At 42.0% G+C, this 144,179-nt stretch overlaps 1 protein-coding gene and 1 pseudogene across 3 annotated transcripts; both read right to left on the minus strand.

Moving 5' to 3' along the window:
• Positions 1 to 6,108: 6,108 nt before the first annotated feature.
• Positions 6,109 to 118,878, minus strand: FAM124A (family with sequence similarity 124 member A). 3 transcript variants are annotated; one of them, XM_045080572.1, is made up of 6 exons: positions 118,643 to 118,878; positions 110,131 to 110,162; positions 91,825 to 92,558; positions 51,345 to 51,416; positions 8,761 to 9,272; positions 6,109 to 8,581 (listed from the first exon to the last, which is right to left on the minus strand). In XM_045080572.1, the coding sequence occupies exons 1-6, from the start codon at positions 118,705 to 118,707 to the stop codon at positions 8,557 to 8,559; spliced, it is 1,440 nt and encodes a 479-aa protein (XP_044936507.1). In that variant the 5' UTR covers positions 118,708 to 118,878; the 3' UTR covers positions 6,109 to 8,556. The 3 variants fall into 3 exon arrangements, with proteins under 3 accessions (XP_044936507.1, XP_044936506.1, XP_004775282.1); XM_045080571.1 differs by having other exon boundaries at positions 6,109 to 9,272; positions 118,643 to 118,877; XM_004775225.3 differs by lacking the exon at positions 51,345 to 51,416 and having other exon boundaries at positions 6,109 to 9,272; positions 118,643 to 118,876.
• Positions 24,040 to 30,038, minus strand: LOC106003977 (annotated as a pseudogene).
• Positions 118,879 to 144,179: the final 25,301 nt, after the last annotated feature.

A 144,179-nucleotide genomic window follows, 5' to 3' on the forward strand; every position in this document is an offset into this window, starting at 1 on the left:
GGACAACTGAGAACTTGCCCATCCTGGCACCAGGCAATGTGCTCTGGCAGTGAGATCCAGACAGGCTTCCTGAAGGAGGAGCCCTTTGCACTGGGCTTTGGTGGGTGGTAGGATTTGGAGGGGCCGAGTTGGAGGAATAACCTGAGCTTTGGCCTGTGGATGGGAAAGCACAGGATATATTTGGCGGAGACCCAAAAGCCTGTTTGGCTGGAGCATAGAATAGCAAGTGCTAGTATGGAGAAGGTGATGGGAGCTGAGTGCTGAAAGTCTTGAGGGGGTCTCTGGGGAGAGAGTACTTTTGCTCGGTGGGCAAAGGGAGCCATGGCAGGGCCTTGAGCCGGAGTGTGTGCAAAGCATTTAAAAAAAAAAAATTGGTAAGAGAGGGCAGATGTTAGATCCACAGAAACAAGTTGGGAGTCTATGGCCGTAGCCTGGGAAGGGGATAACATGGTTATAAAGACACTGGATAATGGGCGTGGCTCTCAGACAACAAAATCAGGGATGCAGAAATACTACTTCTTCCTTAAATCAAATTCATTCTGACTTAAAGCCATCATACTGTATGTCCTAGGGAAATTCCATTATAGTTATAATTGAGGGCCCCCCTTTCCCCAAATGGGGACATATCAGAGTCCAAGAGGGTTACATGGTAGGTGAAATGGGGGAAGGGCTTCTTGTCTCTTGTGGTCCTACTAGGAACCTTGCCATCCTGGCCGGGGGGTCCATGAAGCCGATTTCGGTATCATAAGACTAATTTTTTGAGAGAGGAAGTATTTGAATGCACTCGCTTCACAGATGGGGAAATGGAGTCACAGAAGGTCATAGACCTTGCCCAAGATTTCACAGCTTGTGAGGAAGGGGCCAGCATTAGAAGACCCTTGTTGTAATCACTAGACTACCTCCACCTGTGCCGCTGGGGCTGCAGGGAAAGGAGCAGCAGTCTGTCCGGCCCGCGGAGGATGAATAAGCAGGCATGGGGAGAGATTTGATGGGAACATTGAGAACATTCAACGGTGGCTGGGTTTTCCTAGTTTTATTATCCCTGTTTTTTTAATTATATAGTTAGTAAGTGCTTATCAAAGAAAATATGTCAAGTACCAAAAGGAAAATGAAGCAGAAAAAAAATACCACCCATGATTGCACTACCTGGAGGCAAAAGCTGTAATATTTTGACCTACTCCTTTACAGTCTGTTTTTCCCTGCGCTGTTTCGTGTGGTCAAGGGCAGTATGTACACGTATTCTGGCGTGTTCTGCTTCCTAGTGGTTTACTATTCAAAAGTGTACTGTGGCAAACAGATGCATAAGGCTTTACCTCTGTTTCGGATAATTTCCTCATCTCTCCAGGGATAGAGCCTGGAAGTTGAATGACAGGGTGTAAGTATTTGATAGATCTATTGCCACACTTCTCTCTAAAAAGGTTGTACCAATGACTGCTAAGAGCCACATATAACTTAAACCGAGTATTATTTTAAGACCTTTGCTAACGTGAAAGGCGGAAATGACCTCTTGTCGTGCCACACTTTGCCTCTTGAAGTCATTTGTTCCTTAGAACGGCCCTATGAACAAGGTCCCCTTTCTTAAAATATCATTAACCTTGCTCACTATTTCCATATCCTCTTCATTTTGCCTCTGAGGCGAGTGCCCTGCAGCCATCTCTGATCTGCTCCACTTTGCCAATAAAGAAACCAAGGGTGAGAAATGAAGTATTTTGATCAGGGTCACACAGCCAGTAAGTCTCAGGGATGACTTTCAAATCTGGGTTTTTGGATGTGAATGATGAGGAGAGAGAAAAAACCATTCACAGAACTGAAGAACCGCGGGGGCAGAGGGAGCTGGTCTTGCCTGGTGTGTCCATTGGGTGTGCCAGTTTGGCGTGGGTCACACTGATTTGGGAACCAGATGCGTGCGTGTGGGGTATGCAGGTAGCTGAAGGTTAAGTCCGGCCCCTAGGGAAGCGTGTGACTGAATGATCGAGAGAGGCAAGGTTTGGCAGAGCAGGACTTGGACCAGGCAGGGTTCCCCGGGATGACCGCATGTGCTTGGGTCACACTCCTGAGCTTGCTGCCAGGTGCCCCGAGTGCCCCCCTCCGTTGCTACAGCCATTTCACTGTGTCTAGCAGAAGCACGAAGGCAAAGCTAGACAGGGGATCACTCCCAGGAGGTCTGCAGCAGGGCTGTGAGCTCGGACATGGACCAAAGGAGCAGAGGGGTCCCTGCAGGTCTGCCTAGCCAGCTCAGGTGATAATCCTAGGGCCCAGACTGCTGCTGAGCTTTATGGCCAAGGAGGATTCCAGAACCGCCGGTGTGGGGTGATTTACTTGTATTGGGCACAGGAGGCTCATTCTGCAGGAAGTGGAACATAACTCTTGGAGTGGAAATAAGATGAGGACAGTCCCCGCTGTACAGATCAACTTCCTCCGTTGTGCTGGGCTGCGTTTCAGCCCTCAGACAACTTCCAAGGGCAGAGGACCTGACAGTCGATCCATTCTACCTGTTAGTGTCGTCTTGTGTCTTCCCTCCTTGGAGTTGGACACATCTTATGGGATACGGAGGGAGTCTGAGGGGGTGGCGGGTGGCTCTGGTCCCGGCTGGATGGCGGGGGTGAGCTCGCTGCTGAAAGTAGTGCAGACTCAGGTGGGGTAAGGGCATTTGGGAAGTCAGAGCAGGTGTGTAAGTTGCATGGAGGTTGGCCAAGTGGCAAGGATGGTGGAGTGAAAGGGGTGAGCCTCCATAGAGGGGTGAGGCAGCAACCGCGGGGTGGCTAGGACTGCGGCGAGGGGACAGTGGAGTGTGTAGATACCACACAGGCCCAGGGTGCAGTGGTCAGCTGTGGACCAGCCAGTCTGGAACCCCAAGCAGAGAGGAGGCGGGAAGGCAGAATGGGTATCACAGGCTTGAGGGACAGGGGGTTAGGGAAGGGAGTTGGGTGGTAAAGGCACAAGGTCTGGCTTTGTGGCAGTGGCTTGAAATGGAGGAAGGAGAAGAGCCAGGAGGCTGAGCATGTGATGATAGAAAGACGGTTTCCCATCGGGTGGAATTCTGTCCAGAGACGTGGTGTCCAGAGGCACAAGGAGAACCTGTATTGTGAGAAGCACCTGGAAGGCGGCCCTTGTCCGTGTTCCCTGCCACTGAGGATCGTGGGGAGTCTGGTGGGCAGAGCAGGTGCCCCTTTGCAGTCTGCGGGGAGGGAGAGAACCTCAGCTTTAGTTCCACAGCGGCTATGTCGTAGGTAGCCCAGGAGGCTTTCATGCAAATGACACAATTTAAGTCTCATTATCTTCCAAGGTAGATATTCTTGTCCGTGACTTACAGATGATCTAATGGGGGCCCAGGGAAGTGAAATAACTTGCCCTTGGTTCACAGAGAGAGTGAAGCCGTTCAGTCCTGGGTCTCCAGCACCAGCCTGACGCGCCGTGGAACTCAGTAAGTGTTTACTGCATGACAAGCCGAACTGCGCAGAGCAACGAAGGAGGTGCGGGGACCTGAATCCCTATGGGTTCTCCAGAAGCTCAGGAAGGGGTGCTGAGGGGATTTCTAAGTTATGTGGAAGGGCTTCTCTGTACCGGAAGCCTTTCTTAACAGGGGGTGGTTAGGGAATGGAGTGGATTTTGGGACCACAGGGCAAGGGTGAGGTTGTAGAGGGGCTCAGGAGATGGGGAGACTCTAGGCTTGTAGGCTGAAACTGGGGGTGGGGGCCTCTGGTCTCTCAGGAGGACGTTGGCCTCACCCCCGCCCTCCACTTGCCAAACTACAGATTGGGTCTCAAGAGACTGGAGGAAGACAGCCTTTAGACTTTCCAACGAGGGCCAAATTTCTGTCTCCCCACAATGTGGCTGGAGGTGTCTAGGGAGGTTCACCTGAAGCCTGAGCCGTGCCCGCTCCTCTAGGTCTTATAAATTCCAGCCTTCCATCAAGAAAGCTATCCTCTTGGACCAAACCCAGTAACCTTTGAGACAAAATCCCTCATGGAAATCCCCTTCTGAGAAAGTAATTTTAGAAACTGTGCTAAGAAAAATGTGGTTCCCATTGAGAAATAACCTTGAGACAACGTTAACAATGAGGATAAGACAATATCGCTAGATCTTCAAATCCCACCGGGGAACTGCGTTATTCATGTTTCCCTTTTTGCTTTGGCTCTTGGGAAGGTCTTCCCCAGCAGTTATGTTTTTCTTTATCGTTGGTGTATTTATGGACTCTTTTCTCCCTAGCCCAGATTTTCTGCTTCTATCTGCATTGTCTTAAGTCCTTGTGATTTCAGTTGCCTCAGTACCTTGTAGAAATATTTAAATGCAGAGTAATAAATGGAAATGGTTCCTTTTTGTTCTTCTGGGTGGAGCCCTCTTCGGGAAAAGGGGGGGCTGCTTGACCCTCCTGGCTAGGGCGGCCACCAGGTGGCACCAAAGCTTCCCCACAGCCGGCCTGCGCGTGACTTGGCCCCGAAGTATTCTATTCATCAGGCCCCTTTTTGGACAGTGCCACGAACATGTAGAGCTGTTCCTGTCCAAAAGGCTCTGGGTTTTGTTCTGGAAATTGGGCAGGGCTGACCTAAGGAAGCCTGGCTGGCTTCGTTCAGACATTCGACTTATAAGACAAATGTGTCAGATGGGGTGGTTGCGGTGATTCTAACCCAGACCACGCCAGTTAGGGGCTGTTCCCCATGTGTAGAAACATTTTTTTCTATGACATCTTAGGCAACAGGAGGTGGGACCCTCATTACAGATGGAGAGATTAGGGAGCATGTCATAAGGGCACAGAGAAGGGGCCTTTTCAGCTTCACCAAATACTCTGGTGACTTTTGTTTTGAATGGATATATTGATCCTAATTCTGAGCACATAACTGGATAATAGTTATCACATCTCTAAAACAGAAATTGTTAAAAAGACTCAAGTGTGCCGACATTACCATTAAGGTTTGCTTCTGTTATTCATATGATGGGATTTAAAGACATTTTGTGTTTGGACTTCTGTTCCCAAAGATTAGAGAAAAGCCTTCAGTGAAAGTTGGAAGAGTGTGATTATATAAAAATATATAAATTCAGCTTCTTTACCCTTCATGAACCCATTTTTATAATGTGATGTCAATTTCTCATGTTATTTTCTCAAACCTCTGCTGGATCTGCTCAATTGTATTTCCAGAGAATTAAAGAGAAACAGAATCCTATAAATCCTAGGAGACATCTATGTTCAGACCAGGAACACGGAGCAATGTGGTGGGCAGGGAGGGGGAGGAAGACCATTGGTCTGTTCCCACTGCTTTCCTGAAATGCAGACATGAGATCATTGACCATAACTGGGTCATGTCCATCTGGGGGTTTGGGAGGGAGAAGCTCTCCATAGTTAGTTTTATTTACCCTCAAATGTCTCTTCCAGGAATTCTGAGTCTACTTAGGTGTTTCTTACCTGATGGATAGGAGAATTCATTCATCTACAGAAAGCCCTGGAGGAGGATAGATTTCTCCTGCATGTCTCCTGAATTAGGCAGACTGACGATATCAGCCATAGCGGTCTTCCCAGTAAAAGTAAACATTTGGTCTCACCTGGAACACACTAGACAATGTAGTCCAACTGGCTTCCATGTGACTATTCCCTTAGGTTGGGTCACAGGGCTCAATGCACACCCAGCGCTATAACCCGTTTTGTACAACCACATGTCCGTGCTCCCAGAATACAAGCTATCTTTGGTAGCTCACCAATCCACCCCCATGGGTGACCCGAGATGACTTTTGCAGGGCTTGGTAGGTCAGTTAGGAACTGTCTAAGAAACATCTCATCTTTATAGTGGCTCCTTGGTGGTGCTTAGGCACCATGATGGGATCGTGAACAGTAACTTGGGGAGTCTTTTTGCAGAAGAGACAAGGGATGGGTTGTGAACTAGACTGGGACACTTAGTAGCCCCCCTTCCCCCACCCCCTCCCCTGGGCCATGCTGGGGGGAGGTGTAAGGTCAAGATAAGAGACTGGGTTCCATTAAATGACAAAAAACAAGAAAACCCAAAAACCACAACAAACCCCCCCCCCAAAACCTAGGGCTAAAATCTAGATTTCCTGTACCTCAGAGTCCAGTCCAGGAGAGAAATAATTTGAGACAGCCTCATGTTTTTTAATTGAACACGTTTATTGAGCATTCACTGTAGGCCAGCCTCCATCACAACAACAGCAGTCCAAGAATCAGGATCCCCCAGTGGGTGTCAGGACCTTCCCTCGGTTGGTAGACTGGACTGTGCTGAGGGTGGGTTACTAAGAAGGGGTGGGACCGGAGAGCATCGGGGTTTGGGTTCCAAAGTAATCCTAGGGGTGCATGCAAGTATATTAAACTAAACTAAGGGCACGGATGGGGCACGCCAGGAGGAGCCATCACTGGATGGTGGCCCGTTTGTTTATGCCTCACTGACCTTTGCTGCTCACGAGCTGGCGTCAACACCTTGGAGTTATTTTTCTCCTTCTTAACATTAACCTGTTGTTTTTCACCCCCCTGCTGCCTTGAGTCACATTTCCGGATGGGAGGTGGATGGCTAGTGGCTTACTAAGAACCATCTCTGCACAAAGGAGCCCCTCAGGGCCCTGAGCCCTGTGCTCCTGGGGTCACCGGCATGACAGGAGGACCCCGTGGCAGAGAGGGCTGCAGACGCAGATCCCTTCTTGCTGGCTGTGCCCGAGGTCCTAGATCAGCCTCTCTCCAGCACAGGGCTCTGTCTGTTCTAGTAAATAAGATTTGATTGGAACCCAGCCACTCCTGCTCACTCCCACGTCTCCCCTGGCTGTTTCGGTGCTCAGAGCAGGGTCATTGCAACAGAAACCAAATGGCTGGCAAAACCTACCACGTTTGTTATCTAGCCCTTTCTAGAAAGTTTGTTTGCTCCTGGCCTAAAAGTAAAAGAGACCATGTTTTTATTTACTCAACATGGAGAATCTTATCATTTGGATGGTGGGGGGCAGGATCTAAGGTTCTCACTGCAGGAATGGCAAAGGCTTCACGGCTGCCTGGAGAGCAGTGTTGAAATGGATCCTGAGGCTGTATCCAGACTGGTGTGGAAAGCTGGGCCAGGAGTCATGGAGGCAAGGAGCACCAGACTAGGAAGTGAGCAAGGCCAGGAAGTCCATGCTCCTGTTTCCCAAAGGGAGGTAGCAGGCAGGCACAGCTCGGCGTCACCGTGCCCCGTGCTCGGCACTGCTGAGGTTGGGGTTGTAAACATGCCCTCCCTGAGTGGGAGAGAGGTGCTATTTAAATATCATTCATACTTCGACAGAAGCAGAAAACAGGCAGAAAAGGTTAAGGTTGGGCTAGAGCGCCAGCTTTTAATTAAGGCTTCTATGCACTTGTGGAAGGCTGGCGATGAAACAGGGTCTGTCCAGGACAACGTTTTGTATAAAACTTATTTGGAGAAGATGGGGGCCTTTATTAATTTGTGCCATCAAAGTGCCACTGAAAAAGGTTGCAAATTGTTTAGAAACAGAAAGATCAGGGTGTGTGGCCATACATGTTTCCCAGAGAGAGCATGGAGAGAGCAGTATAAAGTGTGGCTCCTGTCCTTTATATACGTACATATATACATAGCCCTTGGATGGTAGTTTTTTAAAATGCAACTGTCTTAAGCTTAGCTACTCCTACGACCGATATCCTGTTATCTTGTGACTCCAGTGAGCGGTTCCTCAGGGAGCCACATAAATCCCAGGAGTGGAGTGGTCCTCTGTAGACTCCACTTGTTACAGGGAGGTGTTGTTGAAAAGTGGATGCAAATCCGGTTTTTGGAACACAGATCATATTTTGATTCCACCATGAGTCTGTTACTCAGGATAAATCCTTATGAAGTATATTAGCTACTTTTGCATAAATTCAGATTTTCAGATACGCATGGCATCACAGCGAGGCATTACCGTAGCCCGATACGTGTTTCGCTGTTTTATCAAGCTGACTTTTCGCACTATCAGCACTACCTGGAAATTCTTAGGGCCACTGTTGCCTGGTGATGCAAATATGTATGCAGAATCCAGTAAGCTGTACGTTACGTTATTGTGCACTAATCTCTCATACAGGTCACTTAGTAGCTTTCCCACATTCAACATTTTGGCTTTAATTGTTTTTCCTTCACAGCATGAAAAATTGCCGAATCAGCTCCGGCTGACTAGGTTTTCTTTTCATTTCAAATAATGATATGAGGCATTTAAATTGTATTAAATGCACTAAACCATATCTCAAAAGGAATTGGGTATTCAAAAAAATTTTACAACTTAAGCTTGAGAATTTATTTGCATAAAAAATGTGAGCGTTTTTCCAGCAAGTCTCTAAAATGTGCCACCTCTCAGGTAAGAATGGGTGGTGTGGCACCTGTGCTAGTGAGACGGAAGGATTTCCGACGAACCTGAGGGGGCTGGCTGAGAGCACGCACGGGTGGTGTGCAGACCCCAGGGCGGCAGTAGGACCTGAGTCTGTGTGTCTGGAACACAAGAGCAGAGGGTGTTCAGATGTAGAATTCCTCCATGTCATTGTCCACGGGTCCGGCCAGCACTGGGGGCAGTGGGGCATCTCTGCCCGCGGTCTGTTCAGTGCGGAGAGCATCACAGGGAGGCTCTGGGGAGGACTCTGTGAATGAGGAGGGGCCATGAGTGGGGGGAGCAGCAGCGGCCGCTGGGGCTGAGGAGCTGCAAGGCCCTTTGGTGAAGAAAGGGAGGGAAGCCCAGGTGGTCTCTGTGGCCCCCCCACTCCCGGTGGGCAGTGGGCCGTCTCTGAAACCCTTAGGCTTTGACCAGTGGGTGCTGCACCTTTCAGGGGGGAGGGCTGCTTCCACGGTGCTGCAGAACCGACTGGGCGCCGAATAGGCAGAGACCACAGAGAGGTCTGAGGAGGACAGCCGGAGGCCCGTGTCCACGTCGGTCTCCTGGGCCCCCTCCAGGTCATCGATGGAGAGGAGGTGGCTGTGCCTCCCTTCCGTCGCCCTGTGCCCTGAGCCATCTGTGTTTGAAAACCACTGTGGTAGAGCTGAGGAGCCCGGGAAGGAGTCTCCTGTGGGCAAACAAAACAAGGACTTGCTTCTCTGGAAGGACCAGGGGAGGCTGGGAGGGCTGCCGGCTTGTCTGGCGGCTTCTTGTGGATGCCCGGTCGGCCGGCCTATCTGGCCAGGGCCCGGATGTGAGCTGTCCGGTAGGGGCTGCTGGCTGCTGCCAGGCGTCCGGCTCGGGGCGGTGGTGCTCGGGGAAGGCATGGAAGGAGGTTTTTGCTCCGACGCGTGGTGGCTTCTGCCAGCCTTAGGAATCCTCTTGTGCACCTTTTGTGCCTGTAGGGGAAGAGGGCACGTCATGTTAGTGTAGGACTGGGGTCACTGGCAAGGAGCAGTGTCGTGGCAATCAAACGTTACCAGACATCTCATTCTCCAAACTCTAAAACCAAGAGGTAGCAGAGTTTGGGTGAGTGTGGACCCGACTTCTCAGCCTGAGGAGACCTCTCTGAACCTGGGAGGAGATGCAGCCCTTGGCTGCCGTCGGGGCTATTGTTATTTCAAGGACATAGGGAGGGCTGCTTGCTGCACAGATTCGCCACAAGCATGAGGGCCTTGCCAAGCGTGAGGATGCCGGGATGAGGGCACCAGTAAATACAAAAAGAACATTTGAAGGGTGTGTCTCTCTCCAACCAAAGCAGCACTGTTTGAATGTAACTGATTGGAAGATGGGCGTGCTCAGGGTAGGGTATCACAGTCTTAGGTCAACATGGGACTCTATTCCAGTATGTGTGAGATTGCCAGGCTATATCCTAGGGGCAGTGGCCCATGGCTCAGGGTGGTAAATCTTTGATGAGTGATGGGCTATCAGGAAATTAGCATTTATTCTCTTGCTATCTGGAACCAGACTCTTCCATACACTCTGCCCTGCAGGGACTGGACAGGAGGGGGTGCTGCTGATTACTGCCAGACCCCACGGAAGCCCCTTAGGGCTTGGACGAGCATTGTCTCCCTCTAACACCTCACCCTGTTCTGCTCTTCCGCCCACCCTCCCTGCAGCACACGAGGGACCTGCTTCTGTTCTGTAGAACGGGGGACCTCTATTCGAGACAGAGTCGCCATCTGGTCTAGCTCAGTGCCTAAGCCTGCAGGTCAAACTTACTATGCAGTTTCCATTAAATAATGGATTTGGGGACAGCGGGTCTGGCCCTATTTAGTATGGATCATCTAATTTATGAATCCTTGAAATAAGGGTCCTGAATGTGGTTTACTATCTGGGATTTTTCCTGGCACCCAGCAGGCCCTTCCCTATACAACAGACACCCTTGTTCCCCTATTAAATGGGAACTAGGTTTTCCCACAGCTGCTTGCGAGATATGGGTGAATGTAAAATACACTTATTGTGTATCTATTACAGGTGAAGGAGTGGAAACTAAAATGAGACTCTGTGTTTGACCACGTGAAGCTTACATTGAAAGATAAGAGAAAGAAATCCCTTGGGCAAGAACCTGATGACAGGCCCAACGACAGGGCTGTGAAGGAGAGACCAGGCACACCTGCCCCGTAGGAGCAGAGGAGTCTCCAAAGGAGGTGGTCCCACAGGTGAGCCTTTGAGATGCACAGCTGGCCTTCTGCTGGATGGCATGGGTGGAGAGGAGGCTGTGCTAGAGAGGGGCCAATCCAAACAGGCTGACTGTTAGCAGGTAGGCAACAAATGTGGAGGGGGTGTGGGACTGAGAAGCAGCTGGCTTGATCACAGTCGAATGGGAATGGAGTCTAGAGCTGTTCTGGTCAAGGACACCTTGACTAGGTAAGAAATCTACATACTCATCCTTATGTTGCAGTCTTAATTCTGTTATTTATGTATGACCATTCCTTCCATTGATTTCTAAGGTCTTTGCCTACTTGCAGATCTCTCCTAATTTTATACAGTCTGATTCATTCTTTCCATCTCAACACTAACTGGGGGTCTTCTCCATGGGTGTGTTCAAGTTTTGAGTGGGTTATTAAAGGTGCACCAAGATGCTGCTCTCTTTTACCATCAGCCTCTTGCACCACAGAAATATTCTAGTTATCATTTTCTATGGGATCTTTGGTGAGAAAAAGGTCCAGAGGGCCAGGCACAGATAATTTTGAACAAGACATAATCTAAGCCCCTAACAACGAACAATACAGTGTTCAAGGATGATAAAGTGAGCTATGATGAGAAGGTGAGTGACAACGGATGGAGCACGTTTGGGCACAAAGGAGGGAGACGTTGATTCTCCTGAGAAATGAGGCAGCATGGGGAGAGGGTAGAAAAAGCTTCCCTTGGGCAGTCATACTTGGACAAAATCTTGGAGGTGCACGAGGTGCCCTCCAACTGGAGGGCGACCAGTGTGGCATGGAGGCACGCTCATGCACAGAAGCAGCCTGATCAGAGGCTGTAGGTGTGAACCAAAGCAAGAGGTGAGCCCTGAGAGGTAAGAGGAGTCTCGTCAGGGTGGGCCCCAAATCGTGTTCATGTAAGTCCCCTGCACTTTAAAGCCGGAAGACTTGAAAGCAAGATGGTGACACGGCCAAGTCTGTGGTTGCGGCATAAAGGAGAAAGGACTGGATGGGGAGGAAGACTGGTGGTAGAAAGCATTTTAGAGGATACTGCTGTAGTCTTTCACTTTGTAATATTTGTGACAAGCCACATTCCCGGTGGCTTGCCCGAGTATCTTCCCAAACATCAATTCAGATATTCAGGTCTTTGTATGGATTATCTGTCCAACCTCCTGATCCTTTTCTTAAATCTCAGTCTCTATATTCTGTAGTGTGTGTCCCCATGGCCTGATGAATCTAGTCTTGCCCTTTCTGTACAGCCCACTGAAATTCCCAAGTCGTTCTGCCAAGGGTGGCTTAAGAAGCCAAAAGTGAAAGTAGCACTTATGGAGATTTTTGATGGTCCGAGTTATAGATTTTTGAAGAATATGGTGCAAAATGCTTTTGGTACAGCTTGTAAGTGGGTGCAGTGTGGTTCTCCTGATGGTCTCAGGAGCTTTCCATCTTTGGAGCCTTGGTAAGCATATTTGCATTCTGAATCTGCCTGAAAAAGGAAGCCTCCATGAGAATTGCTTCATGAGCATCAAAAGGCCAAGGCTGCCATGAAAGAAACTGCTAGGAGACATCAAATCATCCCACTATCAGGGGGCAGAATGGTGTTAAATTTGACTTAAAACCAGGAACAACTGGCACAGGACAAACAACTGGTGGTTTTGCAGGGATTTTCACCACTGTGCTTGTTCAATGGAAACCTACCTATGTTCTCTCATTTTGGCTCCATCATGAAGGCAGGAGCTCAGATAAACCCCAAATTACCTGCCTTGAAGACAGGAAACACCCCATGTTGGTTACTAGTGTTTCCACTGTGCACCTGGGCTGGTAGGGTTCCAGCTGGACAAGCACTGGCTGGTGGTAAGGGCAGGGTCGGGGGCAGGGAGTTGCAGGAGGGTGGCTGCGAGCCTCCACCATTCCCTCCACCCCAGTTCCCACGCTGAGTGCATGGGGGATGAGTTTGCAGCAAATCTGGTGGTATTCTCCAGCTTTGCAGAAAAGTCAGCTTCAAAAGCAGCATCTCGTCTATCTTAAAGACAACTCACATAGACACTGGGTGGAGCTTCTTTCTGTGCCCTTCTCCTGGCTGTGCCTCTGTTTCTGGCCTCTCTTGTCTGCTTGTCTAACTTGACCAGGAACACTACAGGCTGAGAATGAATCATTTAGATGTTTCAGGAAACTCTTCCCCAGGTGACCTTTCCAGAGTAAAACCTCACCCTGTGGGCCCGCCTTCCAGGGAAGCCTCTCTCTGCCTGGCCTCGGGCTCTCAGGGCTGCCTTCTTTGACAGCAGCCATGTGCCTTGGAGTCCCCTGCCTTTCTCTCTGAAGCAGTGCAGGCTGCTGACTCACTGGAAGCCAGTGGGTCCTCCCTTTGCTATTTATGGAACAGAATAGCATTAGATAAATGAATCTGCTTCAGGCAACTAGCCAGGGAGATCTGGTTATGTCTCTGAAATCACAAAGCAGTGACATGTAGCAGTCACCCCGGAAGCTTCTCTGGCAACTTTGAGCCTAGGCAGTTTGCAGTTAGGAGCATGAAGAAGTCTGAGCTGAGGCATCTTTTTCAGTGATCTGGGTGTCAGTAGACTCATTTCCTGGCACATGGGTAGAACCCCTGGTGAAGGGGACTCTGCCCTGACCCAGTAACCCTGGGCAGTGTCACACTGGAATTCTCCCTCGTTCTCACACCTCCTCTTTCTGAGAAGGGTCATTTCCTCTTGTGTCCTTGGTGCAAATACAACCAGGGTGGCAATGTGTGCTGAGTGATGAGACAGAAATAGAAATTTTAATCCAGCGACTAACAAAAACATTAGGGGCAACTCAAGGAAATTGGGCAATGGGTTTACATGAAAAATCAGATTTTTGTTCTGAAGAAAAACACATCTTGCTTCCCACTTCACTGTCCTCTGGGAAGTTTTCATATAGCCTATGTTGTCTTTGAAATTATTTAAAACATTTAAAGTTGTTTAAAGACTTACTTTTTAAAGATTTTATTAGAGAGCATGAGGAGGGGTGGGGGAGAGGCATTGGGAGAGGGAGAAGCAGGCTCCTTGCTGAGCAGGAGCCCAATATGGGGCTTGATCCCAGGACCCTGAGATCATGACCTGAGCCAAAGGCAGCCGCTTAACCGACTGAGCCACCCAGGTGCCCCTAAAAATTATTTTAAATAGAAATGATTAAAATAATTCTTATTGAAATATAGTTGATATATAAAAAATAGAATAACAGTGCTGTACTAATATTACGTATTGTGAAATGATCACCATAATAAACCTAGTTAATCACCACACATCCTGCATGAGCTTAAAGTGGGAGCTGGCTGTGTTGGGGGGAGGCTCACGGCCACATTCCTGCAACCCTTACCCCAGCCCCTGCCATTACCACCAGCTAGTACTCTTCCAGCTGAAACCCCACCTGCCCAGCTAGCGCTTCCACGGTGCACCTGAGCCCCCCTCTGGTGACCAACATCAGGTGCATCCTCTCTTCAAAGCAGTGTAATTTAGGGTTTATCTGAACCCCTGCCTTCATGATGGAGTCAAAAATAAGACGGCACAAGTAGTTTTCTGATAAACAAGCACAGTGGTGAAAATCTCTGCAAAACCACCAAGTGTTTGTCCTCTGCCAGTCATTCCTGATTTTAAGCAAAAAAAAAAAAAAAAAAAAAAAAAAATTGTTTTCTTGTAATGCAAACTCTTAATCTGCTCTCTTAGTAGGTCAATATACAACCCGGTATTGCTAGCCAGTCATTAAGCTGTGTCACATCTCCACGGCTTATGTATTTTACAACTGAAAGTACACCTTTTGAACAGCTTTACTCCCCATCCCCCAATCCTGGCAATCACCCGTCTGTTCTCTGTATCTGTGAGTTTGTTTGTTTGAATTCCACATCGAAGTAAGATCATATGGTACCGTTCTCTGACTTGTTTGCTTAGCATACTGCCTTTGAAGTCTATCTGTGTTGTTGCAAATGGAGGGATTTCCTTTTTTATGGCTGAAAAAATATATTTTTCTTTATACATTCATCTACTGATGGGCACACAGGTGGCTTCTGTATCTTGGCCATTGTAAATAATGCCGTAATGTGTGAGTTCTTTTGGGGGGTTTTCATTTTCTTTGGATGAATACTCAGAAGTGGAATTGCTGGATCTTCTGGGAATTCTATTTTTAGTTGTTGAGGAACCTCCATAAGGTTTTCAGCGGTGGCTGCAGCAATTTCCATTCCCACCAACAGCCTTCACTCCACATCCTCGACAACATGGTATTTCTTGTCTGATACCAGCCACTCTGATGGGTGTGGGATGGCATAACATTTGGTTTAGATTCGCATTTCTCTGATGAGGAGCGATCCTGGACACCGTCTTATGGATCTGCTGGCCATGCGAATGTCTTCTAGAGAAAAATCTCTATTCAGATTCTCTGCCCATTTTTTAATCAGGTTCTTTATTTGCTACTGAGTTGTGTGAATTCTTTATGTATTTGGATATTAACCGCTTATCAGATAAACATTTGCAAATATTTTCTCCCACTCAGTAGGTTGTGTTTTCATTTTGTTGATGGTTTCCTTTGCTGTGCAGATGCCTTCTTGTTTGATGCTGACCCACTGATTATTTTGGCTTTTGTTGTTTTCCTTTTGGTGTCAAATTGAAAAAAATCACTAGGACTGGTGTCATGCAGCTTACCTGTTTTCTTCTAGGGATTTCATCATTTTAGTTCTTATGTTCAAGGTTTAATCCATTTTGAGTTCATTTTTGTGTATGGTATAAAACAGTGGTCCAGTTTCATTTTTTAAAAATGTGGCTGTCCAGTGCTCGCTTCGGCAGCACATATACTAAATGTGGCTGTCCAGTTTTCCCAGTACCATCTACTGAAGAAACTGCCCATTCCACATTGTATATTCATGGCTCCACTGTTGTAAATTAACCAACCATGTATGTGTGAAATTATTTCTGGGCTCTCTATTCTGTTCTTGGGTGTACGTATCTGTTTTTATGCCAGTATCATTTTTATGGCTAGAGCTTTGTAATGTAGTTTGAAATAAGGAAGTGTGATGCCTCTGGCTTTGTTGTTCTTTCTTAGTTAAGATTACTGTATGGTGACTAACACAGTAAAAAAATAAAAAAATTTAAAAATTAAGATAGCTTTGGCTCTTGAGAATTTTTTTGTGGTTGCATACCAATCTTAGGATTATTTGTTCTAGGTCTATAAAAAATATCACTGATATTAATAAGGATTGCATCAAATATATAGATTGTTTTAGATTGTATGGACATTTTTACAATGTTGATCCTTCTAATCCATCAGCATGGAATACCTTCCCATTATTTGTATCTTTTTGCGTTTCCTTCATCAGTGTCTTATAGTTTTCCACGTATGGCCTTTCACCTTGGTTAAATTCATTCTTAGGTATTTTACTCTTTTGGTAAAATTAGAAAGGATTGTTTTCTTAATTTCGCTTATGGTTATTGGTGTATAGAAATGCAACACATTTTTATATATTGATATTATACTCTGCAACATTACTGAATTCATTTATCAGTTTTGACAGGTTTTTTTGTTTGTTTTATTTTAGTATAGGCTTAAGGGTTTTCTCTATATAGTGTCATGTCATCTGCCAATAATGACAGTTTTACTTCTTTCTTTCCAGTTTGGTTGCCTTTTATTTCTTTTTCTTGCCTAATAGTTCTAAGACTTGCAGTATTATGTCAAATAAAAGCAGTAAGGTGGGAATCTTTGTCTTGTTTCTGGTCTTAGAGGAAAAGTTTTCCACTTTTTCACAACTGTGTATGATGTTAGTTGTGGGCCTATTATATATGCTCTTTATTATGTGGAGGTATGTTTCTTCTATATCCAACCTATCCAGAATTTTTATCGTAAATGTTGAATTTTGTCAAATGTTGAATTTCTTTCTGCATCAATTTAGATGATCATATAATGTTTATCCATCCTTTATAATATAGTGTGTGAAGGACCCCAGGTCAGAACTATAGTATAGCCTATAAGTTTTAACATTCTTTTTATAACCAGCTTATGCTAACTAAGAAACTGTGGCCAACTGACCATAGATAAGGGAGTCAGCAAGCAGCATAACAGGATAACGAATAACAAAAATCTGTGTTTAACCCAGCTGTTTCTGGCTTCTGTATAATAATGCTTCTAATGCTTTGCTAAGAAATGAAAAATTGCTTAAACCCTCGCTCGCTGTGTAATCAAATAAAGTTATACCCTTCCCCTGTTAAGAATTTCCCCTACTACTAAGTAAAATTGATAAGTACCAAGGCCGTAGACGTGCGGTTCGGCACGTACGCTAGCTGGAGACAGGCGGTTCAGCACGTATATAGATAAAGGTTAGAAACGTGCAATTCAACACGTACCCTCTACTGTACACTATCTGAACGGTGACTGGCCAGAATGTAGGTCCTCCAAAGCCAATCTGCTAACACCAAGTATGCCTTTTTCAAATGTTCAAATTGTCAGCCAATCAGCTCCGTCCCATCCAAAACTTGTTTGTACCTGTCTATAAAAATCCTGCACCACCCCAGCCTGGGGTGCTCAGCTAGCAGGAACTGCTGACCACCCGTAGGCGCTACTGACCACCCGCAGGCGCCTGCGTAACAATAAAGAACCTCTTGCTGTTTGCATCCTGTGGCAGTGTTGAATTCTTGGGTAAGGGGATCCGCAAGTCTTTCAGTGTAACCCTGATAGGTGGATGTTGAACCATCTTTGCATCCCTGGAATAAATCCTACTCAATCATGGTGTACCATCCTTTCGAAACTCTCTGGACTTCTTGGATCTGCAGGTCTGTTTCCTTCCCTGGGTTAGGAGAATTTTCATCCATTACTTTGTCAAATAAGTTTCCTACTTTTTCTCTCTCTTCTCCTTCTGGGGACCCTTATAATGTGAATGTTAGTTTGCTTGCTGTTGTCCCATAAGTTCCCAAAGCTATCTTCACTCTTGTTCTTTTTCCTTTTTGCTGGTCTAATTGGAGGAGTTCTGATGCCTTGTCTTGGAATTTACTGATCCTTTCTTCTGCTTATCTAGTCTGTTGTTGAACCCCTCCAGTGCATTTTTCAGTTAATTACTATTTCTTCTGCTCTATGACTTAATATGTGGTACTTATATTTTCTTTTTGTTGAAATTCTCATTGTCCATTTTCTCCTGAGCTTAGTGAGCATCTTTATTAGGTAAATTCCTTACCTCTATTTCATTAAGGTATTTTTCTGAGACTTTACCTGTTCTTTCATTTGGAACATGTTCCTTTGTTTCTCCATTTTCTTTCATTCTCTGTGTTGGTTGCTATGCATTAGAAAAAACAGCCAAATCTCCCAGCCTGAAGGAGCAGGATCATGCGGGAGATGAAATTATTATTCAATCTTGCTCTGGCTTTTCACTGTATCTTGGAGCTTTGCGTTTGTCCCAGCAGTCTATTTTATTCCTAGTGGCTTCAAATAATTGAAGGTGCTCTAAGACTTGTGAGTGTCCCAAAGGGAGGATCTCAGTCAGAGCCTAGATTCAGGCTGATTGAAAGCTAGACCCTCAGGCAGCAGAATTTAAAATATGCAAATATAACTCTTTCAGGGGAAGACTGGGAGACAGGTGTTGTCTGCTTTCTCTGCACCAAGCCTCAGCCCACCCTGGGATGATAGCCAATTAAGAAGCATTTCTTTGTTTGCTACCATCCAACTGACACACAAGCCCTGCTGGATACCAGGGTCAAACTATCAAGGAATGTTTTCTCAGGGTGGCAGACACAAAAGGTGGGACACCAAAAAAAGTATATAAGCAGTTCCTTTCTTGTAACCTGGGGCTAAGAGGAGGAAAAACATGAAGATAAAGAGCATAAGGATGGTGCCACCAGCCTTCCCAGTCTCTGGAGAGGGTTATAGTCAGCTCCCATACAAGTATTGAAATAAAAGCATGCCCCATAGGCCACAGCTATAAAGATACAGTAATAACCTGCTTTTATGGAGAGAGTGGGAATTTCAGTCTGATACCTCTTTGCCCTGTGGTATATAGTTGGTTAAGAACTCCTTTTCAATTTGTTATAGTCCTCTGGAGCCTGCAAAGGTTCAGGCCTGCTGGCCAGCAGAGCCAAGCAGCCTCCCCTGGAGGGCAGCTGCAAAAACAGGGCACAAGACAAAACTCCTTTCTGGGAGATATTGGTGACCTGGAATGAGGCAGAGGGAAGAGCACAAAAATAGCACCCACAGGCAACTGTTTGTAAAGCATTTCAGTAGGTCCCTGGATATGTGTTAAATTAGATGTGCCAGCCCTTATGTGACGCTTTAAGATAGGCAAACAGGGTGTGGTATTTTGTTTTTGTTTTTGTTTTGTTTTGTTTTTAAAGGAAGACTTGATGCTTTTTAATTCACTGTCTCTCTGCTAGGCCCTGGGGGTGGGTAATTCTGGATAGCCCTTTAAGAACTATTTCTAAAAAAAAAAAAAGAACTATTTCTCAGGTCCTGATAGCCTTGTGGGGCTTTTGGACAGGAGCCCCATGGGTTTTCAAAGCTAGATGTTTTGGGGACTCATTTCTCAGGTACACACTTTAAAAAGCTGCAGCACTACAAGAGGAGTTCAAATCCCTTACTCCCCAGGGAGAGATCCGAGTTGTGAAATCCCTCTTGATGGTAGGTTACTTTGCCAGGACTGAGTTTCACTGTGAGACTGTGTCTCAGCCTATCCTACCTTTTTTTTTTCTTCTTAATTGAAGTAGAGTTGACACACAATGTTTCATTAGTTACAGGTGTACAACATAGTGATTCAACAAGTCTAAATGTTATGCTGTGGTCACCACAAACGTGGCTACCATATGTCACCATCCAACACTATTATAACCACACTGACTATTTTCCCTATGCTGTTCCTTTCATCCACAGGACTTACTCATTCTGTAACAGGAAGCCTGTATCTCCCACTCCCTTTTCCTCTGGCAACCATCAATTTGTTCTCTGTACTAATGTGTTTGTTTCTGGTTTTTCTTCCTTTTATTTCACTTAGCATAATACCTTCTAGATCTATCCATGTTGTTGCAAATGGCAATATCTTATCCCTTCTTATGGCTAATACTCCATTGTGTGTATGTATGTGTGTGTGTAAACACACACGCCTCAGTCCACTCATCTCTCAATAGACAGTTGGGTTGCTTCTATATTTTGGCTAATGATACACTAAAAAAGGGGTATTACCTCTTTTTGGAATTTGTATTTTTGTTTTCTTTGGCTAAATAGTAGTGGAATTACTGGATCATATGGTATTTGTTTTTAATTTTTTTGAGGCACTTCCATACTGTTTTCTACAGTGTCTGTACCAATTTACATTCCCAGCAAGAGTTCACAAGGGTTCCTTTTTCTCTATATTCTTGCCAACACTTATCTTTTTGATACTAGCCATTCTGATAGGTGTTGATATCTCCTTGTGGTTTAGATTTACATTTCCTTGATGATGAGTGATGTTGAGCATCTTTTTTTTTTTAAGATTTTATTTATTTATTTGACAGACAGAGATCACAAGTAGTCAGAGAGGCAGGCAGAGAGAGAGGGGGAAGCAGGCTCCCTGTGGAGCAGAGAGCCTGATGTGGGGCTCAATCCCAGGACACCAGGATCATGACCTGAGCTGAAGGCAGAAGCTTTAACCCACTGAGCCACCCACGCGCCCCGAGCATCTTTTCATGTATCTATTGGCCATCTTTGTTTTCTTTGGAGAAATTTCTACTCAGATCCTCTGCCCAATTTTCAGTTAGATTATTATTATTTTTTTGGTGTTGAGTTGTGTAAGTTCTTTATGTATTTCTGGATATTAACTCCCTATCAGATATATCATTTGCAAATATCTTCTCTCATTCAGTAGGCTGCCTTTTCATTTGTTGATAGTTTGGTTTGCTGTGCAAAAGCTTTTATTTTTTGGTATAGTCCCAATAGTTTATTTTTACTTTTGTTGCCCTTGCCTTATAGGAGCCATACCTAGAAAAATGTTGCTAAGTCATGGCCATGTTCAAGAGATTACTGTTTATGTTTTCTTTTAGAAGTTTTATGGTTTCAGGTCTTACATAGTTAGGTTCCTTAAAACAAAACAAAACAAAAATGTTTATTTTTTTAGAGTCGGAGAGGGGGAGAGAGAGAACCAATGAGCAGGGGGAGGGGCAGAAGGAGAGAATCTCAAGCAGACTCCCTGCTGAGCATCTTTCCCCTCAACGATCCCCTGCACCCGCCCCCAGCATGGGGCTAATCCCACTATCTTGAGATCATGACCTGAGCCAAAATCAAGAGTCAGATAGATGCTCAACAAGCTGAGCCACCTGGTGTTTCCTCACATTTAGCTTCATAATCTATTCTTGTTTATGGTAAAATAGTGGTCCAGTTTTATTCTTTTACATGTAGCTGTCTAGTCTTCCCAGAACCATTTGTTGAAGAGGCTGTCTTTCCTCTGTTGTATATTCTTGCCTTTCTGGTTGAGATCAATTGACCATATATACATGGGCTTATTTCTGGGCTCTCACTCTTTTTTTTTTTTTTTTTTAAAGATTTTTAAAAATTTATTTATTTGACAGAGAGATCACAAGTAGGCAGACGGGCAGGCAGAGAGAGAGAGGGGAAAGTAGGCTCCCGCTGAGTGGAGTGGGCTCTCTATTCCGTTCCATTGATCTGGGTGTCAGTTTTTATTTGCAGTACCATCCTGTTTTGATCACTATAGCTTTGTAGTATATCCTGAAATCAAGGATTGTGACAGCTTCAGCTTTGATCCTTCTCAAGATTGCTTTGGCTATTGAGGGTCTTTTGTGGTTCCATACGAATTTTAGGCTCATTTCTTCTGGTTCTGTGAAAAATGTTGTTGGTATTTGGGTAGGGATTGCATACAGATTGAATCTGTAGATTACTTTGGGTAGTACAGACATTTTAATAATATTCTTCCAATCCAGCAGCATGGAATGTCTTTCCATTTGTTCATGTCATCTTCAACTACTTTTGATCAATGTTTTATAGTTTTTAGAGTATAGGACTTTCACCTCCTTGGACAAGTTTATTCTTATTAACTCCTTAGGTTAATAAGTTTATTCTAATTAACTCCTCTTTAAGTGTTTGGTAGATTTGGTAGATTCACAGGTGAATCCATCTGGTACTAGACTTTTGTTTGTTGGGAGTTTTTTCATCAACAATTTAATTTTGTTACTATTAATTGGTCTTTTCAGATTTGCTGATTTTACCTAATTCAGTTTTGGAAGGTGGATACATTTCTGGAAACCTACTATTTCTCCTGGGTTGTCTCCCAGTTTGTTGGTTTTTTTTTTTTTTTTTTTTTTTTTTGGTGGTAGTCTCCTATAACCTTTTGTATTTCTGTGGTGTTGATTTTCTTTTTTAAAGATTTTATTTATTTATTTGACAGAGATCACAAGCAGGCAGAGAGGCAGGCAGAGAGAGAGGGGGAAGCAGGCTCCCCACTCAGCAGAGAGCCTGATGTGGGGCTCCATCCCAGGACCCTGAGATCATGACCTGAGCCAAAGGCAGAGGCTTTAACCCACTGAACCACGCACAGGCACTCCTGTGGTGTTGATTTTTACTTCTCTTTTATTTCTGATTTTATTTGGGACCTTTCACTTTTTTTTTTTTTTCTTTTGAGTCTGGCTAAAGGCTTACTTTATTTACATTTTAAGGAACCAGCTCTTGGTTTCATTGATCTTTTCTTTTTTTTTTTTTTTTTTCAGTTCCTATTCACTTATTTCTGCTCTGGTCTTTATAATTTCCTTCTTTCTACTAACCTTGGGGTTTGTTGTTTTTCTTCTTCCCTTGGTTGTAAAGTTAGATAGTTTGAGATTTTTTTTCTATTATGTTCAATTAGCTAACATATAGTACATCATTAGTTTTTGATGAGATTTTTCTTATTTCTTGAGGTAGGCTTGATTACTTTATATTTCTCTCTTAGACATGCCATCACTGTGTCCCAAAGATTTTATAGCATTGTGTTTTCATGTATTTTTTGACTTCCTTTTTGATTTCTTCATTGACCCATTCATTGGTTGTTTAGTAGCATGTTTAACTTCCACATGTTTGTGTTTTTTCCCAGTTTCCTTTTTTAAAGATTTTATTTATTTGAGAGAGAGATTGCAAACACTCAAGTTGGGGGAGAGGCAGAAGGAGAGGGAAAAGCAGACTCCCTGCTGAGCAGGGAGCCTGATGCAGGACTCCATCCCAGGACCTAGAGATCACAACCTGAGCTGAAGGCAGACACTTAACTGACTAAGCCACCCAAGCACCCCTCCAAGGTTTTTTTTTTTTTTTTTTTTTTTTAATTCTTGTGATTGATTTCTATTTTCATACTATTATGGCTGAAAAAGATGCCTGACAGCATGTTTTCATTGATTTATTGAAACTTGTTTGGTGGCTTAGAATATGATCCTGGAGAATGTTCCATGTGCACTTGGATGTTACTCTACTGTTTTTAGATGTGGTGTTCTGTATATATCTGTTAAGTCCATTTGGTCTAATGTGTCATTCAAAGACATTGTTTCCTTATTTTCTGCCTGTATGATCGATCCACTGATATACATGGAGTGGTAAAGTCCCTACTATTATTGTGTTTCTGTCAGTTTTTTTCTTTATGTCTGTTAAAAGATACTTTATATATTTAGGTGCTCCAGTGTTGGCTATATAGATATTTATAATTGTTATATCCTCTTGTTGAAATTGGTCCCTTTATAATTATGTAATGACCTTCTTTATCTTTTGTTACAGTGTTTGTTTTTTGACATTCTTAACCCATTTTATTACATTGGTTGGAATGCTCTAAATCCATGAAAGCCTTTAAGAAAATCTTCAATTCCCAACCCTTTAAAAAAGTATGTTGATCCCCCCCACCCCCAACCAAAAAAGAGAAAAAGAAAAAGAAGAAAAAGTAGAGAACTAAGGATCTGGACAGATACAGCGTGCCTTAGTTCCTCTCATATCCCCAACTGCTATCTGTGATGAAGAATTCTCAGAAAGCAGACGTTTTAAGAATTCATATATGATCTCACCAGTGTAAAAAACAAGAACAACACTGATCTGGTGCCTCAGGTCATGCTTTGCAGACCAGTTTTTTAAAAATTCCTAAGGTGTGATTACAGATTTCACATGCATTTGTGAGTTTTGTAAACAGTATGTTAATATCCCACGAGTCAAGCTAAAGGTTTTCTAAATACTGTGTGGCACTAGAAACTTCATGTTGTTATCAAGTCAGTATCAGTATTAAGTGGATGGATTCTACAATGAATTATCATAGACATTTACTGAAAACAATATAAATCTGGCCCAGAAAGACCAGAACAGAAATATGCAATTTTCTTGATTTAAGATGGTCAAGTGTTTTTTTGTTTTTTAAAAAAAGGCTCTATACACTGTTTAAGACAAGTATGTATAAGAAGCTTTTGTGTGTGTGCTGACTTTATCATGACAACTCTAGCTGATTCTTTATGAAGGATTAGGGATACACATCTTCAGCAGTACACAAGAGAAATAAACTCTCTTGTTTATGAAAGGCAATTTCTTGGGTTTAGGGAGGACTGTACTCTGGGAAGTACTTCAGGGGAATGGACAGTAATTCTAGGATTATAGCCAGGAAGTACTGGAAGACTTCAGGAGATGCTTCAGCTTCTTCTAGATTTTAATGTTGAATAAGCCACTGAAGTGTGATATCTATGTTTTCCTTTTCTTTGCAAGAAATTGAGTAGCAGCAAATTCCTCTGTCCTGAATAACAGATAGGTTCATTTTTTTCAGTTTGTTGTTTCTCATCCAAGGTCTTAGGAAGCTCTCTCTTGCTTCCAAGTACTAGCACTAGAATTCCTTGTAACAGTGGCTTATCTAGAAGATGATGTAGTTCATTTTGAGAGTCTTCTATCTTTTCACGATCAGCAGCATCTGTCATGTAAACAATGGCATTGACTCCCCTGCAGTACTGTTCTCACATGCTCCGGAACTGGGGTTGTCCTCCTATGTCCCAAATCTTTCTTGTGATGTTACCTTTAGTTACTTTCCCCATGTTAAAGCCCACTGTGGGTATCCTATCCTCACTGAACTGACCTGATGTGCTGACATGGATGAAGATGGTCTTGCCCGAGTACTGCAGCCCCACCAGCGTCAGTGCCATCTCCTCCTTCCAGAAGAGCGAGCAAAACCAGTCCAGCAGGTGGGAGATGAGTGCCAACATGATGGCCGGCGGGAGGGAGAATGGACGGGCGGGCGGGAGGACAGTAGCAGCGTCGGCTCCCACAAGAGCGGGCCTCAGTCCTGAGGCCTCAATGGCTCCTCGGGGCCGTGGCACACCACTGGCCTTGTTTTAATGTCTATTATGTCTGATACAAGCATTGCTACCCTGGTTTCTTTGCTGCTATTTGAATGGAATATCTTTTTCCATCCTTTCCCTTTTAGTCTTCAGGTGGCTGTAGATCTGAAATGAGTCTCTTGTAGGTAGCCTACAGATGGGTCTTTTTTTGCTTTAATCTATTCTTTCACCCTATGTTTTTTGATTGGAGCATTTAGACTATTTACATTTAAAGTAATTACTGATATGTATGTTATTACCGTTTTCATTGTCTTCTGGTTGTTTTTGTTGTCTTTCTCTGTTCCTTTCTCCTCTTGGTTTCTTTCCTTGTGATTGGTGACTTCCTGCAGTGTTATGATTGGGTTTCTCTTGTGTGTGTGTGTATGTATTATAGGTTTTTGATTTATGGTTACTGCGAGCTTCATATATATTATCCTAAGTATACACTAGTCTATATCAATTGGATGGTCCCTTAAGTTTGAGCACATTCTAAAAGAATTTTTTTACTCTCTCCACCCTTTTTCATGTATATGTTGTTATATTTTATACTTTCCTTCTAATTATGGCCTTTCCTTTTCCACTTAAAGAAATCCCTTTAACATTTTAAGTCTTGTTTAGTAGTGATAAACTCCTTTAACTTTTGTTAATCTGGGAAACTCATGCTCTCTCCAATTCGGAATGATAACTATGCCAGGTAGAATATTTTTGGTTGTACGTTTTTATCCTTTTAGCACTTTTCAAGCCAGAAGGGAATAACATGATACATTCAGTTTCTGCTGAAGAGTCAGCTAATGGCCTTATAGGGTCTCCCTTTTGCTTCTTTCTTGCAACTCTTCAACTTTTGGCATTTTTATTATTATATGTCATGGCGTGGAACACTTTGCGTTCATCTTGTTCATCTCTAGTATTTCTTCAGGTAAGTTTTCTACACCTTTCTCTCTTAATCTTCTGGGACCCTCTATAAATTGAATGTTAGTTTGCTTGACATCCAAGAAATCCCTTAATCTATCTACACTTTTAAAAATTCTCTTCTCTTTTTGGTGTTCAGCTTGGGTGCTTTCTGTTACCCTTCCAGATCACTAATCCATTCCCACTCTTCTGCATCTGCTAATCTACTATTGATTTCCTCCAGTGTATTTTTCTTTCAGTTATTGTATTTTTTTTTCAGTTATTGTATTCTTCAACTTGGTTTCTATCTCTTTGTTGAAGTTATCATTGAGTTTTTCCCCTTCTCCCTCCAGTCCTACAAGCATCTTTATGTATCCCTACTTTAAACTCTTTTTTTAAAAGATTTTATTTTTATTTATTTGAGAGACAGAGATCACAAGTAGGTACTTTAAACTCTTTATGAGGCATATTGTTTACCTCCATTTAATTTTCTGAGATTCTTTTTTTTTTTTTTTTTTTAAATTTGAAACCTGTTCTTTAGTCTCCTCATATTGCTTGACTTGCTGGATCTGTTTCCATGAATTAGGTAGGACAGCTATTTCAAAACTCAAAGGAATGGTCTTGTGTATAGTCATTCCCTATGTAGACTGTGTGGGCCTGGTAACTTTGGCTGGAGCTGTGGCTTGTGTGGGCTGGGTTCCCAGGGTGCTCTGTGGTGGTGCTGTGGTGGTGAAGTGGGTGCAAACCAAGATGTCCTGAGGCTTTCCACATGGAGGGTGCCCGGTAGGTTCCCTGCTCTGAATCTGAGATATGGTACAGGCTGGGGGATCCTGGGGTGCTCTGGCACTGTGGCTAGAACTGAGGCAAGCATGAGCACGTTCCAGAGCACTCTGTGCTGGGGGTACCTTAGCAAGCCATCTGAAGCTGAAATGGTATGAGTCTGGAGTATTCCAGGTTGCTTGTGCTACCTTCCTGCAATGACTGGAGATGTAGTAAGTGCTGCGCAGGGGTATCCTGGTGTAAGCAGCACTGTACTGATGCCATCTTGGTGGGACAGCTGGGTGTGGGTTAGGAGCCTGGAAGTCACTGAGGTAGACAGGCTGTCTGGGGCACCTGAACCCTGTTTCTACCCATACTGTCAAGCTTGGGGGTGGGGAATTTAAACCATAGTGCTTGTCCACTTCTTAGACCCAGAGAGTCTCAGCAGCTCCCTCACATTCTGGCTGGTGTCTAGGGCTTGTTCCTTTATATTCTAGTTGCTCTGCTAATCTGTAGTCTTTTTTCTTCCTGTGCCCTTGGACAGAAGACTCTGCTCATAGCCTCTTTGTGAACTCAAGTGGGAGAGGTAGTACATTATCAAGGGTGGGGTTCCCATCATACCTCCATCTCTCTTGATGTTCTTGGTCTTTTGTTATATAGAAGCTGTTCATCCAGTCTTCAGTTGTTCAGAAGGAACTGCTTCATAAATAGTGCAGATTTGGTGTGCCCATAGAGGAAGGTGATTTCAGGGTCTTCCTACATTGCCATCATGGATCAACCCCCCTACCCCACTTTGATGTGGGTGTTTTGGGGTTTCCTTCAGAAGAATTTTTTTTTTTCATATGTAGCTGTAGATTCAGTGTGTCCATGGAAGGAGGTGAATTTGGGATACTCCTATGTCACCATCTCAAACTGAAAGTCCATTTTTTTTAATGGACCTTAGAAATAAGGACAATTTAGAGGAAAAATGCAAGTTTCATAGTAAGGTAAAACCTGTGCACATTTGGTGAAAACAGTGACATTTCTAGATAGGACACTTGAAAATTGTCAGAATGGTTTAAGCAAAGACTTGCTTAACCACTCATCTGTTCATTTCTTATAGAATGACACACCAGGATAATGCAGAATATAAGAAAAGTACTTATTCTCCAGAACTGGCAAAATGGCAGCAAAGTGATAAACATCCATCTAACCTCCTGCTACCTGTTACATAGCCTCACTAACTTCACTCCAATGCACTGATCTGAACAATCTTGATAAGTACAAATCTGACCATGTCCCCCGGCAGAACAGACCCATTAGCAAGCTCTGCAATACTCTACTCCTTCAGCCTTGTATCTTTCTGGAATTGTAATCTATGTGGTTCAGCTGTTTGGAACTGACATTTTCCCCCAAAACATCAGGTTGGCTTTTATCTCCATGACTTCATGTTCTTCTAAATGCTTATCTGCTTAGAGGACACCTGCCTATCTTCAGAGACCAAACTCAAGGCGATGTTGTGAACCCTCATCTGGCCACCTGCCCTCCTTTGTGAACAATGTGCACTTACTTTTCTTGGGCGTATATTTATGTGGAATTGCTGGGGCACAAGGCAAGTTATTTTTAAGCTTTATAAGATTATATCAATGTATAATTCTACCAGGAATTTGTGTTTTAGTTGCTTCACATCCCCATTAACATTTGGTTTTACTGTTCTTTAAAATTTTTGCGATTCTGGTAGGTAATGATGGGTGGTGGGAAACTGGCATTTCCCAGATGACTGATTATATTGAGTACCTTCTTATATTTTTAATGGCCACTTGGATATCCGCTTTAGTGAAGTGCCTATTCTTTATATATATATTCATATTACAAATATCAACATTCATCTTTTAAGGCTGGTACTTACAGTGCTGCATTTTAAGAAATTATTGCTACCCATCTAGCAGCTATTCTGAATCACAGGGTGGGGGACCAAACAGAAAAAAACTTGGAACCCTGAGAACTGTGGGCTGCCATATATGAGAGAGAGAACTAAGCTTGTATCTAATAAAGCCACTATTTGTCCTTTCATGAACCTGACCTTACAGATTACCAAAACATAGAAATTTTGCAGAAATGTACATTGAATAGTTAGAGGAACTGGGTTAACTGCAAAATCTTTACTTGCTGGTGTAAGGCTTTTAGCACCCCGGCTGAATGACTTCTAATACCCGCCCAAATGTTCATATTGGCACATATAAGCACACAACAAATTCCTACCAAATGAAGGAATACAAAAATACATGTCAGGTAAAAATACATCTCTTCTAAAAGTGCTTATTATCAAGGGAATATTAAGTATGTACAAATATCTGTAAACCACAAATGGTTTTTATAGGGAAAAATCATAAGGACCGTGATATTTTGAGAAAGTGGCAGCAACATCTATGGTAAAAAGAAAATTTTCAAGTCAAGAAATGCCTTAGGGACCACCTTGTTCAATAGCAGTACTAGCTCTTGGGAAAGTGGGATAAGTATCACAGAAGATGCTAGATAGAAAGGGACTATGACCCCCTGGAACTGTTAGTTCTGATTGACCTGGTGTATATTCAAAAAGCTATCCATTTGAGGATCAACAGACAAGATCATAGATCCGAGAAATAACTTTAATGAGAGAATCTATAAATCTAAAAATTCATGAAAGGAGCATATCATGCCCAATTTAAATTCTTCCCTAAGTTCTATGTTCTTCCCTGATTATTTTTCAGTATGACTTATGCATTACTATACCATTGTCTAAAAAATAAAAGGGTAGACTAAACTGATTTTTGCATTAACAAAGGGTTGTTACAATTTGATAAAGTGTCACTGATGTAAGGAATTTCGGAAGAGAAATATTCCTTATCATACTTCAATGAACAGATCTTAGAAGCAGCTGACTGAAATAATAAGTATCAACTTAAGCAAAAATCCCATTTTTGAAATTAGAATGAAAAAGCGTGAAAAAATCCTACTTGCACTTTGGAGCAAGATAAAAAAAAAAATATCTTTTTGGGACTTCCAAAATAAGGATAAGAGAGGGAGAAAGGAAGAGGAAACTTAAATGGCTGAAATTCCCCCAAACTGGGGAGGCATATGGCCATCCAGCACAGGAAGCTCAAAGATCAATTTTCACCAAGACACCTCATAATCAACCTCTGAAAAATCAAAAACAAAGAAACTTTAAACCAGCAAGAGGTAAAAGAACCATTACATACAAAGAAATCCCCACAAGGCTTTTGGCAGAAACCTTACAAGTGAGGAGAGAGTGGGGTGATATATTCAAAGTGTTCAAAGAAAAAAAAAATCCTCAGATACACAAATGATAAGGAGAAAGAACTAGAGCAAAGCACTACAAAAAATGACAGCAAGAAAGGAACTATAAAACAACCAGAAAGCAATGAACAAAATGGCTATAGCACATCCTTATTTATCAATAATTATTTTAAAAGGACAAAATTCTCCAATTAAGGGACAGTGGGGGGAAAAATCCATCTGTATGCTGTCTACATAGGATTCACTTAAGCAGTAAGGACACTCATAGGCTGAACGTAAAGGGATGGAAAAAGACATTGCAAGCAAATGGAAACCGAAAGAGCAGAGGTAATTAAATGAGACAAAATAAACATTATGTCAAAAATTATAACAAGAGACAAAGAATGTAATTATCTAATGATAAAGAGGTCATTATCAGGAAGATATACAATTCTATCTATGCACCCAATATGGGAGCACCTAAAAAAACTAATTGTTAACAGATCTGAAGGGAGAAATAAACAGCAATGCAATAATAGTGGAGGACTTCACTATGCTACTTCAACAATAGATAAACCAGACAAAAAATCAATAGGGAAATGGATTTGATAACCAAATCAAATTTGGTTTGGTTATCAAATCCATTTCCCTTAGACCAGACATAGTAGACATATAGAGAACATTCTACCCAACAGCAGCAGAAGACATATTCTTCTCAAGTGCACACAAAACATTTTTTAGGATAGATCACATGATAGGTCACAAAAAATTACTTACCAAACTTAAGAGTAAATGATACCAACTATCTTTTCTGACCATAATGGTATAAAACTAGAAAACAGTAGTAGGAGGGAAGATGGAAAATTCACAATTGTGGAGATTAACATATGCATGAAAAACCAATTGGTCAAAAAAGAAACCAAAAAGGAAGTAAAAAAAAAAAAAAATATATATATATATATATATATATATATACACACAACTGAAAATGGAAATACAACATAGCAAAACTTCTCGGATGCAGCAAGAGCTGTACTAAAAGTTCAGAGCAATAAATGCCCACATCAAGAAATGAAAAAGATCTCAACCAATCTCCCTCTAACCTCAAGAACTGGAAAAACAACAAGCTAACACCAAAAGCAGAAGGAAAGAAAGATCAGGGCAGAAATAAATGAAACAGTGACTGAAAAGTTAATAGGAAAAAATCAATGAAACCAAGAGTAGTTTTTGTAAGATAAATAAAATTGACAAACCTTTGGCTAGACTCACCACAGAAAGAACTCAAAACAAGTGAAAGAAGAGGTGTTAAAATTGATATATTACTAGAAATATCCAATCTACCATGATTGAATCATGAAGAAATTACTGGCAAAGAGACTGGAGATTTTTGATTAGTGATTCAAATAAAAAAGTCTGGAACCAGATGGCTTCACTAGTAAATTCTACAGAACATCTGAGGAAGACTTAAACTCTTTCAGAAAAGAGGAGAGGAGGGAACACTTCCAAACTCATTTTATGAGGCCAGTATTACCCTGATACTAAATCAGATAAGGGCACTAGAAGAAAAGAAAATCATAGACCAGTATCCCTAATGAACATGGATAAAATATTCCTCAAAACTGATTTCAACAATACTTGAAAGAGTCATAAACCACGATCAAAGAGGAAGAGATGGCTGATTTGGGGTTCAAAGGCTGTATGTATATGTTAGAATAAAAGTTTATTTACAAAAATAGGTAGCAGGCCAAATTTGGCCTATGGTTCTGCTTTGCTGAATCCTGTCAAAAAAGCATTTCATACAGACTTTTAAGCCAATTATCCAATTTTACCAGCCCCTCACCAAAGCCAGAAATACTGCATGCACTCTGGTTCATCTCCCTTGGTCATCTTCCTCCTGCCTCCTTCCTCAAGGCAAGACTGGGTCTGAAACATCAAGTCTTGGCCATTCAGTGGCTCAGAATGATAAAAACAGGAGACTATTTAGGCAGGTAGGGAGTACAGTTAGTGGACCCTTGATCTTGTAGGGAACAGAGGGGCTGTGTTGTCCCCTATTGACCTGACATGGCCCCAGTGCTCCTCTATGGAGATGGCAGTGGAAGGAATTCCAGTCCTGCTGAACTGGGGCACCCAGGATCCCTTGAAGAGGGAAATGGCTGGTCTCACAGTTGGAGTTTCTCTGAACTTAAAGTGTGGGGTACTTCTTTGTTTCTCTTTGTTTTTCTTCTTTGTATTTGGCCTGGACTCTAATCAACAATTCAGGGATAATTCTGTGTTATTCATAGATATTATTATGTGTTATTCATGGATGACTCTGTGCTCCTCACCACTTTCTAACATAAATCAGTAAGAAGGAATGATCAAAAGTGAAAGGCAGTGGTATTTCAAGTCTGACTTAGTTGCCCATATCTGACAAGGAACTACACCTAAAATAAGGCAACACGGAGTCATGTCTACAAACCATCTTCAAAACCTCCCAGTGGACTTGGCAATATATATTATTGCCAGACTACTGCTGGTCATGTTGGTTCTTTCCTGGCCATTCTCAACTTTGCAACTGCCACACCCCCCCTCCAACCACCACCATCAGGATCACTGAATACATGTGTTTTCCAGTACAGATTAAAAAAAAAAATACACTTATTTGACAGAATAGTCCTCAAAACCCAGGCTGTCTTAAAATCATGCTGAAAGCAACAAAAATGAAAGCAGAATTTATTGTATAATACAATAGGTCAGTTTATAACCTTGCAGCTCATAAGAATTACTTGGGAAGCTTTAAAAAAATATCCCACTCTAGAGCAACTGAAACAATCTCTGGTGTGGGAATCAGTTGAAAAACTTCCAAGTTGATTTTATTATGAACCCAGATGAGGGCCTACTGTTTTAGGCCAATTTCCTGATCTACTCTTATGCCTAGCTTTATGTTTCCTATGCCTGGGACTCATACTTAATTTTATGGCTGCCGAAAGTATGTATTTTCAGGATTCTGTGCTTTTCTATACACTAACAATGTAACTGTAGAAAGAGAAATTAAGGGATCAATTCCATTTGCAATCGCAACAAAAACCATAAAATACCTAGGAATAAACCTAACCAAAGAGGTAAAGGATCCATTCTCTAGAAACTATAGAACACTTATGAAAGAAATTGAGGAAGGCACAAAAAGATGGAAAAACAGTCCATGATCATAGATTGGAAGAAAAACATTGTTAAAATGTCTATCCTGCTCAGGGAAATTTACACTTTCAATGCCACCCCTATTAAAATACTATTGGCATTCTTCAAGGAGCTAGATCAAACAACCCTAAAATTTTTATGGAACCATAAAGGCCCTGAATCACCAAGGGAAGGTTGAAAAAGAAAATCAAAGCTGGGGACATCATGTTGCCTGACTTCAAACTATACTACAAAGCTGTGATCACCAAGACAGCATGGTATCAGCACAAAAACAGACACACAGACTAATGGAACAGAAGAAAGACTCCAGAAATGGACCCTCAATTCTATGGTCAACTAATCTTTGACAAATCAGGAAAAAATATCCAATGGAAAAAAACTGTCTCTTCCATAAATGGTGCTGGGAAAAATGAACAGCTACATATAGAAGAATGAAACTGGACCATTCCCTTTCACCACACACAAAGATAAACTCAAAATGAATGAAAGATCTCAATGTGAGACAGGGATCCATCAAATTCCTAGAGGAGAACATAGGAAGTAACCTCTTTGACACTGGGCACAGAAACTTCTCTCAAAACACTTCTCCAAAGGCAAGGGAAACAAAAGCAAAAATGAACTTCTGGGATTTCATCAAGATAAAAAGCTTCTACACGACAAAGGAAATAGTCAACAAAACTAAGAGACAACCCAATGAATGGGAGAAGATATTTGCAAATAACACTACAGACAAAGGGCTGATATCCAGGATCTATAAAGAACTTCTTAAACTCAACACTCAAAAAACAAACAACCCAGTCAAAAAATGGGCAGAAGACATGAGTGGATATTTCTCTAAAGGAGACATACAAATGACTAGCAGACACATGAAAAATGCTCCACATCACTTGGCAAAATCAAAACCACACTGAGATACCACGTTACACAGGAAATAATTAAAAAAAACAGGAAATAATTAAAGTTGGCAAGGATGCAGAGAAAGGGAAACTCTCTCACACTCTTGGTGGGAATGCAGACTGGTACAGCCACTCTGGAAAACAGTATGAAGGTTCAAGATGTTAAAAATAGGGCTTCCCTACAACCCAGCAATTGCTCTACTACGTGTTTACCCCAAAGATACAGATGTAGTGAAAAGAAGGGGCACAAGCCCCTCAAAGTTCATAGCAGCAATGTCCATAATAGCCAAACTGTGGAAGGAGCCAAGATGCCCTTCAGCAGATGAATGGATACGGAAGATGTGGAACATATATACAATGGACTATTACTCAGCCATCAGAAAGGATAAATACCCACCATTTGCATCAACATGGAATGAACTGGAGAAGATTATGCTAAGTAAAGTAAGTCAAACAGAGAAAGACAATTATTGTATGGATTCACTCATATGAGAAACGTAAGCAATAGTATGGAGGACCATAAGGGAAGGCAGGGAAATCTGAATGGGGAGAAATCAGAGAGGGAGATGAGCCACGGGGCACTATGGACGCTGTTTCTCAGTGTTTCAGAGAGGAGGAGTGGGGAGGGGTAACAGGGTGATGGGTATCCTGGAGGGCACCTGTTATGATGAGCACTGTGTGTTATATATAACTAAAGAATCTTTGAATACTACATCAAAAACTAATGATGTACTATACAGTGGCTAACTGAACATAATAAAAAAAATTTTAAAAACCCTTTTCTTTTGCTGAACAGTTGATAGAGTAGGAGGACCCTAAGCTCACCTTGTCCACGTTCACAATTAGATAACACTCACATCAATGTAAGTAACTTAGAAAATGACCTGAAGACTGGCAGAAGGAACCCCACAAATAAATGTAAAGAAGAGGCCACACTGAGGAGGGTAGGAAGGGTAGGAGACACACTGGGGAGCTAACTGAACTATATGGTCTATGAGAGGGAGAGACCCATGGACTCAAACTGGAGAAACTGCTTATCACACCAGTGAGCCTGTGCCGGGAGGATGAAGATCCGTAACATTTGGCTTTAAAAACAAGAAGGGCTGAATTTCATGAGTTCTTACAATCAGCAAGACTTAAAAACTGGAATTTTAAAAATCAGCAGGCTCAGCTATGGGAGAGCTGGTAGGGCAAGAGGAAATAGCACAAAAAACACCCTGTGGAGATACAGCATAGAAGCAGCAGTTTGAAAAACACCTGGGGTATACAAGAGTGAGGGTCATTTACTAATTTCAGAGCCTGTCCTAGAGGGTCAGAGATCACTGGGAGATTCTTCCAGAACAATGGAGCTGGAAGGTACCCTTTTCCTCCTCTGCCCACCCCCCCAACATAAACAAATGGCTACCTCAGGAACCAGTGTGGCACTAACACTTGCCACCTAACTTGCTAACACCACACTTTCTTCTTTACTCCCTATACTTCAATGGATCTGCCCGCCCTAGACAGCCCTGCTTCAGTCCCAGTGCTGTAGGTTTCTCTCCTGGAGACCAGTGCAAACCTTCCTAACACTGTGTATCCTGCCATCGCACATGCTGAAGATTCGTCCTCTTCCATAGACTCCTAGTTGCAGTCTATCCACAGCAGTGCTCCAGGCTTATCTACTTAGCAAGCCTGAAAGCCGTCCTGATAGAGGCTAGCACCAATCCCAAGTGACTCCTACCCCAAGGAGAGGGAAAGATTATCACACACATCAGCCAGACTGTGGCTCCAGCAGTGGGTGGAAGGGCAGATAGCTGGTCTGACTATAGGCCCCACTCACCAACAAAAGCTTCTCAAGGGACAACACAAGGAAAGTACCCTGCAGTTTGGTGCTGCTTCATTTCTGGCAAATGCCTGTTCTGACTTGTCAAAGGTGGCCCCAAGCTGGCCCACTAACACAGGAACCAACCCCTGCCCCCAACAGGCAAAGAGAGCCATTACAGATGACTGAAGATTAAAATGCCTCAGCCACAAGAGGAGGGCACAGGCAACACACAGAGGGGAGAGCACTGAAGCACCAGGTTCTAGGGAACAAAGGACATTGCACCGCAGGGCAACAGAGGACCATCGCAGGCCACTACTTTCAGGAGTGGGAGTTGTAGCTCACTTTACTAACACACAGAAACAGACACAGAGTCAGACAAAATGAGGAGACACAGAAATATGTCCCAAATGAAAGAAAACAAAATCATAGCAAGAGACCTAAATAAAATGAAGCTAAGTAATATGCCTGACAGAGAATTTAAGGTAATGATCATAAAGATACTCACTGGACTTGAGAAAAGTGGAGGACATCAGTGAGACCCTTAACAAAGACATAAAAAAACACATTAGATGGGATAAATAGACTAAAGCAAGTAGGAGAATGAATCAGTGAACCAGAGGACAGAGTATCTGAAAGTCACCAAGCTGAGCAGATGACAGAAAAAAAAAGTTGAAGGAATTCATGACCACTAAATCAGTCCTACAAAAAATGTTAAAGGGAAAAAAAAATGTTAAAGGGAACTTTTTGAGTGAAAGCAAAGACCGTAAATAAGAGTAAGAAAAGCAGGAAGAACACAATCAGTAAAAATAAGTAAATCGTAAAAAGTGAGTCAAGGGACTCACAAAATAAAAAGATGTAAAGTATGATACCATATACCTAAAAGGGAGTGGGGTGGGGGAGAGAGGTAAAGAATGGGTTGAAATTTAAACCACCATCAACTTCTGCTATATGCAGATGATGTTATATACAAACATAATGGTAACCACAAATCAAAAACCAGTAATAGCTATGCAAAAAATAAAGAGAAAGTAATCCAAATATGTCAATAAAAAGCCAACTAATCATGAGAGAGGAGAGAAAGGTAAGAAAGGAACAAAGAACTACAAAATCAATCATAAAGCAAGTAACAAAATGGTAATAAATACAAAGCTATCAGTAATTACTTTGAATGTAAATGGACTAAACATGCTAATCAAAAGACACAGGGTGACAGAATGGATTAAAAACAAAACAAAACAAGACTCCTCTGTATGTTGCCTGCAAGAGACCCATTTCAGACCTAAAAAGACACCTGCAGATTGAAAGTGAGGGGGTGGATAGGCATTTATCTTGCAAACGGATGTGAAAAGAAAGCCAGGGTATCAATACTTATATTGAACAGAATAGACTGCCAAACAAAGACTAACAAGAAACAAAGAAGGATATTATCATAAAGGAAACAATCCAACAAGAAAATATGACAACTGTAAATATTTATGCACACAACATGGGAGCACCCAAAAACAAAGCAGTTAATAACAAACACAAAGGAAGTAATCCATGATAATATGATAATAGTAGTGGACTTTAACACTCCCTTATATCAATGGACAGATCATCTAAACAGAAAATCAACAAGGAAACAATGGCATTGAATGACATGCTGGACCAAAGGGACATCACAGATATATTCAGAACATTCCATCCCCAAACAGCAGAATACACATTCTTTCAAGTGCATTTGAAACGTTCTCCGAAACTAGATCATATATTAGGCTACAAAATAAGTCTCAACAAATTAAAAAAGATTGAAGTCACACCATATATTTTCTCTGACCACAATGCTATGAAACTAGAAATCAACCACAAGAAAAAATCTGAAAGTAACACAAATACATAGAATTTAAATAACATGCTGTTAAACATGAATGGGTCAACCAAGTACTCTAAGAAGATATAAAAAAAATACATGGAAACAAATGAAAATGAAAACACAATGGTCCAAAATCTTTGGGATGCAGCAAAAACTATTTTAAAGAGGGAAGGTTATAGCAATACATGCCTACCTCAAGAAGTAAGAAAAATCTTAAATAAATAATCTAACTTTACACCTAAGGAGCTAGAAAAAGAACAAAGAAAGCTCAAAACCAGTAGAAAGAAGGAAATAAAAAAATTAGATATCGGTTGAGACCTGATTTGTGACCCAGGATGTGATCTATTCTGGAGAATGTTCCATGTGCACTTGAGATGAATGTGCATCTGTTGCTTTAGGATGAAATGCTCTGAATATACCTGTGAAGTCCATCTGGTCCAGTGTGTCATTTAAAGCCCTAGTTTCCTTGTTTGATCTTCTGCTTAGATGATCTGTCCATTTCAGTGAGGGGGGTGTTAAAGTCCCCTAGTATTATTGTATTATTAACAAGGTGTTTCTTTAAATTTCTTATTAATTTTTATTAATTATATTAATATTAATTATAACAGCAAAATTATAATAAAATTATAATATATTAATATTATAAATATTTATTATATTATGCCCAATTATTTATTAATTAGGCATAAATATTTACAGTTGTTAGATCTTCTTGTTGGATAGCCCCTTTAATTATGATATACTGTTCCTCTTCATCTTTTATTACAGTCTTTGGCTTAATCTAATTTGTGTGATATAAGGATTGCTTCCCCAGCTTTCTTTTGATGTCCATTAGCATTATAAATGGTTTTAAACCCCTTCCAGTCTGGAGGTGTTTTGGGGTCTAAAATGAGTCTTTTATAGGCACATATTGGTAGGTGTTGTTTTATCATCCAATCTGATACTCTATGTCTTTTGATTGGCCCATTTAATCCATTTACATTCAGAGTAATTATTGAAAGATATGAATTTAGGAACATGACCGGGCTGTCCACCTCACCACTGTTGTTCAACATAGTACTGGAAGTATTTGTCTCAGCAATCAGAAAACAAAAAGAAATAAAAGGCATCCCAATCAGCAAAGAAGTAGTCAAATTCTTACCTCTGACTCTTTGGAGATGACATGACACTCTGTGGAAAACCCAAAAGGCTCCACCCCAAAACTGCTAGAACTCATATAGGAATTCATTGGCAGGGTATAAAATCAATGCACAGAAATCAGTTGCATTTCTACATGCTAACAATGAGAAAAGAAAGAGAAATTAAGGAATCGATTCCATTTACAAATTCACCAAAAATCACAAAATACCTATGAATAAACCTAACCAAAGAGGTAAAGGGCCTATACTCTGAAAACTATAGAATGCATATGAAAGAAATTGAGGAAGATACAAAGAAACATTTCATGCTTATGGATTTGAAGAACAAATATTGTTAAAATGTCTATGCTACCCAGAGCAATCTATACATTCAGTGCAATCCCTATCAGAATATCATCGACATTTTTCACAGAGGTGGAACAAATAATCCTAAAATTCGTAAGGAACCAGAAAAGACCAGTGATCTAGCCAGAGGAATGTTGAAAAAGAAAACCAAAGCTGGTGACATCACAATTCTGGACTTCAAGCTCTATTGCAAAGGTGTAATCCTCAAGACAGTATGGTATTGGCACAAAAAAAACAGACACACAGATCAATGGAACAGAAAAGAAAACTCAGAAATGGACCCTCAACTCTATGGTCAACTAATCTTTGACAAAGCAGGAAAGAATATGCAATGGAAAAAAGACAGCCTCTTTAACAAATGGTGCTGGGAAAATTGGACAGCCACATATCCAGGAAAATGAAGAATGAAACTATTGTAATTAGACTGGTGCCATCTAGTGAGAGGGGATGCCACTGATGGTGGCATCTAAAACGACTGCCAAAACCCAGGATTGAACCAGGGACCGTTAGATCTTCAGTCTAACACTTTCCCAACTGAGCTGCTTGTGTAAAGAACCTAGATGTCCATCAACAGAAGAATGGATAAATAAGATGTGATATATACATATATATGCAATGGAATACTATGCGGCCATCAAAAAACCAAAATCTTGCCACTTGCAATGACGTGGATGGAACTAGAGGGTATTATGCTAAGAGAAATAAGTCAATCAGAGAAAGACAATTATCATATTATCTCTCTGCTATGAGGAATTTGAGAGGCAGGGTGGGGGCTTGTGGGGGGAAGGGAGGGAAAAATGAAACAAGATGGGACCAGGGAGGGGTACAAACCATAAGAGACTCTTAATCTCAGGAAACAAACTGAGGACTGCTGGAGGGTGGAGGGAGGGAAAGGATGCCTGGGTGATGGACATTGTGGGGGGTATGTACTATGGTGAGTGCTGTGAATTATGTAAGACTGATGATTCACAGACCTGTACCCCTGAAGCAAATAATACAATATATGTTAATAAAAAAAAAAAGAATGAAACTGGACCATTTGCTTACACCGTACACAAAAATAATCTCAAACTGGATGAAAGAACCAAATGTGAGCAGAAATCCATCAAAATCCTAAAGGAGAACACAAGCAGCAACCTCTTCAACCTAGGCTGCAGCAATTTCTTTCTAGATATATCTCCAAAGGCAAGGGAAACAAAGGCAAAAATGAACTATTGTGATTTCATCAAGATAAAAAGCTTTTGCACGGCAAAGGGGACCATTGATAAAATCGAAAGACTCCCTACAGAATAGGGAAGATATTTGCAAATGTCTCATCAGATAAAGGGCCCATATCCAAAAATCTACAAAGAACTTATCAAACTAAACACCCAAAAAACAAACAATCCAGTCACGAAATTGGCAGAAGATATGAACAGACATGTCTCCAAAGAAGACATACAAATGGCCAACAGACACATGAAAAAAATGCTCCACATCACTTGGCAACAGGGAAATACAAATCAAAACCACAATGAGATACCATGTCACACCAGTCAGAATGGCTTAAATTAACAAGTCAGGAAACAACAGATGTTGGCAAGGATGTGGAGAAAGGGGCACCCTCCTACACTGCTGGTGAGAATGCAAGCAAGTATAGCCACTCTGGAAAACAGTATGGAGGTTCCTCAAAAAGTTGAAAGTAGAGCTACCTTATGACCCAACATTTGCACTACTAGGTATTTACCCAAAAGATACAAACATAGGGATGTGAAGAGGCACCTGCCCCCAATGTTCATAGCAGCAATGTCCACAATGGCCAAACTATGGAAAGAGCTAAGATGTCCATTGTCAGATGAATGGATAAAGAAGATATATGTGTACACACACACACACTCACACTGGAATATTACTCATCCATCAAAAAAATGAAACCCTACCATTTGCAATAACATGGATTGAACTAGAGGATATTACATTAAGTGAAATGAGTCAATCAGAGAAAGACAATTATTATATGATTTCACTCATATGTGGATATTAAGAAACAAAACAGGATAGAGATGCCTGGGTGGCTCAGCTGGTTAAATGATTGCCTTTGGCTCAGGTCATGGTCCCAGGATCCTGGGATTGAGTCCCGCATTGGGCTCCTTGCTTAGTGGGGAGCCTGCTTCTCCCTCTGCTTCTGAAGCTCCCCCTACATGTGTTTTTTTTTCTCTCTCTCTGATAAGAAAGAAAGAAAAAAAGAAAGAAAGAAAGAAATATTTTGAAAAAAGAAACAATAGGATCATAAGGGAAAGGAGGGAAAAATAAAGTAAGTTGAGATCAGAGAAGGAGACACCATATTCTTATGGTGTCTTATGTCTCTTAACTATAGGAAACACTGAGGGCTACTGGAGGGAAGGTGAGCAGGGGAATGGGGCAACTGGGTAATAGACATTAGGGAGGCATGTGATAAAATGAGCACTGGGTGTTACATGCAACAGATGAATAACTGAACTCTACCGCTGAAACCAATGATATACCAAATATTAACTAATTGAATTTAAATATGATTTAAAAAAATAAAAAAAAATATTAGAGTAGAAATAAATGAAATAGAAATTTAAAAAAATAGATCAATGACACCAGGAGCTGGTTATTTGCAAAGATCAACAAAATTGATAAACCTTTAGCCATACTTATCACAAAGAGAGAGAGCATGCTCAAGCAAAATCAGAAATGAAAGCCAAGAAATAATAACCAATACCACAGATATACAAAGGATTATAAAAACTATATGCCAACATATTGGACAACCTAGAACAAAATGGATAAACCCCTAAAAACATATAACCTCCTAAAACTGAATCAGGAAGAAAGATGAAATTTGAATTGATTAATACCAGCAAGGAGATTGAATCCATAATAAAAAAACCTCCCAACCAACAAGAGTCCAGAAGCAGATGGATTCACAGGTGAATTCTACCAAACATTAAAAGAAGAGGTCAAACTACTCCAAAAAATAGAAGAGGAAGGAAAACTACCAAGTTCATTCTATGAGGCCAGCATCACCCCGATATCAAACCCAGATAAAGACACTATAAAAAAGAACTATAGGTAAATATCTCTGATGAGCATAGATGCAAATATCATCAACAAAATATTAGCAAACTGAACCCAACAATACATTTAAGGGAATCATTCACAATGATCAAGAAGGATTTATTCCCAGGTTGCTTGGGTGGTTCAATATTTGCAAATCAATCAATGCGATATACCACATCAATAAAGAAAAATATAAAGAACATATGATTGTTTCAAAAGACACAGAAAAAGCATTTGACAAAGTACAACATCCATTCATGATAAAAACTCTCAACAAAATAGATTTAGAGGGAACATACCTCAACATAATAAAGGCCATCTTGGAAAAACCCACAACTAACATTTTATTCAATGGTGGAAAACTGAGAACTTTTCCCCTTAAGGTCCGGAACAAGACAAAGATGTTCACTCCTACCACTTTTATTAAACATAGTACTGAAGTCCTAGGCACAGCAGTTAGACAAGAAACAGGAATCAAAGGCATCCAAATGGTAAGGAAGAAGTAAAACTCACTATTTTCAGATGAAATGATACTATATATAGAAAACCCAAAGGGCTTCACCAAAAAATTGCTAACGCTGATGAATGAAGTCAGTAAGTTCAGGTCACAGGATATAAAATCAATGTATAGAAATCTGTTGCCTCTTATATACTAATAATGAAGCAGCAGAAAGAGAAATCAAGAAAACAATCTCATTTACATTGCATCAAAAAAATACCTAGGAATAAACTTAACTGAGGAGGTGAAACACTTGTACTCGGAAAACTATAGAACACTGATGAAACTGAAGATGACATAAATGGAAAGATATTCCATGCTCATGGATTGAAAGAATAAATATTGTTAAAATGTCCATACTACCCAAAGCAATCTATAGATAGAATGCAATCTCTATCAAAATACCAACAGCATTTTTCACAGAACTAGAATAAACAACCTTAAATTTGTATGGAACCACAAAAGATCCTGAAGAGCCAAAGCAGTCTTGAAAAAGAAAAACAAAGCTGGAAGTGTCACAATTCTCAATTTTGAGATACTACAAAGCTGACATAATCAAAACAGTAAGGTACTAGCTCAAAAAGAGATACATAGAAAACAGAACAGAATAAAAAGCCTAGACCTAAACCCATGATTATATGGACAATTAATCTTTGACACAGGTGGCAAAAATATGCAATGGGAAAAAGTCTCTTCAACAAATGGTATTGGGAATACTTGACAGCTGCATGCAAAAGACTGAAACTAGACCACTTAGTTACACTATGCGCCATTTGTATTCCCGTCCTCCGGAACTCTACGGAAAGCGCTCAGGGAACAAAAGCTCCTGAAAGCAAACCCAAGCGGATTACTCACCCCGGCCCCTGATAAGGGCGGTGCAATTCCGCCTGGGGCAAAGACACTTGAGAATCACTACAACAGGCCCCTCCCCCAGAAGATCAACAAGAAATCCAGCCGAGACCAACTTCACCTACCAAGGAGTGCGGTTTCAATACCAAGGAGAGCAGCAGAATTCCAGAGGAGGAGAAAGCAAAGCACGGAACTCATGGCTTTTTCCCTGTGATTTTTTTTTTTTAGTCTTGCAGTTAATTTAATTTTTTTCTTTTTCATTTTTTGTTTTTTTTCTCGCCTTCTGGTTAAATTTTTTTTAACTTTTACCTTTTTCTTTTTTAATGTTTTTTAACTAGTTTATCTAATATATATATTTTTTCTTTTTTAAATTCTTTTCTTTTCTTTTTTTTTTCTTTTTTCTTTCTTCCTTTTTGAACCTCTTTTTATCCCCTTTCTCCCCCCTCACGATTTGGGATCTCTTCTAATTTGGTTAAAGCATATTTTCCTGGGGTTGTTGCCACCCTTTTAGTATTTTACTTGCTCCTTCATATACTCTTATCTGGACAAAATGACAAGACGGAAAAATTCAACACAAAAAAAAGAACAAGAGGCAGTACCGAAGGCTAGGGACCTAATCAATACAGACATTGGTAATATGTCAGATCTAGAGTTCAGAATGACAATTTTCAAGGTTCTAGCTGGGCTCGAAAAAGGCATGGAAGATATTAGAGAAACCCTCTCGAGAGATATAAAAGCCCTTTCTGGAGAAATAAAAGAACTAAAATCTAACCAAGTTGAAATAAAAAAAGCTATTAATGAGGTGCAATAAAAAATGGAGGCTCTCACTGCTAGGATAAATGAGGCAGAAGAAAGAATTAGTGATATAGAAGACCAAATGATAGAGAATAAAGAAGCTGAGCAAAAGAGGGACAAAAGCTACTGGACCACGAGAGGAGAATTCGAGAGATAAGTGACACCATAAGACGAAACAACATTAGAATAATTGGGATTCCAGAAGAAGAAGAAAGAGAGAGGGGAGCAGAAGGTATACTGGAGAGAATTATTGGGGAGAATTTCCCCAAAATGGCAAAGGGAACGAGCATCAAAATTCAGGAGGTTCAGAGAACGCCCCTCAAAATCAATAAGAATAGGCTCACACCCCGTCACCTAATAGTAAAATTTACAAGTCTCAGTGACAAAGAGAAAATCCTGAAAGCAGCCCGGGAAAAGAAGTCTGTAACATACAATGGTAAAAATATTAGATTGGCAGCTGACTTATCCACAGAGACCTGGCAGGCCAGAAAGAGCTGGCATGATATTTTCAGAGCACTAAACGAGAAAAACATGCAGCCAAGAATGCTATATCCAGCTAGGCTATCATTGAAAATAGAAGGAGAGATTAAAAGCTTCCAGGACAAACAAAAACTGAAAGAATTTGCAAACACCAAACCAGCTCTACAGGAAATATTGAAAGGGGTCCTCTAAGCAAAGAGAGAGCCTACAAGTGGTAGATCAGAAAGGAACAGAGACCATATACAGTAACAGTCACCTTACAGGCAATACAATGGCACTAAATTCATATCTCTCTATAGTTACCCTGAATGTTAATGGGCTAAATGCCCCTGTCAAAAGACACAGGGTATCAGAATGGATAAAAAAACAAAACCCATCTATATGTTGCCTCCAAGAAACTCATTTTAAGCCCGAAGACACCTCCAGATTTAAAGTGAGGGGGTGGAAAAGAATTTAACATGCTAATGGACATCAGAAGAAAGCAGGAGTGGCAATCCTTATATCAGATCAATTAGATTTTAAGCCAAAGACTATAATAAGAGATGAGGAAGGACACTATATCATACTCAAAGGGTCTGTCCAACAAGAAGATTTAACAATTTTAAATATCTATGCCCCCAACGAGGGAGCAGCCAACTATATAAACCAATTAATAACAAAATCAAAGAAACACATCAACAATAATACAATAATAGTAGGGGACTTTAACACTTCCCTCACTGAAATGGACAGATCATCCAAGCAAAAGATCAACAAGGAAATAAAGGCCTTAAACGACACACTGGACCAGATGGACATCACAGATATATTCAGAACATTTCATCCCAAAGCAACAGAATACACATTCTTCTCTAGTGCACATGGAACATTCTCCAGAATAGATCACATCCTCGGTCCTAAATCAGGACTCAACCGGTATCAAAAGATTGGGATCATTCCCTGCATATTTTCAGACCACAATGCTCTAAAGCTAGAACTCAACCACAAAAGGAAGTTTGGAAAGAACCCAAATACATGGAGACTAAACAGCATCCTTCTAAAGAATGAATGGGTCAACTGGGAAATCAAAGAAGAATTGAAAAAAATCATGGAAACAAATGATAATGAAAATACAACGGTTCAAAATCTGTGGGACACAACAAAGGCAGTCCTGAGAGGAAAATATATAGCGGTACAAGCCTTTCTCAAGAAACAAGAAAGGTCTCAGGTACACAACCTAACCCTACACATAAAGGAGCTGGAGAAAGAATAAGAAAGAAACCCTAAGCCCAGCAGGAGAAGAGAAATCATAAAGATCAGAGCAGAAATCAATGAAATAGAAACCAAAAAAACAATAGAACAAATCAACGAAACTAGGAGCTGGTTCTTTGAAAGAATTAATAAAATTGATAAACCCCTGGCCAGACTTATCAAAAAGAAAAGAGAAAGGACCCAAATAAATAAAATCATGAATGAAAGAGGAGAGATCACAACTAACACCAAAGAAATACAAACTATTATAAGAACATACTATGAGCAACTCTACGCCAATAAATTTGACAATCTGGACGAAATAGATGCATTCCTAGAAACATATAAACTACCACAACTGAACCAGGAAGAAATAGAAAGCCTGAACAGACCTATAACCAGTACGGAGATTGAAACAGTCATTAAAAATCTCCAAACAAACAAAAGCCCAGGGCCAGACGGCTTCCCGGGGGAATTCTACCAAACAATTAAAGAAGAACTAATTCCTATTCTCCTGAAACTGTTCCAAAAATAGCAATGGAAGGAAAACTTCCAAACTCATTTTATGAGGACAGCATCACCTTGATCCCAAAACCAGACAAAGATCCCATCAAAAAAGAGAGCTATAGACCAATATCCTTGATGAAAACAGATGCGAAAATACTCAACAAAATACTAGCCAATAGGATTCAACAGTACATTAAAGGATTATTCACCATGACCAAGTGGGATTTATTCCAGGGCTGCAAGGTTGGTTCAACATCCGCAAATCAGTCAATGTGATACAACACATCAATAAAAGAAAGAACAAGAACCATATGATACTCTCAATAGATGCTGAAAAAGCATTTGACAAAGTACAGCATCCCTTCCTGATCAAAACTCTTCAAAGTGTAAGGATAGAGGGCACATACCTCAATATCATCAAAGCCATCTATGAAAAACCCACAGCAAATATCATTCTCAATGGAGAAAAACTGAAAGCTTTTCCGCTAAGGTCAGGAACACGGCAGGGATGTCCATTATCACCACTGCTATTCAACATAGTACTAGAGGTCCTAGCCTCAGCAATCAGACAACAAAAGGAAATTAAAGGCATCCAAATCGGCAAAGAAGAAGTCAAATTATCACTCTTCGCAGATGATATGATACTATATGTGGAAAACCCAAAAGACTCTACTCCAAAACTGCTAAAACTTATACAGGAATTCAGTAAAGTGTCAGGATATAAAATCAATGCACAGAAATCAGTTGCATTTCTCTACACCAACAGCAAGAAAAAAGAGAAATTAAGGAGTCAATCCCATTTACAATTGCACCCAAAACCATGAGATACCTAGGAGTAAACCTAACCAAAGAGACACAGAATCTATACTCAGAAAACTATAAAGTACTCATGAAAGAAATTGAGGAAGACACAAAGAAATGGAAAAATGTTCCATGCTCCTGGATTGGAAGAATAAATATTGTGAAAATGTCTATGCTACCTAAAGCAATCTACACATTTCATGCAATTCCTATCAAAGTACCATCCATCGTTTTCAAAGAAATGGAACAAATAATTCTAAAATTTATATGGAACCAGAAAAGACCTCGAATAGCCAAAGGGATATTGAAAAAGAAAGCCAACGTTGGTGGCATCACAATTCCGGACTTCAAGCTCTATTACAAAGCTGTCATCATCAAGACAGCATGGTACTGGCACAAAAACAGACACATAGATCAATGGAACAGAATAGGGAGCCCAGAAATAGACCCTCAACTCTACAGTCAACTAATCTTTGACAAAGCAGGATAGAATGTCCAATGGAAAAAATACAGCCTCTTCAATAAATGGTGCTGGGAAAATTGGACAGCCACATGCAGAAAAATGAAATTGGACCATTTCCTTACACCACACACGAAAATAGACTCAAAATGGATGAAGGACCTCAATGTGAGAAAGGAATCCATCAAAATCCTTGAGGAGAACACAGGCAGCAACCTCTTCGACCTCAGCCACAGCAACATCTTCCTAGGAACAACACCAAAGGCAAGGGAAGCAAGGGCAAAAATGAACTATTGGGATTTCATCAAGATCAAAAGCTTTTGCACAGCAAAGGAAACAGTTAACAAAATCAAAAGACAACTGACAGAATGGGAGAAGATATTTGCAAACGACATATCAGATAAAGGACTAGTGTCCAGAATCTATAAAGAACTTAGCAAACTCAACACCCAAAGAACAAATAATTCAATCAAGAAATGGGCAGAGGACATGAACAGACATTTCTGCAAAGAAGACATCTAGATGGCCAACAGACACATGAAAAAGTGCTCCATATCACTCGGCATCAGGGAAATACAAATCAAAACCACAATGAGATATCACCTCACACCAGTCAGAATGGCTAAAATCAACAAGTCAGGAAATGACAGATGCTGGCGAGGATGTGGAGAAAGGGGAGCCCTCCTACACTGTTGGTGGGAATGCAAGCTGATGCAGCCACTCTAGAAAACAGCATGGAGGTTCCTCAAAATGTTGAAAATAGAACTTCCCTATGACCCAGCAATTGCACTATTGGGCATTTACCCTAAAGAAAGAAACGTAGTGATCCAAAGGGGCACGTGCACCCGAATTACCTGAGAATGTATTTGCCCTATGTGCTCTCCTTATGTCTTTGTCGTGCTTTCTATACCTTTGACTGTATCGAGTTTTTGTCCATAAAGCATGAAGAAAGACTTTTATACAGAGGGTGTTTTTGTGCCTAGGAGTGCAATGACTTGAGTCTTGAGGTTGGATGGGTACTGATAGAGAAGGTACTGATAGAGAAGATGATTTTTTATAGGGAACTGTTTAATTATTCAATCTGGCAGTGATTCAGTATATTCTTGGAAGAGCTGTTTGCATGTGTCAGTCAGTAATAACTGTCCAGGGAGTATTTTGTATGTATTTTGAAGCTCTGATGTTAGGTGCATCCCCATTTAGTGTTGTCAAGCTCCTTGCTTAATTGATCCTTTTATTGTTATGTAATGTCTCTCTTTATCCCTGGCAGTATTTCTTCTTCTGCAGTTTACCCTGTCTGATATTAATATAGCTACTCCAGGTTTCTTTTAATTCATGTTCACAGGTATAACTTCTCTCATCGGCTTACTTTTAACTTATTTGTATATTATATTTAAAGTAAGTTTTTTTGCACTATTGGGTATTTACCCTAAAGATACAAATGTAGTGATCCAAAGGGGCACATGCACCCGAATGTTTATAGCAGCAATGTCCACAATAGCCAAACTATGGAAAGAACCTAGATGTCCATCAACAGATGAATGGATCAAGAAGATGTGGTGTATATACACAATGGAATACTATGCAGCCATCAAAAGAAATGAAATCTTGCCATTTGCGACAACATGGATGGAACTAGAGCGTATCATGCTTAGCGAAATAAGTCAAGCAGAGAAAGACAACTATCATATGATCTCCCTGATATGAGGAAGTGGTGATGCAACATGGGGGCTTAAGTGGGTAGGAGAAGAATAAATGAAACAAGATGGGATTGGGAGGGAGATAAACCATAAGTGACTCTTAATCTCACAAAACAAACTCAGGGTTGCTGGGGGGAGGGGGTTTGGGAGAAGGGGGTGGGATTATGGACATTGGGGAGGGTATGTGCTTTGGTGAGTGCTGTGAAGTGTGTAAACCTGGTGATTCACAGATCTGTACCCCTGGGGATAAAAATATATGTTTATAAAAAATAAAAAATTAAAAAAAAAAGACAACCTACTCAATGGGAGAAGATATATGCAAATGATATATCTGATAAAGGGTTAGTATTCAAAATATATAAAGAACTTATACATCTCAACACCAAAAAACCCACATAATCCAATTTAAAAATGAGCAGAAGAAATGAACAGACATTTCTCCAAAGGAGACATCCAGATGGCCAACAGACACATGAAAAGATGCTCAAGATCACTGATTATCAGGGATATGCAAATCAGAAAGACGAGATATCAGCTTACACCTGTCAGAATGGTTAACATCAATAACACAAGAGACAGCGAGTGTTGGTGCCACTTGCACTGTTGGTAGGAATGCAAACTGGTGCACCACAGTGGAAAATCATATGGAGTTTCCTCAAAAAGTTAAAAATAGTACAATTGTATGATCCAGTAATCACATTCTGGGTATTTACCTAGAGAATATGAAAATACTAATTCAAAAGGTATATTCACCCTATGTTTCTTACAGTATTATTTACAACAGCCATATTATGGGAGCAGTCCAAGTGTCCATCAAGAGATAAGTGGACACAGAACAGGTGGCATCTGCATATAATGGAAGACTATTCAGACATAGCAAAGAATGAAATATTACCATTTCTAACAACAGTGATGGATCTAGAGGTTATAATGCTAGCAGAAATAACTCAATCAGAGTAAACAAACACCTTATGATTTCACTCATAGGTGGAGTTTGAGAAACATAGTGAAGGAAACTTACAAAGGAAAACAGACAACCTCCAACAGACTCTTAACTATAGAGAACAAACTGATGGGTACCAGAGGGGAGGTGGGAAAAACAGGTGAAGGAGGTTAAGAGTACACTTACTGTGGTGAGCACGGAGGACAGTATAGAATTGTTGAATCACTATATTGTAAACCTGAAACTAAGATAACACTGTACGTTAACTACACTGGAATTTTAAAAAACCCCAAAACTCGCCTTTGTACTTTCTGTGAAATAAATGCTTACAACCTTCCAGCTCCCTCAAATCCTGGATTCTAAAAAACCATGGAAACCAAGACCCAGAATATTGGGCCTTGTAGAATTTGCACCAAGAAAGCTAGTGGGAGAGGCAGAGCTAACACAGAGGAATATTCTTTTCTCTTTGTTTTATTCCTCTCCCATATTAATAATCAGAACAGCATTCACTTTTTCCTCATTTTATACAACTATTTTGGCTAAATATACTGTGTCCTCTCAATTAACCTTTTGTCTGGAAAATGATATGAATAATGGAAACCCTAAAGAATAACTTTCCACTGCCATCTTCCCCTCTCAATAATTTTTTACTTTGTTAATCTAAAAATCTGTGATAATAACAAAATGTGCTTTTTAGCTTTGAATCCTCATCAGTTCCTATCATTGCTGTGACTTATGTAAGTTTCTTCTTGAAGTATTATCTGTTAACTCACTTAAAACAGAACTACTGAATGCCTCCGTAATGCTTATGCCAGAAACACAAGGCTGCCAACATCAGAAGAGATCAGCTAACCGCCTCACAAAACAAAGACCAAGGCTGAACAAAAGCTCCATCGAGCCCTCGCCAGAACACACAGACGTCATTGTCACTGTACATTCTAAAGTGCAAAGATGGACCTAATCTTTTCCATAAATCTACCTCACTGGGGAAAAAGTTGATTGTTGAGATTACTCTTGGAATAACAATGCCTCCACTCAGCACACAGAATTTAGGACAGTACCTAAAAGTTTCATGGGTTAGTAATATGTCAAGTACTCACTATTATTTGAAAAGCAGCAGTACTCATTATGTCCTTAGGTACTCTCCTGGCTAGAATGGTGCGTGGGCTTTCCTGGGTGATGAAAAGTAAAAATATTAACTTAAAAAAAATCCTGTCTTTGGAGAGCTTACTGTTCAAGACACAGATGCAGAAACAGAAGGACCTAAAGATGGAACAACTTGATAGCTATGCAACAAATACATCAATTAAATAACCATTTTTACTGAAGATGAGATGGGATATAAGTGTCTTCATATGTTGTAAATGATGAGTCATTTCAGGCTTGTGTTTTCAGATATGGCAACAACCTGGCATGTATTCAGTTACAGGCTATTTGCCAGAAGAAGTACCAGCCACTTTAATCTGCTGAAATATCTGGGCTAGAGGACATATGGGGCCAGGGTCATTGCTCCAGGTTGGGCCCACCCTGGAGTTGCAAAGGATCATCAAGGGGATGGTCCCAATTTCTGTGAGATCTTGGGGAGCTCTAAGTAAACAGAACCTGTCCCAGAATGCCACAAGTGGGAGTGGGTCCCCAGAACTCTCTCATTGGTCCTAAACCCACCCCATTCAGTAGCTGGGTCCTTGGACTTTCTACAGTCTTGGGTACCAACCCCAGCTGTACATGGACTCATTCTCACTGGGATTAAACTAATTTTCCAGTAGTTATTCCCTTAAAATTCTAAAATTTCAATGTAGGTCTTATCTTCTTTTGTGTATAGAAAAATAACCAAAACTAGTTTTGAAAAATTAATATCCAATTAAAATCACTAATTTTAAACCCAATTTCTTATATTTACTGATTTGAGTTCAACTCCCAAATCTTATTCTAATCTATCAAATTTTAACAATTAACACTTATTTTTAAAAGAGCTCTTGTAGCTTAACTAATTTCCTTTAACATCATAAACTGCATTTATACCTTTAATGTAATGATTTTCTAAGTTGTTCAGTGACTGCTGATTTGATTAACAAAACCTTTAAAATGCTTTAAAAATTCTTATAAATCTGATCAATTAAACACAGTGAACATTAAATCCTCTTAAATGTTTCGATTTTATGAATTTACTAAAACTTCACCCTATATTCCTCAAAACTTAAAATGCCAAATAAAAATCCATTCTAAACTACATTTTATTTTATTTTTTAAAGACTGATTTATTTTAGAGAAATTGCACATGGGCATATGTGCATGGGAGGGGGCAGGGTAGAGAGGAAAGGAGAGAGGGAATCCCAACAGGATGTTCAGCAGACTCTGCTGAACATGGAGCCAGACGCTGGGCTTGATCTCAAGACCCTGAGGTCATGACGTGAGCTGAAATTAAGACTCAGAAGCTTAACCAATGAGCCACTCAGTTGCCCCTCTCAGCTGCATTTTAAATTGGAATCACAAAGTTGATCTCTTATTCTAAGAGACCAAATTCTCTAAAACACAACTAATTCTTGAAATATCAAACATGAACAAATTATTTCTGAACCTAAAACAGAAATTTCAATATTATATGTTTTGTTTATTATTTATGTACATAATTCTCTTTTTTCTGGGATTAAAACATAAATAGCTTTTTTAAAAAATAAAGATTTTATTTATTTGACAGACAGAGATCACAAGTAGTCAGAGAGGCAGGCAGAGAGAGAGAAGGAAGCAGGCTCCCTGCTGAGCAGAGATCCTAATAGGGGGCTCGATTCCAGGACCCTGGGATCATGACCTGAGCTGAAGGCAGAGGCTTTAACCTACTGAGCCATCCCGGTGCCCCAAACATAAATAGCCTCTTAAGGGATAACTATATTATTCCAAATAATTTGGGGTTGCTTTTCTAGCGAACTAAGGTTACCATGGATAGCTACTTGGTCAGGAGGTGTCCCAAAGGAGAGACAAGTCAGACCCTCTTTTATCGTTGCAATAGCTGGGATTCCAGGACTTAAAGGGCCCATCTCCCCAGCTGAGTCAAATCATTATGCAAATCCTCTCCATTAATAGACTTCTGCAACCTTCTCTCAGACTCTGGCTAACTTCTATTACTGCTTCATTTGGTCTGTGTGTCTTTGTTTCTCTGAGGATATTTACATGTTATCCCACTGGATTCTACATTTTTCAAGGCTTTGCTGCCTCTACAGTCCTCTGATAACCAAATGTTCTTGGGTTCATGAAGTAGAAGGGCCAGTTGAGCCTGGAAGTCCCAGCTAGTTGAAATGTCCCACATGAAGCTGGTGTTAAAAGGATGACCCCAAAGCAGCTGGGAACTGAAGAGGGAAGTAGGATCAGAAAAGAAAGGTGTTAAGCTGTTTATAACTCAACTATCAACATCATAAAAACTTAAGGGGGTCATGGAAAGCAATGTGAGGTGCTGACTTCCAGGGCCCTAAAACATGGCACCTTCTTGTGGCTATCTGTGGACCTGCAGGCTTCTAGAGTCTGCCTCCTCCCGAGGTCATGATTCTCCTACCACTGCCTTGGTGGGTGACAGAGCCAAGAGTGAACACCTGACCTAAGGGAAAGGAAGCAAAACACTGGACTGAGCAACTGGATTTGCTTTTCAACAAAGACACACAGTCTAGGGTGGTCATAAAAACAGCGTAGCTGGGAGTCTGAAGTTATGTCTAATAGAAAAAAATATTAGTTTTGACTTTACCCCATTTATTCTGGTGAAAAGAACATTAAAGACCTTCTTTTTATAACATTGGAGAAGGTTATAAAATTGTTTCTTTACTTAACAATGACCAAGCTCTGGAAGCTTCCTCCATGATCTGTTTACTATTTCTTTATAATAGTTTTCATTGATCCTTTCTACAACCCTTTCAAAAGAGGGTCATCAAAATTGAATTTTTTCCTATAAGACTGAAGGTATTACTTTTTCAGTTGTCAAGGACAGAAACTCATCTCTTACTTTTTAATAAAGAAAAATCTAAGCAAAGTGGAGACACAGCTGCAGAAGTGCAGTGAGTCACAGGAATTAGTGGAGCTTAGGATTCACCCAGAGTAAGGACCATTTTCTTCTCTTCTCTAGCCTTTTCTCGTGGGTCAGTACCATTCTTTTCTCTCATGGCAGTGTGGCTTTCTCCCTGGAAAACAGGGAGGAAAACACCTGCTAGCCGCTCCCAAGCTTTACATGTTAGAGCTTCAGCCACCTGGGGGAAGACTAACTTTTCTTTCCCAACCAGTACTAATTCCCCATACCAAAATGACATCACTGCACAAGTAGTGTAAATACATCAACTACAGGGAGGAGGCAGGATTTGGTTATCCTAATATCATGTTTTGGATGTGCCTATGTGAATGGGGGAGGAGGCTCTCTCAACAATGGAGTACTAGGAAGGGAATACCATACTTGGCCACGATGTGGAGAGGACCAGTGCCAAACAGTAATAGGAGGACATCTTAACACCTTATACTTCTAATCATTACTTAGATGGTTCAACATTAGGCTTTTTTTTTTTTTAAATAAATTACATTTCTCATTTACGTTGTTTGAATGTCTTTTGAATTGAAAGGGAGAACACTAAAAAAAAAAAAAATCTTTGTTTATATTAAGGTTAGGTGACACACCACAAAATCTAATTTCCTGGATATTTCTACAGAGTGAACAGGTAGTCAATAACCTAATGATTTACCTGTGATTTGAGCCTTGCAGTATTAGATATTTTCTTTACTTCTCTCTCTTTTTTCTTTTTTTAAGATTTCATTTATTTACTTGACAGAGATCATAATTAGGCAGAGAGGCAGGCAGAGAGAGAGAGAGGAGGAAGCAGGCTTCTTGCTGAGCAGAGAGCCCAATGCGGGAATCGATCCCAGGACCCCGGGATCATGACCTGAGGTGAAGGCAGAGGCTTAATCCACTGAGCCACCCAGGTGCCCTCTTTACTTCTCTTTTTTAGGAAGATATTCTTCTATTTTGAGATCCAAGGGAGAAAAATCTACTTGCAGTTTCTGACAACAAATATTACAGATAAGCAATACATTGGGATCAGACTAAAATGACATACAAACATACATTTTGAATTTTCAAAGTCATATACATATATTGTCAAGTACACATGGAAGATTCTCCAGGATAGGTCATATGTGAAGCCACAAGTCTTAATAAATTTAAGAAGTCTGAAATCATATTAACTATCTCTGACCATGATGATATGAAACTAAAAATCAATTACAAGAAGAAAATTGGAAAATTCACACATATGTGGATATTAAACAACATGGTATTGAACAACCAAAGGGTCAAGTAAGAAATCAAAAGAGAATTAAAAAATTACCTGGAGAAAAGTGAAAATGTAAATACAATGTATGAAATTTATGGGATGTAGCAAAAGCTGTTCTAAGAGAGAAGTTCATAACAATAAATGCCTATATCAAGAGACAAGAAAGATCTCAAATAAATAGCCTCACTTTACACCTCAGCGAAGTAGGAAAACAACAAACAAAACCCAAAGTCAGTAGAGGAAGAAAGTAACACAGATCAGAGCTGAAATACATGAAATAGAGACTAAAAAGGCAATTAAGAAGATCTATGAAACTAAGAGGTGTTATTTTTAAAATATTAATTCCAATGTAGTTAATATACAATGTTATATTACTTTGGAGTGTACAGTACAGCAATACAACAATTAAGAGGTGGTTTTCTGAGAGAGAAACAAAATTGACAACCTTAGAGAGACCCACCAATAAAAAAAGAGGACTCAAATAAAATCAGAAATGAAAGCAATGTTAAAACTGATACCATAAAATAAAAAAGATCAAATGATATGGCAATAAAGCATACAGCCTAGAAAAAACAGATAAATTCCCTAGAAACCTACAACCTACTAAGGCTAAATCATGAGGAAACAGAAATTTTGAACAGATAAATTACTAGGAAAGAGATTGAGGCAGTAATTAAAACCTTCCAATCAACAAAAAGTCCAGGACCAGATGGTGTCACTGGTGAAATCTACCAAACATTTATTTATGCCAATTCCTTCTCAAACTCTTCCAAAAAATAGAAGAGGAGGGAACACTTCCAAACATTTTATGAGTTCAGCATTGCTCTGATACCAGAACCAGACAAGGGTGCCACAAGAAAAAGAAATTACAGGCTAATACCTCTGATGAACACAGATATAAAAATGCTCAACAATATATTAGCAAACTGAATTCATAAGATATTAAAAAGATCATACACTGTGTTCAAGTGGGATTTATTCTAGGATTATAATGGGTAAACATTAATCAATGCAACACACCATGTCAACAAAATGAGGATAAAAACTCTCAACATACTAGGTATTGAGGGAATGTACCTCAACATAACAGAGGCCATATGTGACAAGGCAACAGCTAACATCTTAATGGTGAAAAACTGAAAGCTTTTCCACTAAGATCAGGAACAAGACAAGAATGGCCTCTCTCACTACTTTAATTCAACATAGTATTGGAAATCCTAGTCAGAGTCATTAGATAAGAAAAAGATAAAAAGCATCCAAATAAAAAGGAAGAAGTAAAACTGTTCCCTATTTGTAGGTGACATAATATTATATATAGAAAACCCTGAAGACTTCACCAAAAACAGAATAACTAAATTCAGTAAAGCTGCAAGATACAAAATGAACAGATAAAACTTTGTTGCATTTATATACACAAATAGCTATCAGAAAGAGAAATTTTAAAAATCCCATTTACAATTGCATCAAAAAATAAAATAAGATTAAATTAAAGCAAGAAGATGACAAACACTGAAAATTATGAGACACTGATGGAAGAAATTAAAGATCACATAAATAAATAGAAAAAGTATTCCATGCTAATGGATTGGAAGAATTAATATTGTTAAATACTAATTCTATCTAATTGTATCTAATTCTACTAATACCATACTATCCAAGGTTATCTACAGACCCAATGCAATCCCTCTCAAAATTCCAAAGGTATTTTTCACAGAAATAGAATAAATGGTCCTAAAATTTGTATGGAAATACAAAAGACCCCCCAAAAGGGGAGACTAAAGAAGAAATAAGAGTAAGAGAGAATGAGAAAGAAGAATAAAGCTGGAGGCACCACATTTTCTGATTTCAAACTATATTACAAAGCTATAGTAAGTATAGTAGTGGTATTGGCATAAAAACAGACACATGGGTCTACTGAAACAGAATAGAAAGCCTGGAAATAAACACATGAATATATAGTCAATTAATTTATGACAAAGGGACAAAAAAAGTGGGAAGATAGCCTCTTTAATAAATGATGTTGAGGTTTCCCCTTTCTCCACATCATCTCCAACACTTGTTGTTTACTGCGTGTGGTGGGAATGAAAGTTGGTGCAGCCACTTTGGAAAACAGTGTGGAGATTCCTTAAGAAATTAAAAATAGAGCTACCTTATGATCCTGTAATTGGACAACTGGGTATTTCCCCCAAAGATACTGATGTAGTGAAAAGAAGGGTCATCTGTATGCCAGTGTTCATAGCAACAATGGCCAGAGTCGCCAAACTGAGGAGAGAGCCAAGACGCCCTTCAATGGATGAATGGATATGGTCCATATATACAATGGAATATTATGCCTCGATCAGAAAGGATGAATACCCAACCTTTGTATCAACATGGACGGGACTGGAGGAGAATATGCTGAGTGAAATAAGTCAAGCAGAAAGAGTCAAATATCATACGGTTTCACTTACTTGTGGAGCATAAGGAATAACACGGAGGACATTGGGCATTGGAGAGGAGAAGTGAGTTGGAGGAGATCAGAGGTGGAGATGAACCATGAGAGACTGTGGACTCTGAGAAACAAACTGAGGGTTTTGGAGGGGTGTGGTGGGGGGCTGGGTGAGTCTGGTGGTGGGTACTAAGGAGTGCACCTATTGCATGGAGCACTGGGTGTGGTGCATAAACAATGAATCTTGGAACACTGAAACAATAAAATAAAATTACCCCCAAACCCCCCCAAAACCTGTGACAACCATCTAAGCTAACAAACAAACAAACAAACAAAAAGAGGACAGCTACATGCAAAAGAATGAAACTGGCCCACTATCTTATACTACTCACAAAAATTAACCATAAACAGAGCAAAGATTTAGATGTTAAGGTTTGAAATCATAAAACTCCTAGAAGAAAATGCAGGGAAAAAGATCTTTGACATTGTCTTAGTGATAATTTCTTGGGTAGTCACCAGAAGTGCAGGCAACAAAACCTACAATAAACAGGCATACATAAAAATTAACCCCAAATCGATTAAAGACTTGAATGTAAGACCTGAAACTTAGAACTCTTAGAAGAAAACACCAGTGGTAAGCTCTTGACATCAGTCTTTGTGATGACTTTTTGGTTTTGACACCAAATACAAAAGTGACAAGGACAAAAATAAACAAGTAGGACTAAATCAAACTAAAAAGCTCTGCACACGAAGGAAACCATCAACATAATAAAGGCATACCTACTGCATGGGAGAAAATATTTGTAAACCAATTTATCTGATAAAATGTCTAAAATATATAAAAAAAACTTTACAACTCAATAGCAAAAAAACCTGCCTTAAGCTCAGGTCATGATCCTGGAGTCCCAGGAATCAGACTCCCCGCTCAGCAGGATGTCTGCTTCTGCTTCTCCCTTTGACCCTCTCCCCTCTCATGATCTCTCTCTCTCTCTCAAATAGTCTTTAAAAAAATAATAAAAGTAAGCAGAGATCTAAATAGACATTTTTTTCCCCAAAGACATATAGGTGTGCCAATAGACATAATATGCTCAACATCATTTATCATCAGGGAAATGCAAATCAAAACCACAATGAACTGTCACCTTACACCAGTCAGAATGGCTCTTTTCAAAAAGACAAGAAATAACAAGTGTTAGTAAGAGAGGACATGGAGAAGAGGAAACCCTTGTATACTGTTGGTGGGAATGTAGGTTGGTACAGCATCTACAGTAAACAGTATGAAGGTTCCTCAAAAAGTTGAAAATAGAACTACCTAACCATCCAGCAATTCCTTCTGGGTAATTTATCTGAAGGAAACAAAAATACTAACTCAAATAAATATCTGCACTCCCATGTTCTTTGCAGCATTATTTACAATAGCCAAGACATGCACACAAAATTTTTAAAATATATTTTAGACATTTTATCATTGCTCTGTTTAAGGTTAATTTTTGTGAGAAACAAACTGAGGGTTTTGGATGTTAGGAGGTACTTTGAGGGGAGAAATGGATTCATGCTTTTTAAAACGTATAAAACAAGGCTGATTCTATTTATCAAAACATTATTAAACCTTCAAAGCCTAAGAATTTTTAACTGAAACTTTAGTCAAGCAGTATTTGTCCTCAGACATGCTAAGTTTCATTAGAATACAGACCAAAAACTTCTAGGTCTGTGTAAGAGTAGTGGTGCTTCCATTCCTCACAGACATTTTTACAATGGCTATAACTGTACGGTTGTAAATCATTAATCTATGTTGCCCATAATAGGCCTCATTACCCTCTTTCCAGTTAAGTTGCCAAGTCCTGCCAGAAGCAAACTGCAAGTACCTACTATGCATTACTGAGCCCCATGAGCTCAGCTAGATTTGAGGTTGGACAAGAGGATGGTATTAATGCACATTAAAATGCTGCTTTAGATACCCAGTTCAAGAGTAAAGAAGCACTGTATCTTGTTTTTTATTTTACCTAGTACATTATAGCTTTTATAAATTCTAAATACAGATCTTACAATGCAGTGGGCTCTAATGAAAGGCCCCCAAACTATCACCTAAAAATGGGTGAAAATATGTGTATGTTTCTCCAATGTTCATTACTTCTTTTCAAATATACAAAAAATGTTGAAGGAATAGTACAAGGGACACCCTACCTACAACAGTTATTTTGTCTTGTTTTCTTTATCTACATGTGTACGGATATATCCTCTATGTCTATATTTTATCCTTCAGTTGGTCTATATGTATATGCATATTTATGAGAATATATTTATGAGAATATGTATATATGGTAGAATCTATATATAACTTTTTGCTGAATCCCCTGAAAGCAATTTGTGGCTCTCACAACATTTTACTCCTACATATTTCAGCCTGCATCGCCTAAGAATAATTTAGGCATATCCCATTTAGGTGGCTGAGATGAGCACATGTACATATATACCAATCAAGCATCTGAATTCCTGTCTCAGGCAGGAAGGTGCTTTGTTATAGTCTGGAGAGAAGCCCTGAAGTTGGAGGTCTTTGTAGTCACCAATTCAGCTACCGGAAGAGCCCCCTCAATACCTGTGAACCCTTAGTGAGTGAGCCACTTGTTAGCTCTGTGGCCTGGGGCAAGTGGCTTACCAGCTCTGATGATGATAGTGCTGGTGGTGAAAATGGTAACAGTAGCCCAGCAAACACTCAGTAGACCTTACCATGTGCCAGGACTTACTTCTAGATCTTCCTAGGAGGAGCATCACCAAGATGGTGACTCAGCTTGTTCCTGCCTTTGCTCCCCTTCGTAAGAACTAACAACTATCCGTGAACAAGACACCACTGAGAAAACCCTAGAACTGGGGAGGGGGGTAAGGCTGAAGCACCCCCTGTACCACAGAAACCAAGACAGATTGATTAGAAGAGTAAAAGAAGCAACTACACCTTGACCACATTGTCCCTCCCCCAGGACAGTGTAGCATCATGCAGAGAGATCTCCCCTGAGCCTCCAGTGGGAAAAGAAAACTTTGGATGGACATCCAGCTCCCCTAGCATAGTGTTGCTTGTTGGGAGGCCCTACTTCTGTCTTACCTGATGAGGATCAGGAGGGAATCTGTAAATCTTGACTGGAAATCTGATTATGATGGAGAAGGTAGGAGAGGCTTGCAAACAATCAGCACTGGGATTCTGGCACACTGAGTTTCTACCTGCAGCATCTAAGTAGTAGTCCCAAACAACTTTGCTCATCTGCAGAGCCAAGATGGTGGCACAAGATGATCAGGGAACAAGAGCACAGGTCTGCCTGATTCAGGACTTCAAATAAAAAGGTTTCACAGCTCTAAAGCCTGGTGAGTCTCCTCACACAGGCAGTGAGCTGAGTCCTGCCCACTACCAAGAATAGCTCCTGGCCCTACCTAACCAGGAAGTCAGGCTGGAACACCTTAAAGCCACATAGCCCAGGAACACTTGAGTGGAGTTTGAAAGGCAGAACAAAGTTGGTGGCACCATTAGCCAGGGTACTTGAGGTGTGGGTTGACTTAAGTCAAGACCACAAAGAACCTTGACAGGCTTGGAGACAGTTCTCTTTTCTACCCAGGCAAAGGAATTAATTCATTGTTCCATCCACTGGTGAGTACAGCAACCAGCCACACAGCCAGATAGCCTTCCAGAACACCTGGGAAGTTATACGGAGTTCTCTTTCCTGCTCTGTCTGGAAGGGGAGCTAATTCATAGCTTTGTTCACTGCTGAGGGTAACTTTGGGGCCTGCCTGACAGGGAAGCCTTGTACTAGTCTGGCCCAGTAGCACTACAGCACACCCAGCCAATATTTCTGCCTGTCTTCAGAGGCAAGCTGGTGAGCCAGTCTAGACAGAGGTGGGTGCACAACCAGAGCAATCAGAGCTCTAGCTGAACAATCAGAGCAAGTCTGCCTGATTAGCTCTCCAAACAAGAGTGTTGTCAGCCTTGAGGGTCTGTGCTCCCAAACCCCTTACCCCTCTGGGACGGGGAAGCTAACCTATAGCCATGCCCAGTGCTGAATACAGCCTCCAACTGTGCTAACCAGACACCTAATCAGAGCTCCTGGGAATCTCAGCAGTTCACTCCACAGCCCTGATTACTGTGATATTTGAACAGAAAATCCAACTAGTGGCTCTGCATCCACAGAGTCAAGATGGTGACCCTATCTGTCCAGGGAGCTTAGCATGTAGGTCTGTGTGATTTCCCAAAGAACCTTGTCAGATCTGGGGACTGTTCTCCAGCCCCAACCATGAAGGGAAGGTAATTTATTGCTACATCCAAAGCAGGAAAGAATCTCTAACGCCACTTGACCTGGGAACTTAACGAGACCTCCCAGGATTCTGTATGGCCCATTTTGCAATTCCTATTATAGAAGCACTGAGTGGAGAACCTAGCCAGTGGACCACCCATCTAAAGAGCTAGGATAGTGCCCTGTCAGGCCAGGGAACTTGGTGCATAGTTCATTCTAACTTGACCCCCCAAACAAGAGCCTTGGTAGTCTTGAGGCCCATTTGGGGCCCTGCCTGGGTAGAGAAACTAAATCATAGCCCCATCCACTGCTGAATGCAGTTTTCAGCCTACCTGGCTAGGGGCACCAGAGCACATGAGAAGGTATATAGTCCACTCTACAGCCCAGCTTACAGTGGCCCATGAATGAAGAGCAGAACACAGGGTTTTCCCCATTTGCAGAGCAAAACTGGTAGCCCTCTCTGACCAGGATTTTCGGTGCAAAGTCTGTCCTGATTCAGTCCTCAAATAATGAGAAGTGCAGACCTTGAAGCCTATTTTGCTACCCCACCAGAACAGGGGAGCGAATTCATAGCCCTGCTTATTGCAGAGTATATAACCACTTCCAACTATGTGGGAAGACTGACCAGAGAATTCAGGTAATCATGGAGCCCATTCTACAACCTTCCTTGATCAGGGAGCCAATAACAGTCCTATCCAGTGTTATCAGCCAGTGGCAGCTCTCCCCAACACCCATCATGACCTCAGAGCCTGCTCTGTGGCCTCATCCCAAAACAGAGCCTGATAGCAAGTTCCACCTGCTCAAGTATATTATCAGATGACATGTTCTGAACCCCGAGCTGAGGAGACTGGTAAAGGACTGCTTGCCATAGTGAACCGACAAAGTCTGGAAAAGGAAATAGCTTACTCAAATATACACATACTAATGTAAGGAATCAGGGATCATTGTAAGGAATCAGGGATCATGAAAAATCAAATAAACATGACACCACCTAAGGAAATTAATAATTAATAACTGACTTAAAGAAATGAGGATCTATGAAATCCATGAACTATCAGACAAATAATTTAGAATATTGTTCCTAAAGATGTTTAATAAACTACAACACACAACTAAATGAAGTTAAGAAAACAATTCATGAGCAAAATGAGTTCAATAAAGAAATGGAAGCCATCAAAAAAAAAATATCAGCAAAATTCACAGAAATCCTAAAGCTAAAAAGTACAATGACTGAACTGGAGAATTCAATAGAGAGCTTCTAAAGCAGACTCGACCATGCAGAAGAAAGAATCAATGATTTAGCAGATAGGACATTGGGAATTATCCAGTCACAGGAGCAAAAAGGAAAAAAAAAAGAATGAAAAACAGTGAAGAAAGCCAAGAGAATGTATGTGACACAATCAAAAGCAACAATATCCACATTATGGGAATTCCAGAAGAGAAAGAGAAAAGGATAGAAAGTAGATTTAAAGCAGTAATGGCTAAAAACTTCCCAAACCTGTGCAGAGAAATGGACATCCAGAAACATGAAGCCCAAAAGACCCCATATAGGATGAACCAACATAGGGTGATACCACCACACATTATAATTACAATTTCAAAAGTTGAAGACAAAGAATTCTGAAAGCAGCAAGAGAGAAGAGACAAGTTTCATGTAAGGTCACTCCCATCATACTATCAGCAGGTTTCTCAACAGAAAATTTTTAGGACTTCTCAGGCCCAGTTAATAAGATGATATACACAAAATATTAAGAGAAAATCTCTCGGAGGAGGGGCAGAAAAAAGCATTTGACAAGATATACCATCTGTTCCTGACTAAAATGCTTCAAAGTATAGGGATAGAGGGAACATTCCTCAACTTCATAAAATCTATGAAAAACCCACAGTGAGTATCATTCTCAATGGGGAAAAGCTGACAGCCTTTCCTTTAAGATCAGGAACAAGTCAAGGATGCCCACTCTCATCACAGTTGTTCGACATAGTACTAGAAGTCCTAGCAATAGCAATCAGACAACAAAAAGAAATAAAATGTATTCAAATTGGCATTGAAGAAGTCAAAATCTCTCTCTTTGCAAATGACATGATACTTTATATGGAAAACCCAAGAGACTCCACCCGCAAACTACTAGAACTCAGCAATTCAGGATTATGGTAGGATACAAAATCAATGTACAGAAATCAGTTGCTTTCTTATACAATAACAAATAGAAAGGGAAGTCAGAGAATTGATTCCATTTACTAAGAACGATAAGATACCTGGGAATAAACTTAACCTAAGAGGTAAAGGATCTGTACTTGAGAAACTACAGAACACTCATGAAAGAAACTGAAGACACAAAAAGATGGAAAAGCATTCCACGTTCATGGACTGGAAGAATAAACAGTGTTAAAATGTCTATACTGCCTAGATCAATCTACACTTTCAATGCCATCCGGATCAAAATTCCACCAGCATTTTTCAAAGTGCTAGAACAAACAATGCTAAAATTTGTATGGAACCAGAAGAGATCCCAAATTGCTAAGGAAATATTGAAAAAGAAAAACAAAACTGGGGCATCATGTTGCCTGATTTCAAGCTTTACCACAAAGCTGTGATCACCAAGACAGCATGGTACTGGCACAAAAACAGACTTATAGACCAATGGAACAGATTAGAGAGCCCATATATGGAACCATAACTCTATGGTCAAATAATCTTTGACAAAGCAGAAAAAAATATCCAGTGGAAAAAAAGTCTCTTCAATAAGTGGTACTGGGGAAATTGGACAGCTATGTGTAGAAGAATGATACTTGACCATTCTCTTACACCATACACAAAGATAAACTCAAAATGGATAAAAGACCTCAACGTGAGGCAGGAATCTATCAAAATCCTAGAGGAGAACATAGGCGGTAAGCTCTTTGACATCATCCAGAGCAACTTCTTTCAAGACATGTCTCTAAAGGCAAAAGAAACAAAAGCGAAAATGAACTTTTGGGAATTTGTCAAGATCAAAAGCTTCTGCACAGCAAAGGAAACAGTCAACAAAACAAAGAGGCAACCCACAGAATGGAAGAAGATATTCGCAAATGACACTACAAAGGACTGACATCCAAGATCTGTAAACAACTCCTCAAACTCAACACTCAAAAAACAGATAATCATGTCAAAAAATGGGCAGAAGACATGAACAGACGCTTCTCCAAAGAAGACATACAAATGGCTAACAGACACATGAAAAAATATTCATCATCATTTGCCATCAGGGAGATTCAAATCAAAACCACATTGAGATACCACCTTACACCAGTTAGAATGGCCAAAATTAATAAGACAGTAAACAACAAGTGTTGGAGAGGATGTGGAGAAAGGGGAACCCTCTTACACTATTGGTGGGAATGCAAGTTGGTGCAGCCACTTTGGAAAACAGTGTGGAGATTCCTTAAGAAATTTTAAATAAAGCTACACTATGACCCTGCAATTGCACTACTGGGTATTTATCCCAAAGATACAGACATAGTGAAAAGAAGGGCCATCTGTATACCAATGTTTATAGCAGCAATGGTCAGAGTTGCCACACTGTGGAAAGAGTCAAGATGCCCTTCAACAGATGAATGGATGATGAAGAAATGGTCCATATATATGATGGAGTATTATGTCTCCACCAGAAAGGAAGAATACCCAACTTTTGTATCAACATGGATGGGACTGGAGGAGATTATGCTGAGTAAATAAGTCAAGCAGAGAGAGTCAATTATATAGTTTTACTTACTTGTGGAGCATAAGGAATAACATGGAGTACATGGGGAGAAGGAAAGGGGAAGTAAGTTGGAAATTGGAGGGGGAGACAAACCACAAGAGACTGTGGACTCTGAGAAACAAACTGAGGGTTTTGAGCGGGAGGTGGGTGGGGTGTTGGGTGAGCCTGGTGGTGGGTATTAAGGAGGGTACCTATTGCATGGAGCACTGGGTGTGGTGCATAAACAATGAATCTTGGAACACTGAAAAACAAAAAAACAAAATAAAATAAAATAAAATAAAATAAAAAGAGGGGCACCTGAGTGGCTCAGTGGGTTAAAGCCTCTGCCTTCAGCTCAGGTCATGATCCCAGGGCCCTGGAATTGAGCCCCGCATTGGGCTTTCTCTCTCTGCCTGCCTCTCTGCCTACTTGTGATTTCTGTCTGTCAAATAAATTAATAAAATCGTTAAAAAAAAAAAAGAAAAAAGAAAAACTCATAGCCAAGAATTGTATAGCCAGCAAAACTGTCCTTCAGAAATGGAGAGAGATTTTCACAAACAAAAGCTGAGGGAGTTTATTACCATTAGACCTGTTTTATAAGAAGCTAAAAGGAGTTATTTGAATGGAAGTTAATGGACACTATTTAACATCATAAGAACACAAGAGGATATATGAAATTCACTGGTAATGGTAAATATATTGCCAAAATTAGAGTCTGCAATATGGTAATGGTGGTGTGTACTTCATTTACAACTTTAATTTAAAAGTTAAAAAAAATAAGCATAGTAAAAATAGCCACAACAGCAATTATCTGTTATGGGATACAAAGTATAAAAATATGCAAATTTTAACATCAAAAATCTAAAATGTGAGTGGGAGAAAAAGGGTAAAATTTAGAAATGTTTTGGGAGTTGTTATTTGTTTAAAATAGGGTGTTACAGGGGAGCCTGGCTGGCTCAGTTGGTGGAGTATATAACTCTTGATCTCAAGATCGTGAGTTTGAGCCCCATGAGGGGGTAAGATATTACTTAAAAAAATAAATTAAATAGGGTGTTATAATTTTAAGATATTTTGTGTATGTCTCATGGTAACCATAAGGGAAAAACCTGTAGTAATGACACAGAAGAACATGATACAGAAGTCAAGGCATACTGATTCTGAAACACATCAATATATTTAAATACATCAATACCTTTGAATACATATATGTAATATATGCATAAAATATGCATATAAAATATGAACATAAAAATATATAAAAGCATAGGAAACAAGGAAAAATGGATTTACAAAATAGCAAGAAAACAATGAACAAAGTGGAAATATTAAGTATTAGTAATTACTGTAAAATAAATGGATTAATTTCTCTAATCAAAGATAGAGAATAGCTGAATATATTAAGAAAAACAGCAAGATCTAGTGATATGTTGCCTACAAGAGACTGACTTTAGTCTTAAAGATACATGTAGACTGAGAGTAAAAGAATGGAAAAAGATATTCAAGCACATGTTAATAAAAACAAAAACCCAAAACAAGGACACCTATATTTATATCAGACAAAACAGACTTTAAACAAGTAATGGAAAGAAGATACAAAAATGGCCATTAAATAATGATAAAGGGGGTCAATCCTTCAAGAAAATACAGCAATTTTGAATATTTATTCTCCCAACTTTGGTCCACTTAAATATATAAAGCAAAACCTAATTGCAATAAACCTCAATAAATAATCATTGGGGTCTTTGTAAAACACTCTCAACAACAGACTGGCTATCTAGACAGAAAATCAAAAAGGAAACAACAGTTTTGAGCAATATTATAGAACAAATGGACCTAACAGACATGTACAGAATAACATACCCAACAAGTGCTTCAAGCACACATGAAACATTTTCTAGGATAGACCATATGTTAGGTCACTAACCAAGTTCTTAGCAAATTCCAGAAGACTGAAATCCTACCAATATCTTCTCTGAACCTGCTATGAAACTAAAAAAATCAATAATGAGGAAAACTATAAAACTCCCTAATACATGGAAGTCAAACAATGCTCTCTTGAACAACCAATGGATCAAGGAATAAATTAAAGGAGAAATTAATAAGTATCTTTAGACAAATGCAAATGAAAACACAACATATCAAAACTTATGGGATCTAACCAAAGCAGTAGTAAGAGGAAAGGTCATAGCAATAAATAACTACATAAGCAACAAAAAAGATATCAAGTAAACTTAACTCTGTGCCTCAAAGAAGAGCAAACTAATCTTAACTGAGGGAAGGCAACAGTAAAGATTAGAACAGAAATATATGAAAAAGAAGGAAGGAAAGCAATAGGAAAGATGAAAAAAAAATAGTGCTGGTTCTTTAAAAAGAGAAACAAAAGAGAAAAACTTTACCTAGACACACCAAGGAAAAAGGAGCGAGGATCCAAATAAGCAAAATTATAAGTGAAAGAGTAGACATTACAACTGATAACACAGAAATTTAAAAGATCCAAAGAAAATACTATGAACACTACAAACTGGACAATCTAGAAGAAATGAAAAAAACTTTAGAAACATACAGCCTACTAAGTCTCAATCATTAAGAAATAGAAAACCTAACAAGACCAATTAGTAGTAAGGATACCAAATCAGTACCAAAAAATCTCCCAACAAAGAAAACCCCAGAACCATATGGCTTCACAGGTGAATTTTATCAAACATTTACAGAAGAATTAACACGAATTTTTAATGCTTCCAAAACACCGAAGAGAAAGGAACACACCCAAACTCATTTTACAAGGCCAATATTACCCTGATAAAAAGCCAGAAAAAGACACAATAAGAAAAATACAAGACCTATCCCTGATAAATATAGATGCAAAAATTCTCCATAAAATAGTAGAAAACCAAATTCAGTGGTGCAATAAAAAGATCATTTGCCGTGATCAAGTAAAATTTATCCTTGGGATGCAAGATGTTTCAGCATATGCAAATCAATACATGTGATACATTCATAGAATGAAAGAAAAATCATATGATCACCTCAATAGATGCAGAAGCATTTGACAAAACTCAACATCCTTTCATGATAAAAATTCTTAACAAATTAGGTACAAAGGACAGTATCTCAACATGATAAAGGCCTTTTTCAACAAGCCCACAGTGAACATCACACTTGATGGTGAAAAACTGAAAGCTTTTCTTCTAAAATTAGGAACAAGACCATGGTGCCCACTCTCATTACTCCTATTCAACATCTATATACTACTATATCAAAATACTGGAAGCCTGAGCTAGAATAATCAGGCAAAATACATACATACATGCATACATACATATATACACACACACATACATACAAATAAATAATTTTTAAAAAATTTTAAGAAGATAAGCATTAGCACTAGAAAGGAAGAAGTAAAATGGTCTCTTCTCAAGTGACATGATTTTATATATAAAAAAATCCCAAAACACTGCCAAAAAAGTGTTAGATCTAATCAATGAATTCAGGAAAGTTGCAGAACACAAAATTAATATACAAAAAATCAGTACATTTGTGTAATAGCAAATTTTCTGAAAAAGAAATAAAGAAAACAATGCCATTTTACAATAGCATCAAAACCAATAAAATAATCAGGAATAAATTTAATCAAAGAATTAAAGTTCTTTACACTGAAAACTACAAGATGGTGAAAGAAACTGACGAGGACACAAATAGAGAGGGGTTCAATGTGCATGGAGGAGAAGAACTAACATTAAAATGTCCACATCACCCAAAGACTTGTGTAGACAATGCAATCCCTATGATGATTCTGATGGCATTTATTACAGAAGTAGGAAAAACAATCCTAAAGTTTACATGGAACCACAAAAGACCCTGAATATCCAAAGCAATCTTGGAAGAGGAACAAAGTTATAGGCATCACACTTCTAGATTTGAAACTATTTTATAAAGCTATAATAATCCAAACAGTATGGTACTGGCACAAAAATAGACACATGGACAAACGGAACATGCCTGAGAGACCAGAAATAAACCCATACATGGTCAACTAGTATTGGACAAGAGGGCCAAGAGTACCCAATGGAGAAAAGACAGTTTCTTCAATTAATGCTGCTTGAGAAATTGGATATTCACATGTAAAAGACAGACATCAGTCTCTAGGAATGCATCCATTTCTTCCAGACTAATTTGTTGGCATATACTTGCTCATAATATGTTCTTACAATTGTTTGTATTTCTTGGGTGTTAGTTGTGATCTCTCCGATTTCATTCATAATTTTACTAATTTCAGTCCTTTCTCTTTTGTTTTTGTTAAGTCTGGCCAGGGGTTTATCAATCTTATCCTTTCAAAGAACCAGCTCCTACTTTCATTGACCTGTTCTACTGTTCTTTTGGTTATTATTTCCTTGATTTCTGCTCTGATCTTCATTATTTCTCTTCTCCTGCTGGGTTTAGGCCTAACTTGCTGTTCTTTCTCCAGCTCCTTTTGGTGTAGAGTTAGGTTGTGTACTTGTGACCTTTCTTGAGTTTTGAGAAAGACCGGTATTTCTTTTTTTTTTTTTTAAGATTTTATTTATTTATTTGACACAGAGAAATCACAAGTAGATGGAGAGGCAGGCAGAGAGAGAGAGAGAGGGAAGCAGGCTCCCCGCCGAGCAGAGAGCCCGATGCGGGACTCGATCCCAGGACCCTGAGATCATGACCCGAGCCGAAGGCAGCAGCTTAACCCACTGAGCCACCCAGGTGCCCTGAAAGACCTGTATTTCTATATACTATCCTTAGGACTGCCTTTGTGGCATCCCACAGATTTTGAACAGTTGTGTTTTCATTTGTTTCCATGAATTTTTAAAATTCTTCTTTAATTTCCTGGCTGACCCATTCACTCTTTAGTAGGATGCCCTTTAGCCTCCATGTATTTGAGTTCTTTCCAACTTTCCTCTTGTGATTGAGTTCTAGCTTCAGAGCATTGTGGTCTGAAAATATACAGGGAATGATCCCAATCTTTTGGTACCAGCTGAGACCTGATTTGTAACCCAGGAAGTGATCTATTCTGGATAATGTTCCATGTGCACTAGAGAAGAATGTGTATTATGTTGCTTTGGGATCGAATGTTCTGAATATACCTGTGATATCCATCTGGTTCAGTGTGTCACTTAAAGACTTTATTTCCTTGATCTTTTGCTTAGATGATCTGTTCATTTCAGTGAGGAGGGGTGTTAAAGTCCCCTACTTTTATTGTATTATTGTCAATGTGCTTCTTTGATTTTGTTATTAATTGGCTTATATAACTGGCTGCTCCCATGTTTGGGGTATATATATTTAAAATTGTTAGATCTTCTTATTGGACAGACCCTTTAAGTAGATGTAGTGTCCTTCCTCATCTCTTATAATAGTCTTTGGTTTAAAATATAATTTTTCTGATGTAAGGATTGCCACCTGAGCTTTCTTTAGATGTCCATTAGCATGGTAAATGGCTTTTCACCCCCTCACTTTAAATCTGGAGGTATCTTTGGTCTAAAATGGGTCTCTTTCAGACAACATATTGATGGTCTTTGTTTTTTAAACCAATCTGATACCCTGTGTCTTTTGATTGGGGCATTTAGCCCATTTATATTCAAGGTAACTATTGAAAGATATGAATTTAGTGCCATTGTATTGCCTGTTAGGTGACTGTTACTGTATATGGTCTTTACTCCTTTCTGATCTATGTTATTTTCAGGCTCTCTCTTTGCTTAGAGGACAGGACTCCTTTCAATATTTTCTGTAGGGTTGGCTTGGTGTTTGCAAATTCTTTTAGTTTTTGTTTGTCCTAGAAGCTTTTTATCTTTCCTTCTATTTTCAGTGACAGCCTAATTAGATATAGTATTCTTGGCTGCTTATTTTTCTTGTTTAGTGCTCTGAATATATCATGCCAGTCCTTTCTGGCCTGCCAGGCCTCTGTGGATAGGACTGATGCCAATCTAATATTTTTACCATTGGAGATTACAGACCTTTTGTCCCAAGCTGCTTTCATGATTTTCTCTTTGTCTCTGAGGCTTGTAAGTTTTAAACCATTAGATGACGGGGTGTTGACCTATTTTTATTGGCTTTGATGGAGGTTCTCTGTGCCTCCTGGATTTTGATGCCTGTTTCCTTCCTCAAATTAGGGAAGTTCTCTGCTATAATTTACTCCAATGTACCTTCTGCCACTCTCTCTCTTTCTTTTTCTTCTGGGATCCCAATTATTCTAATTTATTTCACCTTATGGTATCACTTATCTCTCAAATTCTCCCCTCGTGATCCAGTAGTTGTTTATCTCTCTTTTTCTCAGATTATTTTTTCTTTATCATTTGGTCTTCTACATCACTAATTCTCTCTTCTGCCTCATTTAGTCTAGCAGTTAGAGCCTCCATTTTTTACTGAACCGCATGAATAGCCTTTTGGATTATGACTTAGATTTTAGATTTTTTATTTCTCCAGAAAGGGATTCTCTGGTATTGGCTATGCTTTTTTCTTTTTCTTTTTTTTAAAGATTTTATTTATTTATTTGACAGAGAGAGATCACAAATAGGCAGAGAGGCAGGCAGAGAGAGAGAGAGGAGGAAGAAGGCTCCCTGCTGAGCAGAGAGCCCGATGCGGGACTCCATCCCAGGACCCTGAGATCATGACCTGAGCCGAAGGCAGCGGCTTAACCCACTGAGCCACCCAGGTGCCCTGGCTATGCTTTTTTCAAGCCCCGCTAGTATCTTTATAGTCATTATTCTGATAAACTACCAAAACTGAACCAGGAAGAAATAGAAAGCTTGAACAGATCCATAACCAGTAAGGAAACTGAAGGAGTAATAAAAAATCTTCCAACAAATAAGAGCTCAGGGCCAGATAGCTTCCCAGGGGAATTCTACCAAACATTTAAAGAAGAATTAATACCTATTCTCCTGAAGCTGTTCCAAAAAATAGAAATGGAAGGAGAATTGACAAACTCATTTTATGAGGCCAGCATTACCTTGATTCCCAAACCAAAGACACCATCAAAAAGGAGAATCACAGACTAATATCCCTGATGAACATGGATGCAAAAGTTCTCCACAAAATATTAGCTAATAGGATCCAATAGTACATTAAAAGGATTATTTACCACAACCAAGTGAGATTTATTCCTGTGGGCTGCAAGGTTGGTTCAACGTCCGCAAATCAGTCAATGTGATACAATACATTAATAGAAGAAAAAACAAGAACCATGTATACTCTCAACAGATGCAGAAAAGGCATCTAACAAAGTACTTTCCTTCTTGATCAAAACTCTTCACAGTGTAGAGGGAACATACCTCAATATCATAAAAGCCATCTATGAAAAACCCACAGCAAATATCATTCTCAATGGGAAAAAAATGAGAGCTTTCCCCCTAAAGTCAGGAACATAGCAGGGATGTCCACTATCATCACTGGTATTCAGCAAAGCACTATAAGTCCTAGCCTCAGCAATGAGACAACAAAAAGAAATAAAAGGCTGATATCGAAGAGATTACTGCCTATGTTCTCCTCTAGGATTCTGATGGATTCCTGTCTCACATTGAGGTATTTTATGCATTTTGAGTTTATCTTTGTGTACAGTGTAAGAGAATGGTCGAGTTTCATTCTTCTACATATAGGTGCCCAGTTTTCCCAGCACCATTTATTGAAGAGACCGTCCTTTTTCCACTGCATATTTTTTCCTGTTTTGTCGAAGATTATTTGACCATAGAGTTGAAGGTCCATATCTGGGCTCTCTACTCTGTTCCACTGGTCTATGTGTCTGTTTTTATGCCAGTACCATGCTGTCTTGGTGATCATAGCTTTGTAGTAAAGCTTGAAATCAGGTAACGTGATGCCCCCCATTTTATTTTTGTTTTTCAACATTTCCTTAGCGATTCAGGGTCTCTTCTGATTCCATACAAATTTTAGGATTATTTGCTTCAGCTCTTTGAAGAATACCGGTGGGATTTTGATCAGAATAGCATTAAAAGTATAGATTTCTCTAGGCAGTATAGACATTTTAACAATGTTTATTCTTCCAATCCAAGAGCCTGGGATGGTCTTCCATCTTTTAGTGTCTTCTTCAATTTCTTTCATGAGTGTTCTGTAGTTCCTCGAGTACAGATCCTTTACCTCTTTGGTTATTCCCAGGTATCTTATGGTTCTTGGTGCTATAGTAAATGGAATCGATTCTCTAATTTCCCTTTCTGTATTTTCATTGTTAGTGTATAAGAAAGCCACTGATTTCTGTACATTGACTTTGTATCCTGCCATGTTGCTGATTTGCTGTATGAGTTCTAGTAGTTTGGGGGTGGAGTCTTTTGGGTTTTCCATATAAAGAATCATGTCATCTGCAAAGAGAGAGAGTTTGACTTCTTCATTACCAATTTGATGATGAATGGATAAGGAAGATGTGGTCCATATACACTATGGAATATTATGCCTCCATCAGAAAGGACGAATACCCAACTTTTGTAGCAACATGGATGGGACTGGAAGAGATTATGCTGAGTGAAATAAGTCAAGCAGAGAGAGTCAATTATCATATGGTTTCACTTATTTGTGGAGCATAACAAAAAGCATGGAGGACATGGGGAGTTAGAGAGAAGGGGGTTGGGGTAATTGGAAGGGGAGGTGAATCATGAGAGACTACAGACTTTGAAAAACAATCTGAGGGGTTTGAAGTGGTGGGGGGGGGGTGGGAGGTCAGGGTACCAGGTGGTGAGTATTATAGAGGGCATGGATTACATGGAGCACTGGGTGTGGTGAAAAAATAATGATACTGTTATGCTGAAAATAAATAAATGAAAAAAAAAAAAGAAATAAAAGGTATCCCAATTGGCAAAGAAGAAGTCAAACTCTCACTCTTTGCAGATGATATGATACTTTATGTGGAAAACCCAAAAGACTCTACTCCAAAATTCCTAGAACTTGTACAAGAATTCAGTAAAGCATCAAGATATAAAACCAATGCACAGAAACCAGTTGTATTTCTGTACACCAAAAATAAGAAAGAAGAAAGAAATTAAGCAGTCAATCCTATTTACAATTGCACCCCAAACCATAAGATACCTAGGAATAAAACTAACCAAAGAGGCAAAGAATCTGTACTCAGAAAACTACGCAGTACTCATGAAAGAAACTGAGAAAGACACAAAAAATGGAAAAATGTTCCATGCTCATAGATTGAAAGAACAAATATTGTGAAAATTTCTATGCTACCTAGAGCAATCTACACATTTAATGTAATCTCTATCAAAATGCCATCCACTTTTTTCAAAGAAATGGAACAAATAATCCTAAAATTTGTAATGAACCAGAAAAGACCCTGGATAGCCAGAGGAATGTTGAAAAAGAAAACTGAAGCTGGTGACGTCACAATTCTGGACTTCAAGCTGCTCTGTACAAAATTGTAATTAATCATCAAGACGTATGGTACTGGCACAAAAACAGACATATAGCTCAATGGAACAGAACAGAGAGCCAAGAAATGGACACTCAATTCTATGGTCAACTAATCTTCAACAAAGCAGGAAAGAATGCCCAATGGAATAAAGACAGTCTCTTCCACAAATGGTGTTGGGTAAATTGGACAGCACGTGCAGAAGAATGAAACTGGACTATTTCCTTATACCACACACAAAAACAGATTCACAATGGATAAAACACCTAAATATGAGACAGGAATCCATCAAAATCTTTGAGGAAAACAGAGGCAGAAATCTCTTTGACCTCAGTTGCAGCAACATCTTCCTAGAAACATCGCCAAAGGCAAGGAGAGCAAGGGCAAACATGAACTACTGAGATTTCATCAAGATAAAAAGTTTTTGCACAGCAAAGCAAACAGTCAACAAAAACAAAAGAAAATGATAGAATGGGAAAAGATATTTGAAAGTGACATATTAGATAAAGGGCTAGTATCCAAAATCTAGAAAGAACTTATCAAACTCATCACCCAAAGAACAAAGAATCCAATCAAGAAATGGGCAGAAGACATGAACAGACATTTCTGCAAAGAAGAAATTCAAATGGCCAACAGACACATAAAAAAGTGCCTAACATCACTCGGCATCAAGGAAATACAAATCAAAACCACAATGAGATACTACCTCTCACACCAATCAGCATGGCTAAAATTAACAAGTCAGGAAACAACGAATGTTGGTGAGGATGCGGAGAAAGGGGAACCCTCCTACACCGTTGGTGGTAATGCAACCTGGTGCAACCACTCTGGAAAACAGCATGGAAGTTCCTCAAAAGTTTTTTCAATTTTCAAAAGTTGAAAATAGAGCTACCCTATGACCCAGCAATTGCACTACTGGGTATTTACCCTAAAGAAACAAATGTAGTGATCCAAAGGGACATGTGCACCCGGATGTTTATACCAGCAATGTCCACAATAGCCAAACTATGGAAAGAGCCTAGATGTCCATCAACAGGTGAATGGATAAAGAAAATGTGGTATAATTATCCAATGGAATATTATGCAGCCATAAAAAAATCTTGCCATTTGCAATGATGTGGCTGGCCGGAACTAAATGATACTATCCTAAGTGAAAAAAGTCAATCAGTGAAAGACAATTATCATATGATCTCATTGATATGAGGAATTTGAGAAATAAGACAGAAGATCATAGGGGAAAGGAGGGAAAAATGAAACAAGATGAAACCAGAGATGGGGACAAATCAGGAGAGACTCAATCTCAGGAAACAAACTCAGGTTTGCTGGAATGGTGGGGTGTGAGAGGGATGGGGTGCTGGGTGATGGACACTGGGGAGGGTTTGTGCTATGGTGAGTACTGTGAATTGTATAAGACTGATGAATCACAGATCTCTATCCCTGAAACAAACAACACATTATATGTTAATTTAAAAAAAAGACATTAGACCCTTATTTTACCACTCACAAGAGTAACTCAAAATGGATCAAAGACTTAAATGTAAAATTAGGAAACATAAAACTTCTAGATGAAAACATAGGGGGAAAAAACCTCCTTGACAAGGGTTTTGGCCCTGAAATTTTGGATATGATCATTAAAGCACAAGCAACAAAATAAAAAATAAGCAAGTGGGATTATATCAAACTAAAAAGGTTCTTTGCAGAAAAAATATCAACAAAATGAAAAGAACTCCTATGGAATGGGAAAAAAATTGAAAACCATGTATCTGACTGCTTACATATTAAGTATATTGTTTTTATGTAAAATATAAAATATTTATACATTATTATATAAAATATTACATAGATATATAAAGAACTTATTACTAAATAGAAAAAAACCAATAATCCAATTTAAAAATGGATAAAGAGGATGCCTGGGTGGCTCAGACAGTTAAGCATCTGACTCTTGATCTTGGCTCAGGTCATGATCTCTGTATCGTGGGATCCAGCCTCATGTGGGGCTCTGTACTAGTGAGGAGTCTACTTATTCCTCTCCCTTTATTGCTCCCCCTGCTTGTGCTCCCTCTATCTCAAATAAATAAATACAATCTTTAAAAATCTTTAAAAAATGGGTAAAGGATCTGAGTAGTAATTTTTCCAAGAAGGTATACAAATGGCTAACATGGCTACATGCTTAAGTACATGCAAAGGTACTTAACATCACTAATCAATGGGAAAATGCAAATCAAAACAGCAATGAGGTATCACCTCACACTTATGAGAATGCCCATCACCAAAAGACAAGACATAACAAATGCTGGCAAAGATGTGGAGAAAAAGAAGCCCTTACATACTGCTGGTGGGATTATAAATTGGTGCAGCCACTATGGAAAATGGTCTGGTGACTCCTCAAAAAATTAAAAATAGAATTACCATATGATCCAACAACTCCACTTCTGGATATATATCCAAAGGAAACAAAAAATCCCTGTCAAAGAGATATGTGAACCCCATGTGTTATTTATAATAGCTGAGACATGGAAACAACCTAAGTGTCCACCAGTGAGTAAAGAAGCTGTGGCAAATACACACAGTAGAATATTACTGAGCCATTAACAAGAAGGAAGTCCCACCATTTGCAATGACACTGATAAATCCTAAGGGCATTATGCTATATGAAGTAACTCAGACAGAGAGAGACAAATACCATATGATCTCATCTATATGTGGAATTTAAAGAAGAGCAAGCTCATAGAGAAAAAGATCAGATTTGTGGTTATCAGAGGTTGGGTGGGAGGTGTGGGAATTGGATGAAACCAGTCAAAAAGGATAAACTTGCTATTATAAGATAAATACTAAGGGTATAACATACAACATGACAGTTAACATTGCTATATGGTATGTTTGAAAGTCATTAAATGTAAATCCAAAGAACTCTTACCCCAAGGAAGAATTTTTTTTGGTAACTATATGAAATGACTGGTGGTCCCTAAACTTTCTGTGGCAATCATGTCACAATACATGTCGGTCAGATAATTATGCTGTACACTTTAAAGTTAGAGATTGCTGATAATTATATCTCAATAAAACTAGAAAAAACTTAAAAATAAATCCTTTCCCTATATTTTATTGACTTTATTTCATAACCAACCTTTAGGGCTTTGTGTTATTGTCAACTTAGCTACGCCAAAACTGTTTCCCAGAATTCCTTTCTCTGTAGGATTCTGTTTAAGATGGTCACAAGAGGAATGTGCTGGGGATGTGAAGTGGAAAGAAAGGAACAGCCATTTCTTATGCTCTATAGGTTGGAGCAGGGTGCCAGGCACTGTGGCAGCGTGTATGTGCAGCGCCCAGCTGCTGTCTCTCCTGGAGGGCACGCAGCTGCCCCCAGGCCTGCAGCTTCCAGCTCCCACTGGTCCGCCATGTTCAGCTGCTGCTGGCCCTGGTCAGATGCCTCTTGGGTTCATCCCGGCTCACCTTTGATCCCTGTGACTTCCCATCAGCTTTTCCTCCTAACTGTTTATCAGATTTAGGGAGATCTCAGGTTCCACACTGAGGGCACAGCCTTCTCTGCCAGCTCCCAGGATGATGTATAGTCCTTACTCTAGATCCCTCATGTGCCTGTGCGAACATGACTTTCCTGGGATCAGAGCTATGTATCAGGAAGAGAGGGTATCCAAATGCAAACTCTGGCTCAGAGGCCAAACTTGTGATAATCATTTTTGTCAGGCCAGCAGCTTTCAGCAGCAGATGGATAGAAAGCCCCACAGACCAGGACTGGACTTTGTCCGGGTCCTGTGTCTCCTACTGCTGGTGCCACTCCCCATAACTGAACACTCGCCTCCTTCCTGCCTTCCTTCATGGCCTACTGTTTACCCTGGCCCCCCACCTTGGTCCACCTGGAGGAGAGAGAGGTCACCTAGTGAGAAAGCTGAGGGCTCTTGCCCGAGGGTCTGTAGCTTTCAGGCTCCCACTGACAACAACAGGGACTACGGTGGGTCCAGGAGCCCTCTCTACCTTCCTGTGGCCTGGATGGGTGATTCAAAGCTTCCGAGGCCCATTGGTGCTGGTGATGTGGGACTGTTTTTTAAAAGCAGGTGTTGGCCAAGGGCCAGCTATAGGTGGGTGTTGTGATGGCTGCACTGGTATATGTTAACTGGCTCCTCATAGAATTCCCTTCCAGACCACCCTGGAAAGAAAGGGACTCCTCTCAGGTGACAAAAATCCAAGCTAGTGGGACCAAAACATCTTGGGTGGCAAAGCTGCATGGGAGTACAAAGAAGGGAACAGAAATTCCCTCAGCATAAAGTTTCAGAGGGTCCAGGGGCTCATTCTCTTGGCATGAAGCCAAGAATCAGCGAGAAAATTCCTTAAACTCAAAAGTAATGTTTGAATTTCCGTTTCACTGGATAAAAGGTTGGAAGTGAGAAAGAAAAGTAACCAAAAGGTCTGAAGCCTTTTAGCAAAAGGTTCTTTTCTGACATTTTTGGGGGACAAGTGGAAAAGAAAAAGTAAACACAACATGTTTTTAAAGAAAACTGACATATACCGCTTACATAACCAAAGAACAAAATGAAACAAAAACTAAGAACCAAAAGAAAGTGTATTAAAATGCTCTGTTATGGTAGCAGTAACAGAGTTATTAAAAAAAAATTCTAAGTTCTGTATCCAAAAGCTATAAAGAACTTACCAAACCCAACACCCAAAAGAATAGACATTTTTCCAAATAAGACATCCAGATGGTCAACAGACACATGAAAAGATGCTCCATATCACTCAGCATCAGGGAAATGCAAATCAAAACCACAGTGAGATACCACCTCACACCTGTGAGAATGGTTAAAATTAACATCACAAGAAATAACAGGTGTTGGTGAGGATGCAGAGAAAGGAAACCCTTGCGCACTGTTGGTAGGAATGCAAACTGGGGCAGCCACTCTGGAAAACAGTATGGAGGGTACTCAGAAAGTTAAAAGTAGAACCACCCTACAATCCAACAATTGCACTAGTAGGTATTTACCGAAAGAATACAAAAGTATGGATTTGAAGGGCTACAGGCACCCAGACATTTATAGCAGCATTATCAACAATAGCCAAACTATGGAGAGAGCCCAAATGCCCATCGATAGAGGAATGGATACCTATGTGCTATATATACACAATGGAATATTAGCCATCGAAAGAAGGAAATCTTAACCATTTGCAACAATGTGGATGGAATGAGAGTACATTATGCTAAGTGAACTAAGTCAGAGAAAGACAAATACCATATGACCTCACTCATATGTGGAATTTAAGAAAGAAAACAGATGAACATATGGGAAGGGGAAAACGAAAAAAGAGAGGGAAACAAGCCATAAGAGACTCTTAATGACAGAGAACAAACTGAGGGAGATGGAAGATGAGGAGGGAATGGGCTAGACGAGCGATGAGCATTGAGGAGGGCCCCTGTTATGATGAGCACCGGGTGTTGTATGTAAGTGACGAATCGCTGAATTCTACCCCAGAAACCAATATTGCACTGCATGTTCATGAACTAAAATTTAAATTAAAAAATTCTAATTTCCAAAACAAGATTTGGGTGATTTGGCTTCATTACTAATAAAAATTAGAAAATATGAAAACATCAAAGAAAGGCCAATTGGAAGGTAATAAAGAATATATTAACACAGGAGGAAAATTCAGTGGAGACTAAAGTAGGTGTTTTAAGGTTAGGCCAACCTGACAAAGCTGTCAGATCACCAGGCAAACAGGATTTGGTCCAGATCTGTGAGATCTACAGCTCAGATGCCTGGCTGCTGGCTCCCAGAAAGCACTGGCTGGGGTCCCGTTGTCCCTGGCCCCAGAGGGAGATGCTGCCCAGAGGCACACCCACCACACCCCACTTGGCTGCGCCATGCTTGCACACGTCATACTCCATGGAATGGTCTGGACCAGCTGGTGAACTTGGCGCATAGGGACTCTCCTGGCCATCTTGTCTGTTTCCAGTATCATATGTGGATGAGAGGAGGGTGCTGGCTAACTTGAACAGCTCCTGAGAATGTGGGACTGTCCACTTCTCTTGCAGTTTACTTCCAGACACAATGTGGTTGACCTGCAGGGGATCAGCCCTGCCTGCCGGAAGCCAGTCGTCACATGTGGAGACAGCAGCACTTTCTCGCAGATCTGCCACTAAATGTGACTCTTTTGGTAGCAAAGCCCTGGGCAGACCACCACACAGATTCAGTGAGACAGAGAGGCCAAGGGGAAAGCTGTTCTGAGATTAAGAGCAGAAAACATGCTTAGGATTCCTCATTTTCCTTCCTCTGCCTCTAAGATCTGATTCCAAGTCTTGCCAAGGCCTATAATCACAGTTTGCTTCTTCTTCTTCTTCTTCTTCTTTTTTTTTTTAATTTCCCTAAAAAAAAATTACTCTTCCTTCCAGGCCTGAAAGAGCTATGATGTCACTTACACATTCTGCAGGAATGCCAAAACCAGACGATGATCTGGGAAAGGATTTTCTGGGGAGACTTTCAACCACCCTGGGTAGTCTACACAGAAAAAATAACCCAGTATAGGCACAGCAGTTTTCTACAGAGCCTGGACTGGGAGCCACAGACCTTATGAGTAATAGCAAATTGGCATTCCCCATGGCCTCCTGTTTACATGGTATCTTCCTGCTTCCATGACTGGAAGCCCTGCCCCTTAGGAGACTGCACCCCTATCCTGAGAATATTAGAGAACAAGGGTGGGGGATACAAACTAATGTCTACCGAGTAGCTGCTGTGCGATGGACATCAGGCTTAGTGCTCAGAACAGGGTAAGAAGCTTTAGGTTTTGCACAGTGGAGGAAACCAACCACAAAACAAAAAGGCAACCCACCAAATGGGAGATGATCTTTCCAATCATATGTCTGACAAAGGATTAATACCCCAAGTACATAAATAACTTGCACAACTTGGCATCAAAACAACAAACAATCCAATTTAAAAAATGGGCAAAGGACACAAGGAAGTGTTTCTCCCAAGAAGACATCCAGATGGCCAGCAGACACACGGAAAGATGCTCAACGTCACTCATCATCAGGGAAATGCAAATCAGAAGCACAGTGAGACACCATTGCACACATGTCAGAAGGGCTATTTCCAAAAAGACAAGGAATAACATAGTGTTAATGAGGATGTAGAGAAAGGGAAATCCTTGTGCACTGTTGGTGGGAATGCAAACTGGTGTAGCCACTGTGGAAAACAGTATGAAGTTCCCTCAAATAATTAAAAATAGAGATACCCTCTGATCCAGGAATTCCACTTTTGGGTGTTCTTCTGAAGAAAGCAAAAATACTAATTTCAAAAGACATATTTTCCCCTATGTTTATTGCAACAGGTATTTTTTAAATAGTAGCCAAGATATGGAAGCAGCCCCAGTATGCACTGTAGATGAATGGATATAGACATGGTGCATACGTGTACACACACACACACACAGAAATATTATCCAGCCATAGAAGACGGATACAGTCTTGCCATTTGCAACAACATGGATGGACCTAGACGGTATTATGGTAAATAAATCAGACAAAGACAAATACTATATGATTTCACTTAGTTGTGGAATCTCAAAAACAAAACAGAAATGGACTCATAGATACAGGAAAAAATCTGGTGGTTGCCAGAGGAAGTAGGGAATGGTTAAAACCATGAAAGGAGATTAAAAGGTACAAACTTCCAACTATAAAATAAATAAAACATGGGCATGCACAGGGAATAAAGTTAGTAATATTACAACAACTCTGTGTGATGATAGATGGTAGCTAGATTCATCATGCTGATCACTTCATAATGCGTATAAATGTCGAAACCTTATGTTGTGCATCCAAAACTAATATGTCAACTACACTTCAATAAAATAAAATAAAACAAAAAAGGAAATACCTTCAATAAACAAATGGCCTCCAGTGGGTTTCTAGTCACGGGGCGGGGGGGGAGAATTATTATTCTTTTTTAAAGGAAAAAAACCTGGCAATTCCATTCTGATGAACACAAAACAAAAAGTTTTAGGAAGCTTGGCTCACCTTTTAGACATGTCTTGTGATTTGACTTTTTCCCCCCTTTTTAAAAAAAATTTGATAGCGTCCTATTAATTTCAGCTGTACGATATAATGAATGATTCAATTCATGTATATACTGGGAAGTGATCACCACCGACTTGCAACCTGTGCTCTTGATCTATGCCAAGCCTGCTATTAAGTATAATGATAGTACATGTCTAAAGGTGAACGCGTGCCGGGCAGCAGTAATCAAATGTCAACAAGTGGGTAGTCCTGCCTGAGAATAGGCTGTGCCTGGTGAAGGTGCAGAGAGAGCAGTGGGCAGCAGCCCTGGGAGCTGGGAAGGGGCCAGAAATGCAGGATCGGGCCGCCCTGCACCTGCTGGACCAGTGTCTCTGCAGGGGGACCCCAGGAATCTGTGATTTTCATGCCTGCTGAAGTTTAAGTGGCATTGGCAGAGGGAATGTCCAGGCCTCTACCGGGTCCCTCGGAAAAGCACAGGGAATAACCCAGCCGACGTGCACTCATGAATCAGACGTGCCTAGGCACGCTGACAGCCCCTGCCCAACCCATCATCCACGGCTGGTGGTAACTGGCAGTGGCAGTTACCAGGCCTAAATCTCAGGGCATGTGTCTGCAGGGCCCGGGTGCGAATGGCCCCTCTGGGTAGAAATACCGAGGGGGTAAAGTGAGGCACTGGAGTACAGTTAACCCCAAAGCGTAGCACCTTCTAAGCAAGCAATTAATATTCATGATCACATCACAATTACTTCTTGGCTAAATTCTTCCCTGCTCAGCTCGTACCCAGGCAAAAAGCTGAGCAGCTGGAGGTAGTCTGCCCCTGTTTTGGCAGCTGGGAGCAGAGGAGCCAAACTGGGAGGATGGACTGGTGCTGTGTGGGTCTTTTGGCTTTCCCAGAGATGCTGGCTGGACCTCCTTTCCTCTTTCAGGCGCCCCCAGGGAGAAGGGCTGCTCCCATGCCCGGTGGAGGGGGAGCAGGGCAGAAGGGCTCCTGTTAGCACAGCCACTGCTCTCTGCATGAAGAGAGGGGCTGGGAGCAGCCAGGGGAGGCCGTCCATGCTTCCCCTTTGCCCTCTGCCCAGTGTTCTGTGGTTTGAGTCCCACTGGAGTCGGCTGGCACACAGTGCTCCCCTCTGCACCTCCCAGCCTGGTGTCCTCCTCTGGGCCCTCATCAGTCTGTGTTCCCCCCAGTCCCTCATCTCCTCCTAACAGCCGTGCCCAGATTTTCCACTGCCCAGTCTGCCTCCACCTGGCAGGCCCGAAACAGCCCCAAGCCTCCCCCTTCTCCCCCTTCTGTCTTTCTTTCTTTTATTCATTTGAACACTGAGTGTTGGATCTGTGCCAGACACTATTCGGGGCATGAGCGACACACCAGTGGGCACATCAGATAAAGTCGCTGCCCTCGAGGTGCTAATGCTGAGCCAACACGGAGCGTGTTAAAAGGAGGAAAAGCAAGCATGAATGCATAGGTGACAGGGTGGCTGGTCAGCCCTTGCTTATGAGGGCACATGGAATGGGGACTGAGGGGCTGAGGAAGCAGCCACGTGGCCACTGGGACTAGGGGGCAGAGTGGGCAGCGGTGGCTCCAGAGAGGCCCAGGGTGTTCTGAAGGTGGACAATGAGGCAGGTGGCTGAACGGAGGGAGGCAGGAGAGGCGAGAACAGTGGGACGGGGGCATAGCATTGGGTCTGCCGGCCACCCCGGGGAAGTGGCTTGTGTTCCACGTGGGACACGATGGGTGGCCCCTGTGGGCTCTGAGCAGAGGAAATGAAGGCCCCGCTTGTGTTCTGAAGGGCCTGCTACCTCTGTAGGGGAGAATGGGCTGCGGAAATCAAGAGCTGCTCAGTGGCTCCGGGGGCAACACCAGTGGTGGAGTCAGCGGAAGTGGCAGTGGCGGGAAGCGGGCAGATTCTGTGTATATCCTGCATGGGGAACAAACACGGGCTCCTGAAAGGGAAAATCTCAAAGTGACTCTGGCGTTTTTGTCTTGAGCATCTGAACAATGGTTTGCCTTTTCTTGTGTTGGTTTCTCCCCAGAAAAACTGGTGTTCTCTGATGGCAGCCCAGAACCCTGACCACTGCCCCAGGGTCCAGCAGCCCTCCTTGGCCCTTTGTGCCTATTGCTGCCCTGGGGCTCCCCTGGATCCCCTGGACCCATGGCCACCCTTAGTTCAGCTCAGCTCAGGCATCAGTTGCTACAGAGCCTCTTGGGACCCTCTGACCCCAGGCCGGCATCACCCAGCCCACCCTTTGTGTAACGACAGCTACCATTCACTGGTTCCTGGTGCTGAAAGGCACCTCAGAGGCACTTTAAGTGTCTGAGTAACTCTGCAAGGTAAGAATTAATAGCCTAAATATTCAGGTTAGAAAAGAGAGTCTCAGCAATGTAATCTTACCTGTCTGGCATCACTCAACTAGTAAGTAAAAGAGTTAGGGTCCGACCCCAATACATCCGGCTGCAAAGCCTGGGCCATACACTGCCCCATAGGAGTATTTTAAATCACAGCACCTGGAACATTCTGCTGGAGTTTTTGGTTTGCCTGACGGCTGCCTCCACTGGATGGTGAGCTACTGAAGGGGAATAGGGAGTGAGAGCATTGGTATAGAGGGGTTGTCCAAAATATGTTGGCCAAAGTTTCTTCCTTCAACATGGGATCACAACCCAGATATGAGAGGCTATAAGGGTAGTCGTGGAGCCATTTGAGATTCATGGCCCTAGGCCCTCTTCCCCAACCTTAAACTCATTCATTCATTGATAATCTAGTAGTAGAGACCAATAGTATACAAGAAAACAGATACATATACAAAATAATTTTAGATAATAGTAAGTGAAAAAGAAGATAGATAATATAATAGAGAGTGCTGGGGCCAGAGAAAGGAAGCTATTTAAGTGGGGCAGGCAGGGAAGGTGTCTCTGAAATCTGAATGATGAGCAGGAAACTGCTATGTGAAGATCTTGCAGGAGATCATTCCAGGTGGACAGAATAGTAAGTGCAAATGTCCTGAGGCAGGAGTGAGCTTGCTACATCTGAGGAACAGAAAGTAGGCCAATATGGAAGGCATAAGGGAGCAAGAGGGGAGAGAAGTGGGAGATAAAGCTTGAGTCAGTAGTGGCCACCTGATGTAAAATCTTAGACCTCGGTGAATTCTGGATGGGACTGCAAGGGCCATGAGAGCCTCTGCAGAATCTTAATCTGATGCACCTTTTCCAATGATGCATGAAAACACATGCTCAAAAACTGTGCTTGGGGGTCCAAGAATGGTAGGTTCAGAATTTCTGCTATAGAGTCTTGTTCTGGAGTGCATGGGGGTGAATCATAATAAAACAAGTCTCATTTCAATGTTTGCTCTATTCTTTCCCACCTCCTCGAGTAAAAAATGATGTGCTGTAGCCTCACAAAGGGCAAGCCTTTCTTTGCTTTCTTAAAAAATAAGTCTCACCCTGTGCATTGCTGGCAGAAACAGAAAATGGCTCACTCGCTGTGTATAACAGTACAGTGGTTCCTCCCCACAAAAAAAGTCAAACACAAAATTACCATCAGACCTGGCAATTGCACTTCTGGGCATATGCCCTAAAGAAGTCAAGTAGGAACTCCAACAGGTATTTGTGCCCCAACGTTCACAGCAGCATTATTCACAATTGCCCAAAGGGGTAAGCGACTCCAGTGTCCATCAAGAGATGAGAGGATAAGCAAAATGCACCATGTTTATAATGGAATATTCGACTTAGGAGGGAAATCCTGAAGTGTGCTACAACACCATGAACCTTGAAGACATTATGCTAAGTGAAATAAGCCAGTTATGAAAAGACAAATACTGTATGCGTTCACTTATGTGAGCTCCCTAGAATAGTCAGATTCACTGAGACAGAAAGTGGAGTGCTGGTTGCCAGGGGCTGGGGGCAAGGGGAGTGGGTTTTTTTTTTTTTTTTTTTTAAACAGGCAGAGTTTCAGTTTTGCCAGATGGAAAGAATGCTGGATCCCAGAGGTGGTAGCAGTGATGTTTGTGCCAACAGTGGAATGCACTTTACTGAACTGTACATTTAAAAATGGTTAGGACGGTAAGTTTTACCGTGACGTGTATTTTAGCACAATGCAACAGTTTTACAAAGTCTCTGAGGCCCACTCAGCCCCTCAGTTGCATCCCCATCAGCATCAGTCTCCCTGCCCTAAACAGTGCGGTGTCCCCGGTAGTCTAGTTAAGCACCTTGCTGAGACTCTAAAAGCTCTCCAGAGAAGAAAGTCCTGGAGGCTGATGCTTGCAACTCTTAACAATTCTGTGTGTCAGGTTTCTTGCCTTTTAAGTCTTACTTAACTCCTTTTGTTTTGAACTAATTGCCCCTTTTGCCTTAATGCAGATGCAAAGAACAGCTGGTGACCATCCTCTGTGGAAAGAGACTTCTAAAGACTTAGACACCGTTGTTACACTACTTTGCCTCTTTGATGATGCAGAGCCACCTGCTTTCAACACCTCCCAGCCTAAAGCAGCAGTCCTAGTCTCTTTGTGGAACTTTGAGAGCTTTGGGCGCTCAGCTGTGCTTCCGTCTGTGTGTTTGGGGGGGGGACCCCAAATCATTTCTTAAGGAGAACCTGAGCTCTGCCCATGCATTCTCATGGCAGGTCCCCAGAGGAGGCAGGTAGCCTTCCACGGAGTCTTGTGCCCTTATCAGATTCCTGGGAGCTCTCTAAGAAGATGTCAGCACACAGCTCAGATTGGCTGAGGTGCAGGACCTCTGACCCTGCTTGACCGGCTACATGGTACAGGTGTACGATAGGCACTTGGCTGGGAATAGGAAAGCCAAGCTCACGGTTACTCACTATGTACCAAAGCCTGCCTAAGAGAAGCAAATCTGGAGTGGTCATCTGAAGATGCATCGCTCCCTCTGGGACTGAGCCAAGTCCCCAGGAGTGGTGGGGACAACTTTGTCGTACCTACCTTTCCTCTGTTCAATGGTTTTTCGGCACTATGCTTGGCCAGGCACCTTGGCCCACTCTGCGGCTCCATGTAAGAAAGAGGTTTGTGAGGGCCTGGTGCAGTTATTCTAGGGGTACTGCTGAAGGTGGGCTGTTGACTCCACGTGGAATCAGGAAGGTGGGGGGCACTGCTCCGAGCACTCAGAACGAGGAGTACTTGTGTGTCTTAAACATGGCATATTTGTACCTCATGGACTCTAAATCCTATTGCTGATGATTTTATGCTTTGTTTCTCCTGCTAGAGAACTTTAAGTCCAATATGGGGACTACTTCTGGATGAATGTTGTCCAACAGAACTTTCTGTGATGATGGAAATTTTCTGTATCTGCTATTCAATATGGTAGCCACTAGCCACATGTGGCTTAGTAAGACAGAGAAAATGTCTTTTGTATTTAGTAAGACAGAGAAACTGAATTTCACATTTTAATTAATTCAAATTTTAAATTTAAATGGCCACATGTGGCTAGTGGGTACCCATCAGCTCTAGACACGATGTGGGAAATGTGTGTGTTTTGGATGTCACCTTTGGTTTTTCCGACTTCCCTATCAATATATTCCATCTACTTCAAGTCCCTTTGCTGTCTAATTATTTTGATTAATCTTCTTGTCATCTACCTTAAATCTTTTTAAAATGTGAGATCTACTTGTAAATATGAAAAAAATAACATATACACATTCCCAATTTCTTTGACTAGGTACCTCTTCTCCCTTCTGTGCAAAACAGAGTAATTAATATGCTCATTCAAGGGAAGGGCCTCACGGGAGTTGGGGAAAGACCCTTTCGTCTGTTTTTCTGTTCTGTTTTTTCAGCTGGGTGTTGCTTACACAAATGTTCAGTTTGTAAAAATTCATTAAGCTGTCTACTTATATGTAGTTTTCCATATATTATTTACACTATTCTTCAATAAACAGTAAAGGGAAACATATAATGAGAAGGTATTGTGTCCAAAGTACAATGTTAGTTTAGCTCCAGGGGATATGGAAAGATTCACAGAACATGGACCATGCCTCCAGAACGCTGTACTTCAGCTTCATTGAGCACTAGTGCAAATGTCTACAATACATTTTTCCAGAGGGATCTCAGGCAGATTCTGATGCTAGCAACTCCCCACCCTCCTCTTCCCTGCCTTTTCCCCCTGGACCAGGCAGTACGAAGAAGGGAGGAGGAGGAGTTTCAGGAGGGGAAAGTCTGTCTGTCCCTCTTATCAGATCTTAGTCAGAAACATTCCAAATTCTTATAAAAGGTTGAGTAGCCCCCAGAAAAAACCCTTTCATCTTTTGTCTTCCAGAGGAATTAAATCAGAGGAAGAGGTCTCTGGAATATGGAACATTGATGGGGCAGGATGAGGAAAGAAAATTCAGTCTGTATTTTAAGCAAGCCAACTAAAAACTACCCAACCAAGATTTGTTGCAGTGTACAACTCCACCCAAGTGAATGAGAACATTTATATTAAAAGTTATCATTGAAACAATAACTTGGGAAATATATACTGCTAAGGACAATGTGGATAAAAGGCATTCTCTCAAGGGGTCCCTCTCCATGACGTAAAGATCTTAATTCTGCTGAAGACTGAGACATAAATTTTTACATAGAAGTAAGTTAATCAGTTAATCAGGCAGCTGATTATTTTGTGCTAGAACAGAAGGTTGCTCTCTGCAGTGATTCAGTCCCAGTAACCTGTAAATGGCCATCATGAAGAATTATGAGGGGGCCATTAGTCATTTCTGTCCACATTAATTTACCTCCTCGATATATTACTATATTGAACAAAGGCCTGCATTCCTAAGACTGAGGATACAAATCTTTTTTCTTCCTCTTTTCACACTTCGATGCTCAAACTTCAAAAGCCTCCACCTGTACAGATTTTATAACCATTTAAATGTGTGAATCTTCTTTGAAATATCCTTTCAGTGGTTCCCTTTGAGCACGGTCCAGGCCAAGCTTTTATACTTTGTTCTTTCACTTGCGTGATTACAGGCATCGAGCAAAAAAGTGTTCTAATTACTACAAAAAAGGAAGAAGTCCCTTCAAAACAATCACATTCCTTTTGGTCTTTGAGTGTAAACAAAACCCTTCCATTTACTTTTACGTTATCAACTGCACTATATTTTGCATACGGCATTGGCCGCCTTCAAACACTGAAGAATTTTGTTCTCACATTTCAAAAGAGATTACAGAGCAGATGTGAGCTAGCATTCAGTTCACTGAATAATACAGCGATAGTTTCTTATCTGTATGGTTCAAAGGAAAATCAGAAAATAACTTGAGTCCTATAAACAGTAAACGTCTCAGAGGTGACCTTTCTGACTTGAGCAAAGTGGCCTGGCTGTAGTTTTAAACAGGTTTCTGACATGTGCCACATTCTCACTTCATTTTATGACGTGTGGATTACAGTTCTGATGTTTGATGTCAAAGTCAAGAAAAACTAGGAAGCTTTACCTGTGATTTGAGTAATTGCGATCAGCACCTTTCAAGATAATGGCCCCTGATGCACTATCAACTTCTCCTTCCAAGTAGTCAAATGGGAAAATGGAGATGCCTGAGCCAGAGGTTTTTCAGAAAAACAAAGTCCTATATGCTTGGAACTGATTTACATGTCAGTTCCAGAAAGCCTGGGTGTAGAAAGCATTTATCAGGCCAGGCCAGCTGTAGGGCATTCTTAAGTCTACGTGCTGCGTTTTGAATTCTCGAGTATAGTAATCAATGATCCTAAAAGAGGATCAAGGAACCAGTGGGAGGACAGGAGGAGAAAGGGGTCCAACCACAGAGAAACAGGACAGTCTACAGCATCCGTTCCCTTAATATGCATTCCAAGCTTACTGAAATCAAGAGCTCCAAAGGCATAGGTTACTTCTTCAAATATTTATGAGAAAGTAATTTTTTAAGCGATCAGTGGATTTTGACAACCTATTTACTGCCTTGCAATAGAAGGGTGGAAGGGGAGACGGTGGGGAGGCACGAGAGGAGACATCTATCTTCTCTCAATATAGTACAGTTTTCAAAGAGCTGGGTTTTCGTGAGGGTCCTTTGGGAAGTGAAGGATATACTGGTAAAAACTCCTTAAGTGTAAGGGAGTAGATCCAGGAATCTGAAATAACAAGGTCCCGGGGATGTAAGCGCATCTGAAATCCCCAGGGGCCACACAAGCGAGCGTTTAGTGGCTGCTCAAACAGCAGGTGAAGAGGCGCTCAGAGGAACTGGCAGTTGCTGGCTGAGGCTCACAGCCAAGACAGCCAAGTGAAAACAACCAAGGCAGAGAGCCTCCTCTTCTGTTTCGGCAGTGTAGGGACACCTTGCCTTTGTCTAAGAGCCACTCAGGGGGCCACCGATCCCTCCTTTTTCCTAACTCATTGCTCTTTACTAGGTACAGGGGTAACGGGGGTTTCTGGCAGTGCCACTTATTTCTCTGTCCTCTCCCCACCCCCCAACAGGAGCAGACACAGAGACCGTCCCCCGCCCCCAGTCCCGGCCAGGTACCTGCAGAAGGATCTTGTTCCCGTCGAGGTCCTCCGTCTGCCAGCGCCCCTCACTGATGGGGCTGCAGGGGTTGGGCAAGAGAGGCACGAGCTCACCGATGTCCTTGACCCGGAACTCCAGCACCGAGGAGTCGGTGGGGATGGGGGTCTGGTCACAGGGCAGTCTTTTCAGGGAGAACTGGATGTCCACATCCAGATTGGAGAAGATGGGGAAGATGCAGAAGTCCGTCTTCCTCTGGCTGGGGCTGCGCCGGAGGATCAGCTCATAGAACTTGAGGATGTCGGCGTAGTTGTCATGGCGACAATAGATGGTGAAGCGCACAATTTCCTTGCCGTAGTGCACCGGCCGAATGGCCCACAGCGGGGTCCCGGGAGCCAGCGTGAAGAAGTCCTGGCTGCAGGGCAGGTAGGGCAGGAACCGGCCGGGCACGCGCTCCGTGTGGTGGAGGCGCCAGGGCGGCCGCTGCAGCGCGCGGTGCAGCTGCAGAATCTGCTCCTCGCCGTACTCCTCCTGGAGGAAGAGAACCACCGCCAGCGCCGGCTGCGCCACCTTCCAGGGCTTCCGCCGCCGCCGCGACGCCCTCCTTTCCGACACCCGGAACAGCTGCAGGTCCGGGTGGATCCAGGCCAGGACCTTGTCAATGGCCTCCTGTAGGGGCTGCGATTCCCCCGGGTCTGCGATGATGTGGATGCTAACCAGGAAAGGGTCCTGCGCCTCCTCCACGGACAGCTCACCTGGGGGCACCACAAGAAACACAAGTGAACGGTGACCATGTCACTAAAAGGGTCCTGTTATGACATGCACCACAGCGACAGGAAGAGAAGCTAAGGGCTAACTGAACTGAGTCTGTGATCATTAGGATTTTTGGATCCCATGTTCGCCCCCCAAAACCCTGGCCACCCAAAGACTAAAGAAGTATTGCTAGGGATAGGCCCCAAACTGGGCAGGGCTAGGAAAACCTCCAATGGCATCCTCCAAGGCAATGAATGAGTGTACCTCCTGTTAGGCAGCAGAAAGTCCAATCTCCACCGATCTGGAGCCCATAACATGGCCATTAGAAAAGATGCTGTCGCCTTTAGGTTACACCATTTATTTAATACTTCCTGAAGCACCTTCAGCACCTTACCCCATAAATGATCCCTCTTCCACTGAACTCCTTGGGTTTGCTTATTTCAATTGGCTTCTCTTGTTCATTCACCCCACAAACATTTATGCAATCCTTTCTTCACGCCTCACGCCAGGGGCTGTGCCAGGCACTACTTGGCTACGCTATCTCAGAGGGTGAACAGTTTGCTGGTCATGCTGGCGTATTTCTAATTCAGAAATACTCAGCATAGTATCTCGGACAACCTGATAGGGTTTTCTTTTAAAAGATGGCTCTGTTTGCATCTTTACAGGCTTTATGACTCATCCAAGGGAAATTAAGAAATCTTTAAGTCTATTGTGACTTAGGGGGTTAGATTCATCTAGAATGTAGATCTGTCATCACACACATGCCTCACCAAGTCCAGTAGGGTATCAGGTAGAAGTCAATCATGCAGTCAATAGCGTTTGAAGAAGTGTGATGTGATCTTAGGAACAATAACCTACATCAATTTACAAGATGAGAAGTAATTTTCCTCTAGCTTTGCAAGACATGCCAAATAGGCTTGCAGGTATATTTCATCACATGCATCTGTGATAACATAGTTTCTATTTTGTTGGCTCAAAACCTGTCTGAATTTTCAACCCAACTCTGTTAACTTATTTCACTTGGGAACAGTTAATTCAGTTTGTTGTTGCCTTTCTTATTTACTCATTTATTTACACATTTGTTGAGCAATCAATATGTACCAGGCACGGGAAAAACAAGGAAGCTGATAATCATTGAGGATTATGGCAATCTGTTTATGGAGACTCTGGGGTGAAGAGCGTGCTCCTTTAGTATTGCGCAGTGTACAACCTGCACACCCACAGCAGTAGCCCTGTAAAGAACCACAAGCCACAAATAACTCCATAAACAGTCATTAAAAAAATTAACATTCAATCTGATATGTGCCTATAGGAAATATAGTAGAGTAGCATTTTAGGTAGGGGTTAGATTCTAAAATTACCCTGAGGTAAAAATTATCTAAAGTCCCTTGAATTTCCAATATAGAACTGAACTTGCAGCGAGACAACACAGCCAGATAGGTGTTCCTCTGGCTGAACACCAGATGAAACTGCAGGCTTGCTGCATGGCTTGTGTTATAGAAGAATAGTCTTGTACCAGTAAGGCCCAGACCACCACTCAGCAGTCTGTGCCTTTCACCCTGCAAGAGACTTCCAAAACATAGGGATGACCAAGGTAACAACAAAGTCAAGCCTCAGTACTTCCATGATCATGGACTAGAATGGTGGGTAGCATTGTTCAAGCCCTGCCCCCTCTGGCTGAGCATGCCGTCTTGAATTTGTACGAGTTAAATATAAGCATGATGTAATTCCAATTTACTACTGCAGGGCAAAGGAAGGAGCAATGTTTCCTCCAGAGTGCTTCTGGGGAGGTTTCCTGGAGGAAGCACCATGTGAACTGGGCCTTGAAGGGTAAACAAATCTTGCTCATAATAACCTCAAACGTGGAGGAGATCACTGCAGGAAGGGGGAAGATGGTTAATGAAGGCACAGAACTGTGCAAAAAAACAAGCACATTTGGAAGGGGGTGGTGAGTAATTCTGAAACATGGCAACAGATGCAGTGGGAAAAATGGACTAGCGCCAAGTTATACAAGGCTTCAGCTCAATTTGGTAGTGATAAGGGACAGTGGAAAGTTTTAATAAAGTGATGTGGGGAGCTAGTCCAGGGGGAGGCAAAGTAAGACGTCAGAAGATGAGTAAACAGTCTAGACAGATCACAAGGACTTGGCCCTAGAGGAAACTGCATTATGGGCTCTCATTCTTTATCTTGCCCTGTCTCCTTGCTCTCTGCCATATTGATAGTTCCTCCCATTAATGGATGAAGTGCATTTCCCTACCCTTGGACTTTGGACACCCTTGATCATATGCCTAACTGTGGCCAACAGAAAAACACAGTGGTGATGTGTGTTTGGGCCTGCCTTCTTGTGCTTCTGATGTGTCCATGAGAAGCTAGCCAGAAATCAAGAGGTGCCAGAGGGCAGGAGGAGATCTACATGGATCCCAGCCACCTGAGGTAAGCCCAGCCTGTATTGGCTGATCTCAGACACCCACAGAGACATCATAAGGGCTACCTAGCTGTGCCTGGTCGAGATCACCTGGGCCAAGACATGTGAGAAGTAAGGAATGACTGTTGTTCTAAGCTACTGTTTGGGGGTGGTTGTTATACAGCAATACAGGTACAGGAGGAGTCAGTGAGTATACAGAAGAGGCACAGTTTTGCAGGCTATTAAGGAGGCACAGGCCACTGGCCTTGGAGCCCATAGACTGGGGTGGGGAGCAGGAAAAGGAGAGGTGTGATGTTTCTGGTTGGATCCTGATGCTTAAGGAAGAGATACAAAATAGAGGAAGAAGAACAGATTTGTGGGTAAAGGTAAGGGGTTCCACTTTGGCCTCACCATGTTGGTGTGAGATGGTAGATTGACTTCCAGGAGGGATGTCCGGTTAGCAATGGGACCTGTGCACTGTTGAGCTCATGGGCTGAATTTTAAGGATGGATCAGTTACCTTTAGGTTGTATTTTTGTGGTTCAGTTACCATTAGATTGTATTCTTTATGTGGTTCTCTAATACATGTGTGCCCCCAATGTATACTTATATCCAATATAAATTTGAATCAGTGGAAATTCATCATGATGGCTTAAAAAACAACCAGAATTCACAGAATCTTGCAGTCCTCTGTTTGCTCTTCTGCTCACCTGACTACATTCTGTTTTGTTGAATGGCTAATGGGCCATTATCATCAGAAGTGCAGTTGAAAGAAAAACAGTGACAAGGCAAGCCAGTGCAATTTTCCACCAGTCAGTAACTCCAGGAAAGGTAGAAGAAAGCACCACAATCAAATAAAATGCATATTTCACTTGTTCACGGTGGCCTGATCTCCCAACAGTGGGGACATGTGACATTGCTGAACCTTACTGAAAGCTCAGTACAAAGGGAAAGAAGTAAAACGGCCTTGAAAGATTTGGAGGATGAAGCAATTTCCTTGAGAAAGTTGTGGATGATTTCTGTGAGAGAAAAAAAGGACATATGGAGTTAAAAGAATGTTTAGGAAAAGACATTGTCAGAGCAGTGAGGCAGACCTGTTAAGACCCTGCACCCGCTCCTCAGGGGGTGCGTGTGGCCGCGAACACAGAGAAACGTTAGCTGACCCGTGCACGGTGTTCGCTGTGGCCTGGCACTTACTCCATGTTCTATGTATATGAACTCACTGAATCCTTAGAAAAGCCCTAGAAAGGGGACAAGGTGCTATTTTTGTTCCCATCTTAGAGAGCAGAAAATTGAGGCACAGAGAGGTGAAGAAATCTGCCACGGTCACACAGCGCGTGTGTGCAAGATCAGGATGGCTCTGCAGAGACGTGTGCTTACCCTCTCCGCTGTATTCATTTCCCAGCAGAATGGGCGGCCGCCCTGCCCCATCGTTTCTGGCCACACTGCTACTCCCTCACCCTCCTCTACTGCTTCTCTGCCACCAGCCAATAGCTCCCTGTCTCAGATACCCATTTACAGCTCTTTCATCTGGCTCTGGGTGTCTGAGGAAGAATAACCCAGAAACCGCCTCCCCATGGCACACGCCCACCTCCGTCTATCTGAGCACTGCCTGCTCGTGCTTGTAGACAAGCGTGAGGGCCTGGGTGGGGAGAGGCCCCTGTGGAGGTAGCTTCTGCGTCTCCAAGACGGAGTTGTCAGGGTGCTCCGGGCCAAGACCCCTCTATCAGCAACACAAAGGTTTCCCAGAGAGCAGTAACAGAGGCTATGCAGAAGCCTATTCGCGTAAGTGAATGTCACCACTTTGCAGAAAGGCAGGATGCCCAACCTCGGGGCAGGTCGGGGCAGGGTGGGGACACAGAGAAAGGCCTCTGACCAAGTGCCTGCTCGCCTGGGCAGCTTGGGATGGAGCCAAGAGAAAGCAAGGAAGGGAGATGAAGACCTGACCCCCGAGCTCTGTTTGCATGCGTGAACCAGGGCGAGCAATGTGGCTACAGTCCAACCCTGAGAAGGAGGAGGAGAATGGGTGGTGGCATTAATACACTCAGGCCATCGCCAACATGCGCCCACTGCACAAGGCCCTAAAGTAACCAGGCCCAAAGAACCACAGCATGCAGCTCCAAACGGGCGCTGGGTGCTGGGGTTATACATGCCCCAAAGAAAATGGACCTCCTGGAGCTAGACAGGAAACCGAGTATTTGAGGGAAGGAGAGAAAATGTGAATAATTCATTGTCATGGAAAGCCTCTACGCCTCCCTGGAGAAGCAGAGACACCGTGACTGTGGGATATGTACTGCCTTTATCATATCCATTACACGCCTTCTCGAAGGACCTCAGAGAGCACCTGTTTGCTTGGGGCAAGACACAGACCAAAAACCAACGGGGCAGCAGACAGACTTCGCCAGGGCTGGTTCGGAGAGAGTTGCTGATCACAAATTCACAGGTAGTAACAAAGCTCTCAAGACTACTTTGTGCTGCCTGAGAAGAGAAGGAAGATTCTTTCCCAGGGGATTAGAAACAATTAGATTTTTCCTTTGATAGTATGAAACAAAAACCAACTTCAAGGAAAGCACTGCTCGAGTCAGGCCTTCCGTGAGACAGGTATACTGGGAACCTGGATATTGGTTACATTTCTCCCCAACGTGTCAGCTCCCCTTTTGTGGTCTCTTAAGTTTTAATGAAGATGATTTAGACACGAATAATCACGTGTTAAGCTCTTATTATTTGCCAGAGGACTGTCCTAAGAGCTTGACAGATATAACCTCATTTTATTTAAAACAACACTGGGATAGAGGTGTATCCGCCCCCTGTTGCAGGGGAAATATTACCGGATCTGACAAGGGCCATGCAGCTAGAGAAGAGTAGGGTCTCTGCTGTGTGCACCAGTGTGCCTTCTCTGCCCTCTAGCCTGCCATCTTTGGTTTGTGTGGCTGGGCTCTGACACTGTGGCTTAGCTCCTTCAGGCCACGTGGGCAGGAGAGTCTGCTGCGAGTGGAGGACTCCACTCACAGTCGGGGCAGTTTCTGGCAACCGCTGAGCAGCAGGGACACCCTAAGCTTCTGTCTGGTGAAGGTGTAGGTGGGGACTGAGGTGTTTCTGCCTGTGGACAGATGTCCCAATATCAGACCTCCCACTCGGCTGTCTCAAAGCTGCCTGAGCCGGGACTCCTCACCGCTGTTCTCTGCACCGCAGGGCTTCACACCAGCCCTCCTGTGCAGTCTCCCACTGCCTGGTTCCTGCCAGGCTGGATCTCCTCCCGGAACTGGCAAACTAGTGCATGTCCCCAAAGCATTTGCTTCCCAGCAGCAGGTACGTCTACTTGAAAGTCCAGATCTCTCATTCCAAACGGAGCGCCTGGCCAACTCTTCAGATGCAACAAGTTCAGAGACCTCTTTCCGGAAGTTCTGGGCAATGGTTGATGTCTCTTTCATTTTATCCACAATGTATCAGAGACAATTTGTAATTCAACCGCAATCATTTATTTGATCAAGCAGTGTTTACTGAACACCTACTATGTGCTGGGCACCATAGGATACAGTGGGAAATAAGAGAATCTCTGCATTATTAGAACTTAGAATCTAGTAGGGGGAGTCAGAGCATGAGCAAATATGTTAAATGAAGTCAGGTAACTCAGGGCAAGACACTTCATTGAATAAAGCTAATTGAATGTGGTAAATCATAAGAGATTTTCAAGGCAGCAGCCACAACCATTAACCATCAGCTTAAGTTGCTATGTACCAGTGCCACCATAAGCCCCCAGGAGGCTGAGAGAGTCAGACGGAGGGTACTTCCAGCCACCATAGGTGCTTGGTTTAGGGAATCTGGCCCCAGATCTTGGCTTGAGATTCTCCAACCACAGACAGGCACGAGGCTGAATAAACTCCTTATTTGCATTTCTAAAGCCCTGCTCTAGGGCACTGAACAATTCTGGGGCTTGGCTCCTTGGTCTGGTCAAGCAGACCCTCCTGACCGAGCAGCAGAACACCCAGGTGAAGTGTGGCTCGGGTATGCCGCAAAGACACGCCAGGCGTGGGCTGCCACAGTGAAGAAAAATTAGGTCAGCGGGCAGGAGGCAAAGAGGCTCTGGAGTGGCAAACACAAACCCCAGTGCATTGTGAAGTGTCACAAAAGGGCCAGCCTCCCCTCATTAAGCTGCCCGGTCTTCCCGGAATGCCTGAAGTAAATGCTTTCAGAGAGGGGCTTCCAAATTCCTTCTCCAGAGAGTCTATTCATCCAGAGTGTAATGAATAACCTGCCTTCATCCCTTTTTTTTAAGCAGCTTTTTAAAAAAACAACAAGAACTAGTTTCTTGAACCTCTGAACTAATGAAAAAAATTGAAGCGATCCCCTTTTCCCATGCGCACCCCTAAGATAAGATTTCAGACTTTCTCAATTCCTAGTAACTTCACGATTTTGACAAGGCTTTTGGTCGAGCTGCAAGTCTGGGCTGTGAAAGCGGCAAGGCTGGTCCCAGTGGCAGCCCCAGCGCAAGTCACAAGTAGATGCAGGGTGGGCCTGGTGAGACTCTGATGGCAGCAAGGTGACAGGCAGAGTTTTAAACGCAGGGGATCCAAATGGTGCTCATAATAACGCTTCTCCTCTCTCAGCCTGAGTCCCCAGCGCTTTCTCGTCATTGAAGAATGGAATACAGGCTGATGTGGTTTAGCCAAAACCTCTATTTTCATTTGGCAGAGGAAGACAGTGTGGGATCTTTCTGATCCTTAGGCCTCTTCCAGCTCTAACTATAGTATTTTAACTGCTCACCCCGTTCTCACCATCTGTTGCAGAAACAATGTCAGGGATCTGGATGCGTGATACCGACACGCTCTTGAGCTCATCTGAAACCAGGACACTATTGAGAAAGAAATCATAGAGAAAGGCAGGTAGATTCTTGAGGTACCCTGCATTTTTTTCCCCACTTGAAAATGGGACATTCATTTTACTTTGTATGTCTTCCTAAGTTTCATTCTGAAACAAACCTGTAGGTGGGAAGAGGAGGGGGAAGCCAAGGCCAGCCACTAGCCAGAGAGTAATGACAAAGACATTATGAATTCTGACACAGCTTGACATAAATTCTGGAAGGGGGCCAGAAGGTTTACATGTAATTAGAAGGTACAAAGCAGCTAGAAACACTTAAAATATCTCGCGTAGTTATCTAAGCCCTCAGGACTACAATGATTTTGAAAGTTTATGAGAAGGTAACTAAGGTCTGATGAATGCCAAAGTCCAATGCTTAATAGTGTAAGAACAAGAACTTTTAGAAAGTTGAAGGGCTCAAAGTGACAGAAGAGATGCTAGCATTTTCACCCAGAATCCTTTCTTCCACTAAGTAATTTCCATGCATTCTCTACCACTTCATATAGATCTTGTCATTTTCATCAGTAGCAAAGCCACGTCAGGACTTCAGTAGAATTCTACAGATTTGGAGATGAGGCAGCGGGGCATGCAAACAACAAGATTAGTATATTCATCGTGTTTTGAGATGTAAAATATATTGATCAAAACAAAACAGACAAAAGAGGAGGATGGTAACCGAAATCTATCCCGAGGATTTGTTCATCAGCAAACCCCAGACCTCTGATACCACTAGAGCTGGGTGCAGGGATCCTCCCAATTACAGTAATTAAGTTTCGTTTTACAAAGGGATTTATTCTGGCAGGATGGTGAGAAATCAAACAACAATTAGCTATCACAACTGTTCTGGGGAACAGCGTTCCATACATCCTTATAAAATACATTCCGAATGCCACAGTAGAAAAACCAATGCTGAGATCTGGTGCTGGCTTTGCTAGGGATCAAACTAGCCATGTAGGAAATGAAGCGTAGGGACTCTTTTTGTGGCTGAAAATTTGATAAAATATTCAAATTCTTGACCAGTCTGAATAGGACACTGACACGTTCCTAGTCCCTTGTTTCCATTTCCTCAGAAATGATGTACCTTACAGCCCTTAGAAGAGCAAGCTAATTGCACAGGACTAGAAAATTAGAGGTGGCAGAGGCATTTAGTCCAGCTTCCTCATGTCACAGATGAGGTCATCGACCATGACTCAATGGCAGATCTAGAAAGAGAACAAACATCTCCAAAATTCACCCATTTGGGGCTCTCCCTTACCTCTCAAGTGCCTCTTGCTAACAGCCCAAGGACTGCAAAGCAGGAGACATGGTTCCTCCCAGAGCTCACAACGTAACTGAGGGAGCAAGGTGTTCAAACAGGAGAAATGTAAGGAAAACCTAAAGTGGGAGACATGTTCTAAATGACATAGCAGATGAATTTCAGAGACGATAGCCAAAGTTCCCCTTTGCCACAAATTTTCTGTTTTGTGGCCCTTTAACTGTAGAGTCTGGGCTATTCATTGCTTCAGGGAAGGTGGAGTCAGATAGATCCATTAATCAAGTTTCTAAATTCATGTCTATTTTTCAGATCGTGGCAGAGAGAAGAGTCTTGAAGGGCAAGGCTCTCTAGTGCAAGGGCTGGGGTTCCGGAGACAGAAAAGGCTTTCTGAGCTAAGGAAAGCTAAAAGCTTAAAGCAGAGGACTTGCCCCACGAATTGCAGCACAGAAGAACGAGTGATGCTGCGGGATGGTCCTTCTAGCTCGGGAGATGCCATGTTTTGGCTTCTGGTGGGAGGAAGAAGACTGGGAGGAACCTAACCAAAGTCTAAACGCCAGATGGTTTCCAAGAAAGTGTGATGTGCCAACACTCTGGGCTCAGCGCCGCAGGGTTGTGGGTCCCAGAGCAGAACACACCAGTACCTTCATTTCTAGGTGTGAGGCCGGCTCAGGAGTGACATTGTACTTGACTATAAGTACAGCAGTTCTACTGTTACGCCTGAGCATGCAACTGTGAAAATTTCCACCACAATAGGAGGTTCATACAGAGCTCTCCACCGACAATACGAAGTATTAGAATGCGACTCTATAAGCATGGCAGCTCGTAGAAAGACGTGTCTGGTTTCTGAGTCTAGGTGATCTGTGATCCTACATTGTGAGGCTGCATGTGAGGCTACACACATTGTGGCCTCACTGTGCTCCAGTGTGAGGTGGTGAAACAGTAAAACTGAATCACGGAGGAAGCCCAGCTCTCTCTGTAAGGGATTAAGGGAAGACTTCTCACAACTGCTCTTGCTCCAAAGGACAGAGGAGCCTTCCAGGAGCAGGCTGCACAGCTAGAGGCACTAACAATACTGACAATAATGTCAGAAGATGCCAGGTGACATAAGAACACAAGGGGGAGTAGAGCAGGTGGAATATTCCTTCTCTTCCATAACCAATATTGCACAAAAGAGAAGTTTGATTGACATGGTAGAAGGAAAGAAGGTTTACCAGGAAGGATGGAAGGCAGGCAGGCAGGCAGGCTGGCTGACTGGCGGGATCCTCTTTGCTTCTCTAATCAATTCTGAATATTGCTACCTTTAGTGGGTACGACCTGGTTCTTTGCACAATATTCCCCAAATACTTCCAACTTGTTACCTCATCAGAAGTTAATGGCAACACTACTGATGTTGAATAAAGATAGAGGTTGTCCACCAGAATGGGAAATACTTTCCATAAGGCCTACACAGAGTACTACTGATGGCTTTTGCTGGTTGGTACTGCTCGCTGCCTGAGGTCACGTTTGGAGTGTAACTGATACCATACATGACAGACAAACACAGAACTTCAAGTTGTGGGCTTCCAAAATGTGAGAGCCTCCCATTTGTCACCTACTCTTCAGAGAACTTTTGCCCACTGTTACTTTGTGTGTGTATCCACCTGTATTATTTTTCACTCACAAAAATCACCAGTTTTATGAGACCCTGGTGCTCTCATTCATGCCAGTGGGAGAGTGAAATGGTACCTCTAGAGAATGACTTGGCAGGAAGCATCAGAAACTTTAAAAAGTAAACAACCCGTTTTACCTCATAATTCCACTTGAAGGAATTTACCCTAAGGAAATAATGAAGGATAAACACACAAGGACTTAGCATAAAAATAATTCAGGCAATTCTGTTTGTAATTGTGAAAAAGTGACTATAACCTATAGTACCAACAACAGGGCACTAGTGGATATACAGAAATGCAATGGAATACTGTATATTCAAACTACTATAGTTTATGGATATCAAAGAAGTTCACATATGGTTAATTAGAAAATGGGACAATAAGACTATATAATACTATTTTTGCTAATAATACATATCTATAGTAATGCAGATGCTCAGAAAAAAAATGGATAAAGGCAGACACCAAATTAAGACTACTGGTCGTTTCTAGATGGCAGGAATCTGAGCTTTCTTCTTTTGGCTAATCATTATTTTCTGATTTTTTGACAATGACTATGTATTATTTGAGTGATAATAATTATCATCAGGAATGGGGGATGGAAGCTATTTGTTTGTTTTCTTTCCCTTGGTCATTGGTGGGGGGGTGTTAAGGGAGTGGCCCCATGACCCTGGTAGACCAGCTGTCCCTGATGTGTCATATCAGCTTCTCAGGAAAAATGTGATTGTGAGAAGTCTTCCTTCATTTTTCTTTCATATCCTGGACAGAAATCGACACTCTCTATGTAGTTGAAATCACACAATTAAAACTTATCTTTGGAGCCAGCAGGACTATATCATATTTTTGGGGGAATGGATGCCAGTGGAACAGCATCAAAGGAGTTGACTGTGTGGTATATTGTCTTCACCCTTTGATTTCCTGATGCGTATCTTTGGTTATTGCTTTTTTCTTATCGACTGCCAACTACCAATATTTCTCAGCCTTTCAGGTTCCTGTGCAGAGGATTTTGGCCATGCAGAACCCACACTATCAAATAACTGTCTAAGTTCACTAGCTTTCAGCTCATTCATCTCAGACTTCATTTACTACTCTGTGATCTTCCAGATAAGGCTGCTGCCTGCATCTCAAAAAAACACTTCCAAACCCATACCTCTAGCTTGCCTGATAAAGGACAAATTCTGTTTTCAAATAAACCACTCAGTAGAAGGACACAATTTTCTTCTTTTAAATGATCAATAATTCATAATTTAAATATTTGTCAAGTGAAAATTTTTCTCATCTCGATGTGATGCAAATCCAAGGGCCTACAGATTATGACCTTAAAAATTAAAATCTTAAAGAAATGTGGATAGACCATATCTACTAGGGATTTCAGAGCAATCTTACTGACTGTCGAGAGGAACTAGATTAGTGCTCCTCAACATTTCTGTACAAACAACTCACATGACTCAGGAGGTCTGGGGTGGGGCCTGGAATTCTGCATTTCTAACAAGCTCCAGGGTGATGCTGATGGAGTGCTCTGTAGACCATACTCTGAGCAGCAAAGTTTTCCAGTTTGGTGATTTATGTGCTCTGCCAGGCCAAGAATTCCTTCTCTGGGCAGCTGACAAAATGCAAAGCAGACCCCACACTGTGCCAGCTGGCATTCTGTGGCTCTCAGGCTGTGGCTAAGTCTCTACCTGACTGGCTTTAAGACCCAGACTTGCAAAAAATGACACACCCACACCTGCGACCTTTTCATTAGAGTTACCTACAAGCTACATGTTACATGGCTCCAGCTTGAGGAGGAAAGTCCAGGAGCATAATGAGCATCTTAAACCTGAAGCCATACTTGCCACAGAAAGCTTCAATGGTTGAGGGCATGGGAAGAGCCACTAGCACCAAGGCTCTTTCTCCAATAGTCAGGGCAAGCAGGAGTGAAGCCAGTGCATTCCAAGGAGGAGGGAAGAAGCCTTGAGGGTTCTTTCCCACATGGCGATTGGAGCAGCGGCTCTACCAAGGTGCAGGTATACCAGATGCCTATTGCCAGGGAGTATGATAGGGACTTCTGAGTAAAAGCTTTAATCCTATAGTTACTGTGGAAAGCAGGGCCACAGAGGACAAAATGGACAAGGAAGTCAAACTGATCCTTCCATGTGCAAAGCATCTTAATGATTTCTGGTTGGTCTCCACAGCCATGGCCACATATTGAGGCCACCGTGGTTCAACAGAAGGCCACTCACAGAGAGCCTACCTAAGGCAGCAGATTCATTCCAGCTGTGCAGCAGGTCACTCTGGATCTCTTTTGAGAGAAGCTCTGTGCATGAACATGACTGTTGTGCCAGAACATGCTTAAACATACTAAAAATGGAAATCATTCTTATCTGGGGTTCCTTTGCTGGACGCAGCAAAGTTAAGTGCTCCTGGCTCAATGGAGTGACCAAGTAGAAATTCAAAACCCTGACTTTCCTCCACTTGGAAATCAGAGTTTCCCCTAGGCTTGGATTTGTTTTATGCCAACTGTTTGGTCTATAAAAGTAAATCAAGCATCTTTAGTATCACTAATGAGCCCTCTGCACACTGAGGAAGTAGGAAATGGGTGTCAATAGTGACAGGCCTGAACTGGGCTACTTAATATTTGTCTGATCCACCTCATAAACCATATTACCATCCATAACTAACTTTGCCTAAAAGGCTGTACTCTAAATTAGAGAAAACTGGTGATGCTTCTTGTGAAGTTTTAATTGCAAAAGGAGTGGGAAGCTGGGGATGGACAGGTGGGTGTTTTGGTCTTTTTGGAAACCTGAGTCCATTGCCAACTACATACTGGTCACAGAATTATACACATGCAATGGCTAAATTGTTCTGCATAAGGGTTAATGAACAGATCTAGGTTTTGCCTAGATCTAATGAAATAAGACCCCAAAAGAACATTTACTCTGAAAATCATAATGGGGAAAGTATTGTGCACAGAAGGAAAAAATAAAAAGACTATGAAATTTACAAAAAGATCAATGTTAAATTGGCTACTACCCACCTCTTCCAAGATATTGACCTTCCTTATTTGGACAAGTGGCCTTAAAACATCAATCTGTCAGTAAGTTATCTCCTTTCCCGAAAATAGAATGAAATAATGACTATTTCACTATCCCGTCTGAATTTAGCTCTTGGATCTACAGACAAGGGTCATTTTTATTTAAATGTTCCCCCTCAGTGATGAGTTCTACGGAATGCAGTCATGTCTTTTCGATGGGTTGCTTTCAAAGCGCCTTACCTTTGCTTATTAATTACGTAATAATTAATAAGCTCACAAGGAGCTTACCTTTCCTTCCACACTGAGGGGAGGCACAGATGTGGCTAAAGACCAAATTCAAAATATACAATGCTTTGATATCCTAAAACTTCAAGGAAATGAGACTGTGGAGAAATGAAGGGGAGAAGATGGCATTCATGTGGAAAGATATACCTCTGAGACAAGGCAGCCTTGGGGAGGGATGACGGTCATCCCACACAGCAGTAAGGCAGGACCCGCCAACTCATGTGGTGGCTCAAGACCAGTCACAAGGGCTTGCAATTAACTTTCCTATTTGAAAAACACCTGCAATCTACTTGGCCCCTTTCTCTCAAGAAGAGAGCATGTCCAAGTTCCCACAGCATCAGCTGGGCCTGGTCAGGGCTGCCCTCAAGGGCAGGTTACAGACATGGCAGCCCCAAGAAAGCAGAGGGGACAGAACTCCACTGGCCCTACAACCGGGCCCAAGCAGCAAGGGGAATGCAGGCAGGACTTGGGGAAGCTACCTGAGTAACTGGAAGGACAGAGCAGGAAGCTAGGAAAAGCAAGCCAGGGAAGCAAGAGGAGGGCAGGAATCTGAGGCCCAGGTGGGTGAGAAAATAGATTCCATGACTCCACCCACCCGGGAGGTGTCCCTATTTTGCACAGCTTGGTATGTGGTCCTGGGCTTGAATCGGTAGAACACACCGGTCATGGCCATTTCTCCATAATTTCAGATATGGGGAATTCCTCAGGGCATTGCTAAGGGCCCCTGTATCACTGTGACTCACTTTGATCATTTGCATTTCGAAAAGTACGAAGGGGCACAAAACTGCAAGGCATCCCTGCTGCCACTGGCCATCAGTAAGGGCCAGGTAGAGACTTAATGACTGTACCTGGGTTTTGAGGAGGCACAGTTTTGAGGCACAAATAAGGAGGGCAAATCGAGGAACAGTATCCAGTAAAGAGAACTAGTTAATTCTTTGACCTGCCTCCTACTGGCATTATCCTGGGGATAGAGATCCTCAAGAAATATGACACTGTCCTGAAAATACCATTTTTCAGCTCCCAGGATCTTCTAAGAGAAATTCTCCAGGTATGATTATAATCTTTATTTGAATGAGAATATTCAATCATGCATGAGGGGAATTTATCATCATGTGGCACACTTGATCTTCCTTCCCTTGGCATGATTACTGCTTTTCTTTGATCCTGTTTATAAAATTTCTCCTTTTTATTTAAATCACTTAAGAATGCAAATTGTACATATTGCCTTGATGATCTTCTACCCAGGTTTCTGGAAAAACCACCTAAAATTCCAAGAGTATAAATTAAATTCATCTTTCTTAGGAAATATTGTGATTTATTGAGATCTGAGTGTTAACAGTGTGTTTAGCTTTGCGGAAAACATAAGAGGAAAGCCTGGCAGCCCTGTCAATCTCAAAAAGGCAAAGGGACCCATGGCAAGTAGAAAAAAATTTTACCATTAAAGAAGCCCCCTCAGCCACTTCCCCTAGAGTTGAAAATGACATCAAACACAACCAATGGGAATGTGATTTTGGGACCCAGGAGGTCAAGGAAAAGTAGAATGCCCAAGACCACCATGCCCTCCCAGACTCCATACCAGGACTAGGACCTAGGGGATCGAACTCTTACACCGCAACTCTTGTACTTTCTCTAGGTCATGACCTTCCTTCTTCTCCCATCAGGGGTGGGCAGCATGAGGAAGCGGTCCCTGCATTCTCAGGGAAAAGACACCTAAAGAGCAGCTCTTGCTTGGGGAGGAAGCTTTCCTGTCAGGTCTAGCAGTGATGAACTCCAGCTGTGGACAGACTTCAACCCTGGCTCAACCCAAGGAACTGCTTATGGCCCCGTGAACTCAGGCACAAATGGGTAAAAGAGCATCATGGGTATGCTGAACAGGAAGCACTAGTAGACAGAAAAATCCATTTCCTAACAGTGAATAGATAGGACCAATGCTATGATGCCAACCAGGAAGCATTCAGAAACAAGCCATTCAGAGAGGGGCAGGGGGGATGACAATGAGAGGCAGGAGCTGCTCACAGGACCCACAAGAAGAGGGAACTAGGACTAGTCAGCTCCGTGGGTTCCTGCTGGTCACATAGCGGGTACTGGCACAGCTGGGTTGTGACAAGGAGAGGGACCCTGGAACAGCCTTATTCAGGATGGAGAGTAAGCTTCTTAACCTTCTCTCTACTCAGTCCTCCGAGTGTGATTGTGTAGTTTGTGGGGCAATGTGGTTTTAAAAATCTACTTGGAAAATAACTCTTTATGATTGTAGTCTGTCAAACCTATGTTTTAAAGGACAGATTGAAGACTTCAGACATTTTTTTCCCTTCTTCAGAAAGGGTCCACTCTGTTATCTTTACTAACTGCTACAGGGGCCTTCTCTTGCATCTGGGTATGGTCAGTGTTTATCCTCCTGGCAGGGAAGAGAAGCAGGCCAGGCAGATAATAGACAAAGACAGCCAAGGGCCCAGCAGTACCCACTCAACCCTTCTTCCTGCCCAGAACAAGGATGTGCTGCCCGCGGTCAAGGCAGCCATTTTGTAACTCTGAGGCAACTCTAAGAACAGAAGCCAAAAGCCAAGCAGAACAATGAAAGGAGCTTCCACTTCAGACCTGCATGGCCGCCTTCTTCTTCTTCTTCTTCTTCTCTTTAATGTTAGAGGAAAACAAATGCCGACTTGAGTCATTATTTTTCCTCTACTATATATAGCCAAATACATTTCCTAACTCAAATATGAAACACATACACATCCTCAGCAAGAGGTCCCAACACTGAAGACTGACGCAGGAATCACCAAGTATTTAAAGAGAAAAGGAAGAGCAATAAAAGGCTATTGATCCCAGTTGCACCAAGAGAAATTTCAACTCTGAGATCGCAATTAAAATAATGGAGAGGAAAGCCTCCCAAACCAAATTACCAGTTTCGCTGACAAGAGAGATGCTTTGTTGTGACCCAGAGGACTGATGTGAGAGCTACAAATTGAACAAAGGCTTTGGGCAAGTATTTCACAAAAAAATCATTCTTAAAGAAATGTAGCTTCTGGGCAAAACTGAGTGGAATGAAAATAGCAGCAGAGAGAGAGAGTTCAAGAGAGCTTTCCTGGATTTTTAGGAAGGCAGAAGCTTCAGGGAGGGAATGCAAATCACGGGGGCTTCATTCTCATTGTTACTAATGGTTCTTAATAACTAAGGGGCAATGTTGGGTCTCCAGTTGGCTAGAATGATCAGAGATTACTCACTGCAGTTGTACTAATAACTAAATATAATTTGACACTAAATTACAATTCCAGAAATACAGCTTTCTGCACAGTCTCTTATTGCAAGGGAAAACTAAGCTAGAACATCAATAAATAGAATAATCCAATTAAGTGTCTTTCCATTGGGGTACTACTTAGAATTCAGAGTTTAACAGGGAAGATAGAAAAAAAAAAAGTATCTACTGAATCAAATAATCAGGGCTTTTATTGGAAGAAGGTTTTTTTTTTGTTGTTATTTTTAAAATAGGTGTTTAATTAATCCAAATGGCTTTGGTCATTTACACAGTGTTAAACACTGTGAATTGTGCCTAGATATAAAGCCTAATTTCCCATGAATAGATTTCCCTGTCAATTAGTATTTAATGCAGACATCTTTTTCTATGCTTACAGTATGTTTATTAACATACTTCCAGTCACCTTTCTTAAACCGTATTGATAACTGCCTATGATATCCACCTGCAGATGCAGAAATACAAGGGAGTACACTGGCCCAGCAGGTGAGTGGGGTCACCCAGGGGTCTAATGAATGTGCTCTGAGCTGTTAGCCTGCAGGCAGCAGGTACTTGATAAACGTCTGGTGATTGAATGAGTTACCTGGGATTATTCGGAGAAGCTGTTTTAGAAGCATCTGCCCTAACAAAGCCTGGGCTAGTTCCTCTAGGCTCAATTTCCATAGGGAAAGTTGTGGCATAGCTAGTTCTGAAATCAAGGGACAGTTAAATTCTCCAGGAAGAGCCCCAGCTTTCAGAGTTAGAGAATCCAGAATCACCACTTTGGCAAGTATCCCTTGGGTGATTCTTCCATGAGAGCATGGGCTCCCCAGATAGACAGGATTGAGAAGCCAGTGCCGAAGGACATTTAAACCATACTTACTGCTGGTGGAGGACATGTGGCTGTAGTCAGACCTGAAACACAAAACCTTAGTATTAGTAGGATTAGACACTATTTTTCTGTATCCAAGTGAGTTCTTCAAGCTAGAATTTTTTAAAAAGTCAGGGGTAAGTAGCATTTACATGGTAAGGACCTGTAGCAAACGAAAAACCGTAGCGCTGGGGGCTTCGGTGCAAAATAAAGTTAAGTCCGAATTTGAAGGCAACACGTTCAAGGCATGTTAGAAATCAGGGGTCCTTCAGATGGGCTCTGTGACTCTCCAAGATGGGAAACTAGCGAGGTCCTGAACCATCTAAATTCGTTGGCGAATTCTCGAATGGAAACTTATTCCTCTGCGGAGAAGGCTCAAAGTCTTCAACACATTCTCAAAGGGATTCACGATGCCCCCCAAAGGTGAAATCACTGAAAATGAGCACCCTTCAAGTTAGAGTGCATTGTGGGGACATGTTTCTTTGCTGACATGAGCAGAGCGGTGATAGACCTTGGCAGCAGCGTGAGGGCACCCTGGCTTGTGAGGGCTTGCTTCCACAGGCAGGGTCTGGCTGGCCATCAGGAAACAAAGGCACAGTGATGTTTGACTGATTTCAGTTCTAGCTGAGAAGAAATCCTGCTGCACATTACAGTAACAGGATGTGGGCTGTGATAGGGAAAGGGAAAAGGCAGGGTTAGGGCCAGGGTGAAATTACCCATCAGTTTCCCGGCTGAAAAACCAGCTGCTGGCACACGGCCTCTGTGAGAATGGGCATCTGGCCAAGGATCTGCCTGCTTAATCTCTTCGAAGTTTCTGCTCTACTTGTGTGGCTGGGAAGCCTTCCCTCTCTGGCAACATATCTGGTATAGAAGCTCTTGGTTTTCTCCCCACAGTGTCCTAAAGTCATTCTCAGTAAGGAATTAATCTCTCAGGCACAAAGGGATTTATTCTTCAAGGTGGTGGTCAGGGGACTTGGTTATGCAAATAAAGTAGTTAATTATGTTTAATTTTCCACAGATACACTTTTATTTACTTATCCTCATGTTGCTTTTCTTAAATCATTCAATTTTCACTCCATTGACTTTGTTACCATATATACAAAACTTCAAAAAAAAAATAAAAAGCACACCTCTTACTAGTTAAAATAACCTATATCGCTCATGCAAAATGATGCACTGATTTATTGGTAGGGGAACAAAATGAAAGAAAAACAGCATGCGGTTTTCTCTTTTCAAATGAACTGTCTTAGTAGTTACAGAATGACTGAATCTTGAGGCTGAAAAAAATAGCAACTATTAACACTTGCATATCCCTTTATGTATTACAAATTGAATCTGCCTATATCGAACCTACTTTTTTATGTTATCGGTTAGGAAGCTAAAGTGATACCATTGGCGAGGAGACCGGGAGGTGGCCAGTGGACCTGAAGTAGGAGTGCGGGGTGATGGCGAGGCAGGACCTGGAAGGTAGGACGACTGGTTATAGAGCATGGCGACATGCTGGCTAAGGGAGATGCAAGACAGGATCAGGATGGTCAGGATGAGTTACCACCAGAGTGGATACATTCACTTCTTTCTCGAACCAAGCAGGGCATAAATTAATTTTAGGACCAAACTTAGAAATGTGGTAACTGTGTGTTAATATTTTAGTTATTTATTCGACACACAGAGAGAGAAACAGCGACACAAGCAGGGGGAGTGGGAGGCAGAGGGAGAAGCAGGCTCCCTGCTGAGCAGAGAGCCCAACATGGGGCTCAATCCCAGGGCCCCGGGATCATGACCTGAGCCGAAGGCAGATGCTTAACTGACTGAGCCACTCAGGCGCCCCTATTCGTTTTATTATTAGAAATTTGCCAGTATTTTCAGCTAGGATTTTCCAAAACTCCCGAGGCAGATGGGTTTCACAAATGCATGTATTTTAAAGATCCCCATACAGATGGAGATGAATGTAGAATGAAATTTACATGTGAAACCTATTTTGAGAATCTTAAGGTGTGATGGTAGTATTTTAGGGCAGGTGCTAGCAAAGCGAACGTCCCTGCCATGCATCTCTCTGTATGTATTTCTTGTGACTAAAGGCACTGCCTGGGTCAAGCCTGGCAGCTGGTCAGTCTCCTGTCACTCTTGCTCCACTCCAGTTCCTTCCCCAAACAGCAGCCGATCTTTGCAAAGCACAAATCTGATCGTGTCACTCTTTGGATGAAGTTCAAGCACAACATAAAACCCACTTTTCATGAATGATGGTCTCTGCCCAGCTCTGCAGTCTCATCCATCACCCCAACTTCCATCCCTGTCCCCCATCAAAATGGAAATCAAACGGGAAGAAAATCCCCTAAAACCTTTCATTGCTTTCCAGCCTCTGATTCTGTTTATGAAATTTGTACACAGTTGCCATAATGATGGAGATAGAATTTTAAACTGCTCTTTTCACCACGCACCATCACAACATGCTGCTACCTAGTTCTTATTATTGTAATTTTAGATAAAGTGATGTACTATAATTTATTCAACCATTTGCCTTTTGTTTGCTATATGATTGTTTCTAATTGTTCCCTTTTGCAAACTACACGATGATGAGATACTTGCATACACACACACACACACACACACACACACACACATATATATATATACATATACATTGATATTTACTTTCTTTTCCTTAGAAAAATGATCCTGATGGGAAACAGGACCTGAGTCAATGTACAAACACTTTCATAGCCCATAAAATACATTCCAAATAACTTCAAAAGGTTATTTATGGGAAATATTGTTGGTGAAAGACAAACTGTAAAGCTTAAAACAATTTTGTGCTTAAACAGGTTCAATTTCAGATATTGACTATAGTCCTCTGGAAGGGTAAGTTACCCCCAGCTTTTTTAGGATAGGAGGGAACAGCAATAGGGCACCTGTCTTGTGAATCCCGTTTATTGGTCTTATATCCTAAGAATTTACCCACCTCGCTCTGAATAAGACATTCAACTCTGTGAGAATGAAGCCCAAGAGGTGAATCCATGAATTTTGGGAAGAAAAATGTATGGGCACATGATACAGATAAGCAGAATGATGCAAGGGTTAGAAACGTTCACACGCCTGACACATAGAGTAAACACATTTATAAACATTACATTTATTTGGTATCTCTGCCAATCGTGACCAGAAAGTTAGATGTAGTCCCTTGACTGCCTTTTAATTACAATTATACAAACAGGGGTTAAGTGTAAAGGGGTCTGAACTTAAGATAGTTTATCACTGTCAGCAGCCTACTTGTCCATATAGGTATAGGCTACCACCTTAAATTCTCTTTTTCCAGGAAAATCTTGGCATAAGAATTGATCTTGGCATTTCAATAATATTGATTTTGACGTTTCATTAAAACGTCAGCTCAGTGCATCATGGACCGCATCTGTTTACTCTCAGTCCATTGAATTAGATGCCATGGTAGCTCAGAGCTAACTAGCTCCACCTTGAACACAAAGATAATCGAGTACCTAATAGATCATCCTGTCTTCTTTGCAAGATTTCCCCCTTTACTCTTCTCTAAACCTGTCCCGTCTTCAAATTTATTCCATTTGTTCCCATGCACCTGCTTATAAACTCCAGCCCTGTGAATTGTGTGCTATCTCTAAATCACAGTGAAGTATCAATTGAAGGTCACCCAAAGGGTATGGTAGGAGTATTTTTTCAGAAGCTCAGTGACAAGTGACAGGGAGGTGGAGGCTCATTACTGGCGGACAAACTTGTGAATTAAAATAATGCACCAGATATGGTCCTATTTGAAAGAGTGGCTCAGATGCCATATCTGGGAGGCATCACAAAGGAAACACCCACTAAAAAGCATTCATCTTACTTTTTGTCTTTTATTTCGGTTTGCAAAAACACAGCTTGTCCCTCTGTTAAGGGATTCTGTTTCTTAGGGTAGTATACCATAGTCAGTAGCTGGCTTGCCAGTTTTTTCTAATGAAAAATACACAGGAGCACAAAACTTGCCTTCAAGTGCATTTGGAAAAGGGGAGCTCCAAAATGACATCAATTGCCACAGAACAATACTAGTTAGCTTTTAGCCTGGCCTGTAGTAGGTGGGTCAGTCAGCAAATACAACATTTCAAGCAAAAGAAAATGTCTGAGTAGGAATCAAGAATTAATTGCCCATCAGTGGTTCCTGGAGTGGCAACTTCGCTAGGTGGGAAGCATGCCGGAGATGCAGGCTTCCACTGAGGCCACCAACTAGTCATGTACCCTCTGAACCTCCATTTCCTTATGGGTAAAATAATTATATTGAGACACATCCTATCATCTCACAGATGTTCTGAAAGGTGCTCAGATTGTTCATGACATTTAAAAACATCAGAACACCTACTGTGACGAGTATAAAGAACATAGGATCTTGAGTGCACCCAGAAATAGACATTTTTATTATATGAAGCTCTAACTTTGTCATTTAGAGTCTTCTTCATAACAATACTAACAGTATGATGAGAAATAATTTTCTGAGCGTTCACTTATGCCAGACTTTAAATGTATAGACTAATTTAATTCTCACAACCATCCTGTGAGGTGGGTACTATCATTGTCACATTTTACAGAAAAGAAAACTCAGGGCATGGAGTTGAACCCCAGCAGCCTGACTCTCTTGACTCTCACTTTCAAAGCGATCAGCACCACCTGCTCACTGGCAGCGGGACCCAAAATGTTCTTGGAACCTTTGAGCACGCTGCTGAAAGGATCCATAGTCAGCTCCACATATACCCCCAAATCCTTTGCTCCAATGTTTTGTTCACGCCTGTCTGGCAACAGTCCCTCTCCCTGACCATCTCGACCACTCACCATCTCCCTCTGCCTGCCCCTAAGGTAGTTGAGCACTGCTGTTGGGAATTTGATAGCAAGCTAGACTGGGCCCTTCATACATTTATAATCATTAATCTCAGTTGGGTTCTCACTCAACATTCCCCAAGCAACTATTTCAAATCTCCACTTTCCCATGGAGGGGGCTGCATTTGCCCAGAACGGAAACCTGTCTTCCCTGCTAAGCTGAAGAAGAGAGCTGTCCCTCCTACCCAAAGCCCATTGAGCTGAGAGGTCTGAAGTCCATCTGCCTTCACCCTTTCAGAAAGTGGACATTACAAACCATCAATTTTTCTGCTATATCTTTATCTGTGCCCCCCCCCTTTTTAATATTTTATTTATTTATTTGACAGACAGAGATCACAAGTAGGCAGAGAGGCAGAGAGAGAGAGGAGGAAGCAGGCTCCCTGCTGAGCAGAGAGCCAGATGCGGGGCTTGATCCCAGGACCCTGAGATCATGACCTGAGCCGAAGGCAGAGGCTTTAACCCACTGAGCCACCCAGGCACCCATATCTACTATGCCCCCTTTTATAGAGTCTTTTCTAGAAGCATCTCTTTACAGGAGCCTAATTATTGCCTATGCTTTGGGAATCCTTCCTGCATCCCACTCTCTCTTCCAGCTACTGCCTCTCCTCACCCTCCCTTTCTCAGACAAAGGGCTCTGCCTACCTTCTCTTCCACACAGTCCACTCCCTCCTGGAGCCAGGTGGACCTGGCTTCTGCCTCCACCTGCCACTGTCCACGCATCCACCTTTTCCTTCATTACCTACATTTGCAAAAAAGGCACTTCACATTCCTTTAGCTTAGTGAGTTTCTCAACCTCACAGCCAATGCCTTTTCCTTCTTCCCCTTGGCTTCTAGGACACCTCATCCTTCCTCTTGTCGGGGTCTCCTTTTTCTCAGGCCCCTTTCTCAGCTCCTCCAACTTCACCTGGCCTTTAAGTGTTGTCATTTCTCAAGGCCGGTCTTAAACAGTATGTGCTTCGCAGTTGTTGAAAAATCAAATGTGTTAACAAAATATGTAAAGGCTCAGTCCCCAGCACAGAGTAAGATGCCGGGTGTTTACTATCTTCACTATCTTTAGTTGATTTCATCTACTCCTAGGACTGCAACTGCCATTTTTTGGCTGACCACTGTCGTCACACCCGTATCCTCTCTGATCATCTCCCTAGATAGACTCAACAACTGGCTCATCATCCTTGCTTGGCTCTCTCTCAATACCTCGGACACGGCACGATGAACATGAAACTTCTCCTACCCTGCCCAAATGTGGTGGCAAGGGGAATCACAGACTACTTCTAGAATCTGGTGAAAAGTAAGTCTCTTCTTCCCCAAATTCACAAAGAATGTCATTTTGTATGTGACTTCAAGCCATTCATGGGCCTCAAGGTGAGGACCCCTGCCTTAGCCGATGGGTCACCTGAGCCGAGTCTTAAAAGAAGATAGAGTTTCACCTGGTGGGCAGGCATGCCAGGTGGAGAAGGGCAGAGCTGGGGAAAAGGGCAGTTTGACAAAAGCAGAATCAGAAACACCTTGCGATGTGGCTTGAGGCAGGATATAAGGGTGGGGTGCTGAGACACAAAGCCAGAGAGACAGAAGGGGACCCTATCACATTGGGGACTTATAGGCCATACTAAGCTCTTTGTACATTAGGACTTATAGGCCACACTAAGCTCTCTGTACATTAGAGATGACAGAACCACTAAAGGTTTGGGAGAGAAGCATGATCAGATTTGTATTGTAAAAATAATAGTGATAGCACGGATGTGTAAAGTCTCCTCAGAAAGCGGGGGTGAGTTCTGGAAAAGCCAGGAAATTATGAACAGCTTTTTGATAACCAAACCAAACTGCAGGAGATACACGAATATGTGGCAAATAAAAGATCAGGAACTATATACTGAAACTCCTTAAGCATGTACCATTTTACCTTCATCTTTAGCTTAAGGATGCTGCTGAGGCAAAAAGGAGTCTTTAAACAATTCTATTCTGTCACAACAATACACTTTAGGGCAGAGGCAGTGAAGAGAAGCTCTGGTGTCAGTATATTCAGCAAACCCCTCCCAGCAACCCTGGCAGCTGTCATGCTTTTCTCTGGGATCCAAGGGTACAATTGTTCCTGGGTCAGGGCTTCTCCTCCACTTTTCCAAGAGAGAAGCCTTGGAAAAAATACCTGTTTTAGGTGAGCTCTGCAAATTGAAAATGAATGGACCAGTTGGAGCCTTATTTTATGCAGCTGAAAATGAGCTGGTTAATTTCACTTTGTTTCTTCTATCCATGGCCTAGCTAGCTAACTGGGTGGTGGTGGTGGGGGGGGGGGGAGTCAAGGATCTTCAATTACAGTTGATAAATGCCACATACACAAAGTGTGGGGAGAAAACAAGGGAGTTCTGTGTTTGGAATCAGGTTACCCCTCCAGAATGTAATTGGGTTCTATAGTGAAGTGATCTCAAGTTTGGATATCAGCGAAAGCCCATTGCAGAGTACTTGCTGTAGGGTGTAAAAGTGCCAGATTTGGGCTAGGAATGGGGGGAGGCTGCAAGGAAGGGTGAGCCTAGGCAGGCAGGAGTGACTGTGTCCCTCAGGGGGCAGCCCCTTGTGCCCATTCTGACCTTGGGTCCCATCCTGTCCTCTCAAGGCTGCCAACCCCCGAGATTAGTCTAAATCTCCCCAGTGTTGCATGGAAGAAGGTTTTTGTAACCTGGGCAGCTCCAGCCCATCTCCAGGGTTCTCCAGAGAGGAAAAGACACCCTTTCCTCCTGGGTCAGTACCGGCATCCTGGATGTTTGCTGACTCTGCACAGGAAAATCCTCTAGAGATAGGAGCTGGGTAGAAGCATTTGCAATGACATTCATCTCCTAAAAGATACTCCATCTTTTGTCCCACTCAGGAAAATGGTGTCGTTGGGAGAAGGCTAATTAGCCTCCAGAGGTAAAGGTGTGGGCCAACGGTTTGAGTCGTTGAAGCGATGAGCACATTTCTATAAGCAGGGCTACATTGTAGCACCAACTTCATCCCACCTGTACCCAAGGCTGGGACAGGTGGGCAGAGAAGTTTGGCGGGGAAAACAGGAGCTGCGGAGGGAGTCTCAGCAAGCACAATAAAGCCATGAAATGAAAAATGTCATCCTCTTATAAGATTTCTGAAAGACTTTTAAGTGCCAGGTGTCCTATCCTCTTCTCATCCCCAATCCCTCATCCCGGACTCCGGGAGCGGCGGGGCTAGAGGAATAAAGTCCTCACGGAAGGCTGAAACAAGTGCAAGAGCATCTGTTTCTCTAGCGATGACCTCGGGGGGGACATTGCATTCGCCTGGTATTCCACATCATCTCAGTGATAATGGGGGCAAGAAGGGGTGGTGTGTGGTGGTGTGCGCGAGGTTTACTCTGAACCCTGAGTCCTTCCACTTTTCTCCCTCCCCCCTCCCCCAGGAATGGGGCCCGCCCCACCCGGGGTAGCTACAGACCACGGGGCTCTGCCCTTCGGGCCCGACCAGGAGACAGCCGGCCCGCCACAGCCCCTCTACCTTCCACCCCGGACCAGGCAGGTGGGGGAGCCCCCGCGGCCCCATCCGGGCGGCAGCGACTCCGGCTCCGCCGCGGGGTCCGGAAAGGTCCCGGCCGGGGACCGCAGCGCAACTCGGAGAGCGCCCCCCGCCCACGGCCCGGCCCCGCGCGGCTCACCCTCCGGTCTCGGCGCCCGAGTCCACGCAGTCATCCTCCTCGCCACCGCCCGCTTTGGGGTCCATGGCGCGCTCCCCGCCGCGCTAGGCTCGCGGGCGCCGGCGTGACCCGGGGCGTGCTCCCTGCGGGCCGCCCCGCCCAGCCCCGCCTAGCCCAGCCGGAGCGGCTGGCCGGGCTCCCGCGGAGCCTCTCGCGGCTGGGGCTCCGGGAAACAACTCTGGCGCGGGCCACACTACCCCGCGCCGCGCCGCGCCCTCTCCTGGCCGCGCCCGGCCGGCCACTGGCGGCCGCTCCCGCCCCGCCCCTCGCCACTCGGCGGTGGGACCGTGTGTGTGCGCGCGCGGGGTGCGCCCGCGAACTAGGGCCTGTGCGCGCGCGCGGGGGCCGGTGAGCGAGACCGCGGGCGCGCGCAAGAGGGTGTGTGCGCGGGGCGTGAGCGGGTGCGCGCGGGTGTGTGCAGGCGAGCAAGGGCTTGGGCGCGCGCAAGAGGGTGTGTGCACGGGGTGTGAGCCGGTGTGCGAGCGTGTGCTAGCTCGGGTGTTGCGCGCCAGTGTGTGGTGTGAGTGCACGAGTGGGCGAGGTGTGTGAGGTCGCGTGCGCCTGTGTTGTGGTGTTGATACAGGTGGGTGGGTGAGGTCGATGTTTGTGCGGGCGCTGAGCGTGTGTGCTGTCTGTGCTTTGTGACCATGTGTGGCGTGTAAATGGACGTGTGTGTGCATAGAAGCCGCCCCTCTCTCCTGGGCCCAAAGCCCCAGGATTCTGCGTCCCAGGGATTGACCCGACGTTCCAGAGCCCCAGAGCTGGGAGCAGCACAGAGAAATAGTGGCTGCACCTTGGAAGCAAGGAGGGATCTGGTTCACTACTGGGACTAATGGGAACCTCTAGGTGTTTTCTCTCAGTTCCCTCAGAATTGGCAACACTGAATTCATTATCACCTTTCTTAGTGCAGGTCTGAGAGGCTTCCCAGCACCCAACTTGACAGTTTACAATCAGTGTCATGCATTCTTTTGCTATTAAAAGAAAAAAAGGCTTCAAAAATAAAGACCATAGGATGTACCTGCATTCAGAGCCTTTTCAGTTAAGGGGATAATGGATGTTTGTAAAGGACTCTCCACCCCCCCCCCCACCCCACCCCTGTTCCTTGGAGTAAGGTTATGATCTCTGTTGGAGGGGCACACCTCTTCTTAGTGGGGTGAGGCTTAATGGAAGCTTGAGGAGAGGCAGAACAAAACAACTCATATTTAATTTTGACAGCCCTGTCCAAGCCATTGGAAGGCACTCATTTCCACTTTCTTCTGTTTTCAGGCCAAGTTACTTAACTTCTATGACCCTTACTTATCTGTAAGATGGGGCTATTGATATCTACTCTATAGCCTACTGGGAATTTAAAGAGATTTTAAAATTTAATTTTACATACATGTAAAAATACTTAGCATTGGTCCTGATAATGTCAAGCAATAGTCACAGGCAGCTGTCATAACATTTAAAGCACAAGCTAGCTATGTTTCTAATTTCAACTTGCAAAGCAGTGACAAGATATATCTTAAAGAGGAATCTATTTTCTTTTCTCTCTTTCTCCCCCCTCTTCTGTTCTTCCTTCTTTACCTAATTATCGCTCCTTTTTTATTCGTATCTTAATTAAATTACACAAAAAGAGGAATCCAATGAATAAAAGAATACAAGCACAATCTCATCATTAAGAAAAAAACACAGGAGAAGGTGCCAACCTTAAATCTTAATGAATTATCTTTACTGAGTGTAAGATCCTTGCCATACAAAGCAGAAATGGATGTATTATACTCAGTTTGTGCTCATTAGCTGCAAGAAGGAAGTGTGTCAGTTCCTTAGGGGAGATTCCCCTTGCCCCACCCTATATACTGATTTCTAAAAGGAAATTCTCACACAAGGCAAAATTACTGCACATTGCCATTAATGACCATTTGAAATTGATCAATTCATCCAGTAACTATACAAATACCAGACCAGAGGGTGAACTCTGGGTATACAAATAAGGGAAAGTGGGAACAGATATGATGCCTGCCTTCATGGAACTTGTAATTCAGAGGGGGAGACTAAATTACATACGCTAAGATATAAAACATAAATGAAGATTAAATACTCCAAAAAGAATGGTATGCCCTGAGAAAGAGAACATTATTTAAAATGGGGTGTCAAGGGGAATGCTTTCTCAAGAAGGGATATTTTAGCCCTTCTCTGCCTCCGGGCCTTTGCACTTGCTCTTCCTTCTTCCTGGAATACTCTCTCCCAGACTTTCTGTGAGATTCCTGCCATATGTCCTTCGGGACTATGTTCAAATGGTCCTTTCCTCAGAGAAACCTTCCCAGCTAAACCTAAATCCCAGCATCCCTTTATTCTGTTCGACTCTTTGTTATAACTCTACCAGGCCCTGGCATATGAGAGATTTATTTACTAATTACCTGCTCTTCCCTCCCTGTAGAATGTCAGCTCCACAACAGCAGGGACTGGTGGGTTCACTGCTACATCCCCAACATGTGGGGCAATAAATGTGTTCGTGAATGAAAGGGAAAAAGTCTCAGGGAGGAGACAGGAGTGAAGAGAGCTTTCCAGATGGAGAGTCAGGGAATGTGAGGCAGGATAGGGCACTAAGCATTCAGTTAGAGTGGAAGAAGGCTGGGTGACGAGAACACAAAGTGGCAAAGGTAGTGAGGGATTTCTATATAAATGTGACATCTCCGGGAAATGAATAGACCATTAAAGCCTATTTGAAAAGTAGAAGGACACATAATGTCAGTGCAATCAGATGGAAGAAATTGATAAAGTGTAACAAACATTCTACCATGTTAGTGTCCTTACCACCACGAGGAAAGCTACTTTGTCAATCTTGGGTAGGGACAATTCATATTTGTCCCATCGCTGAATACTCAGGAAAGGTTGATGAAGCAGGTTTATCTTTTCATTTTACAGTCAAGGAAACTAAACCTCAGTGAGTCCAAGTGCCTTGCCCCAGACCACCCAATGCACAAGCGGAGGAGCCCAGTGGACCATTTACTGTGTGTGGGATTTTTGTCACCTACCTGGAAGGCTAATGTGTGGTCCAGTCACATCCTCAGGAGGATGGCACAAGAGAAAGGGTGGAGAAAAATGGTAAACTAAGTGCAGCCCTTGGAAGGTGGGCCCGGGAAAATGGATGCTACTTCCACTATTTCAGGTATTCTCAAAAATTCAGAAAAAGGTCAGGCCAGACAAAAACAAACGAACAAACAAACAAACCTGGACTGCATCTCAGAATGATGCATTGATTCAGGTCGCCTCAACCAGAGGGGACTCAGGTATTATATTTACCATCGGCACAATGTCCGATGGCAGCTCAGTGATGCACTTGTTATTGGGGAGAGAAGTTTGAACAATAATTATGGTCCCTCCGAACTACAGATCTCAGTTTATATGAGGGCTCCCACTTCAGTCCTTGGAGCTTAGGAGCTTCATGTTGTTATGTATTTGGTGAAAGAGCTGCCAGCAGGTAATCAGCATGAGGACTTTGCGGCAATCACCAGAAGGTACACCGCGCATAATGTTTGCATGGTTCCCAGGCTTGACTTCCAGCCATTTAGCGCTGATTGCCGTAACCACGGGGTACAGTGCACCACATCTCTTTCCCCAGCAAGATGGGGGCAGAAGAGTATCCGTGGTCTTCTTAAGGTGTCATGCCTGCTGCCTTTAGGTGTTCCCATCAGTCTGAGGATGGCGTGGGAAAAACACTGAGGATGTTGTCACAGGCCAGGAAATGCAAACCCTGTGTTCTGGAACTGAACCTGTCGTATCACTAGCAAAGAAGAGGGCCTCTCTGCTGTTTCTAAAGCTCTTGCTGCATTTTGGGCATTGTAGTAGCAGCTTTACATACACGATCTCTGGAATCCTCACAGAAACCTGGTGAGGCTTTGTCCTTCAGACATACTTGTTGGTACATATCTCGTGGGAGACTTGAAGCCCTCCAGAAACTAGGAAGTATATCAATCCTAGATGTCACTGATTTTTTTTTTTAAAGATTTTATTTAATTATTTGACAGAGAGAGAGAGAGATCACAAGTAGGCAGAGAGGCAGGCAGGTGGGGAGGGAAGCGGGCTCTCCGCTCAGCAGGGAGCCCTATTCGGGACTGAGATCACGACCCCAGCTGAAGGCAGAGGCTTAACCCACTGAGCCACCCAGGCGCTCTGTCACTGATGTTTTAGTCACTTGTTCTCAGATGCACTGACAACATTCTCATGTTCTGTTTCACCTACCATGCTCGTTTCAGTCTCTGCTGATGTTTTCGCATGTGTTGGTGTATTAGAAAATAAGGCCATTCATCTGTCTATTTATTGAGCTCTCACTGTGCACCCGGTACCAGGGACATGATGGGGAATGAGCCAGAGGCAGTGACTGGCCTAACAGAGCTGTCGAGGTCAGGAGAGGACAGTTTATCATATTCCCGGCACCAAGGGCAGGACTGGCTTTCCCACCAAAACTTGCCTTCCTTAGATGGCTCCTCAAAGCTCTTGACAGGTGCACAGTGTGTTGCGGTCCATTAGGGTAGGACTGGCATATCAGTCCTTTAATAAAGAAAAGAAAAAAAAAAAGGAAAACCTCGAAATAATGTGATGGTAAGTAAAGAGCATCAATTTTACTGATGAAAGAGATTAGTAATTAAGAAGGACATAAGTAATGGGGAGGGGCTGAGGGTTTGAACAACCAGAGGATAAGTAGCTTGAAGACTATGAACTTGAAGCATGGGAGATTGAGAAAGGTAGAAGTTAAAATCTCCTGGGCATGGGATTGGCCTGGCTTTGGGATTCAGTTTGGAAGGAAGTGGGCCACACCTTGCATGAGCGGGCCCTCTGGACCATTTGCTGAGAGGCCAGCCTAATCTAAGATAGTTCTTTAAATGAAATACTAGTTTCGGGTATGCAGAAGCAATAGAATGAGAAAATATATTGGTTTGGGAAGTTTTGCTCATTCCCAAAATCCATGTGTCCCAGAAACAAAAATTTCAGGTTAAAAAGAAATGGCGACGGGGGGAATCTCTTTCCTCCAAGTCTCCAGAAGAGTTTATCTAATGTGAAAAATAAATATTATGATCATGAGAAGAAAAAATTATAAACTATTGACAAATCTACTTAGACAAAGAAAGCCACTAGCCTTACATGCAAACATAAGGGGACCAGATGGCAAAGGGATAAATGGAACTAAGGATAAATGGCTGAGTTGGAAAATAATCTCATTAAAGTATGAATGACTCGGCTTGGATAAGAGGGAGCAGGGATGGTGGTCCTGGCTGGGAGGCTTCCCAGACTCTGAGCCTATGTTTCCTAGTGTGAGATCTGGAGTCCAAGACCAGACAACCCACAGTATGCCCACAGTTACCCCTCCAACCGCCAGGGGTGGGCCAAAAGAGAGAGGGGAACAGGAAAGACCTCTGGAAAAGTGCTGTGGAAATTTAAGAATACGATGAAACTTTAGACTCAGAACACTGAGGATAGCTGAGCCTTCTGGGAATTGTGTCCAGGTCACCCCCTTGTCATCACGCTGATGGTCTAGACTTGGACAGGTGAGCTCTCTGTCATCCTCCCATTCTGACACTTTCCTTCTGTGACCCAATCTTCCACAGCTTTGTCCACCGGCATTAATCTGCTGGGACTGTTATAACAAAGTCCCCCAGACTGCGTGGCTTAAAACCCAGGAATTTATTTTCTCACAGTTCTGGAGGTGGGCAGTCCCACATCGTGGTGGTGGCAGCGGGTCTGGTCTCTCCTGAGGTCTCTCCCTTTGGCTTGCAGATGGCTGGCTTGTCTCCATGTTCTCACGTCGTCACTCTGCTTTGCATGTACATCCCTGGTATCTCTTTGTGTGTCCAAATGTCCTCTTTTTATAAGGACACCTGAAAGATTGGACTAGGGTCTACACTAATGCCTCATTTCAACTTTATTATTTCCCTAAAGACCTTTGGGGTACTGAGGATTGGGCTTCAGCCTCGGGATTTGAAGGCACACAATTCAGCCCATTGCACTGCCTTTGAAGGCATCTCATATAGAAGGTAAGGTGGCATGTAATGAGTAAGACAGACTTTTGATGCCGGCCAGACTACCCACATTTAAACTGTTCCTCTCTCACTTTCTAGGTTTGTGATCTGGGGCAAGTAAGCTCTCCGAGTGGTGGATCTCTTGTTTGTATCCCTGGTATACCAAGGGCTTTGGGAGGACTGAGAAGTTACCACACACAGGCTGACATAGTGCCTGGCATGTGGGAAGCATTGGGTGTTATCATTCTGCTCTGCGGTCAGCTTCCAAATTGCCCACTCTCTCTCTTTGTGAGCCTCTTGGGTTCTGTGTCTGACCGTCCAAATGCCCTTGACCCTCTCCATACGAATGCCATGCCCATGCACTCACGGACTCCTCAAAATGACACTGACCTGATGATCCTGCTGGAGCTGCTCCACATGAGAGACTGACTCTGCCTTTGAACGCTGACAGTCATTAGTGAGAGATCAGGCAGGTAAACCCTACACCTCAACACCATATGAGAATGTTATGACAGATGTCTGTGGGGTTCAGTTTAGAAACGTACAAAATGTTTGAGCCAGTGGAAGTGAGGAAACCATGCATCCTGAGCAGCATGGTTGGGAAGTGGGGAAGAGCCAGACGAAGTGACGGGGAAAGGTTTCACAGAATAGAAGATGTGGCTGGCAAAACAGGTGATGGGTGTTAAGGAGCATACTTGTCGTGATGAGCACTGGGTGATGGATGGAAGTGCTGAATCACTATATTATACATATACCTGACACTAACATAACACTGTATGTTAACTGAACTTGAAATAAAAAACTTTAAAAGAAAATAAATGTACTTTCTGTTGTAAAAAAAAAAAAAAAAGAAAGAAAGAAAGAAAAAAAGACAATGCTTGTTGAGCTGAAGAACTCGAGTTCACCAAATACACAGAGAGGGGAAGGACAGAAACCTTGCTTCTCTGAGGCTCCCCTTCTGGTCCCCCCACCCCTTCTGGGAATTGGACATTACAGACATCTTGGTTCCTCCCTTGGCCCACCGAGGACCTCAGTGTTTGTTCACGATCATTCCTTCCAGCAGAGTCTTGCCTTCATTTTCCAATTGCTCCAACTACAGTCGACAACTCCCAGATGCAAACCTCTGACTGCCAATTCTAACCTTCCCACTCTCGTTCCTGTCTCCCAACCTGTTCCCTAGCCTCATGAAGGCTTCTATTGGCACACCTCCAAGTGGAATGTGTCTAAATGTCTTAATGTCTAAAATGTGCCTGGATGGATCTGCTATTGCCCGATAGTACAGCTGACAAACTTTCGTCACTACCACCTACTCACAGAATATAGGCAAACACCTCCCCACAGCATGGACCTTTCTAGCTTTCTTTCTCTTTCTCCTTCTTTCTACTCCCTGTGACGGATCCTTCCTGGTCCATCAGCTGCTCTGAATCAGGGACAGCGCTAGGTGCTGTGGACAGACATAGGGTCCCAACCCTGCCTTTAATAAGCAGCTACCAGCTGTATCCAAGAGTTAGAAAGTGACTAGACAGTCACTTGTGATAACTTCTCTCAAATCCAAAGAGAGGGCTGAGGGACTTCTCCTTATCTCTGCCAACTTCTGAACCTTTTATATAATACCTATTGGTGTACTCACCTTGTCTGCTTACTGTTTTTGTTTTTTTGTGCCAGAACCACATCTGGGCCCCTGGAGACTTCTTTCTGTGAGGTAGGTTTACAAGTACCAGGAGCCACAGAATGAGAACGTTTCCCTATTGGACGGGCGGTCTCCATGGGTTGAGCCAAGCCTCGGGCTCAGATTACCACTGTGCTGGGTGGAATCGTAGGTGGCACCCTGACTAGACCTGCCATCCTCAAGATGGCAGCTGGAAGAACCACCAACAGTATCTTTGGGTTTCTGGCTCTGGTAGTATGGTTGTTGGTTTTTGTATAGTCTAAGAACCTGACTTTGTCAACACTCACAATGACTACCTTCAAAATAAGTCCTCTCCACCTAAGGCTCCTATCCCCAAGAAATTTTCCCTATTGCTTGCCCCTTCTTCTTCTTCTTCTTCTTCTTTTTTTTTTTTTAAAGATTTTATTTATTTATTTGACAGGCAGAAATTACAAGTAGGCAGAGAGGCAGGCAGAGAGAGAGAGGAGGAAGCAGGCTCCCTTCGGAGCAGAGAGCCTGGTGCGGGACCCTGGGATCCTGGGATCCCAGGACCCTGGGATCATGACCTGAGCTGAAGGCAGAGGCTTTAACCCACTGAGCCATCCAGGTGCCCCTTGCTTGCCCCTTCTATCTACTGTATCTTCAACCTGTCACAGGTCTCCCCACTGACATTGACATACACTCGTCTCTCTCATGTTCAAAAAGAAAAAACCAACCTTTATAACCCTATGCTCTCTATCAGCATCTGCCACTCCTTCACACGGCTCGTTTTCTGAAAACGTGGTTTCTGTTTGTAATCCCTGTCTCCTTTCCATTCCGGGTAGGTTTCTGTTGCCTTCCATTCTAGTAACTTCTCCCTTCTTCTGGGGACAAGCTCTTCCCTTGGCTCCATGGTATCACATGCCCTGGTTTTCTTTCCGGCCCCCTGCTCACGTCTACTTTGTCTCCCATGTAGTTTCCCCTACTGTCATTATGGACAGGAGTCCTCAGGGCTGTCACTAGCCCCCCTTCTCCTCTTTCCTTGCATTCTCTCCCTTGGCCTGTGGTTTCAGCTGCCACATACAGGACACCCAACACGACACGTCCACCTCCTCTCTGCCTCGGGTGGGTCTGTCCACCTTACTATCTCTATGACATCCTTCACTGAATGTTTCAAAGGCACTTCCAATTAAAGTGCTATAAAACTGAGCTCATGATCACCATCCCCATCCTTCCCACCCTCCCACCCGCCATGATTCTCTTCTCCATCCCTCATCCAAGTGAATGGTACTATCATGTGTCCTAGTTGCAAGCCAGAGATCTAGGTGTCATCCTTGAAAACTCTTCCTTAACCACTACCAATGCATTACCAAGTTCTGTCAAAGTCTTTGTCTTGTCTCCAACTCCACTGCCATCATGGTAGTCCTTTCTTCCCTCTCTAGGCTAACCTATTATGCTAGTCTTCAAATGGCTCTGCACATCCTTTCCCACCTCTCTCCTCTAGACACCATATTTTTCCTGAAAGACAAGTCTAACTGTGTCATCCCTTCCACAGTCTAAAGGATTGTGATGGCTTTCAATTGCTCTTAGGACAGAGACCAGAATTTCACCAAATGTCCAGCTGTGTCACCACAGCTCCTCCCCCACCCCATTCTCCCTGCATTCTCTGTGCTCCAACTACACTGGCCTTCTTTAGCTCTTTAAATGATCTACTGTGCTTCATCTCCAAGCACATTGGCTTAGGCTGGTTTCTCTATCTGGAATACTCTTGCTAGCTCATCTTAATCTACTTGATCATCAGATCACCTCTCAATAATTATTTCCCCCTATTAGAAGGATCCCTCTATTTACATATTCAGAGGCTCTTAACAAAGAGGTCATCTCATATTTGTTTGTATGGCTCTTTGATCATTCCCTTTTCCCACCTGTAAATTATAAGTTCCACGAAGACCAGACTGTTCTGCTCACCATCTTACCTTCAGTGTCTAACATAGGGTTTACATATGCTGAATGTTATTACAACAGACACTTCTCTGCCTAGCATTTAATCCTGAGTCTGGCACATAGTAGGCATCCTGCAAATGTTGCTGAAAGGGTGACTAAACACATCGGCTGTGAATTTTCTAAGCTCTTGGAGAAAACCAGAAAATTCTCAGAGATATTCACCTTTAAAAAAAAAAAAGGACTTATGGTCTTATTAAAGCATTCATCATGGGCAAGGCAGAATATGTAACTGAGCAGACAGGGTTCAAATAATTAAGTTTTATCCCGCTGGGAGATTTATTTACTGGAAGAAGCAGGGGAAAAGGGTACAGTGAGTGACAGTGGTTAATTCTCACAACCTCTCAAGAGTTGACCCAAGTGACCTCTGGACTCTTCCAGGCATGAGTAATATAATGTGGAAAACATTACATTATGAACTGGCTCTGTTTTGATGTTTTCATTTTTCCATAATATTTTCCAGAATTCAAAGTATTATTTCAAGTCATCACAAGGTAAATTAGGTCATTTTCTTCCCATTCTGTCTTTGACAGGCAATCTTCTACTGTGATGGTCATTTTGACATGTCACCCAGCATTCTCACAGGGTAGATGTTGCTAAGCACTGAGAACTGTTTGCTGGAGGTTGTAGAATCTTCTCTTCTGGAAGGTAAGGGAGCTCTTTTAAATACAAGGATTTCTTAGTTCCTGAGGGTTAGGTTAAATGTTCTCCTGCTGAAGGGGAGTGGATTGATCCCATGAGTTCCCCAGGTCTCCCTTTGCATTATGATTCCATGATCCTATTAATGTTTGACAGAAGGGCAAGTCTAAATGTGAAATTCCATATAACCGTTGAGTTTTCTCCAGGGGATGAAATTGAATAGAAAATGGAATATATCATAGTGATGGGAATCTAGCTGTGTGCTTTGGAATAGTAACTAGCTGCACAGCTTTATCACCTTGGAAACATGCAAGGCCTGAGATGGTGATCCTAGAGGGCTTATGCTACTGACTCCAAATTTATCTGGATTTGGCTTCATGGTGGGAGGAAACACATGTGATATTTTATCTGTGAGTCTGAGAACACTGACAAATGGTGTTCTAAGTGATTTAAGAAACCAGTAGTGCATAAACCAAACGGATCAAGGTGCAACCCGTGGTTTTATGCTAAAAAGAAGGGAATGTGGGGTGCCTGGGTGGCTCAGATGGTTAAGCATTTGCCTTTAGCTCCAGTCATGATTCCGGAGTCCTGGGATCGAGCCCCACATTAGGCTCCCTGCTCAGTGGGGAGGCTGCTTCTTCCTCTCCCTCTGCCTCTTCCCATGCTTGTGCTCTCTCTCAAATGAATAAATTTAAAAATCTTAAAAAAAAAAAAAGAGAAGGGAATGTGGGTCAGTGTGTTGTGGAAAGTTTTATGTTGTTTTACACATGATGCTCAATATCAAGATGATTCATGAGAAAAAAAAAAAAAAAAGACTGTCAAACATCTGCCCATTTGGTTTATATGATGCCAGACACTGAGATATTTGGAAACACTGAAATGTCTGACATTGCAATGATAAACTTTCTGGATGAACAATTATGTGGGTTTTTTCTTGAATTCCTTATTTTGGTGCTGCATACATCATTTTTGAAAAGTTGCTTTACTACATGTAAGTAGGATTTACATTGCATTTCAAAACATAATGTACAGCTATCCAGAGAGGTGTTGTTGTTTTTTTGAATAAGTGTTTTCCAATTCTATGATAGAATTTTTCCCAGCAGAAAGATTGTAGAAACTTCCATTTGCCCTCTGATCAGCAGCGCACACAGGGAGCCGCACCCTCCTCCCTGGAGTACTTCTTTCACTTGGTATCACCACTGTTTGTTCTCTTCCCACATTTCTGGACGTTGCTTCTCAGATTTCTTTGTCAAATCCTACAGATCAATCTAACTTTTTGTATTGTAAGAATACAATTAGAAAGCAGTTGGAAGAGCACAGTTCTCTTCTAATGTCTCTCTTCTTTTTCTCCACTCATTCCCTTGATGATCCTATGCGTACTCACCAATACAAAGACTATCAATATGATGACTTCTAAACTTAACAACTTTGACCCATTTCTCTCAGCGGAGCTCCAACCTTCAGTTCAATTCCCTCCGTGGTATTCTCTTCTGGATGTCTCAGAGATGTGTCAAATGCAACATGTCCAAAACAGAAATTATGATCTTCCTCCCCAAACCTGCTGCTTTTCCTCCCTATTTCTTAGTGTATGATCCCCCCATCTACCAGAAATCAGGGAGTCATCTTTGGTACCTCCATCTGTCCCACTTTCCACATCTGATTATCAGGAGTACACCTGGTAAGTGTCCCTTGGATTATCCCCTTCTTTTTATCTCCAGTGGGAAGAACTCAGTCCAGATCATGGTTGCTAACCTAGATGACAGCAATGGCCTGCTAGCTGGCACTGCTGTACCCATTCTTGCCCTCTAACAATATATTCTATATACCAGGTAGAGAACTTTTACAGAAATGCAAACCAAATCATGTTACTTCTCTGTTTAAAGCCTTTCCATGATCTCCCAACATCCTTAGGGGCAGTAGGAAGAATGGGCTTGCAGGGCAAGACCATACATTATATCTTAGAAATTCTGACCTTGAAATGCCTGTGGGATTCAGTTAGGGTCCACTGGGAAGATACAGATAGAGGTCATAATAGGAGATGTAGCTACGGTAGTTGCTGCAGGAACAAAGAACTGAATGGAGATGTCATAAAGGTAAACTAGGAGGATCCCCATTAGGGCTTACAAAATGGCAATCAAAGTTGAATGTGGCCACAGCATTCAAGCGGCTTTGGAGGATGAGGAACTCTACTTTGCAATCACCCCCCCCCCCAACGAACGAACCAGTGTTTTAGGAGCTGTTTCATATACATCGAACTCACAAGGGATTGATGCACAACCAACATGTCAGTTCATTAATTTAGAGTAGAAACAAATCTACTACGTTTTTCCAAAGACTTAAGTTCACTGCTAAGTACATTCTCTGCCTGAAGACAAATTACTGTAAGACAAATTATAATCAGGAGGCTGCTTGGTGAGCATAACATCTAAGTTAGGGAAGGAAGATGAATGACTCTTATTGAATTGCTGGTCCAGAATATTCATGTACATGTTGCTAGGCACTGTGGAGTCGGTGTCTTGAAATTTTGTCAGTGCTTAGCTAAATCTGAGGTTGGGGTTAAAATAATGAAACCGTTTCTACCTACACATGAGAATTATTTTCTACAAATGATTATTGCTCCCTTATAAAAAACAAAACAGCAAACCACTGAAGGAAGACACCGGGCTGTGGAAATGTTCATTTAATAGCAATATTTAGTTCAAAATATGTCATAATTCAAAAGGTAACTTTGTACTCTCCACATGAACCAGCTGGAAGAATGTTCTAATTTATTAAACTTCTTACCCTGAGGAAGATAAAGCAGTTGAACGAAGAGTCATTTGATTCCTCTCTTCTGCTTGGGTCTTAGAAAAAAACAACCAGAGGAAGAAGCACCATGCTTCTGATGTAATTGCCTTGGGGGAAAAGAATCAGTGAGAAGCAAGCTCTGCTCTAATGAGCAGAAATTAGGAGAGGCACAACGACTGTTCTGAGCACAGGACTGCTGAGGTTTGTGGTATTTCTCCTGCCCCTCCCTACCCATTAGGAGGACACTGAGAATTTCACTCTGAGCCAGGCACTGTTCAACACCCTTCAAACATATTAACTCTTGAATGCTTAAAACTCTGTAAGCTAGATGCTCTTTTTATCCCCATTTTGCAGACCAGAAAAATGAAGTACAACAATGCATGTAACCTGCTAAAGGCACATAACCAGTAAGTGGCTGAGCTGGGATTTGAACCTAGGAGGTTTGATTCCTGAGTAAACAATCTCCAGATCCTAGCCTCTTCCTTTTGCTCTTCCTGGAAATGGGAGCGTCCCAAGTTGGTGATCTCTGGTCCTGGGAGAGCCAGTACCATCTGTTTGCCGTAAGCCACAATCAGATTGAGGAGACCTATGCCTGTACCCATGGAGGGTTTCCACCAGAGGTTCGGAAGAAGAGAAGGGGCTGAAGTAGGGACATGGATATTGGTGTCTTTTCTATCTTTTTCCTTCTTACCCATATACCAAAAGTTGAGATTCTTAAGTAGCATAGCTATGGAATGCTTGCTTAAGGCAGACTGGGGTAGAGGGTTGGGAAAACAGCAAATGAACCATGGCAGTGAGCTCTCAGGTCAGGCAGCAAGGGCTCCCTCTCCTTTGGACTGTGTGTTGGACACGTAGACAGGCTTGCAGTGTCTAGTGGCTTTTTCTTTAGGTCGCCTGCTGACCACATCCTTCTATTTAAGTCTTCCTTCAGGAAGAGCAAAACACAAGGGCAGTTTACTGGGCTTGGACAGACACAAATAAATAGCTTCAGTTTTGTGTTTCTGCATGATCTCTCTGTCTTCTTCCATATATGGTTAATATTATTCACTGTGTTATTAGATTTTCTGTTTAACACTGAACAGGTGACATTACTCATGAGTTACAATGGCAATGGTAGTGGGGATGGGGCGGAAATGGTCTCATTTCTCCCAATAGATTAATATAGGGAGAATGTTATAAGCATTTAACTGAGAGTCAATGCCAGGAAGAGAAGGAAAAGAGTCAAACAGACCCTGGGAACATCACTCTTTAGGGAAGAGCACAAGAAGAAGGAGACTGGGAAAGATCCTAGATTAGTGGAAAACTGTTACAGAAGCCAAAGTAGAGTTTGGGGGAAGCGTTTTGTCATCAAGAATGTCGGACAATTTACAATAACCAAGAAGATACACAAGCAGCCCAAGTGTCCATAGATGGATGACTGAGTAAGGAAGATGTGATATATATTACAGGGATATATTATTCAAGCATACAAAGACTGAGACATTACCCCTCCTAAAAAGAAGGAGATTTCGCCATTTGCAAAAGGATAGACCTAAAACATACTATGCTAAGTGAAATAAGTCAGAATACCACATATTTCACTTATACAGGGAATCTAGAAAACAAAACAAAGAAACACACAAAAAACTAGAAACCTAATCATAAATACAAAGAAGAAACTGGTGGTTGGTTGCCAGAGCAGAAGGGGTTGGGGGGAATGGGCAAAATAGGTGGAGGAGAATAAGGGGTACAAACTTCCAGTTATAAAATAAATAAGTCATTGAGATGAAAAGCACAGCATAGGGAACATAGTGAATAATATTGTAATAATTTTGTATGGTATGGATGGTAACCACACTATGGAGAACACTGAGTCACATACAGAACTGTCAAATCACCATGTTGTATGCCTGAAACTAACACTGTATGTTAATTATGTTAACTATACTTCCAAAAAAAAAGAGAAAGAGAGAGTCAAATATTATGAGGAGGTAAAGTAGAACAAGATCCTGAAGTAGTTGCTGAGAATCAGAAGAAGGAGAGGTTTATTGATTCTGGTCCAGGATATTGCAGACCCAAATGAGCTTGAAAATTAGGCAACGTGACCCTGAATCCAGGTAGGAGCTAAGAGATTACTCCATTAGACAAGTGTGGACTGGGTATCCATATTGGGAGAATGTCCATTAAAAGGTGCTTAAATCTTATGGCTCAGGGTCATTTGCAAAACTGCCCTGCATATTTTCAACTGTTAAGAAGCAGCTTTAGCTCTCAAGAATCATGCAGGATTTCTCAAAGGAATCACCCCAATTCTCTTGGGCTAGTAATTTCAGTTCTAATTCCCTTAGAACAACAATCTCCATTTGCTTAAAATAACAAAATTATTTATTCGGTTAGTGTCTTTAACCCTAGAAATCAAAGAAATGATGAAATAGATAAAATCTATTGTATTCATACTCCTGTGTTAAGTTCTGAAATGATATCATATATTTGAATATAAAATTTAGAAGAAATTCAGCATATGATTTGACATGTTCTCGCACCTCAGGGCCTTCGCACTTGCTACTCTCCTGCTGGGAAATCTCTTACTCCCAACAGTCTTGGGCCTTGCTCTTCTAAATCCTTTGTCTTGACTAAAATAACAACTTACTGATAAAGCTTTCCCGATTCACCTTTTAAAAAACTGAAACGTATCCCTCCCCACCTCTGCTCAATTTTCTTCACAGAACTAGCTACAATCTGACATACTATACTTTTTCATTGTTTATTTGCTTTCACTGTGCACAAGGTACTGTTCCAGGTGCTCCTGGGAGATACAATGATAAACAAGTAAAACAGACTTATCTTTTTTGAAAGAACGTTTCAGTGAGCTGCTTGAGGTCAGAGTGAATCTCTAAGGGCGTGGTTCATTAGCAGAAGATGATAACTGCAAGAGCTTCTCAGGCACAATAAAAAATGAAGAGGACAGAACTGTCTAGAAGGGTCTCAAGTATCTTAACCCAAATTAAGTTATTTTAGTAAGTTACATTAACTTATTATTGTGTCAATATGTGATTTCTCAAGCTTTAAAATATATGCATGTGGTAAAAATTTCAAACAGAACAAAACTATATAATTGAAAAGTCGGACACTTTTCCGTCCGAAATTTTTTTTTAAAAATGGATCCTGGGACTCCAGGATCATGACCTGAACTGAAGGCAGATGCTTAACTGACTGAACCACCCAGGTGCTCCACCAACCCAAATTGCTTGTCCTTTTAACCCAATTCCCTGCAACAGTTTGTCTTGTTTCCTTTCAGAGATTTTTCATGCACAGACTCACATATATATTTTTTAGCCCATTTGCGATATTATATACAGCCTACATTGCTTTGGTTTTTGTCACTGAAGGTATTTTAGAGATTTAGCTATATAAAAATACACAGGCCTGACCTCTTCTAAAAGAGCTTTTAATATTTCATTACATGGATTGCTTTTTTTTTTTTTTTTTTTTTTGAGATAGAGCGTGAGCAAGCAGGGGACGAGGGGCAGAGGGACATGGAGAGAGAGACTCTTAAGCAGTCTCCCCACCCAGCATGGAGCCCAATGCGAGGCTTGATCTCAGGACCCTGAGATCATGGCTGGAGGCCAAGTCAAGAGTCAGATGCTTAACCAACTCAGTCAGCCAGGTTTCTCATGGGTTGCTACATTTTAAACTAGTAACCTGTTGATGAAGCCAAACAATATCTCGAGGAACCTCCTTATAGCACCTCTTTGTTAATTTGTCCACATATAAATGTATATGCAGGCTCAGCTGTTAGAAGCAGAATTGCTGATATGAGTATGTGAGGGCATACAGCGCAAGAGTTGAGATTATTTCCTTCTCAAACCCTAGTTTGAATGAATGCAAACCTTGGTTTTACTTCTAGCATTCCCACTGTGTTAGTCGACTATAGGACTTAATACTCCATCCCTTGCTGCCCAAGTTCCTATCCCAATAATGAAGATACTTAACAGCTATGCAAATAATACATCAGAGATGTAATTTATTAGAGTGGTACCAGAAAGTACCACTTATGCACTGGGAGATTTGACTTAATAATGCAATTCCACAAGCCTTTATTAAAGGCTCAATTCATAGGCCTGATTCATCCTTTTGTGTTTGTCTCAGTCATGTGTGTGGCCCTCAGCCACCACAGTGGGGGGCTGGAGGGCCCCTGCCGTGACTTACCATCCGAAATGGCAGCAGCGCTGAGCTTTCTGGCTGGGCTTTGAGCGGCTCAGCTGTCCCTAGCAGGAGAGCTTTCTATGAACCCATTAAGTAGAGGGAGGAAAACCCCTCTTGCCTAAGGAGTCATGGGGCATTCAGCCCATCCCAGAACACCTGGGCTTGCTCTGATGCTGTCTGTAACTTTGTGTCAGGGGCACCACAGGGACGATGGGACAGCCCGTGCGGAAATCCTCGCAGAGAACATTTGACGGGGGGAGCTGACCCGTGAGTTTTAGGTTCACGAGCAGCTCTTGGAAAATCACAGACAGGCTTTAAAAAAAATTTTTTTTAAAAGGTTTTTTTCAGAGACAGGGCAAGCTCATGAGCTGGGAGGGAGGGGCAGAGGGAGAGGGAGAAGCAGACTCCCCGCTGATCAGGGAGCCTGACAAAGAGGATGCAAGGATGTGGGACTCCATCCCAGGACCTGGAGATCATGACCTGATCCAAAGGCAGATGCTTAACTGACTGAGCCACAGATGGGCTTATGAGCAACCTTGGAGGAAGAACTTCTAGTAAAGTCACACTTAATTTTTTTTTTCAATCAGGCAGAAATATTAGTATCAACAAAACTGAAGCAACACCTTTCTAGTGGTACGCTGGTAAGCCAGTTCTCTGGAGGGGGATAAAAAGCCTGATTTATAGTGCTTGCCAGTTTCTGTGCTGTAACTATTTCCACTAGGCCAGCTGTGAAGATCTGTACAGACTGGCTCTGTGCACCTCCTAAGCCAGTGTGAGCTGGCCCTAGCTCACCACAGCACCCTACCTTTATGCAGAAATGAAAGAACGGTTCATGTCTCCAAACAGAATCCTTGTGTGCAGTTTCACAATTGGGGCAACACTGCCTCTTGTCCAACTGACAGAGGTTAGGGACCATTTTTTAACTAACAACAAAGAATACAGTTTCTGTTGCTGCTAACAAAACCCTAAAAAACATGGCCTCAAAAACCCATTTTATTATGCTCACAGATTTTTGTGGGTCAGGAATCTGGACATGGGAGATTAGGGGATGGCTTCTCTCTGCTATATGATGAGAACCTTGATTAGGAAGATTCAAAGGCCATGGTTGATAACTGGAGGACTGGAGTCTTCTAGAAGACTTCCTCAAATTTCTGGTGGCTGATACTGGCTTTTAAATGTTACTGCAGCTGAGGCTATTGGCCAGAACATCCATGCATGTCCTCTCCATGTGTCTCCTTGGGCATTCACAGAATGATAGCTAGGTTCCAAGAGCAAGCATTCCAGGAGAACCAGGTGAAAGCTGTTATTGCCTTTTATGAGGTAGACTTGTTTCTTACTTCAATGGAATTTGTAAGACACAATGTCACTGCTAAAATTATAGGCCCACCTGGGTTCAAGGGGAGGGAATACAGATCCTACCTCCCAACAGGAGGAGTATCAAAGACACATTTCAAGAAGAGTTAGTGATGGACGGAGGGGGTTGGGAGAAGGGGGGTGGGGTTACGGGCATTGGGGAAGGTATGTGCTTTGGTGAGTGCTGTGAAGTGTGTAAACCTGGCGATTCACAGACCTGTACCCCTGGAGATAAAAATATATGTTTATAAAAAATAAAAAAATTTAAAAAAAAAGAAGAGTTAGTGGAATAGGAGGTATTTTTATGGCTCTTTTTGGAAAATATATTGTGTTAGAATTGGTATTTAGGGGATTCTTCAGAGAAGTAGGTGGGAATGACTCCCAACCAGTTCTTTCCCCAGTCACCCTTGAAGCTTTCATCCTTCAGGGAGACATCTAAGAGCTCTGTTAACTATGCATTTCCTTGAGGTGTTCCAGTCTCTCTGCTCTAGACTTGACCACCGACAAATGGTGTGAAGGGACTCTTTTAGCTTAAGAAACCAAAAGAACTACATTCATCTATCTAATAAAGATTTATCAGCACCTGCTATGTGCCTGAGACCATGCTGGATACTTGGGAGAACAGGCAGATATGGCCTTGCTCTCTAGCAGCTTGCCTCCTGAGGGAGGAGGCAAACAAAGAAACAAATAAGAAATATACTGATCGCTTGTACCAAGTACTAAAAAGCCAACTAGGGTCCATGATTGAGAACGACTGGCAGGGTGCTTATGTTAAAGGAAGCAAGTCTAAAGTCTCCGAGGTAGGAAGGAAAGTGTGTTCAAGAGTCATAGAGAGAAATGGGGAGTCAGATAGGACCAAGGGACTGAGTGGAGATAACCTTGAGTGGAGCCATGAGCCCAAAGATGGCATTTAACACTGTGGGGAATTAAAAGATGACCCATGAGAGAGTCCCAGGGGGGGGACTCTCAGCTTTTTTATCTTTAAAGATTTTTAATGTTTTCCTTTAAAAATTTTTTATTACATTTTTTAATTCAAAATTTTAATTAAAAAATATAATTTTAATGATATCTTGCAGAGCTGATGGAATACACTTTAGGAAATACTGAGTTTACCTTTCTTTTTTTGTCCTTAAGTTTTATAGAAGAAGGATAAAAGAAAAGCTTACTAACTGTGAATTTCTGTCTCCTTTGCAGAATGCTAATAAGCAAATTATCAGTTGAGTTAGTCAATGCGCCTTATATAAAGAACTTTGTCACAAATTCATATGAATCAATACCAGGAAAAATAAACTGCTTCTCTGAATGAACTGGGGCAGTTGAAAATCCGTATCAATGAATCAAAGATGAATCACAGCATTCTAGAACTAAAAAGGACCTTAAGTTAACCTAGTCAATCCCACTACTTTTACGGAGGAGAACACAGATCCGGAGATGTTGAAGAAGATCCCTGGACCCCACAGCAGTTATCTCCGGTCATGCCCAGTGGGGGAACATGAGATGTTGCTTCACCACACTGAGCTCCCAGGCGTCTTGGCCCTAGATCTTGTCCTCAACCATGGTAACCAATTTACCATAACCAATAACCAATTACCCCAACTATCTGATAACATCTGCTATCCTCTCTTGAAAATGGTTGTTTTTTTTTTTTTCTTACTGTTTTTAAAGAGTAAGCTTTACCTGGCTTCTAGTTAACAGTTGCATAATGCATAATCTTAAATTATGTTAATTTTTAAAAAGAATGAGTACACAGAGAAATTTATAGATTTCAGGTGTTTGGAGCCTGGAAAATATTTTCCTGTGTAAACCACATTAAACATGGCAGTTAGTTTCTACCACCCAAATCCTTAAACTGTAATGGAGATGAAGTTTATTCATCTGTTCCTCTTTGTGTTGGTCCATTATTGCCCTATGGGGGCTTGTATGATAACCCTTTATTCTTGCCTTAATATTAGGGATGAACTTTCTGATGGAAACAGAATGGGCACAAAAGACCTCTTTGTGGGTCACACTCCAGCAGGGCAAGCTAAGATTTGTATATTCCTGCTGACTCTCCTTAGCTTATACAGTTTTTTTTTAAGATTTTATTTATATATTTGACAGAGAGAGATCACAAGTAGGCAGAGAGCCAGAGAGAGAGAGAGAGAGACAGAGAGAGAGAGAGGAGGAGGAAGCAGGCTCCCTGCCAAGCAGAGCGCCCGATGTGGGAATCGATCCCATGACCCTGAGATCATGACCTGAGCCGAAGGCAGAGGCTTAAACCACTGAGACACCCAGGTGCCCCACTTATACAGTTTTAAAGCATATTAATTTGTATAAAATAACCAGGTTTGCATAAACCATCATTAACAACCAAAGTGTTCTGATTTGGCATTTAAATGACTTTTTGGAGTGAAATTGTCTTTATGATTCAGTATGCTATACCATGGGCTGGTTATGTTAATAAAAGAAGAAGGAAGGAAGGAAGGAAGGAAGGAAGAAGCAATATTTGAGGAGATAGTGGGTATTTTCCAGAGGTATGGAAGGACACCAATCACATATTTAAGAAGTTGTATGATCTCCAAGAAGAAAAGTAAAAGGGATGCACCATGGTGAAAATTCAGAAAACTAAAGAATAAGGGGACATCTTAAAAGCAATGAAAGAAAAAAGACATATTACTTTTAAGGAATTGACAGCAATACTTTTTATGAGCAATAAAAGAAGTCATAAATCTGTGAACTTATTTTCTCAATGAATTAAAAAAAAAACCTAGATGTCCATATCTAGTTAAAATATCCATAAGCAAGGAGTCTCAATAAAGATAAGCTCAAACACATAAAAAAAGAGTTTTTTAACTGGCAGCCTTACAGATAAGATAGACATTTTGTTATATGGGTTATATACTGTATTCTTATAATAGAGTAAGCTAGAGAGAAGAAAATGTTACTAAGAAAACCATAAGGAAGAGAAAAATACATTTACAGTACTGTACTGAAAAAAAATCTGTGTGTAAGTTGACTCACACAATTCAAATCCACGTTGTTCAAGCGTCAACTGTATTCATTCTTTTTTAAAAGATTTACTTATTTATTTGAGAGAGAATGAGAGCACTAGTGGGGCTGGGGCAGAGGGACCTGATCTCAGGACCCTGAGATCACAACTCTGAGATCACGACCTAAGTCGAAACCAAGTGTTGGATGCTCAATCAACTGCAGGACACAAGCATACCTATTTATTTTTTCTTAGTGGTTACACAGCATGCATTGTTACTTTACCAAAGTCTAACAAATACTTTGCATCTCCTCTTGGCTAATATAAGGACACTGGAATACTTGAAATACATTCACAATCCTTTTGACTTACATGCTAGTGTTGCTGAGTAGAGGTGGGGTGGAGCCCTCTTTGGGAAGGTCTGGACTTTGGAGAACAGTAATATTGGGCCATTTGTGATGTGACCTTTCTGTGTGAGTCCACGAAATCTTTAGCAATGACCTCATAATCATCACATTCTTAGGTAATTTGATTTCTTATGAAAACTACAGTAAGGCTCAGCTCATGTTCTGGTTGATTTCACCTGAATTAAGGTCAACAGCATGAATAAGTGAATAAAGTCTGACCAATAAGCAGTTTTTGATCAGACAACGGGGAGTTGGCCTTCAGTGTGCCAGAAATGGACAATTCCTGATGATGGCCTGGTCCAGGGTCTAATCATGGGAGAGGTTATTGAAAGGGTATGGCTGCGAAGTTTCTGGAAGTGAGGAAGTGAAGACATGAGGGCAGACTTCATTCATAACAACCCTCACGTTCTGATTATCATTGCTTACTTTTTATGGCTGTTACTATAATAAGCCAATCACTTTTTTGTGTGATTTTCAATCTACTGCATCTGCATGACATTAAAATATCCAGATGAAAAGTGAAAAATTGAGAATCCTCAGGTGGTGGTTTGAGGAACACCAAGCTTCTGGCAGTGGGAAGATAAAATGTCACAGTGATTGATGAATCACCTTTATCCAGACATTTTGAAGTCAAATCGGAACAGCCAGAAAATGGATATTGACAGACAATTTCCTAGAAATGAAATTTAGAACTTAGAATAGGTCACTGCATCTAGCCTGAGAGCCTACAGAAAATGGGGTCTCCATATTAGTTAAAATTAAAGCTGGCCAGAAAGATGAAAGGCAAGAGCCTGGGAAGTCTGTCAAAGGAAAGATTTTGAAAATTTAGTAGCAGAAGATGAAAGACAATGTCACGGCCAAGATAAAATAGCCTCAGAAGTAAAACCTACACGGGAAGCAAAGGTCAAGAAATACAAGAAGATAAAGCTCTGGACGCTTTCGTGGTACAAGCAGACAGGGAATACGCTTCTGAAAATAAATGGAATGAGACAGTAAAGAGGACCTTCACAAAGTTTAAAGTCTACCCTTACTTGTGGTTTTAGATAGGATTTAAATTTTGTTGGAGCAAGGTCCAGATGAAGAATAAATCAAATTTAAGTGTACTACATAATGTTCTTAATTAAGCAGAAATCGGAATTTTTGATAGTAGGAATGGAGAAGAGAGGGACCAGTTCTGTTGGCCATGTTCTGTAGATGCTTCTTAGATACTAATGTGCACTGAAACACCTGGGGAATCTTTGTTGTAGATTTTGATTCAATATGTCTGCTGGGGAGCCAGAGGTATTGTGTTGCTAGAAAGAGCTCAGGTGAAGCCAGTACGGTTTGTCCTAGGACCACACTGTGAGTGACAGGCTATAGGGCATAGGCTCCCCACCTGGTCTCCCAAGAAAGCTCCCCGGGTAATACAGATATGCAGCAGGTGCCTGGGACCAAAGTTAATGAAAAGCTTGGAGATTAATGAATACAAGCACTGGAGGAATCAGGATAGTCATAAAGCTTCTTCAAAGAAAACTTGATTTTTTTCCCCCCAGCCAGGAATGGAGACAGGAAGAGAGAGTATCTGAGTGCATGGGTGTGCAAACGTACGTCTGTGTGAATGTTGTGTGTAAAAGATGCATGTGTGTGTGTGTGTGTGTGCACGTGCACGCGCGTGCGCATTTAGTCAGAGAAGCCCTATGTTTACTGGGAACCCAGAGCCTACAAATGCTGACACCCACCCCACAAGAGTGTCATACCTTGTATTACATTCAGATGGTGACAATATAATGCTCTTCACACACCTACCATCTTCCAAATTCACCAGACTGCTAATTTCCATAGCCTCCCTTACCTCTTCAGGACTCAACAGGATTCAGTCTCTGCTACATCCAATTTTGTCCCTTTTAGTGGAACATAATTAGATGCAAATATAAATCACAACTATTGTCAGAATTCAAATGGATTCTGATGAGAATTAATATTTCCCATTCATAGAAATACTAATTCAGAACACACAATAAGGCAGAAATTCAGAATTAGGCAGAAACCACTCATTTCTCAAGCAGAAATAGCTATATTATAGTCATCTTACAGAGATTAGAATTTTGCAATCGAGATATCAGAGCTTTATGCTATAAATGATTTCTTATCCTTCTTCCCAAATCTTACCCTTCATAATGACAAATGAATAAATGAATATGTGACAGAATTAATTGAATGCTATTATCTTCACTTTAGAGTTTTAATTTCAGATCTTGTCTCATTAACACAATTATCCAAGAAAACATTATGTCAAACAAACACACAACTGTGATGTACTGTATATATTAATCAGAATTCTTGGTTTGCAAGCGACAAACTCAACTCACACAGATTCAGATCAAAGGACAATGAATGTATTGATTCATGTGACTGCAAAATTGAATGCACTTCAGGTACGTTTGGACCCAAAGAGTTGATTTTTCAATTTTTTCCTTTGTCTTCTTCTTCTGTTTCCTTTGGGTGTTGGCCTTCTTCTTCCCATAGCAGATAGCTTCTTCCAATCAAGGAAGGTGTCTCAAAGCAGCTTGAATATTTTTTTCTCTTTCAACTAACATCTTTTTGTTTCATTTGGTTTTTTATTTAAATTCAATTAGACAACATACATCATTAGCCAACATAACATTAGTTTTTGATGTAGTGTTCAGTGATTCATTAGTTATGTATGACACCCAGTGCTCATCACATCACCTACCCTCTTTTTTTTTTTTTTTTAAAGATTTTATTTATTATTTGACAGACAGAGATCACAAGCAGGCAGAGAGAGGAGGAAGCAGGCTCCCTGATGAGCACAGAACCCGATTCAGGGCTCGATCTCAGGACCTTGGGATCATGACCTGAGCCGAAGGCAGAGGCTTTAACCCACTGAGCCACCCAGGCACCCCTCACCTGCCCTTCTTCATGCCCATCACCCAGTTACCCCATCTCCCCACCCACCTGTCCTCCAGCAACCCTCAGTTTGTTTCCCAGAGTCAAGAGTCTGTCCTGGTTTTTCTCCCTCTCTGATTTCTTCCCATTCAGTTTTCCCTCTCTTCCCCTGTGATCCTCTGCACTATTGCTTATGTTCCACATATGAATGAAACCATATAATTGACTTTCTCTGCTTGACTTATTTCACTCAGCATAATCCCTTCCAGTTCCACCCATGTTGATACACAAGTTGAGTATTCATCCTTTCTGATGGCTGAGTAATATTCCATTGTATATATGGACCACATCTTCTTTATCCATTCATCTGTTGAAGGGCATCTTGGCTCTTTCCACAGTTTGGTGGTTGCAGACTTTGAAATCAGCTTGAACTTATACACTTTAGGGCCCAAGATCCCAGAAGAAGAGAAAGAAATTTTTCCCATATCCATGGCACAAAAATCCCTGGGAAGATTGTGATTCCACCTGGCATGTAAGGTCAGAAACCATCCCTATGGCCGTGGGGCTGGAGCCCTCTAATGGTCCTCACTTGGGTCACATGCCCATCCCTGGCACTAATGTGTGGTCAGCACTGTCCACACTTTGACAA

Source organism: Mustela putorius, unplaced genomic scaffold (assembly GCF_011764305.1).
Source record: "Mustela putorius furo isolate JIRA1106 unplaced genomic scaffold, ASM1176430v1.1 tig00000461_pilon_pilon_pilon, whole genome shotgun sequence".
In the NCBI taxonomy this organism is placed as follows: Eukaryota; Metazoa; Chordata; class Mammalia; order Carnivora; family Mustelidae; genus Mustela; species Mustela putorius.

Excerpts from the sequence above, each read along its gene's own strand:
- FAM124A (XM_045080571.1), bottom strand. The coding sequence starts at position 118,707 with ATGGACCCCAAAGCGGGCGGTGGCGAGGAGGATGACTGCGTGGACTCG. Across the intron at positions 110,163-118,642 it reads TCGGGCGCCGAGACCGGAGG|GTCTGACTACAGCCACATGT; the intron begins GTGAGCCGCGCG and ends TTTGTGTTTCAG. Across the intron at positions 92,559-110,130 it reads CCACATGTCCTCCACCAGCA|GTGAGCTGTCCGTGGAGGAG; the intron begins GTAAGTATGGTT and ends TGGTGCCCCCAG.